The 144179-nt window shown below is 39.8% G+C and overlaps 5 protein-coding genes across 8 annotated transcripts; all 5 read left to right on the forward strand.

Annotated features, from left to right (window-relative positions):
- The first annotated feature begins 669 nt into the window (after positions 1–669).
- Positions 670–8193, forward strand: LOC131472508 (cyclic nucleotide-gated cation channel-like). The gene is made up of 11 exons (XM_058649780.1): positions 670–758; positions 1109–1198; positions 1940–2050; positions 2145–2336; positions 2472–2582; positions 3899–4005; positions 4127–4614; positions 4744–5022; positions 6045–6143; positions 6958–7335; positions 7432–8193. The coding sequence occupies exons 1-11, from the start codon at positions 721–723 to the stop codon at positions 7615–7617; spliced, it is 2079 nt and encodes a 692-aa protein (XP_058505763.1). The 5' UTR covers positions 670–720; the 3' UTR covers positions 7618–8193.
- A 788-nt stretch (positions 8194–8981) lies between these two features.
- Positions 8982–11126, forward strand: LOC131472522 (calnexin-like). Its single transcript, XM_058649805.1, has 5 exons — positions 8982–9071; positions 9314–9399; positions 10423–10542; positions 10806–10908; positions 11011–11126. Exons 2-5 carry the CDS (start codon positions 9328–9330, stop codon positions 11088–11090), a joined length of 375 nt encoding a protein of 124 aa, XP_058505788.1. The 5' UTR covers positions 8982–9071; positions 9314–9327; the 3' UTR covers positions 11091–11126.
- Positions 11127–15134: 4008 nt separating this feature from the next.
- On the forward strand, positions 15135–19719 carry fgl1 (fibrinogen-like 1). Of its 2 annotated transcripts, none has more exons than XM_058649802.1 (7): positions 15135–15291; positions 15599–15779; positions 15985–16126; positions 16323–16420; positions 16781–16869; positions 17169–17356; positions 18618–19719. In XM_058649802.1, the coding sequence occupies exons 1-7, from the start codon at positions 15226–15228 to the stop codon at positions 18814–18816; spliced, it is 963 nt and encodes a 320-aa protein (XP_058505785.1). In that variant the 5' UTR covers positions 15135–15225; the 3' UTR covers positions 18817–19719. The 2 variants fall into 2 exon arrangements, with proteins under 2 accessions (XP_058505785.1, XP_058505786.1); XM_058649803.1 differs by having other exon boundaries at positions 15137–15291; positions 15599–15767.
- Positions 19720–21095: 1376 nt separating this feature from the next.
- snx25 (sorting nexin 25) lies at positions 21096–44835 on the forward strand. Its single transcript, XM_058649776.1, has 22 exons — positions 21096–21292; positions 21559–22282; positions 23939–24023; positions 27790–28006; positions 29760–29932; positions 31174–31360; positions 32202–32272; positions 32716–32906; positions 33497–33628; positions 33790–33939; positions 34040–34165; positions 34262–34426; positions 34773–34904; positions 36882–37022; positions 37401–37514; positions 38483–38560; positions 39493–39576; positions 39672–39789; positions 39952–40018; positions 42078–42259; positions 42394–42494; positions 43937–44835. Exons 2-22 carry the CDS (start codon positions 21929–21931, stop codon positions 44000–44002), a joined length of 2934 nt encoding a protein of 977 aa, XP_058505759.1. The 5' UTR covers positions 21096–21292; positions 21559–21928; the 3' UTR covers positions 44003–44835.
- Positions 44836–46498: 1663 nt separating this feature from the next.
- Positions 46499–64131, forward strand: LOC131472503 (centrosome and spindle pole associated protein 1-like). Of its 3 annotated transcripts, none has more exons than XM_058649771.1 (28): positions 46499–46612; positions 47883–48009; positions 49418–49490; positions 49729–49832; positions 50891–50947; positions 51146–51453; positions 51537–51637; positions 51770–51866; positions 52507–52564; positions 53417–53685; positions 54066–54184; positions 54288–54429; positions 54838–54949; positions 57151–57298; positions 58041–58169; positions 58584–58696; positions 58900–59049; positions 59147–59290; positions 59984–60094; positions 60226–60292; positions 60814–60940; positions 61249–61388; positions 61479–61607; positions 61795–61835; positions 61945–62005; positions 62874–62983; positions 63095–63143; positions 63781–64131. In XM_058649771.1, the coding sequence occupies exons 2-28, from the start codon at positions 47905–47907 to the stop codon at positions 63954–63956; spliced, it is 3240 nt and encodes a 1079-aa protein (XP_058505754.1). In that variant the 5' UTR covers positions 46499–46612; positions 47883–47904; the 3' UTR covers positions 63957–64131. The 3 variants fall into 3 exon arrangements, with proteins under 3 accessions (XP_058505754.1, XP_058505756.1, XP_058505755.1); XM_058649773.1 differs by having other exon boundaries at positions 53474–53685; XM_058649772.1 differs by having other exon boundaries at positions 51546–51637.
- Positions 64132–144179: the final 80048 nt, after the last annotated feature.

The following is a 144179-nucleotide window of genomic DNA, read 5'->3' on the forward strand; positions in this document are numbered from 1 at the left end:
AAAAAAGCAGTCAGAATGCTCCAATTCACCTGTCCTCATCATGAATTTATTATCATTAATAAATTCATTTATTATTAATTCAGGCCAACATATTTTAAATCACTTTAATAGTGATTTAAAGCTTAGCGATCAAAAAAAAACATACTTAGTAGTAGTAGTAGTAGTAGTAGTAGTAGTGTGTATGCATGTCTGTGTGTAGGTGTGTGTTTGTTTGTGTTGTGAAAATGTGATTTAGGTTTTATGTGCACACATGCTTCCAAACTCTTGCATGCCCAGTCTGGAGGTGTGTACTACAGGCTTATCCCATCTCTGATATATATATATATTTATATATACATGTATACATATACTTATATACTATATATTAAAGTAAAAGTCTGACAAAAGGCTGCATAAATGTGCAGGTGTGTAATCAGGAGACCATTTGCACACAAAGACACACTTGGAGTTCACAGCCCACTTCAAACAAGGATCTTGAATTCAGATGAGCTCGTTGGTGAAAAGGAACACGCACACATCATTTGCAATTTAAACCATGTTTTGTCCAGAACCATGTGATCATTCCTTTCATCTCTCAGTCCCCTCAGTCCGCTCAGTCCGCTTCATTGGAGCCATTAATGTCTCGTGGATGTCAATATGGTGATGGACACGAGGTAGAGACGGAGAGAAAATCGTTGGGATGCAACTGAACCAAAGATACATTATGAAGAGAGCTGATGGATGAATGATGTGAAGTGCAGCATCAGGACATTGATCAGGTCTGTTGTCGCTCATGTCTATCATTCTGTGTCTCCCTCATATGATCTGTTGTCATTAACCACTACACATCACGTTGCCATGACATCTGGTTTCCATGGTGATACTTGTTACAGGATGACCTCGTAATGGATGAGTTTCCTTCTGTCACTGTGGGTCTGTCATCACATGTGTGTCTGGTCAGTGAGTTAGTAGAATGTGGTTGAGGCTTTTTTAGCGTGTATGAACGAGTGTGTGTGTTTGTGTTGAATTGGAGGCTTTGGTTTGTGTCTTTGTCTTTGTCTTTGTGGTGATAATGTGTTTGGTTCTCTCTGCAGTCAGTGACTGTGTGTGTTTATGTGTATGTGTGTAGTATGACAGGACCAGTGCAGGATTCACACAGGCTCTCTGTGAAAACATGGACAGAGGAGGAGAGTGATCGAGCTGACAGCACACTCAGCAGGTACACACACACACACACGCACACACACACACACACACACACACACAGACACACACACACACACACACACACACACTTTTATTGATACATTCATTGCTTTTATGATAAAACATCTAAATTAAAAATAAGTCTCTCAAAGTCCATCCATCTTCTACCGCTTCAACCTCCATGTGAGGCTCACAGGGGGCACTATGCCAGTCTCTGACCCAGGACAGGTCACCAGTCCATCCCAGGGCCAGATAGAGACAAACAAACATTCCCTCTCACGCAGACTTTAGAGTGTCCCATTTACCTAATCCCCAAATCTGCATGTCTTTGGACTGTGGAAGGAAACCAGAGAACCCAGAGAAAATCCATGCACACACGGGGAGAACATGCAAACTCTATGCAGTAATCTAATCCATCTAATCTAGCAGCCACATGCAGCTTTTCTTTTAGGGAAAATGCATAAAGATATCAACGTATACTACTGATCCAGCACCAGATTCACAAAGTTAGCATCGATCTGATAACAAACCCAAAGATTCAAATATTTCAGAACAAGCAGAGCAAGTAAAATAATTTACTATTTATTCTATATTAAGCCTATTAAGCCTCTATATTATTTAATAATGACTCTAAGTATTGATGTTTTTTTATTGTCTGCTTCTGTGGCAACTTAACCTGATTAAGAATCTGTAAATGATTATGGTTTTCCTTGTAGATGGTAATCAGTGAATTCTTTTCTGTATTTGTCTGTAGAGTACAGTCGATGTGCGATGACACTTCCTCAGAACTACAGAGAATGGCAGCCATCGACAGGAGAGACATCAATTCCCAGAATTCTTTTCGTGGGCGAGGTGCTCTCTCCAGGTGTGACTGCTGCCCATTAAACCTAATTATATCCAGACGTATGAGTGTAATATGTGCCCACTGTAAACATGTTTCTCCATCCTCATACCCTCAGGATAGTAAGTATGGTGATGACTCTGAGAGAATGGGCGCAGAAGAGTTTGGCTGAAGAGACGGAGCGACCTGATTCTTTCTTGGAGCGTTTCAGAGGCCCCGCCCACATGGAATTACAGGCTCCACCCAGCAGATTTAGCCACAGTCACCCCGGCTCTGATACAGATAATGAAGTCAGACGTACCACACGCCCGTAAGAGACCACACATGCAGGCAAAATGCTTTGAAACACTTTGAAATGTCCTCTAACTGCCCTTCTGTCTGTCTGTCTGTCTGCTGTCTGTCTGTCTGTCTGTCTGTCTGCTGTCTGTCTGTCCATGTCCGTCAGGAGAAACAAGTGCAGTACTGTGGTCTTATCCCCGTCTGATGATGCATACTACTACTGGCTGATGGTGATTGGTGCTGCAGTTTTTTATAACTGGACCATGTTAGTTGTCAGGTCAGTAACTCCATACTTTCTGTGTTCCATGTCAAGACTTTTTACCCAGAACAGAAGTGGCATTTTATAAAAATGTGTTTTTGGAAAACACTGGATGGTGACATATTATCTTGCAAATGTGGAAAGTATGAATCTGGCCTCTCTGTAACTATTAATACTATAGGCAGTTCTTGCACTATGTCTTGCAAAGGTATGGTTTCTACACTTAATGGCCCTTTTCCACTATGGTCCCAGCTCGCCTCGCCTCGCCACAGCATGGCACAGTTTAGGTTGGTTTTCCACTACAAAAATTGTACCTCAATGTGGGCGGAGTCATCACTGCACGGCTGCATGAAACTGCTGTGACTTCATTTTACACAGGACACACACAAACAAGTGACTAGTGACTTGTAACGGAATCACTAGAATCAGTTAATTAAAAACATTTGTTCGCTACGTCCTCCGTGACGGAAACACAGACTCCGTCTGACACAGTCACTGGACTGAAATACAGCGGCAGGGTTTGTGATGGAGCTTGTTGTTCGCAAAATGTTGATATTTTAGACATTTCCCTGGTCATTGTTGGAAATTAACCCACATTTTAAGGATTGTTAAGTATGTTTAACTGATCTACAGTTCAGCATTGTTCGGCTTGATTCTTGTGTCGGACGTCTCCTTAAAAACCACAAAAAAAAGTACCTGTTACCAGATACTGTGCTAGTCAAAACGCAACTTAACCGTTCCGTGCCAAGGCGAGGTGAGGCGAGAAACACGCCATACTACTACCATCACTGTGGAGAGAAAAACTGTCTCTGTGAGAGTCACACATTCAATATTACTCTCAACTAATGTTCAAACATGTGGATTTACTGTTTGTTGTATTTGCTGAAGGCAGAAGTACAATATATGCACATCGAAGTAAGCCATTTATTGAAGGAACTGTTAGAAGCCAAGACATGACATCATAGTTCATAAAATGTTTTCCTTCATTCATTCATCCATTCAGTCATCTTGTTAGGATCTTGAGTCAATCCCAGCTGACAGAGGATGAAAGGAACACCCTGGACAGGTCACCAGTCTGTCACAGCACTGTTATCATATCATATATCATTCACTTCTTTGTACTGAGGGAGGAACCTGGAGTACGAGGGAACCCAGGCAAACAAAGGAAAAGAAAGGGGAAAACACAGGACAGGAGACAGAAACACTGCTGGATGAAGCACAAACATCTGCCAGCTAATATTTGCTTATAACAATATCGTTTCTCCTCTGATCTAGAATGTCCAAAAACGAAAGGCCTTTGTCATTAGAGCTTCACTCTTCATCTGTGTTTGTAGAGCCTGTTTTGATGAGCTTCAGATGAGGACCGTGTTAGTGTGGCTGGTGCTGGACTATGTCTGTGATGGAGTCTATATCCTGGACATTGCTGTTCGCCTCCACACAGGTACAGAAAATAACAAGACTGCACTTTAAATGTCCAATGCTTAATAAACATGTGTGAGAAGGAACCTGGAACGACCTCCTGATTGTGACAGATGTCTTTATCTATTTTGTTGCATGTGCAGGTTTCTTGGACCAAGGCTTGATGGTGAAAGATGTGCGGCGCCTGAGAGAAAACTACGTTCGAACCACCCAGTGTAAATTCGATCTGTGCTCCATCCTTCCCACCGACCTGCTGTACCTGACTCTTGGAGTCAGCTACACTCCTCTTCTTCGGTTCAACCGTCTCCTGCGTCTGCGGCGGCTCTTTGAGTTATTTGAGCGTACAGAAACGCGAACAGGCTACCCCAATGCTTTCCGTATCTGTAAACTGGTGCTGTACATCCTGGTGATAATCCACTGGAATGCCTGTGGATACTACAGCTTCTCTAAAGTCCTGGGTCTGGGCTCTGATTCCTGGGTTTACCCTAATGCCTCTGACCCAGAGTTTGGCTCCCTGACCAGGAGTTATGTATACTGTCTGTACTGGTCGACCCTCACACTGACCACTATTGGAGAGACACCACCTCCCGTTCGAGATGAGGAATATATGTTCTTGATATTTGATTTTTTGGTACGTCCATAACAATTGTTTAACAATTTGTTTGTAGTTTCCTGTCTAGACTGTTCATGAAACTTAGATTGTGGTTGTTTCAGGCTGCATCACAGCAGCTGATACTGTTTCCACTCATTCCTGTTCCAGGTTGGTGTGCTGATTTTTGCCTCCATTGTGGGTAACGTTGGATCCATGATCTCCAACATGAACGCCACGAGAACAGCCTTTCAGAGCCGTGTTGATGCACTGAAACACTACATGCACTTCAGGCACGTCAGCAAGGTGCTAGAGCAACGTGTCATTCACTGGTTTGACTACCTCTGGACCAATCAGAAGACAATAGATGAACAGGAAGTGCTGAGGAGCCTGCCAACTAAGCTGCGGGCAGAGATTGCCATTAATGTTCATCTGGACACACTGAAGAAGGTAAAGACACTTGTTCAGTGGGATGGAACCCTGGTCTCCATCTATCCATCCATCCAGAGGGAGTTGGAGCCAATCCCAGCCATCATTAGGCGAGAGGCAGGGTCACCCTGAACAGATCATCAACATATGACAAGGCTTATTATGACATTACATGTTTAAATAACTTTATGGTTAATTAAGACAGTGCTCTATAGATAATGTGGCCTGATAACGTGCCTGATACTCAAACCAAGTTGAGTGTAGTTTAGTAGAGCTGAGTAGTCCTAGAACTGTTAAATGGAAAAGTGCCATTAGACTCAGTCCTGGTTTTAGGTTTCTTTGCAGAGTAGGAAGTTGCCAGTTTTAGAGATGCAATGATTTCACTGTAAGGAACCTGTGTGCAGAGTAGGTGCAGGAGTACAGTAGAGCTGTGTTTCCACTGAGTTGAACAGTGCGGTTTGATACAGTACGTATTTTTTTGCGTTTCCATTAGGAATTGTACAAAATATCTTGCCTCTATCATTCCATTCTTTGGTACCCTTCCCTTGGAGTAAGTGTAAAATGGCACAGTACGATCAGGGTGGAGGTACAGTAGACTGTCACTCCCACAGCTCGTAGGAACACATTCTCTCTGAACTGCCTTTATAGGAGATGAAGTGTTTTTTCAATTTACATTACATACGCTGAAAGGTTGTGGAATTATTCATCAAAAATGCCCCCCCCCCCCCAAAGAAAAATCCAGCCTACTATCTTTAAGAGTTGCATTTTGTTGGCTGGTGTGTAAATAACCAAATTATGGTGAAGGGGAACTTATCAATGTCTCATTGGCCAAAGAGTTTGAACAAAACTCAACATGAACTCTGACCTCTAGAGTTGGAGTGATTAAAGGTCAGCATCAGATTCTTCAGATTCTATTTTGTCCATCATTAAGGTTCAACAGAAGGAGACAATATAAATGGAGCCAAGCTCAAACCAGAAACTTACCAGAAACTTTGCACATAATCATATTTCTTATGTGTGTGTGTGTGTGTGTGTGTGTGTAGGTGCGTATTTTCCAGGACTGTGAGGCCAGCCTCCTGGTAGAGTTGGTGTTGAAACTGCGACCTCAGGTGTTTAGTCCTGGCGACTACATTTGTAGAAAGGTCAGTATTACTTCTGGTGTAGTAACTAACTGTCACACGTGTGATACATTTGTCTTGGGACATGCAGACACTGTGGTGCTTTTACTTTAAAAGTAATTAAACAGCATATAGTACACTGAAAAAATGCTCCCCTGCTTCCAAGGTTACATAATGTGCTTTATTCTTTTTATTTCTTTTATTCTTTTACAGACACATATGGCATGCTTTCCGTGAACCAGCTCTGGACTCGCTCTCACTGAGAATATGGCTGCCTGCAGGGACAGAGGAAAATAAACTCATTTACTTAACAAAATGCCCACCCTATAAAATCTACACCCATTTCAGTCTACCATACAGTATGTTAAGAATATCTTTGTCAAGCTTTATCTCAACCTTTCATAAAGTACTCACTCTCCCGCACCAAAATCAACATTTTTAGCTTCTGGAGACACAGGAGCTGCTATTCTGCTGCTGCCTGTTTGATCAGTTTTTGTCACTAAGTAAATCCATACTGAGAATTTCAAACACTACAGAGTCACAAAATAACACATTTGAAATGACTGATGCTGGCTGCAGTGGATTAACAACTTCTGGGTACCAAAATTGTAAAATTGCTGATTTTCTCGATGGGCTTCAGTTTTTATAGTTACGTTTTCAGTCAGGAAAGTAGATATTTTTAAGCTACTGTAGACTTAAGCAGGCATATATATTCTATGCTAATGTATCTCTGCTGGGAGCCATATTTTCAGAGCGAGTCCAGTGTCTCAGGCACCACATTTGAAAAACCCTGAACTATCACTTTAAAGTTAAAATCACTTCTCTCTTTTTTCTTAAGGGAGATGTGGGTAAAGAGATGTATATTATTAAAGATGGCCGCCTAGCAGTGGTGGGAGAGGATGGAGTCACACAGTTTGCCGTCCTAACCTCAGGGAGCTGCTTCGGTGAAATCAGCATCCTGAACATCAGCGGCAGCAAGATGGGCAACAGGCGAACAGCTAATATTCAGAGTCTGGGATACTCCGACTTGTTCTGCCTTTCCAAACAAGATCTAATGGAGGCGCTGCAAGAGTTCCCTCATGCCAGGGCCCAGCTGGAACAAAGGGGGCGGGACATCCTGCAGAAGGAGGGGCTTCTGGAGGAAGTGAATGTGTCTGCTGGGGAGGACCTGGAGGAGAAAGTGGAGAGAATGGAAACCAGTCTGGATCGTTTACAGGTCAGTCACAGCAGTTCACTGCCCCTGAGTTGCTGCTGTTACCGAGCTGCACACACTTGCTGCTATATTGATGATAGTGGTCAATCTTCTTTTCAGACGTGCCTGGCTCGTCTCCAGAGTGAATTCAACTCTTCCCAGCTGCGAATGAAACAGCGAGTGACTGCCCTCGAACACAACATCAGCACCGTAGCCACAGGCAGCGGCTTCCTGTCAGACGCTGATGGCAACGATAGCCTCTCTGGTGGTGACGGTGTACGCAGTGAAATCAACATCCGGCTCTGAGGGAAGCAGTCCCAGCCATGATTAAACACTGTGTGATATGGAAACATCAAATCATGTCAAAAGTCATGTCATAAAACCCTGTCAGAGCTATTGTGTCTTATCCTTAGAATTTTAAAAACAAAAGAAAACACCACACACCTGTGTCCTGACTGACTGACTGACGGAGAAGAAATGCATTTTATTTTAAGGCTGACACACTGAAGTTTCATGACTGAAGTACTGATCAGCAGTGTTTGGTGCTATTTAATTGCGATATGTGTTTTTGATACTCTTACCACTTTATTAGGTACACATGACCTCTATCTGTCAAAGTTGCAGTTGTGCCCACTTTGTGCTGCTGTTGCTCATCTGCTTCAAGGTTTGACATGCTGTCAGTTTCCTGGGTACCATGGTTGTAATGAGTGGTTATTTAACTTACTTTCTAACATTCTTTAACCAGTCTAGTCATTCTCCTCTGAGCTCTGGCATCAACAATGCATGTTCACATCATTCTCTGTAAACTCACTGTAAACTACATCATATTTCTTACTCATTCGTTGAACAGGTGTACCTAATAAAGTGGCCAGTGTGTGCTTATGTTTTCATGTTGACTTTCTTGTGACTATGCTGCTAAAAGCAAATGGATCTCCCTCCATTATATATTATGTATTTTAGGCACTGATTAGCTCAGTCTGGAGCACTTTCATCTTGTTTATTTAATGTATTCCTTTCATTTTGTTTGAATTATTTTATGCTTTATTATATTCAGGATGTCTTATAAACTGCCAAATCAAAACTATGGCTACAAATAAAATACTTTTTAGAGATTAAGATTCATTCTGTAATGCATATTCTGTATATACTGACACATGTCCTACTATGGCACACTGTGAAAATGGACTTGTGTCAACAGTTTTCCACTAGAGGGCATACACTGTACATATTTGAGAACATGTAAATATGTCCCTCTCATCTTATGAGATCTTTTTTAAATTGAACTTAAATGAACAGTCTGAAGTTTTAGGGGGACATACTGTATCAGACTATATTTCTGCCACAAGTTGAGTAATAAGAATGTTGTGTGCACTGCTTTCATGTTGTTTCTCTTAAAAATAGAGTAGCAAAGGATATTTGTTTATGAGGTGGTGTGAGCAAGAGGACGGATGATTACAGCCTTCACTGTACCAGGTTTTCTGTCCAGCTTTGTCTCTCCTACATAAATTTAGTGTATATGAACAGTTCCTTTTATTAAAACACTATTAAATAGCTACTGTTCTAAGACAAACACTTGAGTGTTACAAGTGTTTGAAGTGACAATGAACTGGCAACGATGCAGCGACACAGCTATAATGTGCTGTGCTCACTGCTTTCTCTGCAGCTTGTCAGCAAGAGGCTTGAGAGCAAAGTCCAGCAGTGCATGCCTTTGATTTCAGGAAGTGAATTTGAAGGATCTCGTGGAGAGTGAGCATAAAAAGGTACAAACATTCCACTCTTCTTCTTCTCTGTGTTCTCTTTATGTTTCTTTTCCCTCTTGAAACAGTGTCTCCATGTACTCCTCTCTCTCTCTCTCTCTCGCTTTGTCCTTTTGTTTTTTATGTCTTTGTCCCTATCTGGTTACTTATGTTCACTCTATTATCGCTTGTGTTTCCTGAGTTTGAGGACAGTTTTTGTGTATGTCTGTGTGCACAGTTGTGTAATCTATGCATGTGCATGTTAGTGTCTGTTTCAGAGATGAGGACCAGCTTTGTGTTGCTGTGTGTGACTCTGGCAGCAAGTATAACACCAGTGTCTGCTGCAGCACAGGTGAGAGCTTGCAGGTTTCATGGCAATGCTCCTTTTTTCCATTGTAAAATCTTTAATAATGTACTTTTAACATGTAATGTATACATTTGTAAACCACAAAAAGGAAGTCCATAATAATCACAGACATGTTCAAGCCAAGTAGGAAGGGTTTGAGTCCCCGCCAGGTCAAGGGCTGGCGTACCCCTAAGCAAGGTATCCAGTCCCCATTGTTCTTTGTTAATTGGACACTCTAAATTACAACAATACTACATCCAGTGTTTTCCGAGTGCCAAACCCAAGCCTGGATAAATGGGTGGGTCACATCTGGTGTAAAAATCATTCGCTGTGAGATAGAGAAACCAGAATAAAAAAAAGTGCCAGTTCATTCAACCAATTAATGATTGAATTTACATAAAATTAATGAACAGGATTAATTTCTGGAATAAATTTAAGATTAATTTCATTAGCAGCACAATACCTACCATCGTACAACATAAACAACAACAGTTAGCAACAATAGCTTTTAAAACACCGTTTTCACTTTTCATGTTTACCACCAATAAATAACAAAAAAACACTAATAGAATAGAATATAAAATGAAATCCAGTACCCACACAATACTGTTCAGGGTGCTCTCTCCTCCACTCTCTCCTCTGCAGTTGAAGATGTAACCTGATGAGAGGAAGATTTGAACCAATAACACACACAAAAGAGTTTCAGAAACAAATCACGGACGTAAGCTTTAATTCCAAGTGTTATGATTATGTAGCCAGATGTTACACAGAGAACAAGAGCCACGTCAAAACCTACACATGTTTTCCAAAGTGCTCACACACCACTTAGTGTCTGGATATATAAAAATAAATGACAGTTGGTGTTTTCTTTGTTGCTTATGTTCTTTCCCCTGAAAGTTCTTCTCTGATATCACTTATGCCATCTGTTGCTCATAGGTGAAAGAATTATTTTTGGCTGTTTAGGTATGATAAAGCATATTTGAACAGACTTTGTGTGATGTCATAACTTGTTGTATGTGTCTACCACAGCCAGGTATTCTAGAAAGCCTCCTGATAGCCACCATCAAGCGTCCCTGGCTCTGGGGTGTCTATGTCTTCACTGTTGGACTTCCCATCATTCTCTTTATCAGCTTCATGTGGCCCGACAAGGTACAGTTGCCTTATGTGCGTGTGAGTGTGCGTGTGTTTGTTTTGGTACTAGTTTTTTGTTGACTCTTAAATACCAGAAGCTCAGGGCGGGGATTTAACATGTGACTCGTGGTTAAGGTTAGCATTAGGCATTATGGTGAAGGACAAGGACTTGGTTAGGTTGTTCAAATGAACGAAAGCCAATGCAGTATCTGAACAAAAACGTCCCAATAGTAGTAGAAGTGTGTCTGTGGTGACAATGTGTTTGTTTGTGTTGTGTACAGCGGTTTGGACCTCCTGATCAACAGTATTTTTACAAGAAGTCAGATGATGCTCAACCAGACGATCCTGAGACGTCACAGGGGACAGAAGCGTTGCTAACCAAAGGTAAAGATTCATATTCATCCTCCTTTTGGATAAAGAGATACTATTATATGATAAGATAAAGACAAGTTTAAAGATTAATGCCATATTCTCTTCTTCTCTCAGGAAAAGCCAAACAAAGAGTGACAAGGAGGAGGGATGCTCATAGTAACCAGAGGAAGTCAGACTTAGACTCTCGAACATGAGTCTTATTTTAATAAATAACCACATTGTAAGAAATATCCTGGGTCTGTGCTTTTACAGTTTTTCTCGATTGCTAAGACACATTTCTTGAAAGCTGCTCTCCTTTTCTCAAACTATGAACACAAAAGCCAATTTTCAATCTACATTCACAAAACCTCAGACTCTTCTTGCAAAACCAAACTTTCACCTCAAAACAGTTCAATCTGTGCTCAGAACTGAACTTTGTTGTCAAATCGTGCCCAGAGTCAATCAAAATTTAAAACACTACTGGACAGTCACTAGACACTACGTAGAAAAATGAACCCAGGACATGAAGCTGGAGAAATAAATGTTTATTGTTCACTGTAGGCTAAATGCATGTTGCAAAACAAAAAACCTGTGCATTTAGCACTTGTACAAAAAGACAAGAAACAGAAATCTTTACACGTAGCACTTGTAAAAACAAACAGAAATCTTATGCATTTGCCACTTGTGTACAGTAAGCCCATGTAAAAATAAAGTACAACAATATACAAATAAGTGCATCACTCAGCCACATCATCATGTCTCCGTACTGGGTCAGGCCACAGGACTTCATCCACATCACAGGCCACATTTTGTCTGGCCAGGCAACGGGGGAAAAAAACCTCTGGCATGCCGTATCCAGGCTTGGCATGCCTCCACACCTATGTCACCACAGGCAGGTTCCATGGCTTGCAGGAGATTTGCCCTGGTGTAAGGTTGGCGTTCATATACCTTCCACCGCCATGAGGAGAAGAATTCCTCAATGGGGTTTAGGAAAGGGGAGTACGGTGGAAGGCAAAGATTGATAAAACCTTGTTCCATATTGAACCACTCTCTAACCAGGAGGGCTCTGTGAAAACTCACATTGTCCCAAACAACAACAACATAGATGTGATGCTCATCCTGCTGCCCTAACAGAGCATCTCGCATGTGATTGAGGAAAATGAGGAGCTGGTGAGTGTTGTAGGGCCCCAGGTTGGCATGATGGTGGACAACCCCACGATTGCTGATGGCAGCACATAATGTGACATTGCCACCACGCTGCCCAGGGACACCAACAATGGCCCGATGGCCAATCACATTACGGCCTCTCCTTCTCCTTTTGGTGAGATTACGCCCATCTTCATCCATGTAGATGTATTCATGGGGTCTTTCAATTGCATCCAGTTGAAAAACCCTCTGTAGATATTAGTTATAGTTTTGTAAGTGATAGAGAAAAGGTGATTTAGGCCACTACACTAAATCACTACTTAGAGTAATCAACATTGAATGTGTCTGGATATATACCGACCTTTGCTCTTTGACTTTGTCTGCGTTGCGAGCAAAGGGCACTCTGTACAGCTGTTTCATGCGCAGTCTGTTGTGCTTGAGGACACGATCAACAGTAGAGAGGCTGACACTGTTGATACCCTCAAAATTGACATGGTCCTCAATGATCTTCTGCTGAATTTCACTCAGTTTAATGGCGTTGTTCTCACGGACCATATCAACAATTAGGGTCTCTTGGTGTGGGGAGATCATACCTGTCCTCCCACACCCATGTGGCAGTCCTTCAATTCTACATGCAGTTACAAAATATATACATGGAATACTAGGCCTGCAAACAGTTAGACCAACCCTCCATTACAATACTACAGTACATTGGTACAGTGAAGTACTGAAACATATATTTACCTACAGTATACTGTGGTACAGTATATAGTATGTCATACAGGTAATTACCTGTTCTCTTCTCTAAATCTTGGGATCTTGGGACACAGTGAATCTACTGATGTTTGGTTGTAGCCTTTGTCCGGCCTCCCTCATGCTCATACCATGGACAAGAACATGGTCAATCACAGTCGCTCTGATTTCATCAGATATCTTCGCTGACCACCTCGACCTCCTCTCACACGAACTCTTCCTCTCAGATTTCTATCCATCTTAGGGCCTCACAAACCAGTGCTCTCTGTTCCCTCACATCATTAGCCACAAGTGGGATCAATTTTGAGTTGACACCTTTGCTTTAATTGTGTTTGACTTGTGTCACCTGTGCTCATCATTATGCAGCACGGGTGCATCACAATGAAAATGTGTTGGTAAGTTGTGTCTAAACAGGTGAAAAGTGCTTATGGTTTTGCCAAAAGAGTGATTGATTCAATCAGTGGGTTCAGGCAACTGAGCGTTTGGTTTAGACAATATGGTTTAGTGTTTTAACTATTGAGAAAAAAGAACATGTCCAGATGCAGGTGCAGCACTGGTCCAAGTGAAATGCCTGGTAAACAGGAAGAGCAAATCTTGTAAAATACCTGAATATTTTAAAATATAGATTTATTTTTATTTGGGTAGAGACACTTAAATGCCCCATAAATTCACAGGTGATATTCCTGCTTTAATAAACGTCTCTTCTGGCTATTCTGTGTAGAAATGGAAAGACAGATGATTCAGTTTCCTCACATGTCTAACTCTTTTAATAGAATGAATGGTAAATGAATGGATTACTGATCAGTGTAACCACCTCAGGGAGGGACGCCCCGTCAGCTCACATGTGGATGCTGAGTAAACACATTTTTTAAATGTGACAAAGACCTTAGGTTATTTAGTTATTAAAAACTAAATAAAAAAAGAAATCTTGGTTGTGGTGTGGGCCAATTTGACGCCAGCAGATAATGAATTAATCAATTTTAATAGATTAGTTTCTATCATAATTACATAACACATAAATACATCCACTAATTTCAGCTTTTGATCCCAGCCTAACTTAGTTTGCTTTTAAATTTCTCCAGGATCACCTGTCCTTTTTGTCCCTGCTTGCTCCAGGCTTGATCTTTTTAAGCTACTTTTTTTTCCTTTGACCTTGTCATTTACCCAGCCTTGCTGTTTTTTTTTTTTTTTTTTTTTCGACTGACTCCTTTATTTCACTGTTTGAAATGAAAGACTTCTTGATTGTTTTGGTCTGCAAACACCAAGCAGCAGCTTAACAGATCCACCTCAAGCAAAACCCAAAATGCAATTTTAAAATCTCAATCTCAATTCTAACAAGGCAATCAGAGATCGCAGACTTCAACTCATTCACGCAACAAGCCTCTGTCGGCCTCTGTTGGTCAAGTGTGGAAACACAGACTGACAGAGCCACTAAAAACAACACTTCACTCCCATTCCATGGGAACAATCATATAATCAGTATCAGCCTCATTATCACTGAGGTTTCTTTGTGAGCCATTGAGATATGAAATGTCTCCCTCCCTGTGCTCTGCCTTTTCTCAAGCTGCTACGAGTCGACCTTCAGTGGCATTCAGCCATCTCGCAGCATTTACTATAAATGGCACAGAGCTGCTCATCAACAGAATAACTTGTCGTTTAATGACACTCACTGAGAAAATGAACTGCAGAGGAAAGAACGCTGTGTGGAGAAGATGAGAGGAGGTGATGTTGAGATACACATGCTACATTTTTTGTCCTTTTTTTAGGAAAACAAGACACTCCCTTGAGTGTTGTGGAGTTTGGAGAACAATAACAAGTTCAGGTTCAGTGAGAACAGTCTGTCCGGAGGCTTTTGTGTACCAATAAAATGTTTTATGACCAGAATCTGAGGAGTGAAGGGCAGAACCAGGCAGAGTGAGTGATGTGTGGTATCTGTTACATGGTGGTGAGGCAAACTGGTCATTCTGGTGCAATTCTGAAGTTACAATAGTGTGTGAGGATGATGAATAACTTTGAATTGAATGAGCTGGTGTTTGTTGTTAACAGAGAGAAAAAAGAGTCTTATCCCGTAAGTTAAATGCCCACTTCATGACCTTCCTGATGTTGTCTAGTCACATGTGCTACATTTGTGTCCTGAGTTACATCAAAAAGAGAAGAATAGACTGTAGTACTTTTACTCTCTACTCAATTCTATTACACAATAGACCACAAGTGAAGTCAGTGTTGGCCAGCGTGTCTCTGTTCTAGACCCACCCTGCATATTTTGTACGATTTATGACTGTAGAGAATCAGGTATTTTGCTGTTTCTGTTTCTCTTTAAGCCTTTTTGGCTTTGTTTGCTGCAGGTGTGGAATATCTAATGTCAGATATATGGAGCTGAACTTTGAGGAGTGAACACTTTCTTCTTTGACTCGTAGTCTTTTAATCTTGTGCTGTTGAAACAAGTGGACAATGAGAAGTCCACTGCAGCTGCTCGCAGGACTGATCGTCATTACTGCTTTCTCTCCATCTCTCTGTGTGAGTTCACTCTTTACTATTCTCTATTTAATTCAGAATTACGTAAATCCTAATCCACAAATCAGTACTGATGTCATTTTTTAACATGTATCAGTTATGTGTACATGAATGAACTTAAGTATATAGTATGCTGTATTTACTGTAGGTTGAGGATCAGGGAACATCAGAAAACTATTTAAACAACCAAATGTCTGAGCTTGTTTTTTGTTCTTTTAGCAGGCTGCTCATAAGTAAGTTTAACAACAGCTCAAACCATACCACCTGCTGTATATTGACATTTCCACTTTGTGTGTGTGTGTGTGTGTAGGTTTTAGACATTTGTCATGAGGAAGTGACTCGACTGCGGGAGCAGGAGAAGCTCCTGAAAGGTCAGCTTCAGACACAAGAACTCCTCCTACACAGACTACAGACGCTCAACCAACGTGATGACCAGAACAAGTCTGGAGTGAACCAGACCCAAGACGGCCAGTACACAGGTCAGTACACAGGTCAGTACACAGGTCAGTACACAGGTCAGTACACAGGTCTGTACACAGATCAGTACACAGGTCTGTACACAGGTCAGTACACAGGTCTGTAAACAGGTCAGTACACTGGTCTGTACCCTAAGGGGCTAGGGAATGTATTATGTCTATGATGTGTCCTCACTAAGATGTAAAAACAAGAGATTGTGTGTGTGTGTGTGTGTGTCAGACTGCTCCCAGCTCTTCACATCTGGCTTCAAATCCAGCGGTGTCTACAGAATCAAAACCAGCAGAGTGTACTGTGATATGAGTGAAGGAGGTGGTTGGACTGTGATCCAGAGACGGATCAATGGAAGAGAGACGTTTAACAGGTGTGTCTGAACTACTGCTGTACAATACAAACTCTCGTTGTGAGTGTGTTGCAGACAACAATTTCTAAATTTGTTTTTGTTGTATTTGTTTCGAAAAGTTTTAGAAATGTATTAGAAATATAATGATTTACACAAACATGGTATACGTTATCTATGTAAAGTGTCTATGTGTGTGTCTGTCTGTCTACTCTCTCAGGTCCTGGGCAGACTATAGAGACGGTTTTGGAGACATGGAAGCAGAACTGGGGGAGTTTTGGCTCGGAAATGACAACCTGCATGACATCACTACACAAGGTCATCAACACTTTTCAGCACCTTTTGTTCCTTGTTTTGGTTTCCAGGTGCTTTGCAGATTACTGTAATCTCTGATAAACATGTTGTATGCCACATGCTCAGTATACAAACACATACATACATTATCAGCTGTAAGTCACAATCTTTCTCCTCTTTTTCTAGCAAATGTTCAGGGATTTTCATACATCTGTGTGATAAGAACCAACAAAAATGACAGAAGTCATCTTTAATTGGACCTGTAGTTTAGTCTGTGTCCCAGAGGAGAAAGGTTTTTATTGTGTAAACATACAAATGGTTTGGCTTGAATGCTGCCCTGTCACTAATCTTTAAATACAGTCTGAATAAATCTGTCTATTCCAGGGAATTATTCTCTGAGGATTAACCTGGAAGACTTTGATGGTAACCAGCGCTACGCTGAGTACCGGAACTTCAGAGTGGCAGATGAAAAGGTGTTTATGCCGACTGACAAGGAAAATACAAATGTGTTCAAATTTACTGTACATTTTATATCTTTTAGCTTAAAATTGGCATTTAACATTAATATAAAGATAGAAATAATCTGTTTGCCAACACCCATAAAGTTCATCTTAATAGTGGAAATATGCAAAAACAAGTCCTGCTTTTACAGGGATTTGCTTCCTGAACGTTCCTCGTCATATTTACAATACACACACCAGAGGTTAATCATGTTAAATCTTCAAAGAAAATATTCTGTTGACCAGCTGTTCTTGTGTCTCTCTGTACGCAGGATCACTACCGTCTTACCTTTGGAGCCTATGTGGGAACAGCTGGAGACGCTCTGTCAGGAGGTTTTCAGGTTGGCATGTCAGAGTGGGCCAGTCACCAGGACATGAATTTCAGCACCTACGATCAGGATAATGACAACCATAGAGGAAACTGTGCCCGGGAAGACAAAGGAGGCTGGTGGTTCAACAAGTATGGTTTCACAATTGAACAGAAAGCCCTTCCATACAAATGCACACACACACACACACACACACACACACACACACACACACACACACACACACACACACAGCAAGATGCACTTAACTTTCATTTAATAAACATATCAAAGATAGGACTTTATCATCTTAAGAATATCTCTAGATTATGGCTGTTTCTCGCCCATGGCAATGCAGAGATGTTAATTCCTGCAGCACTGACTATTATAATGTTCCACTCTCTGGTCTTCTTATTTACAGTTACTGCTGAACTCAGCAGCTCGTCTGTTGACTAAGACCAGGAAGCAAACACACATCACACCAGTCTGCGTTGACTATACTGCTTCTGCTTTAGAATCCATTTGAACAGAGCCAGCCCAATAGTGTGGAGAGATTTTTACATATTAAAGAAATCGAAATATCTTTATATATCTAAATAGTATTGAGCTTAGGTTATTTTGTTTTATTTTGGAGATTTGCACATTTAGTGCACATTTGTCATGTGAAGTCATGAAACTGGTATTCTAGGCCCCTTTTGTGATTTTACTGCCCACTAAGGGCCTCATAAAGGCTGGGTGCAGCTCTGGATTTTAAGGTCCTTTTACTGTTTTTTAAAGATCTTAATGGCCTTTGTCCTTCATATTTGTCTGATTTGCTTTTACCTTCTAGAACAGCACAGAATTTTCATATTTTAAAAAGCAAGCTCAACCTTTACCTTTTTTGTCTGGCATTTAAATTTTAATAATTATGTATGATTTTGTATTTTTAAGGTACAGTAATAGTTTTCTTAGTTCTTATTCTAGATGCTCCTGCCTTTTAAGCTTTTATTTTTCCTAATTACTTCACCCCACAGAGTGGGAGTAAAGTATTGTTTTTGGTGGCTCTGTGTGTGTGTGTGTGTGTTTCCGCACTCACTTGCAATGAGCAACAGAGGCCCAAGAATTTTGACACTGACGTGTATTTGAACATGTAACCTTCTGATCTCGAGTCAGAGGCTGTACCGTCACAGGGTCTGTTACACATATAAGCCAACAGAGGCTTGCTACGTGAATGGGGTGAAGTCTTCCATCTCTGATTGCCTTGTTGTGGTTATTGTTATGCAACCAAAGTGTGTCCTCATTGATTACAGTGTTTCCTGACAGTTTTGTCTCATCTATATGAGGGTGTGTTTGTGTATTTCTATCACATTTCTATTCTAGTTCTATAATATGTATGAAAAGTGCATAAATAAAGTCTTCTTTCTCTGTCCTCAGGTGTCACTCAGCTCATCTTAATGGTGCCTATTACCACAATGGTCACTACAGTGCACGGACAGATGATGGTATAGTTTGGTACCCTTGGAGAGGGTGGTGGTATTCCCTGAAGACCAGCGTCATGAAGTTACGACCCTCCAATTTCAAAATAGACCCAGCTGATGACCCCAATTCTGTTAACCAAGGTTCACCTCCCTAGATCAGATATGATCAGATCTTTGTTTTGGGAGCACAAACAGCTCTTGAAATTATATGTAAAATAACATTACATTACAATAACAACATAGAAAAAACACAAGTAAAAACATACTGTATATCTCAATTCAATTTATCGTTTAGCCTAATTCTTGCAGTTATTTCCCTGTTTACACTAATCCACAGTCTCATGTCGTATTGGAATTACAAAAGGTTTGTTGTTTGGAAATGTAACTTTCTTTCTCTTACAACATAAAACCATCATACTGTACATGGACGTAACTAAGCAGTGTAAATATTAACCATCTAATCTCATAAAGTGGTAAAAGCAACTAGACATTTTACACAATATAGTGAAAATGTAGGTATAAGAATGAGTTTCCATTGTCAGGACTTGTGAAATTGTTTGTTTCACAGATGAGAATGTTGCAAGGGGGAAGTCGCCTGCTCACACAGCTGTCTGTGTTTCGAGTAGAAAAGGGAAATCTTATGAGACAGACAGGATCATCAGACCAAAGAGGGAGAGACACATTATCACTGGCTCCATGTACTAAGAGCGGGAAGGACTTAAAAACAATTCTACATCAATAAAAGCAGCTTAACATTCTATTATTGGGCTAACAGCATGGACTGAGCTGAGGTCAGCACTGACTATTTGCCCAGCTGTCATATAAACTGTAACAATTATTGTCACATTTAAAAACAAACAATACTAATATACTGTGTGCATCCAGGCTCTTATGAACATCTCATCCTGTCAACATTGTTCCTCTGCATTTTGCACTATGAGCATGATGAATCATTCTCTCTCTTAATAACATGTATCACTTTTAAAGCAAACAATCAAATGCTGTTGTTCACATTGATGTTGTCGTCAGAGACATTCTAAATAAACATTGAAATAATCTGTCACTGTCATTCATTGTTAATTACCAGTCCAGATGCCAAAACACCGTCACAATGCACAATGTGACGCAGAACACTGACCAGTCGTGTATAATATACATAAGCGTCTCAGTTGAAATCAGAAGAAGTATTCTGGGATTTATGTGAGGGGGTCTTCTCACAGTTTATCTCCTACAACTAATGGTGACTTTCATAATCGATTAATCTGTCAATTGTTTTCCCAAGTAATGGATCAGTTGTTTGGTCCTTTAAAAATGATTCAGCTGTAATGATTTATTTGTTAAATGTAGCCCAGAATCCAGAAAATATTTATTAAGCCTAAACGGAATCTGAAAGCTTGATTTAATGATTAAAAAACACTCAAACCGATTAATCAATTATCACTTCATTAATGCAGCCCAAACCTTGGCATGTCATGGTGACAAATACACACACACAGACAGTAGTTTCGTGACAGAATCTGCAGAATTTATTAGTCGCGTTTAAGTGATTGCAAAGGGTTTTTTAACCATGTCTGTGTTTGAGACAGTCGGATGGACATTTGTAGGGATGTGGGTAATGGTGGGTAAAGGAAGGAAATATCTGATTTCAGATAAGGATTCAGGATTTTTTACAGATCTATCGTGGTTGAGGTTTATGCTCTTGGTGCTTTACAGATTATTGAATCTTAAACATATTTAATATTCCCTGAGGATGTGGATATGGTGGACATGGCTAAAGTACTTTTTTAATCATTACTGTTCAAAAACATTAAAGCTCCTGTATTCACCTTAAACCCATGGTTCTCAAACTGTGGTACGTGTACCACCAGTGGTACATGAGATTCCTCTGGTGGTAGAAAATTAAACAAATACCAAAATAAATTATAATAGATTAAATAATAATTAGAGTAACCATATCTGTAGCTACATTTGAATCTGATTTTATTCTTATCAGTGAGTGATGTATATGTGAGGAAGAGGAGAACAATGAGAGCAAATGATCTTATTGGGAATAAATCTACCTGCTATGAAAAGTCTGTAGCTGACTTTGTTCAGCCTATTTACACCACTGCATCTTACCGTTGGTGATAATGGTGTTACCTCAAGAGCTCAATATGTTCTCAGGTGCTTCTTGGTCTGAGAACCACCGTCTTAGACAGTAATTAAAGCCAAAAACTGGAGGAAAATCAAAGTATGATCCTTTATCTGATTGTGTGCTCGATTATACACTATGGCAGCCCTCTTGTGCGGCGCTTTTTTGCTGGCGTTCACAGTAACGTTAAACAATCCCCACCCCACCCGTGCTCACTCGGACCATGCCCATGGATTAAACAAGCGCTCCAACGGCGGTGAACACGGCGTTGGATTGGTTGGAGCTGCTCCACGTTCGTAGAGATCGGCAGTCAGCTGGAGCTCGAGGATTCTCTCGCTTGTTTTTATCTGTCGAGGAGTTTGAAGCGGACATAATTATTCTGTTGCTGCGTTTGTGACACTTTCACATCGTCATAGTAAAGCTTACGGTACTTTGTATTGTACAAAAAGGGAAAGCGACACTGCAAGTGTTGTCACCGCGCACCTTTGTATAAACGGTAGGTAAGGAAGCTAACCTTAGCCGTGTTCAACTGGTTACTTAGCGAGCAAGAAAGCTACTTAGCTAAATGTCGCTAATGCACGCAACTTAACTCTTAATTAAAGCATAAACAGTTACATTTTATTTTGTCGCTCATAGGTTTATCGTATGTTTTTGTTGTGTTAAAGCAGACACTTTATTATTAACTTAGCGTCCTGGTTTAGGCTCCTGCTAGTCCAGTAGGTTAGCAACAGTCGCTAAGCTACTCTTCCACCTATTTGTCTCCAAGGTGACGGTGGTTGTTGCTCCATCCTTCCCATCAGCCCGGCTCTCCCTCGCTTTCTCTGGCTGCTTCCTGTTTCTACCCATCGCCAATTCCGAGAGAGCAGCCTATTGCTCAGCACTGCTGCGTGGAGGGAGCACCGTGTCGTGGATGTCTGAGCTGACGGGGCTGCGTGCCTGTGTCCGCAGAGTGGGCCGATGCTAGGAGCGGTGAGAACGTAGCGGTGTGGGTCGGTGAGGAGATGTCAAAGCGGGGATGCCTCTTCTTGGAGAGAGTGTTGTAGTGGAGGGTATACACGCGTGTGCACAGTATACCTACCGCTGTGACTCTGCATATAGACTCGTAGTGACACATATATGGATGGTGGGGTCGCAGTATGCCAACCCCCTCAACTACCACCACATCACTGGCTGGAGGGAGTAGCGGTAACACCGGAGGAGAAGCGGAGCTCATGCCCGTCACCTCTACCTCTCCTGGCGGCTCCACTTTCCGGTTCATCCCGGCAATCTTCCTGGGCGTGGTGGCGGCAGTGGTGTTCCAGCTGGCCTGGGGAGGCCTGACACTCACCTCTTTCTTCTTGAAGCTCTTCATCTATGTGTCATTCGCCCTGTTGTGTTTCCTGGCTGGAAGCTTTGTTCTGCTTGTCAGGAAGAGTCCTCTCAAAGTTTGCCGCTTCGACAGAAACACCAAGCAGTCATCTGCATGGCTGGAGTTCTTCGACAAGCTAATGGTAAGTTACTAGGAACGGAACAATATTTCATATTATTACGGTGCATCTTGATTATTAAGTTGTTCATGGTGAATAACCAGAATCAGGACACTCACATAGCTTACTTACGTTTCATGATACAAACCTGGATGTCTGGAAGGCTGGCTAGACATCAGGAATATGACAAATTTACAGAATTTGATTCAGTTTTACTTCATGCTTGTGCTTAAACATTGAGATTCATTTGTTATTGAGCATGGTGGAAAATGACATGACAAAAATAGTATTTTTTATCCTTTTTTATCTAACCCTTTTGAATGACTGAGTAACAACATTTCTGTCCGGATGTTATGCATAGCATAGTTAAGCATAAGGGAAAGCAGCTAAAAGTGCTTTGATCGTCCATTCTGTGTAGGGCAGGATGAGACGGTGAGAAGTATGCAGACACTATGATGTGCATGGGGCTGCACAGAAAGAAAAATGATACTGACCTGCTGGAGGTAGCATTCTTTGTTATTGATCAGCTGGAGCACTATGTTAGGCCCCATGAATAAAGAAAAGTTTCACCCTCACACCTGCATCTGAAGCGTGTGTGTTGTAGCACAAAGAACAGTGAGGCGCTTGCTGTAGTTCCTTGACCCCGTGGTTTTTACAATAAACTTTTCATGTTACAATGAAATGTATTACGTTATAGCACATAATCACATTATAACACATTGTATCGCATTGACAAGTGATACTGATCTGTTTTTACTTTTTCACATCCACACTATTCCATTTTTGTTTAAGATAAGATAAGATAAGATAAGATAAGATCGCTTTATTTATCTCACAGTGGAGAGAAAACGGCGTTACAGCAGCTCAACAATAGATAATAAACAAAAAAATAATATACAAGTAAGTAATACAAGTAGGAAATTATTTACATATACATAAATATAAGTATAAATATACATATGTAATAAGGTGCAGTTTCTCTTGGTGGTAAAAATGTACAATGAGTGTAAACATGGCGTTATGGCGTTTATAAATGCATACATTCTGTTGAAGATACATTTGTTGTCCACATGACCCTAGCGTGTTAGAGAATGGTTTAAAATGTCTGGATGCTATCATTCACCAGCTCACCACTTTAACACAATGGGAATTAGTCATGTCATCAGTTAGCATGGGAATGTTGAACAGTGTTGATCTCACAGTACACATTCAGATTTCCTCGGCTGTTGTCATCTAATCCCCTCAGTTGCTTCATCCATTCACCTTCAGTAATTTCCCCTCTCCTCTCTGTCATTTTCTCTCTGTGATCCTCATTGTGTTATTGTGCTGTAGTCGATGAGGTAGAGTCGTGCTGCTGGATTTAGACACACACGTGTGCACACTCTCACTCACAATCAGCCAATGCCTCACCTAAACCTCGCAGCATCTGTCTTTCAGTGACTACTGTCTGATGACCTATTGATGTTGACAGCGAACAAGTATTTTCTCAAGCATTCATCTGGTCAACATGCTTAAGTCATCAGAAAATTTGGCCTGTCTTTGTCTGTCAGGGCTTGAGACACAGCTCTCAGTCTCCTTTACCCTTTATTCCTGTTGTTGCTCAATATATCCTGATTGTCATGGTGTTCAAATTTTGATATGAAGTGCATCAAAGTAATCTGATGCTGTTTTATTTTTCAGGTCCGTTTCTCTGTTCGAGTTCAGGAGTCAGGCCAGAGCAGGAGGGTGGTGGTGTCACACAATGTGGACAAAACTCTGAAGGAAGGTAATGACAACCTTATGTCCTTATCAGTGTGTTCCCTCAAATATGAAGTAGGCAGAGATGTTTATAAAATAGACAGAACCATTAAACATGGACTGGTGTCGTGGCAGCACTCCTGCTAGGGGGGTCGGAATAAAATGGTGGCATTACTACTATTATTTGTTTTAAATATTCAACTTACATTGGTGTGACTTACATGCTGCCTGTTGTAGTTCCTGCTTAGCACTCGTAGTTTTATAGCGTAGACTTTTTCATTGTTTCTTGACTAAGAGCTCTTATCTGATTTATTTTGAATGTAAAAAAAAAAAGAAGACGATAAAATTTGGCTTAGCTTACCAGAAACCGTCTTCATTTGAGCAAACTCAAACAATGCTATCTTGACCAACCAAATTTCCCGCCACACGATTATTAAGACTTGGCGTACCAGACTGCGCCATTTCAATAGCCTTAAATACTGGTTGAGAGGTGAGTGCAGTGGGTCTGGTTGTCGATTCTCATCAAACGCTTCACTCAATATAACAAACATGGAGCCGGTTGATGAAGAAGACGTCGAAAAAGAACACAGATATTGTGAAAATAAAATATTTTACAGGCTATTTTGCCACAGCAAGGTAGGGAAAGCATTTTTTTTATAGGATAGAGTAGACAGTGGCCATCAGTTGAGTAGTGAGCGGTTCTGCTTGCCGCTTACACTTGTGGAACACTCTGCCATGTCTTAAATGCATATTTGGGGTATCCTGATCCCTAGCAGAGCAGATATGGGCATCTTTTTTTTGACTGAATGAAGATCAGCAGCCACACTGATCTCATCACCCTGATCTTTATACCAGTGGCATGTATTTCATAGTACCTGTGTTTGATATAATTGGTCATATTTTGATTCAATGCCGCATTTTCTGCTGCCTCATTTCTGCTGTCCTCTCTGCCCTAAGTGCTGCGCTCTTGGTATCCAATCTAGAGAATCATTTTTTCATCTTTAAAAACTCAAAATACAGTTTTAATTCCAGTGTCCATTTCACTGTCAGTGAATGTCTTAGCTGTTCCTTCATTTTCAAACTTCCACAAAGGTCCCTGACACTACTGTTCAACTTCTTCTTTTGAGAGAACTGCTGACTAATGGAGCGTTGTCTTTCACTCTGACCCGTCATTCATCCCTCCCACTCATAGTGGATTACAGCAGTTGGAATCCCCTGGTGTCACAAACACGCACACACACACATAGTCACTAGAATGCTGGGCAGCCAAGTAACAGATGGCTCCAGATTTACACCAAGGGTGTGTATTTGCACATGCTCTTGTGTGTGCTCTGAAAAGGTCCTTTGGTCATACTGTGACATTTATAATAACATTTTTGTTGACATTGCTCAGTTCACATTTGAGCTCTGCTGTTAATTTTGATGAGGAGTGTTTGAGTTTGTGCTTGTATAAAGAATTTCAGATAAAAAAAAATATTGAAGTTCAGAGTTGGGTTTTGTTTTTAATTTTTATTTTTGACTACCACAAAAATGCATAAAATCACTTAAATAAAAACTTTTTCCAAAGTAAAACACTGAAATGCGACAGATATATTTGACATAATGAGTATTGTGTGGTAATACATATTTAATGAATATTTATAATATCTACTAAAACCAATTTGGAAAATGATCTAGATTGACTACTGGCAAAGAGCATCATAGCATCATATTTTCAAACCATTGATCCTTTTCAGGGTCATAGTGGCTGCAGGGGAGACTTTGGTCACCACTTTATCACAGAACTCACTCATAATTCACACCTACAGATGGCTGAGTCACCATTTCCATTAGCCTGCATGTCTTTGGACAGTGGAAGGAGGGATAAACCTCAAGACGATAAATCTAAAAGGACTGAGCTAAAGCGAATACTGATATGTGGTAAAAAGAAGAAGGGCACATTTCTGCCAAAGCTAAAGCTTGTTAAAATTGTATACGAAGAAGGTACATTAACTGGAGCATTGGTGAGATCAATTAAATTGCCCATAAATATGGCCAAATTCTCGTTAAAGAAGTATTCTTTAATCAGCATATATTTCATTTATTATATTTAGTGTATTTCACAAATTAATTCAATCAAATAAATATGATGATTATCAATGCAACAGCCTTTAAAACCAGGAAAAGTGCTCACAGATACTACATCGCGATACCCAAAATCTAAGACGATATCTCCTCTAATAGTACCGATACAGTAATCACACAAAATGGTCAGGTTTGACATCAGGTTTACTAAAATACTTTTTCCTCTTTGGATATCTTTGTAAAGATGCTAAGAAAAAAATATTGAATAATTGAAAAAAAAACCCATTCAGCACCATTCAATCAACTGTCCACATTTGCATATTTGATAGTTGGTTAAAAATACACACATTCACACAAACAGAGAGAAGGGGATAGACACAAGACAGAATGACCCTCGGGTTGTAACAAATATAAATAAAACACACTCACACTGGTTTCCATGACTTCAGAGGACATTACATTGACTTGCATTCATTTCCTGGAGACTAACTCTAACCATAACCATAATTACTACTGACCTAACCTAACCTAACCCTGACCTCAGCCTAACTTTAAAACATGTCTTCATGATTCTTGATTTGTGTCCCCATAATGTGACTGTGGAAACAGATTTAGGTCCCCACAACGTAAGGAATACTTGGCGCACACACACGCACAAGCACACACACTCACACACGCACACACACACACATATGTGTCCAGTTCTGTATAAACAAAGAAATGGCAGTAGTAAATCACCACCAGAGAGTGGTTAGTATGAATCTACTATCCAGCTGTGGCCTCTCTGTGTTGCATTTGCATGAGTAGTGTTTTCATTTCTGTTCTTTGTGCAGGTGCTCTCATTTCCTCCCACACTGTCTGTGATAAAATTAGGGTCAGCTGAACTGGTAATACTGGTGGTAAATTGCCTATAGGTCTAAATGTGGTTGTTTGTGTCGGTCCTGTGATTGATGGGTCAAGATAAACCTCATCTCTTTCCCACTCAGTGGATGGATGATGCTTCCTCCACATTTCTCTTGTTGCACCAGTGATCACCTAGACCTTTGTTGGTATCTGTGAGCCTGTGAGAAATGACCATTCATAATAAAGCAGAGTTTGGGCTGCTGCTTCTGTGAGGAAATCTTAAAAAGTCACAGTCAGTTGATCAAAGGATGACTGCTATTGATCAACATCCCTTATGTTTGCACAAAATTGAGGTCGATGTCCATTCTTTTTGCATTGCTACAGCAAAATAGTCCTGATTGTATGTTATAAACACTTTGAAACTTAATTTGGTTTGTCTTTTGCAGTGCTCAGCTTTCTGAAATCTAATCAGTTGTTTCCCTGTTGCAGTTGCCTGTCTCTTTACATTATGTCTTCACAGAAGGCATAGTGCTAAGCAACACATTAGCAGAGCAGCAGCAGTAGCTTTGTTGCTTTGTGTGCACCTAAACAGGAGATGAGCAGCCTAGGTGTTTCTTGTTTTGGAAGCACTTGGATGATATTGCCATGGTTACACATAGATGGAAGACTCTGGAAAATATTTGTATGTAAAAATATGGAGTATGGAATAGTGAGTCTTATTTGTTTGTATGTACAATAAACTTGTGTAAACAGCAGGATTGATGTAATTGGAGCACATCTGTTCTGTTGTCTGTGTAGATATACTGTTTATATGCAGCCTTTCACAAAATGCATATTCCAATTGTCTTTCTCTCCCTCTCTCCTTTGTTACCTTCCCTTCTCTTCAGTGTTTGACTACGCCTACAGAGACTACATCCTGTCATGGTACAGCCCTTTGAGTCATGATGAGGGCCAGTTGTACTCCATGCTGTCCGAGGACTGGTGGCAGATGATCAGCCAGTTGAGATCAAGGCTTGCTGACATAGACCTTGTCAATGTGGTGTGTTATGACAGCATCCGCATCCTGCATACACACTTCACTGACCTTAAGGCTGCATCTGCAAGGTAATAAACAACACATATCAACACATATGGTATCGTAATATGGGTGCTAAGAGCAAAAGGTCTAGAATTAATATAAATAAATATAAAATACGAAATATATAAATATAGCCACTCCCTCTTCATAAAGAATTGTTCAAACTGCCCTGAGGAAGGCACTGTAGAGTTTATACAGCAACAAGAAACAAAGAAGAGTTTTTTTTACCAAATGTAATAGAGCACTATTTGTGCCAAAATTGTCCCATTATCTGTACTGTGTCTGTTGTTTTATCTCCTGATGTTTTCTTAAACTAAAATGTGAAACACACATTAGTTGACAATAAAGGATTATTATTATTATTATTATTATTATTATTATTATTATTGTTATTTCATTTCATTTAAACAGTTAAAGCTACAATACCTTTGTTGTCTGTGGTGCTCATCACTCAAGAGAAGTTATGTGTTTTTGTTGTTGTAATGATGCTCATAAAGTTCCTGTCCCTTTTTTTAGTCCCTCTTAATTTGTCAATTGAATATGACTGGTTGTAATTTAACAGAAACTATTCATTTGTCACTGACAAGATTTCCCCTCCCACCAGTGTCCATAACTATTAATTTAATGTAAAGTGATGGGGGGGTGTAATTGTAGCAGTTCAGTAAAGTGTAACAACATGAGAATCCTCCAGACTGACTTCCTTTGTCTCCTGGCAGCATCTGCCAGATCCAAAGCATGCAGACGGAGTGATGATTCACACATTATCTGGTTTCATTATCTTGGCAACTCAGGCGAGATTGTTGCTTTTATCAAACTACAGAGATGTCTGGCCTCCCTTGTCTTAAGTAGTGTAGGATTCAAAGCAGCAGCAGCAGCAATGTGTCTGACACACTGAGTTTCATCTCATAATATGCTCTGACTTTGTACCAATATTTCTAGAATGCATTTTCCCAGTCTATTAAGGCTGTTCATATGCAGAGTCTTCTGCTTGCACAGGTACATTATTTTCAATGTAGACGTCAGACACGCACACAAACGAGAGTGATGCTCTTGCAACTCGCCAGTTTTTCTGGCCACATTAGCGTTGCATCAAAATTAAAAGTTTCTAGAATTCATTGATTGCTTTCAAAGTGTCTTTTCATAAGTAGGTGAAACTGGTCTTTGTCGACTCCCCAGCCAGCATGTACTTGGTGGTCCATGGGAGTCTCACCGTTGTTTGCCCACATGGGAACAAGTTACTGAAACCATATGGGACCTGCACAATTTGTCCACTTCAAGCTTGCCCATGCCCACTTGGTAGTAATAAGTTGGCATGGGCTTGGTATGGGGGCAATACTGGTTGGGCCACTGTGGAAACCTCAGACCTACTTTCTTATTCTTATCAGCCTGAATATAACCCTTATGGGGCCCACATGGACATAAGATTTAACATCTATCATCTAGAAAGCCCATGATTTAGTTGGTTAAGGGGATGATGCACACAGACATGGCAAGACACACACATTGAGCAGAAAAGCAATTTTTAGGGAATCCATTGTTTAAAATATTTTTCTTACTTTAAAATGTTAGTTTAGTTAGGCTGCAGCAACTGCAGACAGCCCAGCAGCTCTCAGGGTTTGGTTGCTTAGCAACAATGTATGCGTCAAGAGCACAACCCTCAGTTAAAAACACCTCTGTCTTCTTCAACACACTTTTCATACTTTTCATCCCTTTTTAGCTGCATTTGAATGGCTCATGTATCCGTTTTAACCACCGTCTCCCACTTTTGTGTGTGTTCAGACCAGAGGAATGTGCTCGGCCATTTCCTCTCCATCCATGTTTGGTCAGTCCTGACTCGGAGCTGGCCTTCCTCCGCTGTGTAGCCAGAATAATGCTGCTCTGTCTCCTGCCACAAAAGGATGCCAAGTCACATACACTACGCTGCTGCCTCACAGAAGTCATCACTACAAAAGGTACTTACAACTACAACTACAAGTTCATTTCATTATTAAGTAACCAACCAATTGATTATTTTCTTGATTAATTGATTGGTTGTTTGGTCCATAAAATGTCAGAAAATGGACGAGCAAAGAAGCCAAAGAAAATCACAGTTAAGAGGCTGAAATCAGAGAGCTTTTTCTTATTATAATTTTATTAAAAAAAGACTCAAACCAAACTAAACTAAACTAAAATATTTGACTATGTTTTTAGTAAATGATTACTAATTGGTTACCTAGTATTGAGGTCAGATTATAGACCTGTAGTGTCAACTAAGTCAGACATTGTTCATCAAAGTCATCAGTAACATGTCAACATTGCTTTCTCAGGTAGTGTCCAGTCTTGTGAATTGTATTCACTGCAAGTCTGGATGTCCCAGAGTGTCCTCGAGTCTTATTTTAGCTCTGCTCATTTGATATGAATTATTCAAAACAATTCTACAGCATAGACATTATCATGTGATCTATTTGTTCTCTCTCTGGCTCTCACAGCTGCAAGTGGTGGTGGAAATGTGCTTTAAATCACACAGAGCTTTTGTTTTTCTGACAAAAGTCAGTAATGTAAAGGATTAACAGATTTTTATGAGCAGATATTTTCACATGACATAGAAAAGCACCAGTGTAAATAATAACTGGCTGTATTCCATTTAGATGCTCCAAGGTGTAAGGCTTAAGTACTGTGCATGCTTGCCTGCAGGAAAGGCTTTTTGTTTGCTTTTCTCATTTATCACCATGTAATCGCTGAAATGGGTTATAAAAGTGAAAAGAACCACAACAAGGCCTCCAGTCTCCAGGCCTTTTTAACAACCAACCTTATAGGTAGCTTATTTTGAGAATGTATTTATTTATGATTGTTTGTTTGTATTATTTTATTGTTATTCATTCTGTTTGCATATTTTGCTCCAGAAGCCTGTAGATATTTTTTTAAACTTAATATTAGATTATAAAATGTTTGTCATTTTTTGTTGATAACTGACTTTCAAGATAAACTGAACTGTTTATGTTGAAAGATAATAGTAAATAATGTAGAGGCTGAGTGATTATTGCAATCTGATAAACAAATATTTGTGTGTAACCCAGACCCTGTGATGCCTCCTTTAATATCTGTCTATTCTGTATTTCTAAGAGTATTTCTTTTTAACTTAAATGCTTTTCAGAGAAGTGCTCAGTGAGATGAACATAAAGTAGTCACACAGTGTCTTGTGTCTGTTCTGCAGTGTTGAAGCCTTTGGTAGACATCCTCAGTGATCCAGACTCCATAAACAGGATGCTGTTGTCTCAGCTGGAGCAGAGGGAGCAGCAGGCTGAACAGCAGAAGAAAGCTTATACCTATGCTGCCTCCTATGAAGACTTCGTCAAACTGATATCAACTTCTGCTGATGTCAATTTTCTCAAACAACTCAGGTATGACACTGAGCTACACAATCATTGCACTGCCCCAATACACAGAGACTGGCCTGTGCATACAGACTTAAATTTACACTTCTGGTGTGTGAATGTGTGTGCGCAGTACTGTGCAAATGTTTATGGCAGGTGTGGAGAAATGCTGTAACGTAAGAACGATTTCACAATATAAATTGTAATTGTTTGTATTAATCGGAAGAAAAATCTAAATTCAAATCAATATTTGATGTTACCACCCTTTACTTTCAAAACAGCATCAATTCTTCTTGGTACACTTGCAGACAGTGTAGCGAAGGGCATTCCAAACGTCTTGGAAAACTCACCACAGATCTGCTTAAATGTTTCTTTTTCTTCATGTAATCCCATCCCAGATAGGTAAAGAGTGGTCACAACAAATATTGGTTTTATTCAGACGTATCCTCTTTTAGCTCCCTTTGCATTTTGTAAATTGATAAAGTCAATTTAAATGTATATCTTTGAAAACATCCACACATGCACACATATATATAGTATATATAGAAACTTGATAACTAGACAGTTCTAACACTAATCTATTTGCTGCTGTGGGGTTACCATGGGAACAGACAGTGTCTCTGCACCACAATACTAGATCTAAGTGCAAGTTAGACATGATACAGCTATATTTGTCAAGAAACATCTGCTCATTCACTGATACATTTCTGAAAACATAGGCTAAAAACATAGAACTGTTTTACACATGGTATTTCTATCACAGTACTTCTATCTTGTAGTGCTCAGTTTTTAATCCAACAAAAGCCCCTTTTAAATCATCAATTGCTCAATCGCAGTCACTAATGTTTTTCTCTTGTCTCTTTTGTAGGTATCAGATAGTGGTAGAGATTATTCATGCCACCACCATCAGCAGCTTGCCTCAACTCAAAAAGCAGAAAGGTATAGAAATACTGCATTTCACTGTATAACTTGTATGAGTCTACATTTATCAAATGATTATTTCAATTTGAGAAAATGTGTAAATTAAAAATCAGACTATGATTGTCCACTGCAGAAACCCTTGTTGTTTGCTGTGTCAGTCACTTGCAGCCTTTACATCAAATTAAGTTAAAGGGTCAAGATTCAGGCTGTAACTACAAGCAGCCTTGATGATCATGTGAGCATATTCACAATCTAACATTTAAGTTTCAGCATGTTAACTGTATAGCTGAAGCTTATGAAAATGATAGTTGTAGGTATTTCGGTCATATAGTCAAGTAAAAGCAAATGAAAACCTGACCTCATGATGGTGTTTGCGGAAAAACACGGTCATTTCACAGATTTATGTTGACACTACAGGAATGATCAGAGGATTGACAACCCACCAATTCTATCTCTCACAGATCGAAAAGGTAAAGAGTTGGCAGCCATGAAGGCAGACCTGCTGAGGGCCAGAGATATGAAAAGATATATCAACCAGCTAACTGTAGCCAAGAAACAATGTGAGAAGCGAATCCGCCTCCTCGGTGGACCAAACTATGAAAACAGTGAGGAGGGAGGGGGTGATGACAGCGATGGGCCTCAAAGTCAGAAGGTGAGTCTCTCATAATCTGGATTGCCACACTATTAAACATTTGGCAAACCATGCTTTTTATTTTTTTGTTGTGAATAACATTCTTATTTGAGTAGCGAACAAATTATAGCTGTGTTTCCATTGAGTGGAATGGTTTGGTTTGGTACGGTTTAGTATTTTATTTGCATTTCCATTGGAAATAGTACCAAAAAAAACTTGTCTTGTTGAGACAAACGGACACAAACTGAGCATGAAAAAACAGAGCTGCTGGATGTCCTCCATTGTTTTCTTTTGTGTTGCATTCGATTTCGATGCACTGACACAATGTCACTCTACTTATCTTGCAACACACCAGTTTTTCTGGGCGCATCGAAAAGTTTGTAGAATTTATTGAGCGCTATTAAAGTGTCTTTTCATCAACCATTGAGCACAGCCCAGACCCCGCTTATCAATTAAAGGTGTTGTTCTCAGTCAAAGCACAAGTTTGTTGATTCGTACCATACTGTACCAAATCAAACCATACCATGATGGAACCACAGCAAATGTGACCTTTGTTGAGGGCTTGTGTCACACGTTCATGTTTTATCTTTTCTCTCTCCCTCCGTATCCAGATCCTTCAGTTTGATGACATCTTGTCTAATCCAGGTTACAGGGAACATTTCAGAGTTTACATGGAGAGAGTTGACAAAAGAGCTCTAATTAGCTTCTGGGAATTGGTGGAAACACTGAAAACTGCAAACAAGGTAATACATACACACATCTCAAAGAGTTGAGCTTAACAGAAATAGTAATACGAGATGTGTTTTCCTGCTGCAGAGGTGGTGGTGTGTTATAGCAGTGCAGTTTTTGTCTGTTAATGAGAAGTAAATGAGAGTAAGTGGCAGTTTTTCTTTGTGATCCACAGAACGAGGTGCCCCAAATTGTTGGGGAAATCTATCAGAAGTTCTTTGTGGAGAGCAAAGATATTCCAGTGGAAAAGCTTCTTCTCAAGGAGATTCAACAGAGTCTAGTGGGGAACAGAGGAACACAAGTGTTTGTTCGACTACAGGAACAGGTAATGACTGCTGTTGCTACTAATTTACTGTAACCTTCTCTAGTTATAGTGGAGGACAGCTAATTTCTTCATCCAACAATAACTTTCATATTATCTCTAGGTTACTGAGACGATGAGAGAGCGTTATTACCCCTCCTTCCTGGTTTCTGACCTCTACGAAAGGCTGATCAGACGAGAGGAGCAGCACAGCCCATCACAGTGTAGCACAGAAGAAAAGGATGAAGTGGTCAGAAATACATAACTGTACAGCTGTACTGTACATGTCTGCAATTATGTCTTTATTGCCTTTTGTATTTCCTTAATTGCATCCCTATGTGTGTAGGGCCAGGGTCTTGATGGAGGAGAGGACGTGTGCGATGAAGGCAGTAAAGGAATAAATGAGCAGGCTAGCTATGCTGCTACTAAACTCCGCCAACTGTACGACAAACTCGAGTACAAGCGACAGGCGCTGGGCTCTATCCAGAATGCACCAAAGCCAGACAAAAAGGTAGACCTGAAATACACACATACAATGTCAGAGTTTATGAATTCTCACATCTTCACGTCTTTGCATGATGCCCTCAACTTGTCTGAGGTGAAACTCAAGGGATGGAATTAAATCTGGCAAACTCTTGTATTGCAATATATTACAAACTCTGATTTGCTTCACAACTTCTTACCTGCACTTGTTCATTTTTAATATAATTTGAAAAAATCAGACCACAGAAAAAATAGGTTTTTTGGTGTCATTTGAAACAAAAGCTACTTAAAACTCATCTTCATGTTGTGTCTTCACATAAATATAATTTGCATGCTTGTTAAAAGGTATTTTCTGTGTGTGTCTGTACGTGTAGATAGTAAGCAAACTAAAGGAGGAGATTGGAGCCATGGAGAAAGAACACAGTGAACTCGAGCAACATATCACAAGGACAGACTGGTGGTGTGAAAATCTGGGGCACTGGAGGGCCACTATTACTGCTGCTGAGGTAAATATAACTTCATTCATCATTTGAAAACAGAGGGTTGCTTACAGTAATGCTGAAGAAAATGGCCATAACACATTAAAGAACCGATTTCTTGTGCAGAGCCTAAAGTACAGGAGTCTGTCTTGAGTTCCTCCTACCTCAACATGCTTTTTTTATGCTGATATCAGACAGAGCACAGAATACATCAAAACGTTGAAGATGCAACACTATATTGTGATGCATTTGACCTTAATCACAGAAACGAGATTCAAGATTTAAGGTTGCCACCTGCTGTCCACAAAGTAATTTACAGTCAACATGTATTTTTTGAAAATGATAACATCAGGTTGTTCTATCATACTAGGCAGCCATGCTGCATCGTAGACTGTAAAATTAGTTTGACACACGTTGGTCATTTATTGGTAAGGTAATTCAATTTCCAATCGTATTATCTCTTGCTGACAGAAGATGATATGATGGCTGCAGCAAAGGAGTATGAGTTCTGAATGCACAGCAGCCATTTTCACAGATCACAGTAGCAAAAGCACAGGTTTAAATTCCATTTAGCATCTTCAGTTTCAGGGTGTGTGCTGATTTACAACTTACACTGTCCTGACATACTTGAACAGAGCTTTCATTAATGTGTACAGTAACACCTGTGCCTTTTCTGCTTAAACATGTCAAAATGGCTGCTGTATAAAGGGCCTTAAGGGTTGGGCTCTAATAAGTTAACACATCATCCTGTGGTGTTAAAGTAGCAATGGCATCCATGTCATTATGGTCATGTAAAAATGTGACAGCACCACTGTCAGTGTGATTAAAGATGTTATGGAAGTGATGACTGGTTATTTATCTGAAGATGTTAATCGTCACATAAATAGCCTGTCAACACAGACTGAAGAGGTGATCACAATCTGGTGTCACATGGCAGCTTCTCCTCAGAAACTGGAATCAACCTGTATCACAGGAACTGTTTTGACAAGAAGTAATGGATATACACAGGTGTTACTAATCATATTAAAAAAGTCGCTGTACCTACTGTAAACAGAACAGAGTGGTCGTCCTTGTGATTATTAACACCTGTGTTAGTTACTTTGTCATGTCAAGTGGCTGTTGTGAAAAAAAAATGCTTAGAGCAGTCACGTTATTTGTAGTTTATAATTGTTTATTTGTTAATAAATAAATATAAATCTTCTGATACTGTATCATATTTCCGTTATGTGACAATAAGCTGATAAACTTTATTTGTACAACACCTCAGCTCAGAATGCTTAGTGCTTCACATAAGTATAATATCCAAAATGAAGATATTAAAATTTAATATTATTTAATATAAACAAGATATTAAAATCAATGTAACAAAAAGAGAAAATCAGTTAAAGTACATGACCGCCCTCTTGTGGCAGAAAAATGTACATGTGAATGGCCCTGCACTGTGAATTCTAGTCAGCTTGTAATACCACGTATCACAGGAAATCTCATAAATAGGAATGGACACAATTCTAATATAATACAGCTTAACTTGGAGCAACTGTTACATGTGTTATGATGTGTAAGAATTAGTGATAATGTAATGTTGAGACTGCAGACTGCAACAAACAAACAGACTTCTCTGCTATGCTCCCTCCGCTTCCTGAGTGCATGAAGTAACTATGTATCCTCTGCATACCAGAAAGAATGTACGCTCTTTCCACTCTTTCACTCTCTCATGGTCTCATTCTTTCACTCTCTCCTCCATTTCCTTATTCTTCTTTGTTGGTCTTTTTTCCATTTTCATAGTAAGTTTTCTGCTTCAAAACCCTGCAGTAGAATAAAGATGACGCATGTTGGAGGCCTCCATACAAGGCCTTTGCCTCAGTCTGACAACAAATCTAACCTATTGTGTATCCAACCAGAGACCATAACTCTTCTAAGATGTGGTCCTCTCTGTTCGTAATGTGAGGCTCTAAAGTAACTCTAATGTACATTCACTAAAACCATGTGTGTGTGTGTGTTCAGGCTGCAGAGGAAGGTAGTGAGACTGTAGCCAGTTACAGTGTGTGCGTTAGCCTGGAAGAAGGAGAGGAGATGGCAAACAGTCGCTGGAGTGTCCAGAGGAAACTCACTGAATTCCAGATGCTGCACCGCAAACTCACTGAGGTAACAAAAACCAAAACAAACGGTTTCTTTTTGGACACGATTTCAGTATCAGCAGATTTTGGCTTTGAAATATATTATTGGATATGCCAAAATTTAACATTTGACTAAAACAGTAGGCTGCTACATACTCAACTTCTATGTTGGTGCCCTCTCCAACTATTACTTTTTTATGTTTTGTTACACAATCAGGAGAATGTTTTATATTTGGTATAATTTATTAGTCCAAGCACCTTGATATTTATCACACAAATAACATACATGGGTCTGTGTGAAGTATTTCAATATTTTTTCCCCCAAAGACCTACATTAAATGGTAGTAATGCCGTTGCCTCTCCTGATGGTTAATTCATATTTTCCAACTATCTCTTTCTTTGTCAGTGTTTCCCTTCACTGAAGAAACTCCAGTTACCATCACTAAGTAAACTACCCTTCAAATCCATTGACCAGAAGTTTCTAGACAAAAGCAAAACTCAGCTCAATGCCTTTCTCCAGGTAAGCATCACAAACAAGTGAACACTCTGAATCTCCAGGACGTTACCAGTTATTTAGCACTACACGTACTAAACTGTTAAGAAGATTACTGTGGCATTGTTCTGACTGCCTTTTTGATTCTGTTGTTTTTAATGCTTCTCTCTACAATTTACAGATTGAACATAAAGCAATACATGCTTCATTTAAATGCACAGAACACAGACTGTCCAAGCTATTTGACCTGCCAGCCAGATTACGAGCCATGAGACTGCGCTTTTTGGCTTCTTGTTTTTTTGTGTTCAGATGTTGCAACTGCCTTACATTACCCCATTCTAAAATAATATAGTTTTTTCTATATTAAATAACAAGATGAACTAGCTCACTACCTCTCTAACAAACAACTACAATTTTAGGATAAAAGTCCTCAACCCTGTCTGGACCTATGTTCAGGTTTTTTGAATGAACTTCAGTAAAACTTTTTTTGAGTCTCCCAAACATTGTATTGCTAAATGATGATTTTTCTTTAAATCTATTAAACCAATAGAGATGTATTATTTCACTATATGCTAATGTGAGAGCATCTGAAATGCCATAACATGAGCTGTTGATCATGAATTAAGTATATGAAGTATTTAAATTATATTTAGATGACACATAAACTCTATATTTATGAAGCGTAACACCAACTGTAAACATTACCTCTCAATATTGATATGTTGCACCTTTTTAAATGGCAAATTGGGGGGGTGAAGATGTAGGAAGTAGGAGGGAGGTGTAAGGTAGTATTAATTATCGTAACCCTTTCCTATTAAATTAACTTACCTCAAGTTGTGAGAGGTAGCACAATTTTTTCTTTTCTTTTAATTCCAGTAATTGTTACTTGACCTGTATATTTGAGCTTTATCTGTACCACACTGCCACCTTCTGGTTCATAAACACAGATGAGCGATACCCATGATCACTTCATTTTTGTGTGTGTGTGTTCGTAGCGTCTGCTGACAGATGAGCGACTGTGCCAGTCAGAGGCTCTCTATGCGTTCCTCAGCCCGTCTCCGGAGCATCTCAAGGTATTTTCTATGTGTATCAGATAAGATAAAGCTCCTAAGAATATTACAGTATTATGTCAACATTTTTAATAAATGAAAGCCCTTGAAGGAGATTTGTAGTTTTCTAATCTCTCACAGAGAATGTAGCAGGGAACCCTTTTGGTGTGTTTCTGGCTCTTCTTTCTTTCTCTTATTTCAGATGTGTTATGTGATGCTGGATAAGTTTCTCCTAGATTTAGGAGTGAGAAACCCATGTTTCACTGAGCAAACACTCAAAATACACAGCTATTTAACAAAGATTGACAGCAGCTTTATATACACTACCCTGCCAAAAAATATACATTCACACACTCAAATATTTTCTTGCACTGCCTTAAGCTTTGATTGCAACATGCATTTGCCATGGCAGCTATTTTATAAGCTAATGTCATAACTTTGTTTCAGTCCACAGTTGCTTTAGTTGGACTACTGTGTAAAGCCTTCTCCAGTACAACTATTCTTTCACAGTTTGAGCCTGATGAGTGCTGGCATTATCATCTTGGATGAAAAACCTGGTTAATGGTATATTTAGGTGACCTAATTGTCTGGGCAAATAACATTTTTGAACCTAGACCATAGACTGTATACAGAAATGGACGTAGATTTCTGGTTCAAACTGAACTTCTGTTTTGAAGACAATTAACACAATCCACATCATGTGCCATTAAAGAAGACCTGAAGCTAGAGATTGAAACCATTAACTGCACATGACTTATTTTTTGCTTTGGTAGCAACCTCAGATCATAACACTACGTTGCATTTTATTGAGTTGATATATTGTTGTATTGTAGATTAACGGTAATAATACATGTTTCAGACCATTCTGCAGGTTGTATTTGTCCATGGTCATCAGAGTGGTTCCATACTGTTTATAGCGATATGATAATTATGATAATCTCGTTGAATGATCATAGGTGATGTCAATCCAGAAGAAATCGTCTTTCTCTCTGGCCTCCTTCCTGGAGAGGCTACCTGGAGACTTCTTCTCCCACACTGAGGTACACTCTCGCACTGCTGAAGCAACACCACAGTGTGGACATGACACACGTCATCCTGTGTCCTCATTTGTGTTGTGTGTAATTGTTGTGATCAGGAGGAGGCTGATGATGACAGTGATCTCTCAGACTATGGCGATGAGACAGATGGGAGAAAGGACGCGTTGGCTGAACCCTGCTTCATGTTAATAGGAGAGATATTTGAACTCAGAGGAAGTGAGTGTGTGCTGTTGTCATTTCATCATTTGCATTTTACATTTTTACACAAAACAGAACATGACAGAGAGCGATGCCTTACCGTGCATTTAGCTTCACCCTGCCCCTGATGCCATATTGTGCATTCTTACTGAATGAATTTCCTTCTGTCTGTCTGCTCAGTGTTTAAGTGGGTGAGGAAGACTCTAATTGCACTAGTCCAGGTGACATTTGGACGAACCATCAACAAGTAAGTAGCATCAGTTCCAACTTTAACTATTAAGGTGAAACTATCATCATCTTATGTCAATTGTATTGACATAAGATGATATGTATTAAACTGTATGTAAGGATGAACAACAGGAAAACTCCTGTAAAAGTGGAACTTTGCAAGTCTTGTTACGTTTTTGCCTTTTTCTCTCCGGAGCTCCCCCTACAGTTTTGGATTTTTCCGACACAACTGTGAAAAAATCCGTCCATTGTCTACCACTTTATCCTCACTGTTGTAAAACACACAGCTGATGCTTCCCCCTTCCCTTCCCCTCTCCTGACCATGTGCATTTGTTTTCAATGAAGCATGTCCATGATGGTCAGCATCTGTTTGGCATGCTTCTGTGTATTTCAATTCTCACCATTCAAAAAAAGCCGGTTTGATGTTTTTTTATTTCACTTTTTTTATTTAACCTTTATTTAACCAGGAAAATCCTATTGAGATTAAGAACCTCTTTTTCAAGTGAGTCCTGGCCAAGATAGGCAGCAGCAAAAACAGTAAAACTTTACACAGTTACACAACAAATAATCCAGATTAAATTTAGAAGCACATTATGAAAAACAAGTGCACCTGTGGAGTCAGCCTCAAGAACTCACAGTTTGGATTTGAAAGTGTTCAATGAAATTTACTCCATTAGTTTCCGGTCTTTCTGCAACATATTCCATGCAAACATTGCAGAATGAACAAAAGCCCTGTTTTCCTAATTCAGTACGTGCATATGGAACAGAAAGCAACAAATGATCTTGTGAAAGGGTACAGATCAGCACCACAGTGAAATTAAGGTAGGTAGGCAATAGATTGAGCATTGCCTTATAGTACCATTGACTGATCCTTCGGGTGGCAAGAGCAGCTCAGCCCACCTGAGAGTATCACTCACAATGGTGTGTCAACACTTAACAATTCGTAACAAGGCAATCAGAGATGGCAGACCTCACCCCATTCACACAACAAGCCTCTGTTGGCCTATATGTATAACTGCCACATCAGAAGGTCGTGTGTTGAAAGCCACGTCAGGGTCAACATTTTCAGGCAACGTACCAGTGTTGTTTTTGGCAGCCATTTTAGACTTAGTCTTAGTTTTAGTCTTTTGGACTAAAACGCTTATTAGTTTAGTTTAAAACGCTTATTAGTCACGTTTTAGTCATTTCTGTATGTGATAGTTTTAGTCAGTTTTAGTTTAAAACAGAAAAACTTTAATCTCCATATTTCCACTTTTCAACAGTTTTTTCATGAATTGAAACACGGACCATTTTTAGGTTTTGATCAAAAGATTACACGCACAATAAGCAGAAATGTCGTGCACTTTGAACGTCTGACAAACCACACACTGACATTTACGTCCATTCTCATCTCGTCACGGAAACTCACGCACGTCTCGTCATGTTTTCGTCGTCAAACATGAGATGTTCATCTCGTCACCGTCTCGTTATCGTCATGAAAAAAAGGGCCGTCAACAAAATAATTTTGTCATCGTATATAAACACGTGCCTGGTGTGTGTGTCTATCCCAAATTCTAACAACCCTCTGTCGGCCACTGTTGCTCATATTGCAAGCAAGTGAGGAAACAGACAGACAGACAGACAGACAGACAGACAGACAGAGCCACCAAAAACAATACTTCACTCCCAAGTGAAGTAATAAAGGGATGTGTGTCGAGCTTTTGAAGACATTGAGCAGAAGCATTCATATACAAAAGATCTCCATAATCCAACACTGACAAAAAAGTTGCAGTTTACTCATGTGTGGCCCCTCACTCGGTGAGACAGTCGTTTCCTCCAATCTCTCTGCAACTTCTAAGTTGTTAAATTAGGGTAAAAATCCTGCATAGTTCTGCTTTGAGTGAGGTAAACTCCTTTTGCGATTTTAAAAGGTGATGAACAGCCTATCAGCCATGGGACAAGACAGACCTCCTTGTTTTTTAATGACTTTAATGACCCTGTTCTGTCATGCTACAGGTTACAATTATGTAAATAATTTGTAATTCACCTCTGTTTCCTGAGATCAGCATAAGGCTAACATCATCTCTGCTTTGATGCAGACAGATCCGGGACACGGTAAACTGGATCTTCTGTGAACAGATGTTGGTGTGTTACATCAGTGTATTCAGGGACACCTTCTGGCCCGACGGGATGTTGGCACCACACGTCAGGGTCCGAACTGACTCTGAACGCCGTGAAACCAAGGAGCGGGCTCAACAGAAACTACTTGACAATATCCCAGGTATGAACATGTGCAAATGTGGTTTTGAAATTTCAGAACACTTTAACACTGTTGTATGATTAACACAATCCATTTAATACATTACTGCTGTCTGCCGTTGTGACATCTTTATTTTGTATGGTTCTTTCAATCAGATGCACTAGCAAACTTAGTTGGCCAGCAGAATGCCCGCTATGGAATCATCAAGATCTTCAATGCGCTGCAGGAGGCCAGTGCCAACAAACACCTTCTCTATGTAAGAACAAGAGAGAACAGCTCAATTTCTGTCTTTCCATTAGGGATGTCCCGATACAACTTTTTCACTTCCCATACGATACCAATATTGCAGCCTTGAGTATTGGCCGATACCGATATCGATCCGATACGATATCAGCACGAATCATACATACTTTAATGACTTACTTTGCTTACTTAAACAGAGAACAATAGTCAGCAACAGTAGGTATGAGGAAAACTGACCCATTTATTTTTAACCAATGAGTTACATAAATTTTAACCTTCAATATAAGAATATTCCTTTTTTTGCCATGTTAATTTCATACAGTCTATGGTTAATTTCATCAAGTGCTAATGGGGGTATTTTAAGAGCATCCGTGTTTCACAGGTAACAGGTGTCTTCAGAAAACACCCCCCTTGTTTTCACTATTTTGGATTAGCCCAAGTGAGTGACTCCTCCCGCACGTGAACCTGGAGCCCGGCCCTGCAGCTGTACTTAGCTCCGTGTTTGGAGCTTTTAGACACATTTAAAACACAGAAAGCTTTTGGCATGGCTGGTTTTTGGGGTATAAATAACAAACGGAGGCTGTTGAAAGTTGAAAATAATGTTTTAGTAGCTCGCCTCAGGATGAGCTAGTGTGGTGCTAACGGCTAGCTCGCGCTCGCTATGCGGCTTCTAGCCTCTGATTTCAGAGGTAAAAGAAAAATGTTTAACCTCTGAAATAGCAGTAGCACACACACTGTTGTTGTGATCACATGGGCTCTACATGCATCCAACACGCAGAGCCCACGTGATCACAACGGGCGCTGCAGGATAGAAGTGCTGGAGCAGAATGGACTGCTGGTATCAGAGCGCTTATATCAGAGATTTTAGAGACAGTCCAATATAATCCGATACTCATTTTTTGGCTGATATTGGACCAATATGGATCGGGACATCCCTACTTTCCATCAGGGTATGTTTTGGTTTGGTACAGTTAGGTACAGTTAGGTACAGTTGGGAAAGCCCTGGGTCAGACTTGCTTTTCGATTGAGAACAGTACCTTTATGTGGAATGGGCGGTGCCTGATGGCTGCGTGAGATACTTAGTGCGACATCTTACTGGTGTGACAACGGAGGACATCCAGCATCCTCTTTTTTTCCCTATTTGACTGTTTGTGTCTCGTCAAGCTTTGTATGGGAATAGACAGCAGGCGATTGAAACAAAAAAAAAACATCACAAGGAGTGATTTCTGTCACTCAGTCAGGTGACTGTTGTGGGTGGAGCCAGTCTAGCTCCACCATTTTACTCTGGTACCCCAAGGGAAGGGTGGAGCAGTAGAGGCTGGTTATTTTGGTTTTATTCCTAATGGATACCCCCAAAAAATACTTACTGTACCAAACCATACTGTTGCAGCTGATGGAAATAACACAGCATCCAACTGCATCTGAAAATGTTTTTATATACTCTCTCTCTGTTAGGTGCTGATGGAAATGGCACTCAAGGAACTGTGTCCTGAACTCAGCACGGAGGTGGAAAACATCTGAACATACATACACACACACACACACACATTTAACAGGGTTAGGATGAGACTGGGGCTCTGCTGGTTCATCTCACCTTTCTGTAGCTAACCAATCATAAACTGCCAAGCTCTACAGGGAGACGGCCTTTGAGTTAAACCTCAGACAGAAAGCAGCAGTGTCGGTCAGAGCTGAGACACATGCTGATTCTGTGCAGGCTGACAGCAGCCTGAAACTGGCTGCTGTTTGACTTTGTTGTGGTGCAGATCTCAATTTGTCCGTCTGAATGCCGAGGAACCACATTTAGTTTGACTTCTTCCTATTTAGACATCAGTCTAACTTGACAGATCACATTAAACCCATAGTCACATGAGAACAAGTGTTTTTTTTACATGAAGTGACACACGTCTGCAGTTTTCTTTAATATAATAGCACTGAGTCACCAGATCTGTACCACAACAATTTTTTTTTTCTTGTATAAATTGTGATGGTCTGAAATTTACAATTTGTGAAAGTAAACAACTTTTTGATTGTTTGGTTCTTAGTCTATCCAGCTGATAACCTACAGACCTTGATGAATTGCAGAAAAACAAAGATGGTTCAGATTTTCTTTGGCCTTCTGAAGGCGACCAGTGTGCGTCGTTGACCACAGACCTCTGAACATTCCTCTTACACACAACCTGAGCAACAGCACTTGTGTTTTGTGATTCTTGTTAAGGCTTATAATTGTGCAATACAATGTCATGTAAAAGTACTTGTGATGATTTTATTTATGATTATTATGGATAGATTTTATTTTTACCAAAAATTGTTTAGAGAGCGTTTATATAAGCAATAAATCGCAAACAAAAAGTTGATTGTTTTTTGGTGGGTTTATTTTCTTAAAATTGTTGAAGTATAACATTATCTATTAATATTATTAATGAATTTCTGTCAAACAATAACACTAAACTTCGGTTCATCAGGGTGCATTTAAATGTAAAGACACTGGGTAAATATGAGTGACATCTAATGGTGAGACTGCAGATTGGAACTAAGGTTTCTGGTGTGTGTCTGTGGTGTCTTTTTTTCCATACCAGAAAGGGTGTTAACACTCTTTCACAGCTCTCCCCTCTTTTCCACTCTGCTTTTTTCTCCTCCTTCCTCTCACATCTGGTTTATGGGAGCATAAACTGTTCCATTTCAAGAACCGTCGGAGAAAATACAGTGGTGTAAACAGGCAGAGGAAAGTCAACTACAGACTTTTCACATAAGGCAGATTTATTCCCAAAAAGATAATTTGCTCTCTCATCATCCTTCTCTTTCTCACATATATTTCACACACTGGTATAGTGAAACTAGATTAAGATGAAGCGAGAGATAAGGTGACTAATTGTTATTATTTAATGTATTATTATTTTGTTACTTGTTTCATTTTCTACACACTCCGGTCAAAATTCCTCAGCTCCACTCCGATCACATACGCTGGTATATACAGAAGAACAGTATTTCAGATTTTCCTCAAAGTACCACCAGAGGAAGCTCCACAGTTTGAGAACCATGGGTCTGGCGGACAGGCTGTCCTCCATTAATGAGGACAATATTATAGTGTAGTCAAGATAATTGAAAAGCTAGAACATGAATAAAATGTTTCATTTCTGCTGATTGGCCTCAAATCCTTACACACTAGGCCTTTCCATTTCGTGCTACTCTTCTGTATAAGGTGGGCTTTTAATTTAATTTAATTTAATTTAATTTAATTTAATTTAATTTAATTTAATTTAATTTAATTTAATTTAATTTAAAATCATGAACAATAATTAAAATAGCATCTTAAAGTGTTGCTTGGTTTTTCAGGTTAGGTTATGCACACGTTGATGTGTCTGTATATGTGTGATGCTGCGACGAGAGCAATACTTCTAATCAGCAAAGTCGCAAACTGTCAAGTCACAGAGAATACACCGTAATAAAAAGGAAGTCTTCAAAATAAGAGCACAACATTATCATTGGTCAGATGAAACTAAACTGTAAAGAGCAATTTTCTTTCTTCTAAACGTTGTTTGATATGTTTATTAAAATGTATTTTATTTAGTAAATTAAAGATAAGATAGTCCTTTATTGGTCCCACAGTGGAGAAATGTACATTTACATGTGGGTTAGGCAGTATTGCTTGAGCATGATGACGCCTGTTTTTGAGATTGTGTTGAAATTGTAACGTTAACACCTTTATTATTGTATTGTAGCTTCCACACATGGTGATTGAATGGATTGGTGTATATCCATACAATAAGGATAATATAGGATAATAATAATATAGAATTAGATAAATGACCACAAATACAGTAATAGTTGGTTTACAACATCACTGTTGAAAAACTAAGTGTGCTACCTACCGCGTTATGGAATACATTTTTTGAATTGTAAAGAAAGACTGAACTAAACTGTACGAAAATGACATTAACCAAAATACACGAAAAAAAACTTTTTTCCGATAGTGTGTTTTATTTTGACATTCCGAACAGGAAGTAATGCATTACTGCTATATAGCGCTTGCTGTGTTATTTTCGGCTCCAAGAGACCAAACCACCGCCAACACGTCGAAGCTAGCAAACATTACCTTCGGCTGCGTCAATCTGGACAGGTCGCTGGTCAATGGTAGGTTTTATCTCATGTCAGCGACTCTGAAACACGCAGTTATGCCCTGTAGCTAACGCTAGTTGGGCAAAGGTCTAGTTATTAGCTCACTTAAGCGTTAATAGTGTTTGTTATTTGGCTATAGTTTGGGGTTACCCTTCCTCTATTAAAGCTAACAGGCGCGCTCACAGTACCTGTAGGTGAGTCTTTAGTGACTAAAAAAAACATGTGTAATGTTCGTCAGTTGTCAGGCTGATAACTGACAATTTGTGCAATGAAAAGCTTTAATTGAACGCACCAGTATCGTAAGTGACGCTATCAGGGTCATTGTGGTTGCCTGACGACGGAATATTGCCGCGAATACGTTGTTGTCCATCATTGCACATCGAATACGATAGTTACATTTGATAGTGAATATTAAATGAATAGCATGTAGCCTTTGCTGTAACTAGTCAGAAAGGCACAACTGTTGTCATCTGCTAAATAGGGTCACATAATCTACATAGGCACGAAACCATTCTATTAATGACAATTTTAGGCTGTATATTGTGATATTGTATTGTTCTTTATTCTATTCTATTATATTTCAGGTGTAATGTAAAAATAAGCTTTCCTGATTTGTAAATGGAAATGAACGTAGCCCTCTGCCCTTCATGTAGTTCATATCATAAGCTTTAAGATATAAATGTGCTAGGAGCTGGTGGAACTAATGGAAAATATAAGATGTGTAAGCGTTCAGTAAATGCAAGGAAAGTGTACTACAACTTCAAGCTTACAGATACAACTAATAAACGAATGTCACTTAGGGCTGGGCAATATATGCCTACTCCCAATGTTATCCTGAAATTTCACCAGGATCCACTTAATGTGACACCTATAGTGTCCCATCACCACATCTGCCCAATGCTTTAAAAACATTTAATCAAAGCCATTAATGACTTACACTGAATTTCCCCATGGGGATTAATACATCTTATTTTACACCGGATAATTCACCACTTTACACTAGTATAACACTGTTGATGTGCTTTTGTTTCACCTGAAGGTGATTGACTTGATTGGCTTTCCCACAGCCACAGAGGAGTCACTTAACTATTGAGCTCAGCTATTGTGGTTGAAATGATCCCTGTAACACATTTGCTCCTGCAGCTGAAAACGAGGCTTCATGACCCTGTTTATTAGATAATGAAAGCAAGAGGTTTGCTACCTGGAATCTCTATAAACATTTGCACCGTTTTGAATGGTGCTCTGCTTGATGAATGTAAGCAAGCATGGCATTCTGTGTCCACAGCTGGGTTGTGTAACAAAGTCTAATGGAGATGGATGATGAGCTGGAGAACTTCATCAGGGAGCGGAAAGCAAGAGTGGCTGAGGATAAAGCCAGGCTGGAACAAGACCCTCCTTACATGGAAATGAAGGTGTGTTCCCATGATTATTTTTAAGTTATTGGTTATTAAATGCTTCACTTCTTATCAATATTGACTCTATTATTTGTAGCCACTTTTACTAACCATAACAACCTTAGCAAAATATGTGTCTACAGGTGTGTCAGGAGTAGCTGGTAGCAGCATCACTAGCCTGGTCTTAGGGGTGAGAGGGTGGTAGTGGGGTATTGAGATATTACAATGTGTTAATATACAAATGTGTCACTAATAAATAGATGTAGGAGAGGTGAGAGAGATATGACAGACTAGGTTTCTATTTCCAGAAGATTGAAGTAATGCAACAAAGAACCAAACCCAATAGAAGAAAGTAGCAATTACTGTCATAATTCACCTTGTATCCATGACAACTGTGCACTCAAATTGAGCCTTCTGGTCGTTTCCTGTGGATATAGACTTTATGGTTTATAACTCATGAATTGATTAATTGCTTGGAAATGTGATGTCGGAAGAACGTGAGTGGCTATTCTGCAGTGACTAGAGCTGCGACTAACGGTTATTTTCATAATCGATTTATTTTCTTGATTAATCGAGTAATCGTTTGGTCCATAAAATGTCAGAAAACGTTAAAAATGTTGATCTGTGTTAGTCAAACCTGGAAATGATGATGTCCTCGATGTCTTGATTTGTCCACAAACCAAAATGATTCTCATCTAATGATTTCTTTGTTATATGGAGCAAAGAAATTAAGAAAATATTCACATTTAAGAAGATTGTAACAACAATTGTTTTAATCATGAAAAAAGTTTCAAACCGATCAATCAATTATCAAAATACTTGACGATCAATTTAGTAATCGATTAATCGAGTAATTATTTCAGCTCTAGCAGTGACCCTACAGAGGAACCACGTGCCAGTTGTTTATAAAAACTTCTGGAAAATGAATGACACCAGTGCTAGTTTCAAGCTTTAAGAGTTAACTTTAAATCCACAGAGATTGAGCAATATATCTCAGAATTTAACAGTATTCCGACCTCTTCAAATTTACGAGACACTCTCCTTTCATTCTGCCACGTAGATTGCTAACACACTGCATTAAAAGCATGTAAAATAAACTATATATCAAAGCTAGTAAACGTTGGATCCTGTACCTGATAATGAAGTTATCACTACTCTGTTGCCTTTGGTTTCCTACTGATCTGTCTTCTGTACTCACCTTGAGCATGCTTTATGTAAGATATCCACCTCTGTGCTTTCTTGTGAACTTTGGGAATTTGATAAAAAGCTCTCCCATTTGTTTGTACCTGACTGTTTTAATGTCCTATGGCACAACAATATCCCCATCTTCCCTTATTATGAAAACAGCTGAATTTGAGTCGACGAAGGGATGGAGCTCTATTGCATGTGTTTGATTGCATTGTCCTTTTCTCTTTTGGACTGATAGGCCAAACCCCACAGAAGTTATGAATCGACAGTCAAGGAGAACATTCCTCCCAATTCTTTTGCTCAGGGAAAAGGTATGGAGCCTGACCATGTTTTCCTCCTTTTTCTAAGTTGTCTTTATAGGATGCTTTCCCTAAAACTCTGAGCTAATACCTTTTGTAAGTCTCTCAACAATAACTTGTGAAGTTTCTTGTGAACGATGTTTGTCAGAGTAGATGTGCCTTTGAAGGTAGCAGACAGCAGTTGCCTTGTTTTGATGTGAAACTCTTCACCTTGTTCCTCTGTTAAATATTAATGGGTGTGTTTTGTCAGAGGAGAGTTGCAGTGTGGGTCTGCCTCTCGGTGTGGAGTACGAGAGGAAGAAACAGAGGCTGCAGCATGAGCTCCGGATGGACTACAGACGCTACATGGCTCAGGTGACTGTCATACACTTCCCCATTTACTCAGGTGTTTGGATGTGGCTCACACTCTTTGATTACAGTTTCCATTTGTTGTTTGACATCTGTTGCGGTCTTACTTTGAGCTGAGCTTTTGATTCCTTATTGATATTTAAATGTAAAACATATAATGGGAATATGTTGCAAAACATTATTTTTAAGATTTCTCCAAATTAAGTCATGAAATTTAGCTTCCTTGGCAGCTCTCAGTATCTCGTGATAATCCATGGTTCAGGTATCCTCATGATGTCTAAGTATCACATCACCAAGTTGTGTTTACTGATTCAAGTGTATAGGATGTAATTAATATGGAAACACGGTACAAACTCCTCCCTGTTCTGCAGCATATACTGTACAACATGATCCTTGTATGCAGTGTTCCCATCGGTCCTTGAAAGTCTTTCAATAGACATGGGTCATTGAAAGTGCTTGAATGTTGTGCAAGAATTAAGTTGACTGGACTTTTAGGGAAATGTCTCCCACTGCTGATGTGCTCTTGTTTATTACAAAACCACCTGATTCATACTACTGATTCATGTGCCCTGCATTGCTTGATGTATGTGGTCTAGGCCTACGCAGTACAAACGTTGAGTCATAATTACTAGCGGTGTTGTGGACACTGGCCACTGTCTCTCTCCACCATTGATGCAAGATTCAATGCAGAACAGTGAGCGAGTAACATTAAGCAAAAGTGAGCAATTACGTGATGCCTGGGAAATGAAAATGTTAGGATCTCTGGCTCACCAAAGTAAATGACAAAGACTGATTTTGCCCAAGATCCCAAGGACAATCACTTGTCCAGATACAGAGTGTGTTGCAAATCAATAAAAAAGCACACCTTAAGCTCTGTCTGCATTTTTGGTCCTTGAATTTGAGGAAATTGGTCCTGGAAAGTCTTGAATTTGATCTAAACCAAGGTGTGGGTAACCTTTTTTATGTTGTTTGTGGATCTACCCCAGTTTTGTGGTTGAATCTGATGTTGGAAGAGTCAAATTCAAAATGTTTTACAGTTGTGATTGTAACATTTTATGTTGCAGAAAAAACACTTTGACTCTGGACCGTTTATTCACCTGGACAACAGGAGGTCTGTCAAGGTAAATACCCCACTGTGATGACAATTTATTAAGGACAACTGAGGACACTTGCACTCCAGGCAATACAGTTCTTTTGCAGTTGCTTGGAGATACATGGATGTGGAGTACTGATAGATGGTGGATAAATTTAGATCAAACAAAGTTAATGTTTCTATATTTAATGTGAACATGATTTCAAACCTTTTTTCTTTCTTTTAGCAACACTTACTTGAAGACCAGACTGGCGTTCTCCCCAAACAGAGAGTCTCCTCACGCAGGGATGCAGCCACTCTAACAGACGACAACAAAGGCCTGCAGAGGGCGCTGCGCCTCGCCAAGGCGAAGGCCCTCTGTCCTGAGGAGGAAGACGAGCAGCCACCTCGGAGGTATCGTAACAGGCCACGGAGACCCGTGGACCAGGAGTCGGAGGAAGATGAATACTCAGAGGAGCTGGAGCTGATGGAGGGCAGAAGGACGGGGACTGATCCTGGTTATGAGAGTAGACGAAACAATAAGACTGATGGCAGGTACGTGAAGGAAATGATCTACTGTTTGTTTGTTTGTTGTGTTTGTGCATGTTTCAAAATCCTTTTGTCTTATGTGTGCCCAGGGAGAAGAGGGAGAATCCAGCAGGTTTTGCCAGAGACGGCAGGAGATTTAAAGCACTGACCAAAAGCGATGACACTGAGTTTGCCACTGGCCTTATAATAGGTTGTTTTTATATTTTGCAAATGAATACTTCTTTGTAAAAAAAAATCAGCATCTGATGAACATTTATTTGTAACTTTGCCAAGATTGAACTCAAAGTGTTGCCATTAAAGTCCCTTTAAATCATCTTTTCAGGAGCAGATGACACAGATGAGACTCTACGGAGAAGAAAGGAGCGCTACAGACAGGAGCTGCAGGAACAGATCGCTGAACAACACAGGAACAAAAAGAGGTGCTTTGTCAATGATATTCTGTCAATGCTGTCAAACACCTGAATATTAACTTGATGGACAAACCTCTTACCAGCTGAATGTCCTATACATAGGATATGGTGGGAACCTTTCATCCAGGAAACCCTTAATGTGTCAACCAAAAGTCTGGAAACACTTAACCCTAACCCTCTGCTTGAACTTCCTTGTGATGAAAACCAATATCCCAATATTTTTAGGGATTTTGCCGATAACGATAATTGGCGATATTTTGCAATCCTCAAAAAGGTGTTTGTAAAAGTTTAGCTATTAAATCTAACAACGTCGATTCCGAGGCTGGTAGAGTTTGTGTTTTGTCTCCTGGTGCTGTTTGTTCACTCATGTTTAACTTCAGCCATACATGCAGCTACGTTAGCTTGGTTTGTTGTTGTCAAGCATGGACAATGCATGTGTTCTCAATGCGCATACGCCAGTCTGTCCTACTAGGCTTGATCATGCAGTCAATGTGTGGCCTCTCAAAAAGGCGTGTTTTGATTGGTTCTTGCATACTCCATATTGTGGTTTCACACATCGTTAAGACAACAATTAAGATACTATCGTAGACGATATATATCTTGCACACTAGCTGGAAGTCTGTAATATGTTTGTGTGTCCTTGTTACAGGGAGAAAGATTTGGAGCTGAAAGTTGCTGCCACAGGAGCCAATGATCCTGAGAAACAGGTCAGGTGACAACCAAACGACCCCAAAATTCTCACTTTTAATGAGTCTGTCTGCAAGATTTTCCTATCACTAAACAGATGTTGGTAACATTGAACATAGTACAATAAAAATATGGAAACAGTGTGGAAATGTTATATTAGGAGAGTAAAATAATGGTAAAACTGTTTTTCTACAGTAATCACCAAGAAATAACTTAGTAATAACAATGGAAGTAGTGTGTTGGACATAAAATGGATGAATTCAAACATGGTAAATACCAGTTCCCCAAACATATTAATGTGAAGGTATTATACTGATGGAAGCCTCCAGTAATTCTCATCCAAGCTTATAACCTGGATATTACTTTGGAAATGACATGGTATTGCTGTAAATATTACCACACTATAACCATTGTTATTACCATGCTGTAAATTGCATTAGAATTGAGATAGTATGACGAACAATACCTTTTGTATGAACAATTATTACCATGTTACAATACTGTAATGTAAAGTGTTACCCATCTATGTACTTACAAGTTAATAGAAGGTTGTGAGTTCAGCATTAATTGTCATAATAATCTCACAAGTATGCTACAGTTGTATCTTAGCTGGCATCCATGATGACTTTTACATAAGTTAAAGTCACTGAGTAGTGTAGAAAAATACAATTACTTTGTCAGCAAAAGAAGGCACCTGGTCACTATGACAGGGTAAAATCAAGCAAACAAATTCAGTGGGTACTCGAGATATAATTGGAGTTCAATTTTATGATACACTTACTGTATGTTATGTTGCTTATGCTGCTTTTTACAGTCTGTGAGTATCATTAAGAACGTTTATTATCTCTCAATTTGGCTGATCCACCATCCAGCCGGACCGAATCAGACAGTTTGGACTGAGCAGGAGAAGAAATCTTCATGTTTTACAGCCATCGGCAACAGGAGATGGTGAATCATCATCCAGAGGTCTGTCCAACAGGGAGAGGATTGGTCTTCGAGAAAGAGAATTGCCTCCACCTGAGCAGCCTCATGTGGCCTTTCAGTCCCCTCTACTGGACTACAGCTCTGCTCTGGGTCTGGGAGGTGGTCTGTCTCCCAACGGTCAACCTACTGCACCGTCCTTCCATAGAGACACTCCCAGGTAGTATATCTTCATCTTGCCTGTCTTTAGCTGTGTGGAAACCATGAGGCATAATTATCCATGTTTAGGGCAGAAACTAATGAATATTTTCATCATTGATCAATCTGTTGATTTTTCTGGATAAATAAAGTACTTGTTTGGTCCACAACATGTCAGAAATGTTGAAAAATATTGATTGTTTCAAAACCTCAAATTGTCTTTTGTTGCTAAACCAAAAGCTTTAATTATTTCTTTGTTATATGGAGCAAAGAAAGCAGAAAATGTTCACATTTAAGTAGCTGAAAATTACTAATTTAAAGCGATTCAATTGTGATGTGGTAGCTCTACCCATGTTTTAATTAAAATCTTATTTTAATATCTTATTTACTTTGTCTCTCCAGAATTCCGATGTTCCCTCCACATCCTCCCGCGGGTCTCAGTGACGCCTACAGGAACCTGTACACTGAGCCCCATTTCTGCTATGGCTCCAGAAACCTGCTCGACCCAAATATGGCCTACTGTAAGAACTGGTTTGGTTTTAAGAATTTATTTATTATGACTTATACTATTAAATCATCATTCAGTTCCAGCATCACAGTTTAAATTTATATTTTTCTGTCCAGGTGGTCATTTGTCTGTCCCTGGTGCTGGTCTTCCAGTGTCCTGCTGGAACCTACCACAAGGTGGAACTGTGCCCAGCCGGTTTGGTAACCACAGCCCTCACAGCCAGTACAGTGGAAGCAGCTTCCCTGATCCCCCAACTCGGTAAATATATCCTCTTCAATTTTAGTATAGTCAGAAACTGTCCCTGCTTGTCGAAGTCTAACAGCTAGCATCCATGTTTCAAGTATATTCATCTGCCACATCAGCAGCACCACAAATGATGTAGTGCTCCTGTCTACTCATGATAAGTAAATGATAGTGATGGAGAAGAAGTGTTTTTGCAGAATATGCCTGTGAGCAAAATATGTCTTGTATTTTCTTACCCAGCAGTGTGAACATGGCATTAGCTATGTTGTAGTTTGAGAATTGACGAGTGGCTGTAACTAACCTGCTAAATGTTCCTTTTGTGAGAGCGAGTGATGTAAAAGCACTAAAACTGAAACTAGAGATTTTATTAAAAGAAGTGAAACATGTTCAGATGTGAGCACTGTGATTTAACTCTCCTGGCAGATCCAGCAATGAAGCTCCTGCTATCAACTCGCCCGTCAGGGTTTTCCCTGCAGAGAGATCAAGTTCAACCCGAGAAAGAATCCTGAGCTACAGAGATGCTCTCAAAGAACAGGTAGGTCCACTCCCTTTTGGTGAAATACATGTAATGCCTTAGATTGGATTAATATCTGCCACTGTCTTCAGCTGTCAGAATTATAGTATATGTTTTTGTTAAACACATGGATCAATAATCCTAATGTGAACATCTAATGAATGCATTATGATACTGACCTTTTTTCTACTGCAAGCTGCAAGTGTCTCACAGCATCCAGTTTCAGCATCTTTGTCACACGTGACAAGAACAACACGTAAAAGCACTGTAGCGTTTCAGTTCCCTGATTGCACACAAGTGTTATTTTGAAATACGTGCAGCACTTAATGATGTGTGGCTTTATGCTACTATTTCTCGTATCTAGTTGAGTACAGAGGCATTTTATTTAAAGTATTTTAAAGTGCTTTTTTAGGATTTTCAAAGGCAATCTCTTTGTAAAACATGACAGAAGCTGCACAGCAGCTCTCTGGCAGGTGAGCAGGAAACACGCACCCAGTGTGAGTGACAGATGTGTGTGTGAGACAGTAGTGTACACGCATCCAGTGCGTAACACATGAAAAACATGTGGAAGAAGCCTCAAGGGTCTTGAGGGTTGTGCTCTTGTCATGTTCAGACTGAGACACACTAGTACAAATCTGATTTGAAACCACTGACCTCCATGTGAGGTTTAAATGGGATATGGAAAAAAACAGTTTTTATGCTCTCCAGTCTTTCAAAGCAATTTATTTTTATCCCTAGCAGTCTGACCAAGTTCTTAGTGTGTGTGTTTTTACAGCCGTAGTGTAATGTGAAAAGGTGTGAGAGTGAGCAAGGTTGGTAAGTTGATAATACAGACACTAAAAGATTGGCCTTTTGGTGTAATCACCGATGGATCATAATGAGGATGGACTTATTTCTCAGCCATTATTTGTCAGCCATTATTGTAATGGAGGTCGTGCATGACCTGTGTAATATTGGCACTGGTCCTATAATGGAATCAGGTGTAGCAGACAACTCAAAGCAAGAAAATGTCAGAAAACAGAAGGGTTTATTTTTATTTCTACTGTATTGTAGTCTGTGGTATGTTGGCAGGAAGCTTCCAGAAGAGGGCGCATCGAGCTTTACAACAAGGTAAAATGGAAGTAGTTGTATAATGTAGTAGTTGTAAGTGAAGTTATGCTGTTAGATCCTTAGTATTCTATTGGCAATGGAAGCGTTTGTGAGCTCTTCCCATATACAAGTGTTCCAGCTGCAGTGCCTCCTCAGTCCCATCCCAGCCCCTCCAGTGTTTCCTCTAAATAAAGCAACAAAAAGCCTCTCTAGCTTTTCTCCTTTGATTGTTGGCTTTTGCCAGGGATTTCTGCAGCACACACAATCACTGCAGGCTCACACCGACCTTTTCCAGCTCCTTACTGTTCTTTGGTGGCTTGTCATTTGGTGTAGCAACCCAAATGTAATGTTTGCCTTTTCCATTTTTACTGCATTTGAAATTCTTCTATAGACAGTAATTGTGGTATTTTTTTGTTTCAACCATGTAGTATAAATGGTGATTGCTCTAAGACAGCAAGGGAAGCTCAGCTTCTTCTAAAATGTCATCAAATATGTACTGTGTTGTATTTACATCTCAATACTAAACGTGCGCTAGTACACAATTAGAACGTGTCACTAGTTCCTTCACAATCGGCTGTTTTATCACAGATGACAGAACGTCTTACGTAATTCTCGTATTCCTGTAGCAGCCTCCATATTAAGGCGGAACCAGTTTTTGATTGACAGAGTTGCAGAAACGTACAAGAGAGCGGCGCCTTTTCTGCCTCAGTCCTGTGTGGATTTTGTGAGGAAAGTCAGTAGACAAATGTTCATTGTGTGTTATTTCCACTGCAAAATAGACCATTTTCATTTGTATATACTGTATACACTCTAAATAAAAACACTTAAAACATTTCTGTTTTACATAATCATCGTGTTTTCTTGTACTGGTTGTTCATTTGCTGTATACATATACAAATAATAATTGGACCTGAAATGAGCTTCCCCTGTTTCAAAGTCCAGCAACTGCCGCTGATTAATATATATTCACAGTATGTGTTAAATGTGGTTCAGCAATGCGATAAGTCTATATTATGAAGAAGCAAGAAATGCAGATATAAATTATTTACTGATAAGTCCCAAAGAATGTTTGAAGATTTTTCTTTTCGGTCAGTACATGCATTTGAAGTAACTTTGAAAATGTGCTGCTGCAGATCCAGGAGCAGCAGGAAAGGAGGCGCCTGGAGAAGGAGGAGAGGGAACGTTACGAGGCTCGGCTTGAGGCCGACATGAAGAATCACCAGCCCTGGGGCCGAGGTGGAGGAGGAGCGCCTCTCAAAGACAGCACAGGAAATCTTATAGGTATGTCCTCAACGTATTAGGGCTGCCACAATTAAACAACCTGTCCATTATTAATAGAATACTTAAAGGAATAGTTTTTTGGTTGTGGTTGCATGAGGTAATGACATATGATCAACACTGACTCTGCTGCCCACACAGGAGTTCCACTGCTGCCTCCATCAGTAAGTTTAGATGTGACATCTTGAGACTTTGGAATTACTAAAGTGAAAAACTTGGTATAGCAAGGCCGCAGTTGACCAGCACCTCCTGTTTACTGTGAGCTAAAATTGCTGGTTTTCTCAGTGGAATTTGGTTTGGGAAAGTGAATGGTTTGCAGAAAAGTGAGATAATTAAGATACCATAGACTTAAGCATGTGTATTTGAAGAGGTTTGTACATCAAGTTATTTTATTAGCTGAGACTTTTGTTTAAAGTGGCTGATATCAGTTTTTTTCTATCTGTCTTTGCTGGATGCCATGTTTTCACTAAGTTTGACTCTATCAAGGTGGAACACGGAAACCAAAAGGACGTGCACTCTGCAACATCGGAATTGATTACTTGTCCATTACTTGTACAATCACAACCTCAACTATCCCTGGAATTAACAACTATTTTGACAAATTGATTAAATGGTTTGGGTGTTTTGATTCGTGGAAATTTTACCAAATGTAACTCAACAGCAGCCAGACAATGTATAGTATCCATTTGTCGTAATACACAATACCACTCATAAATATGTAATTCTTACCATTTCTGTTTCTCAGCTGATCTCAACCAGATGCACAAGGTAAATGAAGAGGCCTACATCAACCCCGAGCAGTGGCAGAGGAAAACCACGGCTGCCATGACAGCACGTCAGCCAGAGCAACCTGACCCCAACGAGAGGATCTCTGGTACTGTGTCGGTCTCCATGACACCAGTGACGGTCACTGCTTCCATGAACATATTTATTCCACATTTATGCAGCACTGTTGGCAATAAGATCATTTGTAGCATCAGGGGAAATTAAAGCTCATGTGGATGGAAGGGCTGATGAATGTTTTATTGAGGAATGGACTGCCAGACTGGACTGACACCAATATGTAAATATAATTAAATTATGTTTTCCTCAGCTACCAAGCACCGTAAAGGACAAAAAGCCTGACTGACACTGTCTCCCTGAATACCTATTGCTCATTCAGATTAAAATAGGTCTGTGCTACATATCCTTCTCATTGACATTTATCCTGGACTTAAAGGAGTATTATTTAGGAAAGAAGGTTCTTTGGTCCAAGCGAACGTTGAATTTTATTCTCTTCTTTGTGCAGGTTTCACACGCGTCCAAACTCCACAGTTTGCCAGAGGCAAAGTGTTTGCCAACCAGCCCACCCAGCAGCAGCTCCAGGACCAGGACAAGTACAAAGCTTTCCTCAAACAGCAGGTACTGCTTTAAACAGCCCATGGTGCTTGTGTTGGCTGTGGTTTTATGGTGTGCTGCCTTATTCAGCATCACTTGTGCTGCCAGCTCACCGCCTTCTCTCTTCTCTGCAGACTGAGCTTGCAAAACTAGGAGTTTTGTTTCCTGTGTTGAGAAGTTTTCTATATTTTCTGATATTGGAGGTTTTGTTAATCTGTTTTTAATAGATTGAGGAGAAAATGCGTAAGAAGGCAGAGGAGAGGGAGCTGGCCAGACTGGAGGAGGAGAAAGAAGAGAAGAGGCTGGCGGAACAGAGAGCTCGCATCCAGAGAGAGTTTGAGGAAGAACAAGAGAGGAAAAAACATAAAGAAAAGGAGGTGAAATAATGAAACGCATTCTTGTTTAATTATTGAAACATTAGAATATACAAAAAAATGGTCTAAATCTATCACTGCCTTTTTATCTGTACTTCAGCAAAAGATGAAGAATGAAGAGCTAATTCAGCAGGCTGAGGAGAGGAAGAGGGAAGCTGAGAGGAAGAAGAAGGACGTGGAGGAGAAGGAGAATGGAGTGCTGAGGAGGCAGTATGAGAGGGAGAGACAGGCTCGTGTGGAGGAGGTGAGTTCTGATAGATCTTCACTGCCACATTAAAACAAGCAGTAGTAGAGAAAAAGATCGTGAATTGTAATGTAATTATTATAAATTTCTAAAAAACAAAATATGTTGCTGTCCTGCAGTAATGTTGCTAGTGAATTTTAAATAGTAACGTCATTTTAATTATGTTATGCACCTGTTGGGAATCAGAAAACAATCAAGCCATGTATGTGACTCAGCTGTAGTGATGATGCCTCCACAGTTTTGGAAAATGTTGAAAATCTGGCACTGAAGTAAAACTGAGTAAAATATCTGTCCTGTGATTTTGGTTGTCTGCAGTGATCACAGGACTGCCCAAGGTTGGCCATTTTGTGCGTTTCCCATGATGAAGGCCTTGATGGCTGAAACGTTAACTATTATGATTCTGTTAGTGGTCAATTATTGTTGTTGTTGTTAACAGAGATGATGTAAGTCATATCATCCCACTCCCAGTCAACAGAACAATATTTCATGCTGTGTCTAAGGCTTTTTGTCTCTGTTGGTGTAAGTGTTGGCAGCATAAGTGGAGAAACTAAAGATGATTTTTTTGGATGGAATGTAGGTTCTCAAGAAAGAGTTGATTAGTGTTTGACAGTGATCCAGACATACATCCAGATTCTTATAGGTGTGCATGGTGTTACTTCTGATGTAATGTATTGGTGGCTATGGTTTGTTCAGGTCTGCAGGGAGCCTTCACCTCCTATTCCCACTCTGCAGAAGAAACATGTACCACACCAGTTCACCCCCAGACCTCCTACAGTTGACAGCCAGCACTCTATCCCTCTGTCTGTGAGTGTTCCTGTATACAAGATGTTTTCTCAGGCATTTGTATGAAGGATGAATAAAGTTTATTAAAGCTTTTTTTACTCTAGATGTCTGTGTTTTATAGATATTCTCCCTCTTCTTTCTTTGTGTTTCAGGAACGTTCTTTGTCTGGTCTCCAGTCTCCTCCTGTTCCTGCTCGTAGAACCCAGCTCCGAGCTGCATGTACTACACACACACACACACACACACACACGCATGTTCGACATTCATGACTTGAGGGGACATTGCATTGACTTACATTCATTTCTTGGAGACTTACTCTAACCCTAACCACAATTACTACTGGCCTAATCCTAATCCTAACCCTAACCCTAACCTCAACCTAACCATGAAACATATCTTCACCTTAAAATGTAGTAATTTACGTTATGGGGACTTGCTTTTTGTCCCCACAAGGAGGACAAGTCCCCATAATGTGACTGTGTGAACAGGTTTTGGTCCCCACAACATTACTCACACACACACACACACACACACACACACACACACACACACACACACACACACACACGCACGCACACGCACACAATTTATACTGCATCATATTTTAGTTTTTACCAACTCACCTGATTCTGTAGTGTCTTAACTATTTGACTGTTGACTGTGTGGTTCACAACTGCAATTGTATCTAGTTATTGGAGCTTAGTACTGAGAGTGTAATATTCGACTGTTTGTGTTTTCAGGCGACCAGAGGGACGTGTTTAGTGAACTGTCAGCTTTGCGTCGGCAGCTTCGCAGTGAACAGAAACGGCTGGAGAGTCATCTGCAGCAGGACGACTGGGAGGAATTAGACTCTCCTCTGAGTGACAGGTCAGACCTGTCCATCACTCTGTCTCTAACATTATAATATTTAACAGGTTCTGTATTTTACTAATAAACCTAAAACCAGGTGATAGAGATTTCACTGTTTTGATTATATTTAGAAATCCACACAGGTGATAGACAAGATCTGTCATATGTAACGGTGTTCAGTCAGATGCCGTTAATGGTCATGTGTTCTCCTTTTAATATTATTATTATTATTATTATTATTATTATTATTATTATTATTGTTCATATACTTATGAAGTCTCTTGCCAAGAACTGACTCTGTTTTGTGTTCATGTCAAATTGTTCAGACTTGGGGAGCGCCCCCCGGTGGATGTGTTTGATATGGCCAGGCTGCGGCTCCAAGCTCCGGTCCGAAGACCCAACTCCAGAAACATGGAGCCCAGAAACCTGCAGCGAATCCACGACTCCCTTCAGCTCAAATACACAGGTAGTGTAGTATTACACCAGTTTTCTGCTTCTTCACTGCACTCCACTATACAGCAGTTCAATCACCTGTGAATGTGTATCGGTGAATCAGATGCCAAGTCCAGGCTGGACTCCACTGAGATTCCAAAACTGGAGGAAGTGGGCGTGACCAGCAGGAGAAGACACGACTACAGGGAAACATATCACCAGCTCAGCAGCCACAGATCTACAGCTCAGGACGGTTAGAACTCTTTGTATTGTTTATTTATGTTTACTTTTTATTCTTTATGTCAGGAATTTCCTTTTAAAGACATATTTTGATTGAATGATTGATTTTCTAATGTTGATATTGAATATTTATGTGGCCTTTACTCCTTGTATAGTAAGGAAACAAAATCAAAGTAAATGCGGTCTTCCTTGTGTTGCAGATTATTTTGACTTGTCCCCAACACATCAAAATGATTATCTGGTGAGTTCCAAAAAACTGTTTCTAAATGATTGACATGATACATATTGTATATAATAACTATAATAACCAATATTAAAGATGAATTAGAAGAATTGTGTGTTTGTTGCAGAGGAGTGTGATGGGACGATCTGCCAGAGGTTCCCTGCTGGAGTCAGAGAGCGCGTTCATTGGTAAGACCAAACATGAAATCGAGATAAGCTACACTTTAGCATCACAGAGGTTCAGATTAGGACTGGATTTAAAAATAATGATCCGTTTAATGACCCTGTTTTGACTCTTAACATCTATAGATTGATCTTTTCACTAGTTTATCTTCAGCATGTACAAATACACATGATACTACAATTATAAAATGTAGACGTAGGTTCATGTTAAGTGATTTTCATAAATGATTCCAAAGTTAATGTTATAAATTAAACTTTGACCCTGTGTACAGATGCAAAACAGAAAACAGACACTCTGACGCACTGAAAGTTACTGACACAAGATTATGATGATTTGTGATCATCCTCACACATGATTGTGACCGAGTGATCGATGTCAGGCTGACGTCTTGTTTATGAGCAGTTATTATTGAGCCGTTCTTTGAGAGAGTGAGACAATAACAATGAAGCAACAGCACCAAACACTAAGTCCTTATGTTATTATGAGTTAGTGGTTCATTATGAAACAGTGACAGAACAAATGAGACTATGATGTTTTTTCCACAGTCTATATGATTAATGTGAAACACTGGATCTGTTCACTTTAGTGTCTAATATGACCTGGATAATAGAATAAAGGAAATCAACCAAGTAAAAACATGTTGCAACCACAAATTATAATGAAGCGTTTCCAATTAATTTATGAATAATAGTGTCTGCTACTAAGTTGTCGTGTGTGTGTGTGTGTGTGTGTGTGTGTGTGTGTGTGTGTGTGTGTGTGTGTGTGTGTGTGTGTGTGTGTGTGTGTGTGTGTGTGTGTGTGTGTGTGTGTGTGTGTGTGTGTGTGTGTGTGTGTGTGTGTGTGTGTGTGTGTGTGTGTGTGTGTGTGTGTTAGATCCTCTCGGCAATGCCTTCCCTGTGCCTCGCACTCCAGAGTGTGAGAAGACCCCGCAGCTGTCAGCCAGAGAGAGGAGGAGGCTGGCCAAACAGTCGCAGCATCCTCAGGTTCACTACACTTACTCTCACTCTATAGTGTAGTCTGTTAGCCTTTAAAGCTATATTTAAATTTAAATTAATGTTGTTGTTTTGAAATTGTGATGGCTTATTTTGGTCCAGGAAGGAGCTGCTTCCCGTCAGTGCAGAGGTCAACAAGACTCGAACACAGGTAAGAGATTGGGAAGCAGTGAGGGATGGAGCTGGAACAGTACAGTCGTCATGGTAACGTGGCCAGTGCCGCGTGAAAGATGAATTTCTGTTTCGTGTTTTGTGCATTTATTTTTTACATTGTTGTCAGAAAAGCATAGGCCCGAGTAAAGAGGTGTATACTTGGCTGAAATTCAGCCAGTATTCAGATTATATTCTAGTTGAATAAAGAAAAACCTCACAAAATTATGTTTGTGTCAAATTCAGTGAGCTCTGAGGTCTACAGAGGTTTTAAAAATTATTTAAAAAAAAAAAAAATGAAATTGAAAATATATATATATTTTTTTTATTTAAAATCTAATCTCTGCAGAATTATATGGCATTTTTTTTGGAATTTGTTTTAAGGGTTATCAAACCTCTCAGTTCCAAAAAAAAATTTCTGGTTTTTTTCACGTGTCAGGCTTAACAGGGCTAATTTCAATTTCTGTAACATTGTTTTGAGTTTTGGCTTCATGTAGAAGTTAGTATTCAAAAGTTCAGTGTATTTCTCCTCTGAAAAGTAAAAATTCTCAGGACATCAGCAGTTTACACTCCTCGGATATAATGACACTTGGTTTAAGACTCACTTTGTTTGACTGTGAGTCTGCTCTGTTCTTCAGGACCAGTGGATCTGTCTGACGACGACGACTCCTCCCCTCCTCGCTTTTCTCTTCACAACATGAACCATCGAAGCTCCAGGGAAAGCGCGGTCACGGATTCCTGGACGCGGCCGGGAATGTCGGACACGCAGAAGTGTTTGGACCGTCCATCGAGGAGGGAACGGTCAGCGACGTAGGAACGAATATGCCAAAATGAACAGACCGACTGTGATGGATGTGTGGTTATGAATTTCTGAAAACTGATAAACATTTGTATGTTCTTTTCAAGAAAAGTCCTTGTTTACATCAGTAAGAACTTGCAATCACTTGACTAATGACCTAACTATTTTTAAATAAATTATTTTAAATATTTATTGTATTTTTATTTTATTTTCACAGAATTTTTGCTTGTTTAAGATTCAAGTTTGTTTAAAATGACACACATACAGTGAAATGAAGTTGACAAATCTTTATATATTATAAAAAATGGCAGTAAAAATAGTCAAACATTACAGTATCAGTCAGTCATCATCTACCGCTTTATTCTCCACCAGAGGGTCGAGGTTGTGCCAATCTCAGCTACATCGGGCGATAGGCAGGGTACACCCTGGACAGTTCGCCAGTCCATCGCAGTTCAGACTGGTCCACACACAGAGGCAAACAACCATTCACTCTCACACTCACTCCTATGGTCAATTTAGAGTGTCCAATTTACCTTATCCCCACATTGCATGTTTTTGGACTGTGGGAGGAAGCCGGAGAACCCGGAGAGAACCCACGCACACACGGGGAGAACATGCAAACTCCATGCAGAAAGGCCCTTGTTCCAACCGGGGCTCGAACCCGGGTCATCTCGCTGCAAGGCGAGAGTGCTAACCACTACACCACCGTGTGGACATTACAGTATCAATGAATTTAATTTTGTCACAATTTATACAGTAAAATCTCTAAAGAGTTGGTCCTCAAAGTCTTTACTCTGATAAGGAAACATGACATAATGCAGTTTTAAAGGTGAAAGGTCAAAGCCAACTGAACTTTTGCAAAGTGCTTTACAGTAAAGTAAAAACAGCACAACAATACAAATACAATGGAAGTTACACAAGTCAATCAGTGGCAGTGGCTGGTCTTGGAAACAGGGGAAGCTCATTCCAGGCATTACAGTTATATTAAGTTCTGTAAGCGAACAACTACTCAGTATTTCTCGTTATAATGAGAAAACAATCTTATCTCGAAATACCGTGACGTTTTCTCTCATAACGAGATAGTTTCTCGTTATAACATAATACTGAGCACCCCACTTTTTGTTGTATGTGTGGCAGCAATACGCTTCCGTATCTTCTACACAAAGAGGTGGAGACGGACCACAGAGTGAAAACAATGAAAAGTGCACTGTCAACACATTTTACTAAGATCTACTCAGATCTCCTACACTTCATCATGTCTGTATCATACATCATAAAGAGGATTACTTAGATGTGGGGATAAAGCAGCAAGTAGAGAAAAAAAAAACAGGCTGGTTTGGATACGGAGAGCCCGCTTGGAGATGGAGAAGCGCAGGAGCTGTGCGCAGCAAACAAAGGCCCCTCAGATGCTGTCTGATATGTTCGATAAGATCCTCCTAAATGATTTATCTTTTGAATGAATGTTAATCTATATATCTGTATATATATATATATATATAATTTCAATGGCTTGACTTTAGTGAGGTAAGTACACACAGCCATAACAACAAAATTTGATTAAAAAAACAATGGTACATAAATTCTTTCAGTTTAGGTTTCGGCCAAGTATTTCCTGATTTTTGGTTTCAGCCAACAATTTTCATTTTGGTGCATCCCTAGATTTTAATTACAGTGTTCAAATGAAAATGATTTATATCACAGAGCAAATAAAACACAATGACCATCTATTTGTCTACAGACTTTACTCCACACAGGACTGAGGCAGAAAAGGCTCTGCTGTCATGTATGTTCCTGCAACGCTGTCAATCAAAAACTGCTCCGCCTTTCAGACCGATGTAGTGGTCAGCTGTCACATCTTCAGGTCACCTTTTGCCTTTTGTCTTCAGTCTGGACCTTGGAACATATAATGCTGTGTTTCCATTATGGTATGGTTTGGAATGGAATGGTAAAGCTCTGGGTTAGTGTTTTGACTGGGAACACTACCTTGGTAGACGGGATGTGTGGGCTGTGCCACGTCACCGAAATACGTCGTACCAATGCGACGACAGTGAAAGACGTCATTGAACGCAACACAACAGACAATAATAGCTGCTGTTTGCTGGCATCTTCTTTTTCTCTTAGCTTAATATCATTGGATGACCTCAATGCTCTTGCTGGGGTATGAACATGGAGAGGTTCATCCAGGTACTGAAAGGGCCAGACCGGTCAATGCTTTAGAAAGCTTAACAGCTTAAAGCTTGAGAGTGACTTGTAATGTAACTCAAAAGCAAGAGTGGGTTAAATAAACAATGAAAATGATCTCATTGGAGCTGGATTACGCCGACACCTCTGCCTTTATTGAATCAGACTTGTGTAACCAGGGGTTGTGGAAACAACTGTTTATTGCTTTAGAAAATCTCAGTAAATGTGAATTTATATTGTGCCTTTTTTAGTAGTTCTAATTGGCAAACACAACAGTATATGTTGCATATGGTAATTTTCTGTCTTCCTGCCAGCAGAGCTGTAGTCTCTTGGTTTTGTTGCGTAAGATATTTCATTCAATTGAGTTTTACTTCCAGCCAAACAGTTCTGTTTAAGCAGCATATGTTCACAGCACACTGACAATGTGTGTAGTTGGTCTCTAAGCAGTCATTACGCTACACTCTGTGTGTGGAGCAGCTCCAGGATCCTCAGTTTAAAAAGGCCCCTAGGAACCGACGCATCATCCACCAAAGCCGAACAATGGAAAACAAGGAAATGAAAAGCTGCCAGGCCTGGAGCTCTTTGTTTATCACTTGTCTTCTGTTCAAAAGATTCCAGTTGTTTAACACAGATGTTCTGGGTGTCACATTTTTCACCACAACACAGTTATACAGCAAAGTACACAACAGGTAAACAAAGCCAAGATGTACATTTACATTTTTATCTGAGATTGAGAACCTCTTTTTCTAGGAAGATAGACATAGATATTAAAGACCAAGTTGCAGACATAAAAGACGACAATTCAACCACATGACTAGTTCAACTACCATTACTACCTAAAAGAGAAAACTTACTGTCTTCCATCCAAATTCAACCAAAACCTGTATTCAAATGCGTCACTCAGTACTTAGCTGATACACCACTGGCAATGATAACAGCCTCTTTTTGAGCATGAGGGGATAAGCTCTGCATAACTGGATTTGGGGATTTTCTATCTTGTCTGCACATCCTCTGATTTATATTAACATATTTTACATTTTCAGGTCTATTAGAGCTGTTATATTGGCTTTATCTCAGAGTTCTGTCTAAGCCAATGAAGTACATTCACAGACTGTTCTGCGTTGTCTTGGTTGTGCATTATTGTGGTTTGGGTCATGAACTCTCTGGTCCAGGTTTCTGTCTCCACACAGGATCAACCATCAGTCTCTGGGTCACCTCTGTCCCAGATGCCCTTCTCCTGTGATTGGTCAGTCTTAAAATTTTGCATCGCACACCATTTGAGCTGCAAGATTGTTTTTGTCTCTGTTGATAAAACTTCTAGTGTGGCAGAGTTCTGGGTGTGAACACGTGACCGGTGTGGCTCTGCGTTGTTTGTGTTTTCAGCCAAGAACCAGACCAGCGAGGTCTTTAATCCCTGATTTCCAAAAAATATATTCAAAAGACACAAATCAGTAACGCGGCCCACTCCGACACCTTAAAGAATAAAATAGAAAGAACACGATCGACGTTAACTAAACTTGACGAAGACAATAAAGGTGAGTAATTAAAAAACTGAATAATGAAACAATACACGGCTAAAACAATAATGGTGATGATTATAACAGGATTCAACAAAAATAAAGACGTAAAAAATACATTAAAACAACAGGATGAGACATCATAAAATGAAAGGGGAGAGGTCAAGACAATATTTATAACAAAAACCCATGAAGAAGAAATAAATGGGAGGGGCAACATGCAATACACACACATTAAATCAGGTATGAAGATAAAGAAGAAAGAAGCTAAAATGAATATAAAAAGAAATATTTTGAGTAATTATACTTACATTAATGGATGACAAACCTGTTACAAACACACAAAGATCATCATTGTACTCACAGATTATTGTCACGTTCCTGTGTGCAGCTTTATATCCCGATGTATTGAGATATTATTTATAATATTATTTATAAGTCATATCGCCCAGCCTCAGCTTTCAGCTCGACAGAATATTGATTGATTTATATTGTGATATGTTTCAATGTTGAATGATAGTCTTTTTTCCCATATTGTCCAGCTCTATACTGACTGCACCGTCCAGGTCAGCTGACCTGTGAGTCTGGATTTGACGCAGTGATGGCTCACACTGGTGTGTTTGCTGTGAGGACGTCGAGTTTTACAGCTCTGTGTTTGGTTAGATATGGGCCGACAACATTGCACACACACACACACACACACACACACACACACACACAAACATTTTTCATCGTCTACCTCTTTCTATGTCATTATCAGTCTTTGTCCTTCTTGGTACGACAGCTCTGTTCTCTGTCTCATTCATGCTCTCACTTGTGTACATACACACTCTGTCTCTCTCTGTCTCTCCTGCCTGGACGTGCACCGTCACTCCTTCACTTCCCTCTCTCCCTCTCTGTCTGTATGAGTGATGACCTTCTTCGGCACAGGATAGGAAGGAGGATAGAAGCCATCTAAACTCCGCTACGCCCCCATTACTCAACCAGACATCCCAGTGTCAATACACACACACACACACACACACACACACACACACACACACACAGAGAGCACCCCACTCAGCATTACACTGACTCAGGAAGGCCACAGCAGCACAGCGTGCCTAGCAACTTCATCCAAAAATTGATTGTCCGGGCAAAAACCCCCTCAGCTGGTTGAAACAATTTATTGCTTCAAACTAATTTTATGGTCTTTAACTTTCTAGCAGCACAAGCCCAAAACACAAGAGAAGGCCAGGTTGTTCTTTCCAGTCCAGCCTGAATCCTGGCCACGTCGAGAGCCAACTTTTCCTGCTTGTAGTTTTTGTGATGTGGAGAAATGATGAAACATGTCAGAAATGTCTGGCCAGTGTTGAAATGGAGGCACTTTTCCACAATTAGATCAGTGAAGTAATCACGAGGAGTAATAATCAGTGTGTGATGTCTTATGTTGTGCCAGAGGAGCGTTTCAGATCCAACAGAAAGCTTAACCAAGACGTGCTCCAACAAACAACATAACTCAGTTCATTTTTAGCATATTTTTACATATCGTGACCCGACAGGCTTTTATTATTATTATTATTATTGTTTACCTTTACCTTTAACTTTTGGTCAGCAGAACAATGTGGAGCAGAACAACAATCCAGCACAAACTTTTGCTGAGGTAAATATTCATTTATTTGTGGGTTTTTGGCCCACACTGGTAAATCCAATGTTCAGTCTTCCTTGAAGCTTTTTCTTTTCCCTTGACTTCTGTCAAAATATCTGTTTTTTCACTGTGTTCCCTCACTAGCTGCTGACTTTTCATCCGTCTGCCAGAATCAACACATTTAAAGGTGCAAGTGTGTAACCTTTAGTGATGTTTATTGTTGAAGTTTTTCTCTTTATTGTGCGTCTGTGTGGTCTTTGTGAGCGAAAAAAAGTCATATTATTTGCCTGCTGGATTTTTCATCTGTAAAATCTCTCTGTCAAGCAAAACTATCAGACCTGAATGTAGGAGTGCTTGTGTGTATTTACTGGGAGTGCAAAGGTGGGCGGGGGCAACAAGCACTATTGTGTCCACCTGCTTAAAGATTGGGTTTTTAGAGCAGTAGAGTTAATTTCAGAATCTTACTGTAACCTGTTTCTAGCCATTATTCTTTACTAGTACAATGTTGCTGTTGCCTCTTTTCTGTCTTGACGTCAAACGAATCACTTCCTGTGTGCAGCACGGCAATGTCACAACATCTTAAGACTGGTATACTGAGAAATGTGGTGTCATGTGGGGTTAGGCTTAATCAGCACTGTGTGAACTCAGTGAAAATGGTTTTAATTTAACAGACATTTGTTTATATTTAAAAAGTCACACTCTCACACACTCAGACACTGAATCAGCTGGAGGGCAGGTAAAGATGTCGCATTATGCTACTTTATATACTGTATGCTGAGTGTATGTATGAGTGCAGCTTTGTGTTGATGAGTGGCATGGTGGTGCAGTGGTTAGCATTGTTGTCTCACAGCAAGAGGTTTCCCAGTTTAAATCAACATGTGGAGTTTGTCTGGTGGTTTTTCTCCAGCTTAGGACGCTTGCACATGAGAACAATCTATTTAAAAGTCTGTTGCAATCTGTGACTCACCTGTAGATGTCACTAATTCCTAAACACTAGGTTCTGAACCTTAGTTTTCCAATAAAATATTGCAAACCTTATCAGCCGTAAAATGTTGAAAAATATTGATCATTGTGTCTTAAAGCTGGAAATGATGATGTTCGCAAACGTCTTGTTTTGTCAGTTTGAATGATGTCTTTGTTTTATGGAGCAAAGGAAACAGAACATATTCACATTAAAGAAGCTGAAAAATCAGAGAAACTGGTTTAAATCCTTTAAAAATCACTTAAACTGATTATCTAAATAGTTGACGATTAATGTAGTAATCAATTAATAATTGATCAATCGAGTAATCGTTTCAGCCTCAGTGGTCTCTTGCCTTCACAACTCTATATGGCTATTATGTTATATGTTTTATAATGGGCTTTTTGACTGATACTGATCACGTTATTCAATTCAGGACAGTGTAATGTCATAGTCCCAACTCTCTAACCCTTAATCCTGTTTGTAGGGGGTTGTATGAAGAAATGACTTGATGTGATGCCATGTTTATGGAAAACCTTTAAAGAAGGAAAAGGAAGGTAAAGTTCTGTTTAAATTGGGGTAAATTTAATTATAGGCTCCAATTGAACTGTGTAAATTGTTGTTTGTCTCTGTTTATTGGCCTGTGATCCACTGATAACCTGACCAGGCTGAACACTGCCTCTCACGCGATGTCAGCTGGAATTGGCTTCAGTTATTCCTCAAATGACACAGGGAATAGATAATGTGTGTATGGATGGATGACGTAGTAATCATAACAGGTTTTAGGCCTCGGAGTCAAAAGAAGGGACACTGTAACAGCTGCTTAAAGCAAAGTTTGGCCCCCCACCCCACAGTTTACATATTCTTACGACACCACCGTAAAGATCCATCCATCCATTGTCTGCTGCTTTATCCTCACTGTCGTAAAAAAATCATGCATAGTCCTGTAGGTGGTCTGAATCTCAGTTTTTAACATGCCACTACTGCATGTGTAAAACTTCTAATATAGCTTCTTTTAGCCTGTTACGGCTGATTTAAACCATCATGGTGACACAAAGACACTTTCTTTACAGCTCACCTTTCTCCTGTGTTTAAACTTTAACTCTCCACAGAGGATTGTTTTTAGGTCCGTTACATTAACACTCCCCACATTTGATCTCCATTCACCTACTGAAGGCAACAATGCCCTCCATTGCCTCAAATGAGCACAGAATCTGTGTGAGTGTGCATCGGCATGAGTGGAGAGTAAAGGCAGCCTATGAGAAGGACCTCAGGAGAACTAGTCTTGGACAGCATGAGGATCCCATTCATTTTCATCAGCGTTATGAATCCTTGATACGGGCTAATGAATGCCATAGCTCACTTATGCTAATCAGTCCCTTGAATTAGCCGGAGTGGCCTATTAGTGGAGATCACAGTGTAATGGATGATTTCAGGTCTGCACTACCCACTATGATCTCTCTCTCTCTCTCTCTCTCTCTCTCTCTCTCGATATGTATGTGTATATTTTATATGATGGAGTTTGGGTTTCTGAGTGATTTTAATTCTATGAAATGCATCTTGTGTGTATTTGAGGAACTAGAAAAGCTCATAGTGTAGCAAAGTTACTTTACAGTAACAAGAATTATGAATGAGAAAAGACAGAGGTAATTCAAATAAGTTCAAATCATTAAACATTAAAAAGCACTTTTGAAAAGGTGAGTTTATGAGGAGTGATTTGAATATGGAGAGGTCAGAACAGTCACGGATTGTTTGGGGAGCAAAGCTCTGTCTCCCTCTGGTCCTGTGGGTGGTGACTGTAGCAGGTTAGAGTCTGAGGATGGGAAGCTGTGCGATGGAGTACAGGGATGGAGCAGTTCTGTAAGGTAGGAGGGGGCCTGGATTTGGAGGGCTTTGAAGGTGAGGCGGAGGACTTTGAACTGGATTCGTGTTGTGAGATGGGAAGTCAGGTTTTGGAGGACAGGGGTGATGTGATCTTTGGAACAGGAGTGGGTGAGTCAGCGTGCAGCCGAGTTCTGGATATGCTGAAGTTTATATGCTGAGTAACTTTGCTGGTGAACTGTAGTTGCAGTGGTTGATTCTGGAAGTGATGAATTGGGTACAGATGACAATAAATCCAGGGCCACACATGGTGGCGCACGTGGCTAGAACCTTTGCTGGTTCGTGTCCTGGTCTGAGCCTGAGTCTGCATGTTCTCCCTGTGTGTACATGGTTGTTTCTCCAGGTTCTGTGGTTTCATCCTAACATATCTGACGTATCTGAATGGCTGTGACTTTGTTGGCCCGGTGACGACCTTTTGCCCTATATCAGCTGGGTTTGATACCAGCAGCCTGCGACCCTCATGTGGAGGATAAAGTGGTAGACAATGGATGGATGGACAATAACTCCTGCCTAACAGTGACAGGAGTGGCACCAGGTGTGATCATTCTGTGCTTTCAGAGATTGTCTTCTGCATTCATTGGTTAAAACAAGTGGATTTTATTTTTTTATTTATTTATTTTTTTGCCTTTGGTATAATCTCGACTAGTCTGGCCTTTCTCCTTTGACTTCTTATTCACCCAGAAACTGCTGCCCAAAGATCATTCTAGTAGAGATGGTTTTGTGTGAAAATCCCAGTAGACCATCAGTTTCTGAAAAACTCGGATTGGCCTGTCTGGCACCAACAACGTTGCCATGATCAAAATCTCTTAAATAATCTTTCTTCCACATTCTGATGCTCAGTCTGAACTTCCAACAGCTCATCTTGACCATGTCTACAGGTCAAAATACATTGAGTTGCTGTCATGTGATTGGCTGATTTAGATATTACATTAACAAGCAGTTGAACAGCTGCATGTATTAAAGTGGCTGTTGAGTGTATGTTTGAATATATATGTATATGTACATAAGGTCATTGGTAATGTGTAACAGCATTGGCTCACCACAGGGTGGCAGTAGTGTATTACACAGGATTGGAGATTATTTCTCATTTCCAGAGTCTCTCAGTAACTGTGAGATAACATATTCAAGCACATGAGCCAGACTGAGCTTGTTTCAATAGTCATCGTGAGGATGATTAAAAAGGAGAGAAAGTGTGTGTTTAAATGTCTCTAACCTAGATTGTAAATTCTGCTCACAGTGTATCACACTTGGGGTCTCCTTCAGAATTTGAACTCTTTTCTTCTTTGTCTCCCCATCACTCTCTCTTCCTCTCCCTGTCTGTCTCATATTCCTCACTCTCGCCTCAAATTCATGCCAGGAAGCGTCAAGCTGAATGTTGGATCAATTGTACGGTCTTTCCATACAACATCAGTGCCACGCTTAATTTAGCTGACACACTCAAACACACACTGATGCGTTGCACACTTGTGAGGCCGATCCCTTATCTTACCTCGGGGATGTAGCTGACAAATGACAGCGCTATTTGTCTGCCAACCCTGTGTCTCTGGCTCAGCAGGGTGTGTGTGTGTATGTGTGTGTGTGTGCGCGTGTGTGTGTGTGTGTGTGCGTGTGTGTGTGTGTGTGTGTGTGTGTGTGTGTGTGTATATATATGCAGCTTAGAGAAAGAAAAATCATTGAGGGACGCAGGGACATGGAGGGGAGCATTGGCAAGATCCATGATTTCTGATTGGTTGACGCAAACATCCTGCAGAGTTATGGATTTTTGACGGAAAAGACAGTTTGCTTCTCCCATGTTGCTCAGCAGACTATGAAAGCAGGTTATTTTCTTTCCGTACGAGTTCAAACCAAATATTTGTGCTGTTAAACTCTATTTGGCCATGTATGGATTTTTCTTGGTGGGGTATAATCAAAGATGAAAACAACAGCACATAAGAGAGGAGGAGGAGGAGGAGGAAGAGGAGGAGGAGGCAAAACAAGAATAAACAGCAAAAGGCTAAACATTAAATGTCAGTCTTTTCAGACTTAAAAGCTTGTATCAGACACACAAACATTTGCACTGATAAGCCAAGTGTATACGACTTTTTTAAATGATAAAAGTTCCAGCAAAGTGATATAAGTGAAATATATCTTCTGACTTTGTCACGCCTCATGAAAATGTGATATTAACCACATTTCCAATGAGCATGTCTGTGAATCTGTGAATGTCACCGTTCATCAGTTTTTGTACAGAATATAAATGTAAACACACAACAACATGTACAGAAACTATATGTTAACCTTCTTTGCATGAAGGATTCCATGTTCACTGGTGCAGTTCATTCATTCACCGTTTGCCGCTTTATCCGTTTTGCCTCCGCTGCTGGTGCCAGTCTCAGCCGACAGGTCACCAGTTCATCACAGGGACAACATTCATTCACCCACACGCTCGCACCTATGGGCAATTTAGAGTGTCCAATTAACCTCTGCATGTTTTTACGTCAACACCCTCACACACAGGGAGAACATGCAAACTCCACACAGAAAGGACAAGGATGCAAACCAGCAACCTTCTTGCTGTGGGGCAACAGTGCTCGCCATGTATGCCACTGTGTGGCCCACTGGAGAAGTTCTGTTAGTGGGGACCAATGTCCATGACTGTCTTTGTTCATTAGTGTTTGTACAGAATATTAATGTAAACACAAACTTTGTGTTTGATCCACAAACACGTAGAGAAGTGACATTTTGCCCCATTGTGGTGTCGGTTTAACAACATACTGTACACAAACAGTCGCAGTTATTCTAACTATGACTCCAGTGTGTCATTGAACCATAATTAAAACACGCCTAAAAGATCCTGAACAACAGACTGAGAGAAACTCAGTCTTTACTCCACGGTTGTAATTCTTTTCACATGTTCTCAGTCACTATTTTCTAACACATACACATACAATGTGTGAAGAGGAGAATCTCTGGCCTTGAGTGGGCATGGAATGTGAGATGTTGCATTAACTGATGAAAGATTTCTCAACACTAACCCAGGTCTGGTTGTAGTAACAGGCTGAGCGAGGTAATCTGAGGAGCTTCCATGACCTTCCATGACCTTCCATGACCTTCCTAAAGAATCCAAAGCCCCTATATGGGTTAACATAAACCCATCTCCTCCATCCTGATAAAATGTCCAGACCAATCAGAATGGATCCTTTGGGAGACGGAGTTGCAGTTTAACACCAAGCTACTTGTTTTTTTCTGAGATGAGATTCTAACACTGTACTTACTCACATGCCGTGGAGACTTCAACTGAAAATCATTCTACTCTAAGGGGCTGTCCCCATGAAAATGACTCGAGGTGAATCCGTCTTTTTCATCCACACGGAAACTGTGTTCTGGGAGCACTGAGATGGTGTTATTTGGTAACGCGTCCCAGAATGTAAAGATCTCAAAACACAACCTTTGCGTTTAAGTTTAAACAACCAACTCGTTCAAATAAAGAATTTAAAAAACAAAACAAAACATGTTCAATGTCCTTTTCTTATTGGTGTTATTGTTACAGCACCACGTAGAGTCCTGGCATATGTACTACAGCGATAAGAGTCTTTTTGGGCATTTCATGTGGATGAAGACATTTCCAGAAAGGTTCCTATAAAACAGTTTGTTTCGTTGTGTTTCCATGTGGATTATCCTCAGATTGGGCCTAAATGACACAGCAGTACAGATTGCAGAACAGATCCATTGCTTAGCTTTGCTTGAGCTGCATGCGGCAGAAGTTGAGAAATTAAAATGTTTTCAGTCAGTTAAAATCATGTTAGGAAAATATTCCAGCACAGGTGGGAGCCAATGAACTCACATTTATGTGTTTAAACTCGAGCTTGTTTTTTCCACAGCATTTTTGTCTTACTTTTACTACAACTATTGCAAAAAAAGCTACTTTTGCTTGGAAGTTCATTTCTTAAAGCCACCGATGTCAAACACACCTACTGTCAGGTGATAAAAGTTGAGCCTCAGCACCTTGTGAAAATGGTCTTGATCTTGTTATTTATGACCAATAAGTGAAGGTTTGAATTTAGAGGCACAAGAAAAATAACAAGCTTCGCCTTCAGTTCATCTCTTCACCATGACAGCCTGGTGCAACGTCCATATTACTGATGCTGCACATATCTGATGGCGACCTTGCTGTTCTCTCTCACCCTCACCAGTGAGAAATACCCTGACAGAGACTCTCCACATCTCCTCGCCCTGACACCAGCTTGGCCAGTGCCTCTGCATTTGACTGAAATCTGACTGGCAACATAAATGTGTAGCCACAAACACATGCTCTATCACTCTATCACTACTCATAACACCTCTTCCTTCTTGGTCCTTGCAGACATTCGCATGAATTTTCCCAGGAGCCTAATTCCAGCCTCAGTTTTCCGATGACAGGGATTTTAACATACCTTCTGAACGCTGCCTCACACCATGAACAGCTGATGTTATACACTCTCAGCTGCTGCTTCAAAGAAAAAAGAATAATTAAAGGAAGACTTTCTGAAAGGACTGAATGCTACACAAGGCTCCACCTTACTCTTGTTTTGCTCTCATTGAGTTCAAAAGAAGACATTTCTAGTTTTTTCATATTCAGTGTGTCAACATTATAGTTTCACATCTTTTTTTATCATATTATTTCTTTGATTAGTCACACACGCCAGGTTTGTGCAGCTTTTCTTCTTATGACACTGCATGGACTTCACTTTGTTTGGAACCTAACCACTATTCAATATCACTATTTAAATTTTAGTTCCTCAAAAATGAGGTTCTCCCTCAAGGTTTTGAGGATTAAAGGTCCTGACAAGTTCAGTGTTTCTGCCAGAAGATGTCCTAAAGATACATACATTAACCATCACAACTAAATGCCTAATCCGCTCCCTAATCTCAACCTAATGCTAACCTAGTCAGATTTTAAAACTTAAAGAGTCCTTAAAAGATTAGACGTGTCACAATGCTCTTAATCCTTGATTTGATTTTAAGGTCATAATTGGACTTAATTCTCAATCTTTTGGGTCTGCCATTTTTAGACTTGTGAGTGTAGAGTCATTGGTTTTATGTCATCATAAGTCATTTCATTTCCCATTTTGATGTCAGATTTCGATTTATTGAGTGATTTAATGTTTGTTTGCAATGTACCACACTAAGGCTTAAATTTAAATTTAAATTTAAATCATTTATGAAACAATATGAATGTAACAATAACCAACAAATGCTTAAATCTACATGTTACAAACACAACTATAGTGCTAGTTCTTGCTTTAGTGTAAGTCTGCTTCTGCTTCTAATATAAACTCCTTATCTTAACTCAACCAGTTTGCAGCCTTATGGAAAATGACAAAGACGGAGATGTCCACAAGTTTATGTAAAATGAAAGCTGTGGTGATGGAGAGGTGACGTTAAAGAGGAGAGGCCAATAAAATCAGGTGAAATCAGATTCTTTCATTAGCAGACTGAGTAAAGACTGTGTGTGTGTGTGTGTGTGTGTTTGATGGCTTTAATTAGTTGTTAGATGAAACGCAGAGGAAAATCAACAAAGTGGCATCTCTATAAAGGTTAATAACCACCCCCCTTCTTCTCCGTGCCCCCCTGCCCCTGCCCCTTCTCTTCTCTGTGATCCTTTCCTCCTGAGTGTTTGTAAGATAGAGACAGAGGAAATGAGAGCGGGAATGCAGAATAAAAATGAGGGAGCGAAGACACACAAGACAACTTTAATCAAACCTGTAGCTCAAGGTGCCATCAGCCACTCAGAGACACACACACACACAGAGCTCATCCGTGTGTTGTTTTAAAAAAACACACATTGACGTTTGCCCTCCAGAAACAGCGGTGAGATTGAGTTTTGAAGCCTGTGTCTCAATGTACAGGTTACAGGTAGGAGCACACAGAGATTACTGGGAAACTAAGTTCCACTGTCTGATTTCTAATGTTTTACCTGAGGCCTGAATCACCTCAGAGAATTGTTTCCCTCTCTTCTCCACTTCTGGGGTTGTTTGAAAATTGTTCAGGTGGAGAAAAACAAAGAGATGGAAGAGACAGTTATGAGACAGGATGATATGCGACACATTTAAGTCTGCTAAGCCTGTAGCCCAGAGACAGGTGGCAAGGTGACAGGAATCTGGATGTCAGTGTTTTTGCTAGGTCACGGTCCATTGCCTCTCCTGTTTGGTGTTTGCTTTTTCTCTTTTGTTCAGGGTAATTTGCTTCTTTTGTCCTGCGGGGGAAGAGAAGACTGGTCAGTGTTGATATTCAATTTTCTTTTTACTTTAAGTCTATCTAAAGTAGCTCAGTTTAGGATGATAATTATTATTTTTTAATAAGAAAAAGTTCCACTGTGTAATATTTAGCAGGGTTTATTGGATGACATTGAGCATAGCATAGGTATGTTTGTATGATTGTGTAATCGCTTTAAAATAAAACTAGTTTAGTTTCCATAGCCTTAGAATAATAAGCCTCTTGTATGTACTTTTATTTCAGGATCTTTCTTTGCGCAGCCACCATTTTGCTCCACCATGTTTCTACATCAGCCCAAACTGACAAACCAGCCAGAGTGCACGTTTCGTGTTGTGATGAATAAACTTAATACGCAAATGAAAGACATCCTTTCTGGTATTTGAAGGCCACCGTTGTTCCCTGACACACTTGGAAAGGGAGGGGTGAGGACAGGAATCCTCCATGTGTTACAGTCTGCAGTCTCATTAGATTATTATTATTATCATTTCTTACACACCGGACATTTAAGTGATTCAGATTTGATTGGTGAGTCAAAAACATGGTTCTTCCCATGAAAGCAGTGACACAATCCAGTATTTTTACAATAATAGTTTTTTTTTAATTGAAATATGACAATATCTACTTTGTTGATTGGCACATTGGGTTAAACGTTAATGTTCCTAGACGATGGAATCATATGACTCCTGAGAAAAGCCCCCAACACTTTTCTGTCTGTGAGACCAAACTTGTGTCAATTATTTTTGTTTTTTAAGATGTTCACTATGCTGTTTTACCACCCTTCATCATTTATTTTCTTTGTAAAATGTGTTATGACATAAAATGGCCAAGTGGAAGAGAATTGGGCCCGTAACAGGAGGGTTGCCTGTTAAAATCCCAGGATATCCACCCAACAATTGCCCCCTGAGCCCAGATAAGTGCTGTCCACTGCTCCTGCGCTTGGTCTGTGTGAGTTTTCCCCACCGGTGTGTGAAAAGGAAGGGTTACATGTAGAAGTCTGACTGACTGACATTTAAAGTGTATACTGACATTTTGGAGTAAACTTATTATTGCCGCTATGACACTGCTTGTTGTCTGTTTGACACACTGCATATTTAAGCTGAGCGAGTTAATGGCTGAGTACTTGTTTAAATAGGGGACCAACCACATCTTATTACATGAAAAAAGGCACAATCTACTTTGATTTTTGACTGTAAGAGGCGGTAACTCCGAGATAAGTTACTATTGAGTATGCACCAATATCATTTTACTCAGTCACTCTAATATAGACGATAGACAATCTACTTTTTCATCCAAACCAAAGCAAAGGTCCCATTTGATCTCGTTACAGTCATTTCTTTAAAGCATGTTAACACTTGGATCTATACAAAGTGTGATGTTAAATGGCCTGGTACCTTTTTTTTCTTTTTTTCCTAGCACAGTTTGAAAATGTAATACAATGACAAACAGCAACAACACTTGTACTCTGCTGTACAAGTGTGGTGGAGAGGGTAATTCAGGGTAGTGTGGAGGAAGGAGGGAGAAATGACCCAGGGTAATCTTCAGAACCAATCCCTAGGCTGTAGTCTCAAAGACTCTTTTATCAGAGCTCTCTCTGTGTGTGTGTGTGTGTGTGTGTGTGTGTGTGTGTGTGTGTGTGTGCCCATATACCAGTTTGTATTCTTCCATTCTACTTTCAGTTATTATGGATATTTTATAGTAACATGAATAGTTCATGATTTTACAATTTATTGTCCAGCGGCATGTTAGTAACAGTTTATCATCATCAGTTGATCTATGACAGTCTATTGCAGGTGGCCCATAAGAGATATGGGGAGAGTGTGTGTGTGTGTTCGTGTACGTCTGTGTATTTGTGTCATTTGGCCTCAGAGGGTAAGAGTGTGGATTTTACTGCTGTTTTATTGTCCATTACAAGCCCATTACTGCAGCCTCATGGTCCCATTCTGTTCTTTTTATTCCCCATCTCTTTATGACTTTAAGTAGCTTAATAATGATAACAGAAGGGGCATCAGTACTAACAAGGCCACTGCTGCACACTCACGTTTTGCAGGAAGGTTAGTAAACACCACTTGATTTGACTTACCACCCAGCTGTTTCCAGCCCTGGAGATTCTAAATTAGGTTTATTACCACCCACTTGCTTGGTGCTGATGAATCTCAAATGTTTTGAAAATCGGAGGTCACTCAGACGACTGTAATGCATAATTACATTCAGAAGGAAGTGTAACCCACATGATTTCTAGCAAGGGCGTCACTAGGTTTTAAGGACAGGTGAAGTTTAGCCCCCAAGAGATGCACAGGATGTGTAGTGCACAAGCACAGAATTGTACAAACAGCTAATAAAGACTGAGAAATTATTTATTAATATTTTTTATTTCAGTCTGTTTTTTTTTTTTAACTACAGGCCAAGAACAAACACAGGTTTGCACAGTGACAGTATGTTACAGCATTAACAACAAAAGTTAGCCAATAACACCATTTTTGAATAGCATGGCTACAATTGCGAGTTACTTGGTGGGTGGAAGCATCATCTTTTCCGATTAACATGACTGCAAGACTGAAGTCTTTTCTTACCTATTGTTTGACGCAGCCAGGAGTGCAGCCGACGCAGTGCACTAAAGGACCTTTCACATGAACAGCTGCTATGCTATATGTGACTAAAAATATTACACCCATCCATGTAATTTAGTGGTGTTTATCATGCCCACCACAAGGTGGCGCATTATCTCCATACCCATGGTCGCGGAGTGTGTCAGAGCAGACCAGCACTGACTACCATTACCTGTGATAGACAGAATAAAGCTTCTTGTTCAACTGTTCTTCATAGCGTAAGTCTCATCACTCCGTTGTGAATTGATCCAAAGAATTGGGGTGATACAAGACACTGTGGGAGAGCACCCCTGATGAAAGGATGCAATGACCTGATGAATGCTGTTGAGCTGTAGAGCGGGGGAACAGAGGCGGCTGGAAGCCATAGGAGCACTGGAAGGGGGACAGGCCTGTGGCAGAACTGGTCAGTGCAGCAAAGAGCCGTCTCCATCTCCTGGTTATTTCGCTCCGTTTGGCCATTGCATTGAGGGTGGTATCCTGAGGACAGGCTGACGGTGGCCCCCAGGAGTGAGCAGAACTCCTTCCAGAAGACTGAGGCGAACTGGGTCAGAGACAGCGTCCACCGGGATGCCGTGGAGCCGGATGTCGTGGTTTAGCAGCAACTGGGCAGTCTCTTTGGCCGATGAGAGCTTGGGTAATGGCACAAAGTGGGCCATCTTGCTGAAGCGGTCTACCACCGTCAATATGGTGGTGTTCATGGTGAACACCACCCTGGCTTCTTCGGAGGTGAAGGTGTTGGGCTGGAGAGTGAATAGAATGGAAAAGTTTGTGAGGAACAGATTACAGACCTCTGCATCGCTGGCGTAGCGCTCGGGGACCCCGACCCGAGGCTCAGAGACATGACCATGCTGAGTTGGAGCCAGTGGGGGTGGATCCAGGGAGACTGACTGTCTCCCTGGACTGTCTCTGACTGATGGTCTGAGCTAGGGCGGTGGTGAGCTGTTGGACCTGGGCGGGTAGGGTGACGAAGCCTTGCTCTTGGTCTGCCGCTGCTTGTCGAACATCAGCTGCGGAGGAGGCTAAGATTGCCTCATGGCGTTGGAGCTGAACCTCAACTAGGCCCAGGCGTGCCAGCGGCTCGACGGTGTGTGCTGGGTCCATGTCTAGCCAGATTGTACTGTAAAGGGTCGGGAGAGGACCCAAATGCAGCACACGTAGGCAGACAGACAGTCGCTAAGGACTTTTATTTTTCACCTTTTCAAAGGATAGTTCAAAGACAACACAATCGTGTAAACTTGCTTCGTGGGGTGCAGCCGGTGATCCCTGTGGCTGAAGCAGCGAACATACACTGCGGAGATAGCAGGAAATGGGACTTAGGCTGAGCTGTTCCGTCACAACAAGCAGACAGAAGACAGGCGGGGAGCATGCAGAATCCGTAGTCAGGGGCGGAAGGCTGGGTCGATCAGCGGGGAATCAGTCCAAAAAACACTGGAGAGACTAGCACGAATAACATAGAACAATCTGGCAGTGACTGCATGGTGGAGAGGAGTATATATAGTGGGCTTATTAGTGATCAGGTGCAGCTGCTGTGAACAGGTGAGTGGAGTTGAGCTGATGAGGAGGGAGTGACTGATGAGGAGGAAGTGGCTGATGAACATAACACCCTGCAACAGGGTGTTATGTTCCATTGTAAATGTCATTTTATTGTGAAATTCCCTCTTATTTTGAAGTCTTTTTCGTCCCCTCTGTGATTACCCAACCCGTTTCACCAGTGTCTTTCGTCGTCTCCCTGGTTCCTCAGTGTATATAACCACTCCCCCTTCCTTTGTCTGGTTGTGAGTTCGTCTTTGCGTGTCACTAGAGCTGCATGTATTTTTTGAGCTCTTGCCTCCGTTTTTTGTGGTTCGTAGTATTGTGAGATTATCTGCACACGCGTGCTGCTGTGACTCTGCTAATCTCTTTTTACCTGTTCCAGTCAGTGCCCTGTTCCACGTTGATCTCGCGCCTGCGCTCTTTGCCGCACCTGTTTATGTGCTTAAAAAATAAACTCTTTTACTTACCACCGTCCTGCATTTGGGTCCAGTCCTGTACGTGATACAGGGTATATATATGTTTATGGAAGATATCACGTGATGAACAGAGATATGTGTGTAGATTGTTTTTTTTTTGCCGGATTAAGGAATAGATCATTCTGATTCTAGGAAGATCAACTGACTGTGGACTGAGAAGAAACACAGTGTGGCCAGCTGTGGGATCCACTCCGGAGAACAACAGGCCACCATCTCACTTCACTCTCTGACATAGATAAGAACAAAACACACAACATCTACCCGGGTAGTCAGATAAACTGAACCCTTCCCATTTAAATTTTTTTTATTTATTTATTTTTTCTAAAAGAGCTCTATTTATGTATTCTATTTTCATTATTGCAAGTTTATCGTTGTGAGACAGTAAATTGTCAACGTTCACTTCCTAATTTTGGGTCATTTGAATGATTAAGGTATCCGGCTTCCTGAACCTTGAAAGAATGTGAGTGTCATTAATGTGCTTTCGTATAGAAAGGTTAAGGGCGCTACAGAAGCAGTGATGCAGCACAATTTATGACTTCAAAACTTGGTAAATTCTTTAAACTTTAGTGATGTCAGTAGTGGAGACATACTTTGTGTTGTCAAAATATGAAAAAAACATTGTTCTCAACCAAGAGTAACATAGAGATCCTGCTCATTCCCCACATTTTTCTTTTCTTTTAAGACGCCAAGATAGTTGTAGTCAACTGCTGAAATGTAATTGTTGAAATTTCATCTCAAATTTACAGTATTAAGATATTTTTCTCTATAGATTTGTGAGCCAGAAAGATAAAAAACTTAATGGAGAATTTCAAGAATGGGAATTAAATAATTCATATATTTAAAAAAAAGGCAAAGAGGGATTCTATTAAAAAAAACAAATGACACTAAAATCACACAACCAAAAAACATAAATAATCTGAATAAAAGTCTGATCAGAAGGAAAATATGTCACGTAAACATGCCAATCAGAAAATGTGGACCGATACAGCCCATCCAGAAACTAATTTCATTCTGAACGAGAGGGCTTGTATATGCTGATCGGCGTTCATATAAACAGTTCATATAAACACGTCTGATCCATGGAAATGTGACATATTTCCGTTTTGTTTCTGCTGTATTTTCATTCCAAAGAACAATTATGAACAGACGTGAAAGTCACAGACATGGAAGAGGAGGAAAATGAGACGAGCAGACAAATGCATTTGTTTTCTACTGAAGCCCACAGAATTAGACAACACTGTTCATGTCAAAATTGTATATTGTTACTGAATGCTTCATGCATGTGTACACACACCACATCGGATCAGTTAATTTCATGTCCATGCAAACGATGGAATTGTAAATTCGAGTCAGAAAGAATCTTTTCAGAATGAAGACATTTTGCTAATGTAAACATAGCTCGTGTCAGAAATAAAGGGAAACACAGATTATCAGGTAAGATGAGATAACGAGACACAGGTGAAAACAATTAGCAACAGGTGTAGGAAGAAATGCGGGAGGAAACTCTGCTGAGAAAGAACAGGAACACAGAGCAGCTGCTGTCTGCTGCTGTCGCACATCTGCTTTAAGGTTCAGTGTATTGTAACTCAGGGTTTGTCTTCTGCATACCTTGATTGTAGCTGTTGCTTTTCTATCTTTTGGAACCAATATGGTCAACAGCAAGGTATTTTCACCCAGACAACTGGAGATTTCATTATTTTTGGATCATTCTCTTTTATTACGGTTGTGGTTGCGTGTGAGAATCCACTTCAACCACCTCTTTTACCCATTCTGGTGCTCAGTTTAAACTTTAGCAGGTTATCTTGGCCATATCAACATGACTTGCTACCATGTGATTGGCTGATGCGGTATTTGTGTGAACAAGCAATTGAATGGCTGTAAAGAGGGTAATGCTGAGGTAGACTATGATAATTTAGTTGCAGCTTGGCTTGTTAATTGAGTTGGGAAATGTAATTTGTGATTAATCGCAAATTTTTATCTATTCTAAATGTCTCTTGTTTTCTTTTTGTCCCATTATTTTTTTCCTCATTTTAATGCTCTTATCAACATAGAAAAGTGGATCAGCTTGCATTGTGCAAATGTTTTTTTATTGAGACAATATCTGTGTCACCCTGCATATTTTGAGTTAATCCTCTTATTGTGAGAGCTGCACAGTAATTAGTGAGGCTGTGTATGACCCTGCAGTGCTGTGAATAAAGTGCTGTTCTTTAACGCAGACGAAGTACTGTGGTTTAATGAGTTGTTGTCTTAATGAGCAAATCCGAGCTAAAGGAGCTAGCGGTCTTCGGAGGTCTCCTTACTACGGTTCGGGGGTCTGCCAGCTTGGTTGGTAACACTGCATGCATCATTACTTGGATGTGAGGAGTGCGTTGGATACCGAGAGCCCGCTTGGAGACGGAGAAGCGTACAGCACTCGCCATCAACTCAAAATGTAACGTTAGCCTACGAGTCTTTGGCCGGCTAACAAGCCCAAACAAGTGTGTGCAACGTGCATGTTGTTTTGTTTCTGGTCTAGCTAGATCGGTGTGGTGTTGTAGTTTTTCTAACATTACTAGTTGTTGCAACAGCATGTGAAAAAAACTACAAATTTGCTAGGCCAAAGAGAACGTTAAACTTACCTCCCTAACTAAATACACAGGAAAAAACGCTGTAACAAAACTGGCAATCCACCCCTACTACTTGAACAAGAATTAAACTACATAAAAGGTCTACAAAGCTGAAGGGTGGCCGGTTGGGAGGAAGATGAGGAAAAGTGTCTGCTGCCATCTGCGGTCCACCATATTGGCTCCTTATGTATCAGGAGGTGGTGGAGTACAGCCAATCGAGAGCCAGGGCCAAGAATCACTCCACCAATCCTGGCACGGCTATGGCACACACCTATTTGCCAAGGAGATTGAAGGAGGAAAAAAACACAGGGCACACACAAAGCACACACAGCAGTTTGACTGAAAAAAAATAATGACTACAGTCATAACAATGCGTTTAACTGACAACACTATTTTTTTTTTTTTTAACTGATATCCTGTGACCTATTGCAGCATTAGGTCATTTTGTGTTTATTCAACAGTCAGTGTAAACAGAGCGTGAATCCATGGACGTTGCAGCAAAAGTTTGAAATTTAAGGAGCCAATAGTGCAATATAGAATACTGTGTTAATTTTTGTTGAAAAAACTCACTACAGCTGTTGTACAACATGACAGAGCAAAGAACGAACCGTTCACATCCATTTTACTCTCAAACTGGACCTGAGTGTGTATTATTTACATATTTCCAGTCGCTTATTACCTTTCAATAACCGTCAATACTTTTTGTTTGTTTTGTTTTACAGTGTTTTGTGTTTTTAATTTTTTGTTATAGTGTAATGTAATGTACTTGATTTCTATAGCTCTTTACAACAACCCACAGTTGACCAAAGTAATTTACAGTCAAAGAAAACACCAAGGTTTCTAATGGTTTAGCTGACTTGTGAAGACAGGGCCCCAGCTCGCTGCTCCAGTATCACCAAAAACAATATACTCAACAATTTTGGCTCCGCCACTGCTTGATGTCAGAAATGCACTATGTGTGTAGATTGTTTTTTTTTGCCGGATTAAGGAATAGATCATTCTGATTCTGAACCCTGGGAGGTTCAGTGGTGAGCTACAAAGATCAATTGACTGCGGACTGAGAAGGAACACAGTGTGGCCAGCCGTGGTAGACCACCATCACACTTCACTCTCTGACATAGATAAGAACAAAACACACAACATCTACCCAGGTAGTCAGATAAACTGAACTCTTCCAACTTGTAAGAAGGGACACTTTCATTAAAATTCTAGAGCTCTATTTTTGTATTTCTCCAGTTCATCACGCCTTTTTGATATAATCACTCTGTTTGGATGTTTTTTACGGGTTACAAAAAAATTTCTCAAAATCTTTGGCTTTGCCAATGGGAAGACTTAAAGATAGAACTAGAACACTACACACTAAATCACTACCCTCATCTAAATCACTACCCTCATTCAAGTGGTCCATTACAGGTTTTGTCTTCCTTGGCATTCACATCACACCTTTCTTTCATGAAATGTTTAAGGTTAATTTTACCCCCCTCTTAGACTCCATAAGGAAGGACCAGGAAAGATGAACTCCACTCCCCTTGTCATTGCTTGGTAGAGTTTCTATCATTAAAATTAATATTTTGCCAAGATTATTATGCCCCCTACAGATGATCCCTCTACTTTTATTAGGCAAGGTACTGAAGCTGCTTAATGGCTGGCTGAGCGACTTCATTTGGAACAAGAGGATAAAATTAGCAAAACTAGAACTCCCTAGTTCGAAGGGTGGTCTAGATCAGGGGTTCTCAACCTTTTGCAAGCTGGGCCCCCCCAAAGCTGGTTCATTGCAGTTGCAATGAAAGCGGTCAAATATGTCGACCAAATACAACAGAGACGCAAGCCACATAGAGTCATCCAGATGCTTTGCCAGATCGGATTTGATTTCTGTTAAAAACCACTTCACCTCCTCTCGCAGCTCATACAACCTCTGCAACACCCGTCCCCTGGACAACCAGCGAACTTCAGTGTGTAGAACAGCTGTTCGTGCCCTGACCCCATCTCCTGGCAGAGGACCCCAAACAAGCGAGAGTTTAGTGGCTGTGATTTGATTAGATTGATAATTTTCACGGATTGGTTCAGCACGGCCTCAAAGAGAATCTGCAATGTTTTAGCAGCTAGTGCTTCGCGATCTAGATCTTCTAGATCTTCCCAACATCAGATGGTATCAGTTTTATAGCAGAATGGTTCAAGGAGGATCCTACTTCTGATTTGCTGAGTTTAGAAAAGTCACAGACCTAGGGCTCCCTGTTAGGGCTTTTGGCCTTCAAGGACTTAAGGTCAGCTAGGAGCCATTGTAAAAACAACCCTATAATCTCTAATACTTTAAAAGCATGGTTTATTACACAAAAGTTTGAAGGGAGGTCTGGACTAACATCTCCATTAATTCCAATTCAGGTCAATCTTACTTCTTACCAGGCATGGTGGATGGTGGGTATAGCACTTGGACATCCCGAGGGATAAAGAGGATGCGTGATTTAGTTCAGGGTGCATACATGCTATCATTTGCACAACTTCAAGAAAAGTATAATCTTCCCAGGCATGACTTTTTCAAGTACTTGCAGGTTTGGGACTTCGTTGACAGGGGAACTACTCTCAGTATTGATGCCACTACATCTGCAGTTGAACAATCAAAGAAATCTATTACTCGCTTTTACAATGTCTTGGGCCAGACTGATGTGGTGGATGTTCGGGATGTTATGCAGACGTGGCATGGTGAACTTGGTATAGATATTGATGGGGATATGGTCTCAAACAAAGAAAAGATCTGTGTGTAACTGTGCCAGATTGCTGCAATTTAAGATTGTGCACCGTCTACAAATCTCTCCTAACAGAAGATATAAAATTAACTCTCAACTCTCACCTGCATGCTTTAAATGTAAAATCTCAGTGGGCACCTATACTCATTGTATCTGGTCTTGTCCTAAAATTCAAGCATACAGGATAGATGTTTTGCAAGATATGGAAAATATGTTTGGTGTTGTGTTGCACATGGACCCTCTTTCTTTAATCCTGGGTTATCCCAGTCAAGATACTATTGTGGATGCTAGCTCTGCCAGACTGTATAATATCCTCACATATGCAGCGTGGAAGAACATTTTTCTGTCTTGGATAAGTGACAAACCCCCCACTATAGCTATATTAGATAAGTATAAGATAATTATGGAATGTTTTCTTCTTCTTGAGTACCTGACCTGTCTGCTTCACTCTTCAGAGGAACAGTTTATGAACATTTGGACTCAATATCTTCACTTTTCCAACTCTACAGTGGCTTCAGTGCTTTCGAGTGTTGTCATTGGCTAGCCTTTGGCTTTTCTTTCCATGTGCCTTGCTCATAACACTGTACTTACGACCTGTCCATCTGAACCTTTCAGGATTGCAAACTGGGGTGTATTATTATTATTATTGTTTATTTATGTCCTATTCATCGTACTGGTTAAGTGCATGTGAGATGTGAATGTGTGTAGATTGTCTAAACCAATGTAGTACTGAGCGCTGTTGTTGTTTTATCATTGTGGTTATGTTAATTTGTAAAAAACAATAAACATATTTGAGAAAAAGAAAGAAAGAAATGCAGTTCAGTAAAAATGCTTTGTGAGACACTATGGTCGGACTGCAAAGGTAAATAAATGTGAACATCATCAGCATAACAATGAAACAACAAGTTATGTCTGGATATAATTGAAGCAAGTGGCAGCAAATGGAGAGAAAGGAGAATAGGGCCAAGAATGCAACCTTGTGGAACCCCGCAGTAGGGCTGGGCGATATGGACTAAAGTCATATCTCGATATTTTTTAGCTGAATGGCGATACTCGGTATGTGTCGATATTTTTTCTGTGACGTAATTTACCATGACTATAAATGACACACATATACATACACACACACACAGTGTTTTACTGAGCATTTTGCCTGTCATATATTTTCTTATTTCAATCAATTAATTCAATATTGTACTCACCAATGGCCAGATGAAGTCTGTGACCAGTGTTTTTATCAGCTGCACAAAGCCAGTCTACTCCAATGTTGATATGGAAAGCCACGTCTTTGGTAATATCACGCCACTTGTCACTTGTTCTTTCGTAAGGCACACCATGGGTCAATGCAGCTTGCAGTAGGGTTTGTTTCGGGGCAGAAGGCTGAGGAGGCTTTGTGGCCTGAGTCGCAGCATGTATTTTGACACACTCCTCATACTGCACTTTATGGTGCTGTTGTAAGTGGTGAAAGAGATTTGTCATGCTCGAACCTTTAGTTGCAACAGGTTTTTCATATTCTTTACAGAAAACATTTTGCTGCTGGTCATCTGACACTTTAAAACCAAACCATCTCCAAATTATTGAGCCATTGTTCTTTCGTTTTCTGACCAACTCCTCTTCTGCAGCGCACTCCATCTCCATGTTGTCGCTGACTAGGGTTGCCAACTGTCCCGTATTAGCCGGGACGTCCCGTATATTGGGCCTAATTTATTTGTCCCGTACGTGCCCTCTCTTGTCCCGTTTATTGACTGCTACGCTGATCTAACCACTGAATGATACAACAACGACAGCAGCAGTGCTGATCACGACACTTGAGAATCATCGAAGACACCTGTCATCATCCAATCACAGTGTGATGATGACAGATGTCGTCCCACCTCGTGCCGGGAGACGAGGTGGGGCTATGAGTCCCGCATCAGTCGCACATGATCAGTATAATGTAAGTAAACGCGCAAATTCATCCAAATTAAACTACAAAGGATAAACCTGCAAACAAGAAGAGACTGCAGCTACAACAAATTATGGGAAGTTAAAAAGACGTGGGGTAAGCCCGTCAGTGGTGATTCAACGAAAGACTTCTGCACTTTATGTCGGAGGGAATTTTCAGTCGGCCACACACAGATGGTGCACATTCTGAGTCACTGCTATTTTATTCCTCCGCAAAACTGCTATCATTATGACAAATGCCTTAAAACAATACACTGTGTAACCGAGATAATGGCGTCTATACTGGGTACGTAAATAAACAATCGAGGACACGAATGGCCGGTGTTGACGCCAACAGCGTCTCACTTTTATTCCACTTCCTTTTTTTTTACATGTAAAATTACCCCTCTTCCCGGCAACAACAACCGCGCCACTTCCAGTCTACCCTTCACAATAAAACTACACATCAGTTATGAAAAACAATACCGGACAAACTCTACTAAGAGCTGCCATAATAAAAAAAATATGTTACACACTGTATATTTACACAAAACCATACTCGTCACCTTTTGTCCCTTATTTCATAGTGACAAAGTTGGGTTGGTTGTGTGTGTGTGTGTGTGTAGGGACACAGGGAGCGGGAGAGGAGAAATAGGTGCGAACTTGTGGCCCATGTATTGTCATTTTAACGCAAAATTAACTATATTGATACAAGCGATTGTTGTATTGTTATTTTGCACATGGAAGAAAATGTGTGTATATATTCATATATATATATATATATATATATATATATATATATATATATATATATATAGAGAGAGAGAGATATGCACACATTAATTTGACTACAGAAGAGACTTAATGTAGTTGTGTGAAGGGAAAATCATATATAAATTGGTATCGTTATTGGTATCGACCCAGTCAATCCCAATATATTGACAAAACAGTTTGTCTGTCTCACTTTGTATAGTTCTGCAGCTGTCATCTCACTTTTGCCCAAGAGAAAGTTCTCTTTGGACACATTTTTTTTATTGTTCTGGTTACTCTTAAAAGAAATCTCGTTAAAATTACCATTACATCAAGCCTATCTCTTTCGTACAGTCTTTGGAGTGAAGCCCAGCTACAGTGGCTCTTTATTAAGATGAACTACAGAACTGACCTTCAGCACTGAAGGTGATGTGACTGTAGTATCAGTATCAGTAACTCATGTGCACTTAAACCACATTTGAACACAATTCACAGCTGGGAAATGCAACCCACAACCTTATTGTTATTAATTAACAGATCTGCTGTGGGGCTGGCTCCAGGTTTTTATGGTCCATCATCTGAAAGAGAGAAGGTAGCCGGACAGCTGAGCAGACAGAGCTGGTGTGTTCAAGGTTAACACGTTTGCAAAAAACTCTTTCATCATTCTTGTGGTTGGTTTCCGAGAAACCTTAACTTCCCTGCAATTAAAACACAAGTCATCACTGAAGAAAACATCTAATGAAAGTCTGGTTCCTGTTGATATTAAATGGAGCAGCTCCAGGTTTTGTCTGCGTGTGTCGTTATGAAGCATCTGTTCAACAAACAAGAAACAAAGGGAATAGTGGCGACACTCTGTCTGGCCTGGGTGCAATCTATCAGCACGCACTGTGAACTGTGTGCATGTGTGTGTGAGTGTGTGTGGGTTTCCTGGTGATGGTGGAGTCTGCGTGCCTCAGAAGTGATTAGGGTGTGTTTTCAGCTCTCAGCCGTGTCATGAAGGAGAGAAGTCAAACGATGCTCCTCATCGCCCACACACACTCAGCTGTGCCGCCCTGCACAGTTTGACCCTCGTCTGTTGTCATCAGGATAGCTTGCTAATTAAGAACAGCTCCACTCACACTGACAGCTTGTCGGTTGTCTTCCTACCCAGGAGTCTTGCGAGGGTGTGTGTCATAGAGCTGGTGTGTGACAATTTCTGTTCTTCTGTCAAAGAACTGTCTCCTGCTGTGAAGAGCCAGAGAGGTGATTTGTCTCCCTGTCCCACTGTGCTCTGTGTGTGACAATGTTTGTGGGTGTGTGCATGGATGCATCTAAAATATTAAACCTCCACCATTAAAACATCAAATATGAGAGTAACCCATTGAAAAACTCTTTCAGAGGTGTTATTCATATTTTGTTTTGAGAATAAATGGCGTGGACAAAATTGTGTTTCAGCATGAAAGCGCAGGGCAAACATGAAGAGACACAGTCAGTTTAATGTGTCCAATTAACCTAATCCAATTCTTGCATGTTTTTGGACTGTGGGAGGAAGCCAGAGTACCTGGAGAGAACCCACAGGGAGAAACATGCTAACTACGCACAAAAAGGTCGAACTGGAATACAAGCCTGTGACCTTCTTGCTGTGAACAATACGGAATACTATCAAGACCAATCAAAGACTGGCCTCCTGTTGTGAAGTGCTTGGTGACATACTGTATGAACATGTAGATGCTCAACACTATTGAGCTATTTGATAAAATACATATTGCCCCAACTAATGTGAACAAATGTAGTGCAACATTTCATTTCATACAGCTGTGAACTGAACATGGGTTTGTTTTTGCTGTTTTTATTTTTGTGACATTGGTTTAAAAAACAGATGATGTTTTGATGTGTAACTGGGCAGGTTGTTGCTCACCTGTTTTGGCTCCTTTCCACTATGGTCCTGGCTCACCTCACCTCGCTTCGGCATGGCACGGTTTAGGTTGCATCTCCACTACAAGTACAAGTACCTCCTCAACGTGGGCGGAGTCATTACTGTACGACTGCACAAAACTGTGGGGAAGTGACTAGTCACTTGTTAAGCAGTTTTTCTCAGTGTAACTGAAACACTGAAATCAGTTAATTAAATATATTTGTTCAGTACCTCCTCCATGACCGGAGCACATTCTCACTGGACTGAAACACAGTGGCAGGGTTTGTGATGCCGGTCGCAGTGCTGCCCCTAAATACACCAGACTCCTCTGTTAAATATTGTGATTTTAGACATTTCCCTGGAGTTGTTGGAGATTAATCCACGTTTTTAGGATTGCTCTGTTCTGGGTTGTGATAAACAATACCATACGCTCCACAAGCTCCCCACCAATGAGCAAAGATGGGAATATCCCTGCTACATTTCCTAAATACCTCCATGTATGCGGCAACCACTTCACAGAGGATTTGGGCAATATAAAGCAGGACACAGCACCAAACTTCACCTAAAGGAAGGAGCAATGCCAACAATACGTATATTACAATATTTACAAACCGTAAAACTGTCTTTGTGTGCTTGTTCTGTCGTTTAGCATTAGCGATAGTCGGCTACAGGCTAAGATACACGCGTTCACTCGTGTTTCATTTGCATGTATGTGTGTTTATCATCCTCCATATCTCACATACTATAAGTGAGATAGGACCATGCCGATGCATTTACTACCTAGTTTTAATCATACATGCTTTAAAGTGGGGCTTTTTGCGATATTTATTGCGATATTAACATGCAGCCCTACTTTACAGTGTAACTAACTCCCTAAACCACATTTATTTTGCAAAATCTTCACATTTTAGTGTAAAGTTTTACAAAATTATAAATGCTCTGGTAAACAAATGCCGCATCTACTGCCTCTCTCTGGTCAAACACTAGCTACTGCATTCACATTTTGCCATTAGTCCACTCTTTTATCACTGTCTTGTGACATCATTTGATTACTACAAACATGTCTATAGCTCTAGTTATTGCTTTTTGAGAATGTTTGGCTCCAAATGAGGACGGAAGAGCTGCCTGCAACCACGCGTTGTTTTCGTAGTTACATTTATGTCCTTATAATACATGTGGAGATGTCCTGTGCTTTGCTGCACATGTGTAACATATTTTACACACTGTGATTTTCTTGTTGACAACGTGAGCGCTGGAGGGGTTTGGGTTCGGTCGATGTGTTGCCCAAATCAGTTGGCAGCAGCGAGCAGATAGCGGGAGGTGGTAACGTGTAGTTGTGCTACAATCGCTACAACCACAACACTGTTTTTCTCCCTCTGGCACGCCAGCAGGAAGTCACACTGGGGCGTGGTTAAGTACTTGATTCCACTTTTGCTTTCGAAGGACAAGATCGTGACATTGTTTCAATCAATGTTTGATTTACAATCGAGATCGTGACACTCCACATTTAGGGTTTGTGACTCATATTTGATTTGACTTATCCTTTTTTTGGAGGGTATCCAATCCAGGGATTTTTGTCTAGAACCAAACTGCTAATGAATATCATACCAGCTCATCCCTAATGAATAATGTCAGTGTTATGATTTACTAAGAAACCTAAATGAGTGAATGAGGTTGACCCTCCCCCTTCTGCCTCTTTTTACTGTTGTACAGCTGGAAAACAAGGAGAGGATGAAGGAGGACTGAAGTGACAGAGTGTGTGTGTTTGGAGGGTCATGCATGTGTAAATAAGCCTGAATTAGAACTCCACAGAATGATCCTCAAACATACTAATAAACTGCTGCTATCTAAGCCAACCCTTGGGACCGCTACCTCCACTCACTCTGAACAAAAAAAAATAAATCACACTCCGTCTTTGATCACATTACATGTCATTTTTAGCAGACGCTTTATCCAAATCCAGATCACATGACTGTTTGTTTCCATAATTAACTCACATTCAACTTTATGAAATTTCAGCCTCATGACATTTGCCTGACATTTCAATTTCATTATGTCACTGTCTATCACTTCTGCTGCTAAAGAGATGTGACATGTGACAGGCCAAACTGTCATTGCTTTTTATTATAGTTTAATTCTTCACTTCTGTGTAACTGGATTTCATTGGTGGATGTTTTAGCTTTTAGTTTATCTGAACTAAGGTCCATTTTTTCCAATGTATTGCCTCTGATATTTAGTTATCTAACCACTTATGATGCATGTTGCTGACAATGTTGAATTCAAATGTACATTTGCAGAAGTAAAATAAAAAATATTAATTAGTACACAATTTTAGTACACACACACTGATGACACATTTGAGTGGGCCTGAGCTCACTGGTATGTAAGTTATGTGAACTTAGAAAATAGAGCAACAGACTTTCAACAATGTGAGGGTGTCGTGGACAAAGCAGTCAAAGGATAAAGAACACAAGATGATGTTGAATCAAAATTACAAATGAATGAGTGCAACTGAATCTGGGTGCAATAACAGAGGTCAACTTTACAAAACTCTACTAAAAATACTGACATAAGAAATGAGACAAAGAGGGAACATATATTCCGCACACACAATATCTACACTCAATACAAACACAATCACAAAATCCCCCCCCTTTGCTTGTCTGCTGTTGGTTAGGTCCAGTTCCAGGGCCTCTGCATTTAGCCAGGCTCCACCCTCAGCCACATCCTTTGACCAAACCACAAAGGAGGATTGGACTTCAGGCACTTGAAAAAGACAATGTCCAATCCAGTTAAACTTTTGTGATCACTGACTACATTTACATGGGCAACAATATTCTGATGTTAACCAAATTAGGCTGAATGAGAAACTGCAATGAAACCAGCAACCAGGACGATGATTATCATGGTTTATACACCTTTTCCAATGTCAAATTTATTTTGAATGCTTTTCCAGCACCTTACAGCTTTGGTAAATTAATATAAATTTATACATTCTCACAATTCTCAAAATGTTCCTCTTTGTATCACATTAAAATACATAAAAATGTGCTATAAATAACCAAATTGTGTTTTATAATAGTCACTGTCATATACACAAGCAAGGTCCAGGCCCAGTTTTTGGTATTTATTTATTCCAAACGTTTTTGGGACAACTATTTGTATTACCAGTCAAAGCTGGTTAACACAGTTTTTTGTCATTCACACAACTGGCTCTACCACTGCACCACAGTCACCCATAAATCATCAATATTTTAAGCATTTTAAACACTTTATGCAAAATAGCACCCCTTTAAAACTTTGAAAACACAACATTAAAGTCAAGCATTTTCAAGAAGTTCAAGCACCCGTTTGAACCCTGAGCTATGTCTACATCGAAAACAGATTATAATGTTTCATTATGTTAATATTATATAATGTCCTATTGTGACTTGCCTCAACAGTGGGAGTAATGCAGACATGACTCAACCAGAGTATTCTCTGCAACTGTGAATATGAATGTGATATTTAATTATTATCAATGTAAACAGTCATGTAAATAAGGAAGGTCCGATTATGTGTCCATGTAAATGTAATCAGTGACAACCTGGTAGAGTAATAAGGAATATGTTGATTTCAGAAATATTCTAGTCGGGACCAAAGTCATTATTGTCCACTTGAGCGATGGCACTAGACTGTGGCAGTTTAAAAAAATCATTCAGACCTCACATTCACAACATTTAAATAACTCCTGCATTTTAGTGTGGAATAAATAACTGCACCTGTGAGTTTGGCTGCAGGATGATGGAGAAGTTCATTGGTAGAAAAACATGACATGACCGGCCATTATCGTTTCACTTCACTTCCCACTGCTGTAATTCATAAATGCTGCCAAATAATATGAATAAAATGTGTGTGGTTGAAGCAGAAATGGCAAAGTCACTGTCATTTTTGCTTCAAACAAAAGTTCCCAGCTCTGTCATTTGAATTCTCTGTGAGTGAGTCATAGTTTCAGGTTGAACTTTAGGTGTGTCTCGTGCTGCTGTGTGTGGTGACGGTCATACTGATGACTGGCTGTCCTGCAGCTGCAGTGATTTTTGATTGCTCACCACCTGTTGTGGAGGATAAATACATCTGCCCACAGTTGTGCTGCTTTTAGAAAGACCTCACTTGACACAGCAGAGCATGTTGGTACCAGGGTTTAGATTAGCTGGTATTAAAAATAATATCACTGTTTAAGTATTAAATATTCAGATATCTATGAAATATTATGTTAACAATTGAACCTAACTTATTTGTAGCTTGAACGCGCAGCGAGATGTGGTGCCACTGACAGCTCTGCATGGGTATGGAGGGTTGAATTTCCAAACTGCTTGTGAAACAGTCATAAGGAATTTTGGTGAAATCTACCCAAAGAAGCCGTGACATAATACAATACGCAAAGGGACATAAATGGAGAATCGTGACATTTGGAAAATAAAGTCGTTTTAATTTAAAGGAGTCAGACTCGGCATAATGTATTTCTGGTTAATTCAGCAGAGCATTCATTGTTTATTTCTGATTTCATTTATAATAATTAGATTTTTGTCTGCTCAGTTTGCCATATGCATGGCTGCAATTTTGAAATATTAACAGCCACATGGGCCATCAAAAATATCCTCTAGCGTACAGTCTGATTGGCACAGATCTTCATAGTATATTCAAGGCTTATATTTTAATGTGCTATAAACACAATGATTCCATATGGATACTTTGTTAGAGGTTTTATCTTAAAGAGCGTTTATCATCATAGATTGAAGATACTACCTATGTAGGAATCAGTGGTGGCTGGTGATAAAAAAAACGTTTAGGGGTCGTATTTTAATGAAAAGAAAAAAAAGGGCTACATCTATCTATACATTCCAGGAATGTCTGTCTTGTCTGTCTGTGTGTCTTTGTGTGTTATTCGCATAGCTCTCAAACCGATGATCTGATTGATTTGGTGTCTTGCTACGGGCCAGTTTGATGTTGTTTGTAAGTGTAATGCAAAAGATACAGAGGCAGATGACGAACACAGTGCTCGACTGGTAAGGGACGCTGCATGGCAGACAAGGCACCGTGATGCTGAGGTAGACAACGAACGCAGTGCCCCCAACCACAGACTGTTCACCCCACTCCCCTCCGGGAGGCGTTACAGGTCTCTCTGCACCCGAGCCAGGTTCAGAGAAACCTTCATTTCTGCAGCTGTCACACTACTGAACTCTAGCTCTGCATCCCAGTGACAACCAACCAACTGTTATGCAACCATATAGTTCAGTTTTCCATATTTATTGTAAGCCATTATGTCAGTATGTTTATGTTAGGTTTTGCCCTGGTAGACAGTGAGTGATGCGTTGTCACTTTTCAGCACCTGTGTGATGAACAGCAGCATTTGCATCTGTACGCACGGAGGAAGCTCTCTTCTGATTTTATTGACTGTGTCAACCAGGCTCGTTTTCTTGGCTTGTAATGTTTTTGCCAACTCAAGTGAAGTTTCTACGCTGCCACACATGAATACACACTCCCACGCACAAATGATACAGCGCAGCTGTACAGTGTTGCTGAAATCCGTGGTTGTGTCCCCTGAAAGACAATTCTGGCTGTCCCAAAGAGATGACACACTCAATGAGGTGCTTCACAATGTCCCGGTTCTTTCTCTCGTCTCCGCTGCTCATCCAGCTACAAATCCACCCTGGACTCACCAAAGATCTTCAAATGTACCTCCGCTATAAGGTGACACTCAGATGCCTGATGCTTTATAGCTGCCTTGGTGAAGCTATTAAGCTGTTATAACCCTTGCTGTTCCATGCTCTCACACTGTTATTTAAAAGCAAACACAGCCAGCAAAATAGCTTGTTCTACTCGGTGCTAGCTGTTAGCCAGTCATAGCGGTTGTAGTTACCCTCAGTGAAGTACCGCACAAAACCTTCCCCGGCCTTGGTCAGCCCATCCAGCTTAGGTGTAGGTCTCCCTCTTGAAATACTGTCTTTCTTCTCTCCAAACGAGCGCCTTGAAAAATGCACATGAAGGTTCAAACTTCGTTGCTGACGTCAGAGCAACCAAGCCAGACACATCGCCAGGCCTGGGGCGTTCTGACACTATGCATCAAAATCTGATTAGCTGATGCTAAGCAAATAGGAAATGGCAGCTTCAACGAAAGGCTAGCAATATCAAACTTGCTATTCAATAAACATGTAGAGAAGCGACGTTCAGCTGCTTTGGTCCCCACTAAAGCGTGTAATGTGAGTCTGTCTGCTCTCTCGTCCTGATATTTTGTTGTCAAATATTGTTTTATTTGACAACAAATATTTTTACTTCATTCACGACCACTGTAGAAAACACACATTTCAAAAGTATAAACAGTTGTGTTTGGTAATGTGGCACTGTTGTGGAGAACAGCAGCTTTTTAACACAGATTTCTGTGTTGGCCAGTCTGACCAGTCTGACCAATCATCGCATAGTACCTACTCAGCACGCTTTTGGAACCTCGCGGGAGCAGGTACTAAAGCAGGTACTATGCTAGTGGAAATGCTACTTAAACCGCGCCGATGCGAGGTGAGTAGAGCTGGTGCAAATACGTCATAATAGCCTTTAGCTTTGATTACGGCACTCTGATTACACTGTCCAGTGTTTTTAGCCAGGATCTTGTATTGATGATGGAAGAGTCAGATCACTGCGCAAAGCCTTCTCCAGCACAACCCAAAGATTCTCAATGGGGTTAAGGTCTGGACTCTGTGGTGGCCAATCCATGTGTGAAAATGATGTCTCATGCTCCCTGAACCACTCTTTCACAATTTAAGCCCGATAAATCCTGGCATTGTCATCTTGGAATATGCCCATGTCATCAGGGAAGAAAAAAATCTATTGATGGAATAATCTGGTCATTCAGTATATTCATGTAGTCAGCTGACCTCATTCTTGGGCACGTAATGTTGCTGAACCTAGACCTGACCAACAGCAGCAACCCCTTAACTATTTGCTTAGTTAAATCCAGGTGGTGACTTTTTTTTTTGGCCAGGCAGTGTATTTCCCAGTGTGGCTGTTATAACAGCTTCTGGGAGAAAGGCGTGGGATATACATCATACTCTGCCGTCTTTGACACTCTAAACCACTGGTCAGCGAATGGCTGCCTCTGGGCCAAAACTGCACCGCAAGCATCAGTATTTGGCCAGGCAGATTATTTCCAAAAATCTGATGTTTAAATGTTTTCCTGATCTTCACAAAAATGAAGAAATCATAGAACAATATGAACCGATCCTATACATTCTGTAACTATACTAATTGACAATTAACTGACATGTTTGGTATGAAAAATAAAGCACTGCTGTTGCAATGGATTGCCAGATTGAGACTGAGGATTAAGAGTATGAAAAGGGTAAATATTCGGAGTGCAGCGGTTCAACAAGCCCACTGTTGGGTTTGTATTGTGGTTTTGTGTCACGGTTTTTTGGTTCGGTTTGTGTTCACAGTCCCATATTTTGTTTTGAACAAACATAACGTTCTATTCAGACATGATGACTGAATATTCCTCCAGTTTTTTACAACGAAAAGATCAAAATAAATTCAGCCAGTCGTGGCATTACATGTAAATAAAAGTCATATTGTTTATGGTTTCATACCAAACAAAATACTTCCAGTATGGATCAATTTTTCACAATAATCTACATTCTGACTTCAGTGGCTTGACTTGAACTGTGTATGAAATTGCAAATCTGGTAATCTTTGTGAACAGACCAGATGTGGGTGATGCCGGTGTGAAAGGGCATTCATGTTAGATGTGTTACTGTGAGCAGACTTGACCTGCATTAAACACAACCTGTCCTCCAACTGAAACGTAACTATGGGTCGTTTTGGGCGCTGGTTTTGAAAACGTACATATAGGTCTTAATTCCTGCATACGACCGATATGTACGTTTCATTACACTGGTGTGGTATTTTTCAACTCAAATATGCACATGTGTTACTGAGGTTAGGGTTAGGGCAAAAAAGACAGGGTTAGGCAGTAAAAATTAAAAAGGTGGTATAGGGAGTCGAACCCTTGTCGACCACACTCGGGTGCAGTGCTCTCGTCACTGAGCGGACTGCCAGTGGTGACCTTGGTGAAGCTACTAGATACCACTTCCAAAGTACCAGGTTGCTGTCATGTATACAACCGCTAGGGGCACTGGTTTTGAAAACGTAGACATAGGTTGTAATTCCGGCATACGACCTATATGTACGTTTCACTGGGGTCGTTAAACAATGCTTGCAGATGGTCTGAGTTTTATTGACGAGCTTTGCTCCACCACTAATGGAGCTACACAGTGGATTTAAAAGATGACGGTGCAGCCTTGAACATTTGATTTTCTCCACCACTCACCGTTCTCCGCTGACACTCACACACTGTATTGTTTGGTTTCTGTTTCATCGCGTCATCACGTGACGTGTCATTTCTATCGTGACCGTTAATTTGGACAGCTAGTGCTGCGTTAAACAGTGTGTGCACACAATCCAGTCCATGCAGAATCTATTTATAAAGAATATGTACAAACACACACATTTACCAAATGATTGTGGTTTACCCTTGTATATTAAATGGTTTATTTATTTACGGTTCGGTTTTTTACCCATAAGTTTAAGTTTAAGATCATTTTTTGACATTTTACAGAGGGTGGCAAATTTTTGGCAATTTTTTTTCAAATCATACATTTAATAAATAAGTCTGTTTGAAAAAGACTGGATAGTTCAGAAGAAAAACGTTTAGTAGAAATAAATCAGGTTCTGGCCTGATATTCAATTGCTTAGAAAAACTTACTTGTCAACCGCTGCTCAAATATTTTCTATTCAAAGTGGAGGTGGGTTTTAAAGTGGTTTACAGAGGAAGCAGGAAGGGTAGGTGGATTAAAGCAAAAATAAAGGAATACAATTTTCTATATGAATGCAAATAAGGTGCTGTGAGGTCAGCTAATGTGGGCTGTTGCTATAAGCTATAAGTGTAACCAGCAACAATGCTTTATACTGAACGGTTATGATGTCGCAAATTCACTCTAAGGAAAAGTAGAGCCATGTGGTCAGCAAAATCATCTACTCTTCATCAGATTATCATCAACTCCACAAGCAACAACTCTGATGTGCAAAGGTCAAAGACCTCGTTGTCTTTCAGAGCCACCAACGCTTTCACTGTCTCAACCAAAATTTCAATTTGTCATCTGTCACTGAGGACATACTGTCTTTTGTTTTTTTTCTTCCATTGTACATTTAATCATTAATCACAGTATTATCAGCTTCTCATGTGTTTTCCAATGGTTAATTACAATCTGTCCCTGCTGTTGTAATGAGCCAGTTTTCCCTTAAGAGTGATTAGTTTAACCTCAGTCATTAACACAGTCATTCTCTTGTCTCTGATCTCTCTGTACCTGTGTCCTCTTCCTAAAGAACCTTGAAGCTGTTCACACACGGTCAGTGGTAAAACTGCTCTGCACTGACTGGAGTGTGAGTGGACAACCAGGCTACTCTACAAGGAGAGGCAAACTGCCAACATTATTTGGACTTTGACCTCAATGTCCTCTGATCTTTCAAAGCATCACCAATGACAGAGCTGTGTGTGAATTTCAATGGAAGAAAATAAAATATTCAATGCTGTGCTCGACTGAGCAGTATATAAAAAGCAGGTTTCTTCTTATGGTGATGTGTTGTGTTGACTTTCATGCCGGGTTAATTTGTACACAGTGATTTCACTGCTTAAATAAAGGTGAACGAGAAGTGAAAATATAACCACATTCATTTCACTAGAAAAAGACAAGTCTTTTGAGGGTCATGGAGGGAAATGAAGCCAACCAACACTGGTAAATCCTTGTCTTTGTTTCTCCTCGACATTCATTTTATATAGACACATGTTAGAGTCTCTCAGACAGAATAAGACAATAATATGAAAATGTAATGGAGCAGGTATAAGAATATTTTCTCACTGTATAAAGATTTGCAAGTTAGATGAATTAAAGTATACTAAAGTATATTTTCAGTGTTATCTGTTACCCGTACCACATATATTCTGTTAATCTCTTATGTTGCGTTCAGGAATTTGACGTGCAACAAGTTTAAATACAAAGTCCATATACACATTGCGGTTTTTGCGTCAGCACACCTATCATGCCTATCGCACACATGTCTGTCACTCAACGCAATGTGTGAGTGTACATATCCTGAGTGTATACAGTAACCTGATGCTACAGGTTACTGTGCACCCACCGATGGGCTAACCTGGTGCAGAATATCAAACAAACCAAAAATATCGGAATCGAGAATCGTTAGGAACCGGTATCGAAACAAGGAATCGGAACCGGAATCGTTCAAATTCAAACGATGCCCAACCCTTGCACTGTTTTAGAAATCAGATTTTTTTTTTTTGGTCAACATTTGTGAGCATGTACCCTCTTGGATTTTAAGTACTGTTTATTTAATGATTGTTTTTATCTTAAATCCCAAAGTTCATGTTGTGCACATAAAAGATGATAAGGTCTAGAAATATGAGGGACATTCATATTCTCATTATGCTTTTGCTTTCACACACTGAGCCAATCACTGGGGGCGGATCTGTTTTGGTAGAACATGGCTAAATGTAGGTCTTTCAGACACTGATGTTGTTGTTGGGATCTAGCCAATCTGAAATTATTATTTTATCACTCACTGACAAAATAAACAATTTGGAGAAATTTGGAACCATATGCAAATTTGTCTCATATGTCAAAAATGAGACAAAAGTTCATTTTAGTCAGCTTTGCCAGGTAATCCCTGAACTTGTAAATGAGTCAAATTAGAATTGAATGCTTTCTGATAATTATTGGTTTGGAGAAACAGTCATAGTGTTTTAAAATATTTATCTCTTCTCTGCACCTGGATGTCCACATACGCAGTATTAAACACTTTCACACATTGATTCAGTCAAAAACAGACGTTCTTTCAGATTGTATCTACTTTTTCCCCCTTCTGCTTCTTCCAGCTCGTTTGTTGATAAGTAAATCTTAAAATCTCCTTTATTGTTAAGGCAAATGCAGTAACTGAACAACAAGCACACAGAGAGGGTGTCACTCGCCCACGTCTGTGTGTGCGTGGGCATGTGACACCCATCACCCTTAGCATGCACACACACACTCACCTAAACCCACACCAGAAGGCTCAAACTTGCAAGTGTGCATGCATCTCATGTAAATGTTCACCAGTGCTCACCCCTAAGTGCAGATGTGAAAGATACACGCTTGTTTTTGTTTCATGTGTTCACGCATGTAATCTCACTCACCGGCAAATAAAGTGTACAACAGCGGTATGGAAAAAATACACGTATATATGTATATATATATATATATATATATATATATATATGTATATATATACACCCACGTTAAAATGTGTGAAACTGACAGGAGTCAAAGCAATAAAGACATACTTCTTCGCTTCACACTGGTTTTAACTCAAATCATCTGCACTCTGTGTGTTTCACTGGTGAAGATGTGCAGGAGGGAGAACGAGGGTAGCAATCAAACCGATTAGTAGAACAGTGGAGTCACAAAGTGCTTGACATCCACAGGGAGACACGAGGAGCAGGGGAGAAGCCAGAGGGGAGTCCTGTCTCATCTTGAATTTCTCTCTGTTCTCTCTGACACATCGAGTTCTAAAATATTCTCAGCCAGGCGTGAAGGCAAGATGAAGAAATATGTAATATGTGTGTGTGAGGAGGAGGAGGAGGTGGAGGAGATGTTGGGGCTTGTTCTCCGGGTGATTCTGTGATTCCTTCTCCACCTGGTGCAGTGAGAGAGAAGACACAGCAAAAGAAGGATAGAGAGTAAAAAATGAAGGGAATCAAACATTTAATTTTCTTTATACACACAAACTGACACACAGAGTGTCATGAATAATATGCTAATATGTAATTAAATTACCAGTGTTACTAGATAACTCTAACAAATGTCGATTACAAAGTTTATATCTTTTAGTTGTTAATTAATGACATCACTGTCACAATGTGTGAAATCGAGCATTTGTGTGATCTGTGATCACTTTCCTGATTGTACTTGAATTATAAATTTTGACCTTATTTTTGATCATCTTTGTTCTTATTGATTCTGTAAATTTACTTTAATTTACCGTCTTTAGAGCTCGGACATTAAGTGGCTGCTTTGTTTACAGCGCCATGTTGGCAGGAAAAGCTTTTGCTAAAATGAACAGAGCCTGTTTCAAGCCATCAGAGTTCACTCTTTAAATCCTTGAAGATGAATATATCACAGAACCTGACAGGCTCAATTGACTATATACTACTATATATTCATGAGTATGGAAACAGCTGACACTATTCCAGACCTGCAGTATCCCAACATTGTCATCTTCTTGATAAACTTTGATAAACTTGATCACTGATATGAAGGGATCACTACACGAGTGGAATCTGTTGCCTGTCAGTTTTATGGCAGTAATCCAAATCTGCTGTCTCTGGTAAAATGCTCTTTCTTAGCAAGAAGGTTGCTGGTTCGCATCCTGGTCTGGGCCTTTCTGTGTGGAGTTTTCATGTTCTCCCTGTCTGTGTGGGGATTTCTCTGGGTTCTCCGGTTTCTCTCCTACATGCAGAGATCAACTGGACACGGAATTGCCCTTAGTGAGTGTCTCTATATGTTGGCCCTGCGATGCACTGGTGAACTCAGCCTTTCGCTCTATGTCAGCTGGGTTTGGCACCAGCAGCCCCATGAACCTCATGTGGAGGATAAAGTGGTAGATAATGAATGGATGAATGCTCTTTCTTTGCTTGCTCTGACTGTTTAGTATCATGGGGCACACAAGCGTTCTACCATCTGTTTATGAACAGAGTTGCCTGACATTGTCTGGCATGTATTCTGCTGGTTATGTGGCTTTGAACAGCGCAGCCTCCTGCTAAAATGGAGTGCTGCTTAACGTCAGCTACGGAGCTCCTAACTGTCTCTTAAATCAGATAATACTAAAGTGATTTGATTTAATTGTTACCTGTGATCTAACCCTAACCCTAACCCTAACCCTGTTACCTAGATTTTGAATAGTGTTTTAAAATGATGATTCCTGGCAGGAACATTGCACTATGGTGTGTTTTGAAGTTTCAAACAGTGGTGTGAATGGAATTGCAAACTCAAACTTCAACAGAAAATCCAATAAAAGAGAAAACAGACACACACACACACACACACACACACACTACTGGTACGGCTGTTTGATTGATGACAATGTAGCAGAGAAATGCAACAGAAGACAGTGCCTTTGAAACAAAAACGAGACAAAAAAAAAAAAGTAAAATGGAAAATCTCCTGCATGTCCTCAAAATGGGTAGTGTCTATAGAAAGAGTTCAGTTACATTGTGGTACCAGAACCTTTTGTCAAAGATGATTTTCCCACCAGTTAAAGTAAACCCGAACCTCCTTCAGACATCCAGACTTTTTCCTTCCCCTCCATGTAAATTGTTCTCTCTATTATCAGACACTGACAACTTTGTGTCCTCCATGCTGAGATAAAAAGAGGGTAAAAACTGATCATGAGTCAGGGAAAGCAGAGTATATGAGTAGAGGGAGGAGTAAAGAAAAATATAAGCGGTAGTAAAGTGGCGACGTGAGAAAAGTTGAAGTAAATGAAGCAGATTGTGAATCAGCATGCAGCTGGTCTCTGCAAATCTCAACTCCTCCTATCTGTCTCCAATGTGATAATTATGTCTCTCTGTGTCTCTTTGTATCCACTCATTTTCTTTCTTTCCCACTCTCTTGCTCCTTCACTGATCTACTTAACAGTGATTATCTTTCTCCTAACCTGTCTTTACGGTTTCATCTCTCTTAAGCTTTTCTCTCTTTCCCTTTTCAGTGCCTCCCTTTTTTCATCACACCACATTTTTTTTCCTCGCCGAACGAGTGAGAGAACACAAGAGCCTGAACTCTTTGTTCTATGGGATGTAATTTGAATCTACTGTTTTTTAAAGAGCAATGTTGAGGTTCTGCAACCAGACGTTCTCAGGTGTCACCAGCAACCAGGCTCCTATAAGACAATAGCTGTGAATTACACTGGTGTCCACTCATATGTGCTGTACTTTAGCATCTACTTTCCTCTAAATAGGAACAACATTCACATTGTACTAAAGTCTTGAAACTAAAGATTGATACCATGAGTTTATTGTGACAATGTTTACTGTGGTTGTAAAGTGAGAAGTAAGCAAATGTTCTTGTCATTTTTGACTTTTTTGAATTGGTTTATAATAATGACAGATGTCATGAAAATGGATACCGGACATGCCTTTCTGTCTGGAGTTTGCATGTTCTCACTTTGTGTGCCTGGGTTTTCCATGGGTTCTCCGGTTTCCTCCCACAGTCCAAAAACATGCAGAGGCTCCTTAAGTTGAAAAATTATATCAGAAGTCTGCTGTGTATAGTTTCACCCTCAGATTAAGATTTTATGTCCCCCTCGTGAGGTGGCTGTTAAAAAGGAAAATGATTAGCCTCTCTGTTACCATTATCTAAAGCCATTTCTTCCTTCACCAAGATTTGTGGACCGAGGTGAAAATGTTATTGTCAACTCTTGACTGTTCGTTTTCCTTTTCTATCACATCTTTGCTTCCACTGAAGTCAGTATGCTAATTAACTCCATCCCTGTCGGCCTCTCTTGTCACTGATGCATTCAGTTAGTCCTGAAGAAGTTGCACTGGTCAGTGGGCATATTATAATGTCAAATGCAACAATGGCTGAAACTTTGGTAAATAACAGTCAGTGCCACCTGCCCCCGCTACACTGTTAATGGTCCCCAGCCCATTTAAGGCTTATTTTTTTGAAATTCTGTCAATCTCCAGATTGATATCAGTGAATTTAGTTGTGGAAATACTCGTATAAACTCAACCAAATCATTTAGTTTGGACTGAACAAACTGGTCCTGCCTACAATTGACCTGCATGGTTTAATGTCTAACAGATGTAGAAGTTTAAAATGTTGTTCAACGTCTTGCTTGTGCTTGCTCTTGGAGTGGTGTTTTATGCATTGAGCTCTCTCTTTGGCACAACATGCTGCTTGGCCAATTCAGGGAGCATCTAAAGAGTGGAGCCATGTTTTCAACATGTATTATGAAAAGAATGTTCCTCAATTAACTTATGCAGCAACAAATAATACAACGTGATTTTAGAAACCTATTACGGACTTCAATTCATACTTTCAGAGCTGTTAGAGCTGTCCGTGGTGCTGAAACTACAGCTTAGAAGTAGAACTGTGTTTCAGTCATAGATTGTATATAGAACTGTTTGTAGTTTTCATTTACAAAAAAATGTGTGAAGCCTCAAGATTTGTGATACAACAGGTTTTATATCAGTTTTTGGAAAGCAGAAGTTGACTCACCTGCAACTAAGCCACTTATTGGACTATATCAGCTGTAAATCCTACTGGTTCAATTGTGGAACTTTCTGTGTGGAGCTTGCATGTTCTCCTAATGTGTGATTGGGGTGGAGTGGCTCAGTGACCGGTTCCCTGTGTGCGAAAGACATCATGGTCGCAATGGTCGCAAGTTCAACTCCACCCCTGGCTGATTGTACTCAATTCCATTGTAAGTAGCTTTGGATAAAAGCGTCTGCTAAATGACATGTAATGTAATGTAATTGGGTTCTCTCCAGGCTCCTCCTGTAGTCCAGAAACATGCAAATAGGGGATTAGGTTAGTAGGAGACTCTAAATGGACATGTCCCGGGTGTACCCTATGTCAGCTGTGATTAGGTCCAGCTCCCCTAGTGAATTTCATGTGGACGATAAATGAAGACTAGTTTGAGGACATCAAGACCTCAAACTAGATCCAGGTTAAAATAGATCACTGCTACTTGTATCCTGCTTCAGCTTCACTTCACTTTTCATACCCATTTTTACATACCACATTGGTTTCAGTCAATCATGTTTGTTCTTTTTCAGGAGCAAAAATACAAGCTTCTGAGTAAACTACACGTGCACATATCATGCCCATAATATTGGGCCCAATTATCCATAGCTATATTTATTTTTACCATTTCACATCACAAACAACTGCCTGTTTAGCTGTGGGGCTCACAATAGACATATGCCAAACTATTTTGACTTTAAATAACATAATATGGTGGAGATATGCAGGGTTTGCATTTCTCTTCATTAGACCTGGTGTATGAATCATAATCACTCGCTCATTACTGCCTTAATCACTCGTCAACACTGCACAACAGAGAAGAGAGAAAAAAATATATGCATCCTTACCTTTCTTGATGTTTGCCAGATACATGTCATGAATCATTCATGAAGCATGTAAGAGGAACTGTTGATGTTGCAGAGGAAGTGAACGTGGAAAAGACTCCTTTCTCACTCTACACTTCCTTTGTAGAGCATTTCTTGAATTCATCTATCTATAAATGTGAGGAAGGTCCGTCTGACTGCTCATCGCACGAACTGTCCAGGAGTTCCTTTGTCAGGCTTCACACTTGACAGCTGACTCACCGAGTGCACCAGTGTGTGCAGTGCCAAATTTGTAGGTGTTTGAATGAGAAATGCAAGAGATATCGGTAGAGGTGTAACATATATGTATATACTGTATTGGCAAACAAGCCACTTACACAACTCTCTGGTTTAAACCGACTGAAGTGGCTGTTGCTTGTTTGAGTAAGCAGCAACACATTTCCATTCACACGTCCATCAGTGTTGGAGCTGGGAGGCTGCACAGAGGATGACCCAGCTGTTTGCAACAGCAGAAACATTGATGGTGAGATGTTACTTCCCAGGATGCCTGTACATATATGATGCACCTATATTAAAATAGAGATTTAAACCTGAAAGGTATAGTTCAGATTTTTGGACATTAAGTTGTATGACCGTGACCTGCCGCTGCTTGGCGTAGTGATACAGGCCTGAAAATAGTGCAACATGGCATGTTCTCACATACTGATGGCGGGCGGTTTTCTTGTTCAAATGTACCAACTTAACATATACATGCTTGTTTGTAGTGCAAATCGTGTTCATTTTGTGACCTTGGCTCTCTCCCGGAACCAGTTTTATCCGTGTGGGGAAACACTTTTATTTATCTTTTGAAATTTCAGCAGATGTAGGACTGAGGTGATTTCTTTTTTTGAGATGTTTGCGCCTGCTTTGGAGAACATTCTTTCACAAGGCACAGAGGATGCAGGGGTACTCAATAAGGCCAGTTCAAGCTGGGGTAGACACATTTTTGTCTTTCGAAGCACAAAATGCAGATGCCTTTCACTGTCCCATATACTCTATTTTGAAATCGCAAACCACTTCCTGAACCAGTCACCTGGTACGTTCTGCCAGCGAGGCAGAAACAAGCTTCAATACACGCTTCGCAAAATAGTTCCTGAATAACCCAACAAATGCTCCAAAGCCTCAGCACGGCAAAGTTACATCACTACTAAGCATTAGTTTGGAATTATTAGACCATACTTTTGAAGTTTTTTGATGTGATTCCAACAGCATCTGGAGTAATTAGCTACACTTTTATGTTCAGCCTTCCATCTGTGTTGAAGCCTGCAGAGAAAAGGCCACATTTGTTAGCAGAATCATTAGCTTTTCTAAATGTTAGCTGTCAAATACTCTGTGCTGCTTTGACACAGGACAGAGTGTTGCACATGTAAGATTGTTATTAGTTGATGTAGTTTAGCAAAGTGAGCTCAAATAAAACAGTTGAGAAGCAGAAAAATAATTAACATAACTATATATCAAGTGTGGTATTGTTTGTCCAGATTCCTATCAATACTGACCCTGGTATGAAAAAACAATTGCCTCAATATTGCTCAGTCATGTGCCGCTGATGTGAAAGCTCACAATGACAGATTTGAAAAATATTAATAACGATGTATAGATCATGAAAAATATGTGATGTTCAAAGGCTTAAATGTGTCATTGATTGTGTTTAAGTGTGTCAAGGCAAGACAAGATCCTTTAAACCTTTTTGTCATAGCTAAAGATTTTAGTTGTGTCAGAATTCACTTAACAATTATTTAATAATCAGTACATTCATAGTCAGGACCACATGGTGGGGTAGTGGCTAGCACTGTTGCCGTTCAGCAAAAAGACCCAGGTTCATGACCAGGTCTGAACGAGGGCATTTCTGCATGGAGTTTGCATGTTCTCTCCTTGTGGGTTCTCCAGTTTCCTCCCATAGTCCAAAAACATGCAGAGGTCAATTGAACACTCGAAATCGCATATACAGTAGGTGCACGAGTATGAGAATGAGCGTGTTTGTCTCTGTGTGTTGACCCTGTGATGGACTGGCGATGTGTCCAGGGTGAGGACAAGTCACCAGATCTGTCCCCCAGTGACTGTCCAAGTTATACCACGCCTTTCACTCTGTGCCAGCTGGGATTGGCTCCAGCTGCCTTTAGATGTAATTGCTTGTCTGGACATGTTGAATTTGTTTTTTGATTTGTGATTTGCATTTCTATTCATATTCTATTACTTTATCTGATCAGTTGCTATGGCAGCAGAGTTAATTAAATGGTCTCTATTTATATAGCGCTTTTCTTGATGACCACTCAAAGCTGCTTTACACTTCATTTTTACCATTCACAATTTCATACAGCACATCTATGTGCAGTGCGTTTTTCTATCACTCATCTTTCATACCCATTCACACGCTGCCATCAGGAAATATGTAGGGTTAAGTGTCTTGCCTAAGGACACATTGGCATGTAGACTAGCGGAGCCAGGAGTCAAACCCACAACCTTTAAGTTGAAAGACGACTCGCTCTCCCACTGAGCTACCAACCGTTGAGGAGGTGACGTTTCCGATTTTTTTTTTCCAACTATGAATTTACAAATCAGGATGTCATTTTAGACAGAAATTAGATATTTCCACCATGAAGGAGGTTCCCTTCTCCATGACATTAGGGCTGCAACAATTTATGGCCTAATCGATTACTAAATTATTTGCCAAATATTTTCATAATTGGTTTAAATGTTTACTCGTGTGTGGCCCTCGCTCGGTCAGACAGTCATTTCCTTTTCCTCGCTTCTTCTGAGTATGGATTCTCATAATTTTGCCAGCTCTGCCATGATGAACGTCTACAATAACACTACCACTGCCTTCATCTTATTGCCGATACCTGACTAGGGTGTGCCTGTAGTATTGTGAAGCAGTTTTTGTTTCTTGCAAGACCTCCTGATTCTGAGGATCAGACAGTAGGGGGAAGTGGAGACACTCCCCAATTTAACTACCACAATGATTCTGACACTGTTAAAAAATCCTGCATAGTTCTGCTTTAAAACAACAGTTTTCTGCTTCTTAAATGTGAATATTTTCTGAAATCATTAAAAATGAATCATGTTGGTTTGTGGACAAAACAAGACATTTGGGAACATCAATTTGAGGTTCTGGGTTCATTTTTTAACATTTTCTGGACCAAACAACTTTGATAAATCAAGAAGATAATTGAAAGAGTATGAAAATAATCGCATGTTAGTCGCAGCCCAACATGACATTGTGTGGCAGTTTTAGGCATGATCCAAAGAACCCATTCAGTTTGGGAGGAACTTCTAATAATTGGGTGGATGCAGGATTATTTTTCCCTTTCACTGCAACATAATTTTTCAACATTTTTGTGAATTTCTTAAGAAATAATGCAGACATTTTTAATTAAAATAGCATGTGATGGTGGATAATGATCCAGATTTTAAGTCCTGGTGGAGATGTGTTTCGAGCACTTTCTAGTTTCATTTTTTTCCACCATATTGTGAACTCCTACAATACATTCTCCATTTTTGCTCTTTGCTCACACAGGTCCAAACACTGGAAAATACTTCAATAACAGGATGTCAGCAGGAGTGGAAAAATACATTGAACGGTACTCTCCTTTATAAAGAGGCTCTGTTATTTTAAAACATATTCTTTGAAAATTGCGGGAAGACTTGAAACCATAATTGTTAGATTTTTAGTGTGGCCTTGAGAGCTGAATGCACTGCAACAAACACAAGAGAAACACAAACACAAATTGACGAAACATTTGCAAATGGAAAAAACATTATGAATTTCACAATAAAATGTGCTGTCAAAATGATGAAACACTTATTATGTTGTCATACTTTATTCTTTTATATTTATATTTTATTTTGTCTCTACATGTTTATGTTTTTCTGCAGTTATTTCCCATGTTTGCGATCAGTAATGTACATTTTTTGTATAATCATGTGATTAGGTGCAGCTTTTACTTGTATTTACTGTGAATCACAATTCAATCTTACCTTGGCTCTTTTCATATGTCCTGCTTTATAATGTGTGATCAGTGAAACTGTCTCTACTGCTGACTGTAAAATGGACACTTATTTTAACATCCCAAAGAAGACTGGTTTCATAGTGCTACTAAAATCTGTACAACAAAGATATGTTCATATCCCAGGGAGCTGTCACACTGTCTTTAAATCAGCCCACTAATCAATATTAATGAGCCAGCTCTAGGATGTGTCTCTTTTAACATCCACCCAAGAGTCTCAGCTGTCAGAGAAAGCTGGGAACAAAATAGGGGACTATAAAGATTTTGCCTAACTGTGCAGGGCCACATTTTACAATGGACTTCCCCACATTTTTCTTTTTAGATGAAAATAAATTGTATTTCATAGAGCAAGCACAATATGTTTTATAGCAAATACATTAAAGTCTGTAATCCCTGCACACTGCAAGGGGCTTGTGTGGTTCCAGGAAATCCAAACAGTTCAAAATCAAAGTTCCTCGACTACTGCTTTATCCTCACTGTCGTAAAACCTCACCACTGATGCCCCCCCCTCCGTTCCCTTCTCCTGTCCATATGCATTTGTTTTAAACAAAGGTTTTATACAAGCCGTGGAGCCATGTCCGTGACATCTGCTTTGCATGCTTATGTGCTTTTCAATTTTCACCATTTGAAAAAAGCCAGTCCTATGTTTACTCGTGTGTGGCCCCTCGCTCAGCCGTTTCCTCTTCCTCACTTTCTTCAACAACCACCACTGCCACAATGAATGTCTAAAATAATAAATTGTGTCCATGAACGCACAATAATGTTGACAAAATGAAAGACTTTGGCAAACAGAAAGGTTGTTGAGATTTAAGGTCACATTGAACTAAGGAAAAATAATTGCTATTCATGAGTTTAAGGCTGCACAAAACGACTCACTGTTAATGAATTAACATATTCCCCCTAAAGCACTGTACACACACATACTTAATGTGTAATGCTAAATATGAACTTTGTTCTAACAGTAGAGTACAGTAGTATACTGTATTCTTACATCTCAATTTTCCACAACATTTTGTAGACTTTTAAACCACACAACTTGGTTTTATCAAATCCACTAATCGTCATTGTGCCTTTTCAATTTCACTGTGCAGCCACATATGCTTTTAGGGTGGCCTTCCCCTGTGGTGTACAGACCATTTACCAGTTTTGTGCTAAAATAAGACACAGTACTGTTTCTACACATTTTTAGCTCATGTGGGAGCATGGACATGTCACAGTGACGTTCTTTTGGTATATTTCCAGTTGTAAACTTATATGCACTTGTGTGTGTTGTATTGCCTGTGGTTCCTGTACGTAAAAGCTGATGGAGGAGGGAGAGGACAGGCAGCAGCATGTTCAAGCCAGCCCTCATTCTGTTCAGATGCACCACATTTCACAAAACTTTAAAATATCCCCTTTTTCCCAGAAAGGACGAGTGTAAGGAAGGATGAGAAAGTACAACAGAAATGAAAGTGAGGAGAAAGGAAAAGAAGAAAAAAGTGACTGTGAGGAGGAGACATAACAAAAAGGACAAGAGAGGAGGTGACACATCTAGTTTTACTTGCGTCAAGCACTGTGTGTGTGTGTGTGTGTGTGTGTGACGTGAGGGGAAAGGTTGACAAGTTTATGATGTCATCATGTGGCATTTAGTTGACAGGGGCCACACAACAGATGGGGCAAGGATTTAGAGTGAAGGTGTGTGTGTGTAAAGCTGCATCTTTATCTATGTGGGTTCATCTGTGTGTGTGTGTGTTAAGCACAGGGACACCTTTGCCTTCAGAAGTGATGTGACATTAATTGGTCTAAAGGGTTACCAGGTTCATGTTGCCCGTTCATCATGTGGACATCACACTGGCTCACAGTCATGGCTGATGTGGTCAGGTACTCCTGCCCTGGTCAATCCTTGGTGTTTTCAGAAGAGTTAAAGGGACATAGCTGAACAGAAGGAGAAGAATGACACCACCAGAAACAGGTATTCTGTTCTGTTTTCTGCTGTGGATTTTATTAAGAAATTCCAGACTCATGCTCATTACTCATTACTATTAATAGTCTAGTCCGTGTTGCTTCTTTAGTTAAATGCACACAACACACATAAAGTAAATTTATGGCACTTTTCCATTATGCAGTTCTAGCATGACTCGGCTCGACTCTACTCTACTTTGCTTTTTTAGTACCTGCTCTGACGAGGTTCCAAGAGAGCTGCGCCCATTCTAAAATGTGACGTAGACGGACTGCCGGTCACTGATTGGTCAGACAGTATCATCATTGGATGAGTCATGAGCGTGACGTGCGACACAACAATCAAACCGAACAATGCCGAACAATTTTGAATTATTTTTAAATGTAGAGTTAGAAAGACTGAAAACCTGCATTAAACTACAACATTTAGCAAGGACAACAGAGGAGTCTGGTGTATTTAGTGACAGCACTGCAGAAAGACAGAGTCTGTACTCTGGTCATTCAGGAAGTATTGAACTAATATTTTTAATTGATTATAATAATTTAGTACACCGATAAAGAACTACTTTGCTCAAGTCAACAGTTTGTGTGTTTGTGTCATGTATAAAACAACGTCACGGCAGATTTGCAAAGCATAGATACCAAACTGAGTAGCCGCGTAGTGCTAGAACTGTATCATGGAAAAGTTTTTCTTCAAAGACTCGATAATTCTCCAGCTGTGTAACAAATATTCCTCTCCCACAAAGAAGAAATAAGCCGCCCCCAAAATAACTTAGCTAAAGATGCTTTTGCTGATTGACATTTTTACAGTCTGTACATAGTGAATCATGTGATGTATAGGATTATTCAATTTATCAGATCCAGTGATTTTGACCAGTATTGGCTCATTCCTATTTATTTTGTGACAAAAGGGACCATATTTGATAATGAACAAATCCATGACAACCAACTGCCCCTCCTGTAATGTTGAATGACCATAATAAAGTTGCGTACTGTACAAATGCACCAAATATCAACAAACATTAAGTTCATGACAATCGCTTTTGCTCAAATGATAAAGTTATGAAATTTATGGCAAGCATTTGTGAACTCTTGCTTCTTTTCAGGACAGATGTCTTAATCACTCAGTCTTTGATAAACTCACCGTCTGTGACAATAGATACTGGGAGAATGCTACTCTCCTAATTGTTTATGGAAGTGCGGTGATGAAATGTAATTAATCACGATTAACTATTGAACTTCTGCAACTGAATGAATCGTTTGACAGCCCTATTGAAAACACATCCCAGAGAATAACACAGTGAAAGCACCATTATAAACATGGATGGAGTCATTTTCAGGCCCCATTACACTGTGCAATCAGTTTTAACTTGGGGCTGCAACAATAACAGCTTCTTAAATGTGAATATCTTCTGGTTTGTGGTTTGCTCCATAACAAAGAAATCATTAAAACTGAAGGACTATTTTATTCTGACATTTAAAGGACCAAACAAATAATCACTTAATTGAGATAATAATCAACAGATGAATCAGTGATGAAAACAATCATCAGTTGTAGCTCTAGTTTTAACTGACAGGTTTAAGACAAGTTGTCTATTTCAGCTTTAACTAAGCTGCTGGCTAAACCAAACCACCTCGGGGATAATGAATGGTTTTCTGCTCTTGTATGTTTTACTTTTGGAAAAAAAATGTTCGATCTGGGAATAAATGACAGACATTCTCCTTCAAAGCATAAGTGGCAAACGTGTTAACACTAAATCAACATAATTTTGTTGACACATGGTCAAGAAGGCAAGCAAGTGTCAGTGCCTCTTATCTAAGCTTTTATTTGTTCATCAACTCAATATGAATTGTTCATGTCCCTGCAGTTTAAAACACACTTCCATTATATTTGTTTGCATAACAAATAAAGCACTTTAATTTTATCGTGTTTATAATTAGTAATTTGAATATTTGCAACCCCAGGTATGTGGACATAAAGTCTGGCAAAAAGTGACTCGAAAGGTTGCTAAAGTTGAATAAATCACACAAATTGCACTTATAATACAGCATCACAGAGGGCACACGGGGCAAAACAATCAAGCACACCTCAAGTCATTAGCAAAGTCATTATGGTTTTAATTGATGTCAGTACACAGAATGTTACAAGCTTCCTACAGAGTTGGAGTTATGCTGAGTTATGTTTTTGTGAAGTAATAAAAGTTTTCTCCTACATCATTGCCACTTTCTTTAAACAAGGTGATTCAACTTACAGATTCTTAGAACTTAGAATATTAGAAATCAGATGATTTGTGTATCACCTGAACAGATCTGTCAACAAAGAGCTTCAGCAGGCAGCACGTTGACACTGATCCCTAGTTCCAAAAACATTGCTTAATTAATTTTATTACAATTTGCTCTTTAGATATTAGATATTATGGAACATAAAAGGCATTAATAAAATAATTATTATAGTACTGGTGGTGCAATGACAACCACAAGATCTACAGTGGTGTCTCTGCAGTCAGGAAAGTTCACTGCCTGCTTCTGTGACGTACTCTTCTCTGCCTTACTGCCACACTACACGTTAACTTTATTTGTGGGATTGGACTGGAGCCAAATCCAGCCGACATAGGATGAAAGTTGGGTACATCGTGGACAGGTCGCCAACATAGACAAACAACCATTCTCACACTGACACCTACAGTCAATTTATAATCTCCGATTAAACCCCAATCTGCATGTTTTTGGATTGAAGGAGGAGTACCCAGATAAAAGCCATGCACACACAGACAGAACATGCAAACTCCACACTGAAAGGCCCTCGAACAAAATGGGATCCAGTGACCTTCTCACTGTGAGGCAACCATTCTATCCACCGTGTGACCTGTATCACAAATTGCATTTGAAAAAATAAATCCCTATTTTAATGTGACAACGTTTGATAAGGACTTGATAAAAGTACAAAAAACATTTTACATGACTTTGGTTGAAGGTGCCAGATACAAAACTGAGCTCCAGCATTCAAACCAAACCATAGACATGTGACATAATCCTGGAGAGAGGTGGCAGCTCCAAGTCAGTTTGAAACCCCTTTGACAGACAGTCCTCTCCATAGACCAATGTTTGTCTGAAGCCTTTTTAGTCAAAGAACAAGGCTTCTTTTGAAGTAAAACTTAAAAAAAGGGTCACCTTCAGGTTGATACATCCGCTACTGTCTCCTACTACAAGTGGAACTTGTGAACTCGTAAATATGACATGAGTTGACGGCCACGTCAACTCACGAACAGGTCACGTCTGCTACACAGTATCAGCCCCATTTGAACACGACACATTTATGTAAATCTTCATTGATATTCTGATGTGTACTTGAATGCAACAGCTGGCCAGTTACCAAAGCAGCTGAGGACAACACACAGACATTAAGGCTCTACTTTATATTAATAAAGCTCATATTTGTCTCCTGACATCTTGTGAGGCTAAATGTATTCTTAAAAAATCTTTAAATCTTCATGCACTCAAGCTGGTTATCACAGGAATAAAATACTGCTGTCAAGGGAAACACTCTCACTCTTTTCTTTGACAGAAGGCAAATGTATGAGCTGGTCTTTCAAGTGTCAGTCAAGGCACAGATGTATTAGTACATTGTCTATTTGTACAAGTGAGAGGATGTTTGTGTTTATGTAAAAAAACACATTTGGACAGTAATAGATTATTTTGACACAAATGAATCAGCTGATCACCAAACTGTAAATACTAACTGATAATGGAAATATGTACTGTTACTTAAAATGCAGGATTTTTACCCTAATGTAACATCTTCAGAGTCATTGTGATGGTTAAAACCGGTCTTGCAAGATCATTGCAGCTGAATCAGGAGATACTGGGCGTCAGTGGTGAGTGGAGAGGATAAAATGGTAGACCTTGGATTGATGTCTGCAGTGCTGCTGTAAAAATATGTACTCCCAAACTGGAGTGGGAGCTCTTCAGAGAAAAGGGCGAAAAGTGATCAGACTTGGAAATCTCCGTAAATGACAAGGTTCCATTCGACATTTAAATCTGCCTCACAACTTAACGTGCAAAGTATATTAACCTGCAGTTAACTAAAGAAACATATTTGATGTTGAGGTTTCAAATGTTTCCCTTTGACTAATGGTTTTAGCAGAATAATGTAAAGTCTGTTCTCTCCGCGCAGGTTGATCTCTGTCAAAGGGTTTGAGTAACATCAGAAACATTTATGTGTAGCTGGTGCTCAGGTAGCTGATAACGTACGGCTGAGGTGCTGCACTGTATTTTCTCTTTTCATTAAAATGTGTTCCACAGTGGAACGCATTTATTCAACGACAGACTTTTATTACAGTTACTGTAATAAATCTGCAGCTCTATGCATTTCAAAATGTGTCCCCAGCAGCCTACATTACAGTGTTTTCCAGTATTTTATCCTCTAATCACCCTGGGGGGTCATTCTCGCCTGTTTCCAAACCATTGAGCTGTCTCCTCCTCACAGCCAGCAGAAATACGGGGACAGAGGAACAGAACAAGGAAGCATGACTGTTTTTCTTAATACTCCGCAGATGTGAATATGTTTGGAAGCATCAGGAAGAGACAGAGAATGATCACATCATGTGCTCTTCATGTGGGCATATTTATTTATTTATTAAATATACGCTGTTCAAAACAAGATCAGGTACTAAGGAAAAACTAAGGAACTAATGAATAAATGACACTGTGGAACAAGTGCAAATTTTAATACACACAGACACACACACACACCCCCCCTCACACACACACAGACACACACACACGCAAAAAGGCAGGCACGCACACACCCCCCCCCCACACACACACACGCACCCCCCCCCCCCCCCCCTACACACACACACACACAAACACACACACCCTGTGGGAGAGAACTGTTTACATTTCAGTCCCAGGCCTGCATTTAGGCTGCCTCCATGATCCATTTAAAGGTACAGTCTGCACAATTCATGGGGGATCTATTAGAGCCTAAATTATGTTTCTAATGTATGTTTCCCTTCATTTATTATTAGATGAACATTAAGAACTGTTCCGGTTTGTTTTTTTCCTTGCAAAATGCAAATTCACCCCTAGATGCAACAATATCCTACACCCTGATCTTTAATATCATCCTCTGGTCCTCTAAAGGGACTAAACTGACTTGCACTCTGTATTTCTTGCTTGTTTTTTCTGTCTTTCTTTATATTGGTGCTTACTGGACTTTTACTTTGGGTTTCTATTGGTACATTTGACTTTCTTTTATGTTTGGACTTTTGGGGAATAAAAAACAAGTTGTAAATGCAGCACTTGAGCCACAATGTTGACTGTATATGATGACGTTGTGAGCACATACACACCCAGCAGACTTAAAGCTATGGATTTGCAGTTGTTGGATGAATGCATCTCTCATAATCACTGTTCCTAATCACAATCAATAGGCAGAGGCATAATTTATTGATTAGTGCAGTTTTAGATGAATAAAGTGCAAAATACATTTTTATTAGATGAGAAATGTTCCTTTTACCTGGTCTCCTGTCGAGTTTCTTAAAAAAATCAAATGAGACCTGAAACACTTTCCTGTGTGAGTGTGTGAAGAGGATCATCTGAATATGTGTTGTAAACTCTCTGAAGTGCACAGTGAGTGTTGAGGTGAACAAACACAAAGTGTCCTCTTCGGTGATGGTGTCATAGGTAGAGGTGACACACACACACACACAAACACACATTATGAGGCGCTTTGAGCTGTGTTGAGAAGCTTTGAATTGAGATTCCTGTTTGCCTTGCTGAAGCTTTGCCTGTGTTGATTTAAGTGTGATCCGTGTTTAGGAAGCTCCTTTGGATAAGCTCATTTGCTGAGCTTTGGATTATGGACTGTTATTAGGGTGACCGGTGGTTTGGGAGAGCACTGATATCGTCAGGCGGCCTGGACTTTGCCTTGTGGGAGCTTTGCCTGCGTTGATTCATGTGTTTAATAGAAGCTGTGTGTACAAAAGCAGTGTCTCTGACTTAGAGGGCTAGTGGAGCGCAATAAGGAAATGGCTAAGGTAGTAGAAGAGCATAGTATCATCTTTAAGCTGAAAGTGTGTATTAAGTGTTCTTAAATTCTCCCAAATAGTGCTCTTTTGGAAAAAGAAAATTGGAGGAAAAAAGGTTAATTCTTTCCATTATTTCAGAAAAGAATAATGTGATTAAATGTGTGATCTATGTATGTGCTGAATTGTCAGATTGGTTAGTTTGTTCAAGTGAATAAAAAGTCTGCTTTTTGAGAAAGACATCAAAATAATAACATTTATGATAATATTTCACATCATTTCTAAATAAAAGCATTTGTTTTGATATGGAACAATAAGAGATCACAATATAATCGTATTTATGATGGAAAAGGAATCTATTAATGAAACAACTTGATATGAAGTGGCGCGTTTTTGAGACCTCTGATCTAGAGAAGCAAAGCAAGTTCAGGAGATCAGAGACCACGATTATACGTATCTCATATGCAGAGGCCTTAAAACTATTTGAGGGGCTCAGCGTTTCGACAGTAGTTGGGGATGTGGGTCGTTCTCTGCTGATTTGACCTGTTGACAATCACCAGGACAATATTGTTGTTAGTAAGAATTCCCTGGTATCATTTAGAGCTGATGTTTTGTACAGAGTTAGTGTCTTTCTTTCTTTTACCAACTTCTATTTACAGTTCCTTCGTTTCACGTCGTCCCTCTTTCATTCCACATCAATCACTATACGGTCCTTAACGTCCCTCGAGGTTGTAAAACGTGTCTGCTTGCTTTACTGTCACTGCATGTGTGTGTGTGTGTGTGTGTGTGTGTGTGTGACATGTGTGTGACTGCACTGGAACATGTGTGTGATGGTTTGTTTGTTTGTGTCCTGTCGTGTCAGACATCCCATCAGTTGAAAATCACATAGAAGACAGTGACGGCTACATAGAATCTTCCTGATGTTTTGATCTACAGAATAGTCACTTCAGCCGTCTCTCACTCTCTAGATTTGTGGACAACTGTGTCTCACAAATTTATGTTGGCACTAATAATGGAGACCTTTATTTGCTATAACTGCCTTTAATGTTGCCAAAGTCATTTAAGTACAATATGCAACACTGAGCCTTATAAGATGTTAGAAAACAATAGTAGAGTAAAGTGTATAACTGCTTTAAAATAAAAATAATTTGGTTTGTCTCAATGCAAATGCAGGACAGCTCTGCCCACATACACCTGATTAAAAAGCCTGTGTTGTTACAGCTGCTACGTTTTGTCATGTTTTTTTTAATTCCAGTTCTGGTTCATGTTATTTGTTCATGTGAATGAGTTTGGGTGTCTCGCCTATTTATTGGTCATGATATCGATATTGTACCAGGACTATAACATATAACTGACACCTCTCACAGTAGTTTTAGTGTCTGAGTTCATGAAGAACATACAGAACATTTGATGTTTTTAAAAAAACTATTTAAGCAGATGTATGTGGAGAAAGTGGAGGCTACAACTTAAGGCTGGGTGATAAATTGATTGATTAAATATTGTTTATAGCTTAAGTGTATTTGTTTTTCATGAAAAACTAATGCTCCTCTTGGGCTCTTGTAGTTAAGATAAGATCGCCTGAAGTTGGAACTTTGTTTGAAGTTTAAAAATGATGCTATAAATGTTTGACTTGTATTTTGTTGCACTTTAACCGGAAGGAGAAATTCTTTTCCCACAAGAAAAAAAATGGTTAAACTTCTTTTTAATAATTTCTTAATGATGTCATTTAAAGTTTGTTTTTAAGAATAAAAAAAAAATAAATTTCAGCCATATCACCCAACCACAGGAACTACAGGAAAACCCTGTGTTATACTGTAAGTATATGAGGTGAAGAACCTCATATACTATAATAGTATAATAGTATATATACTATATATATTTTTAATTATAATATATAATATAACATATTTATGGTGAGGGGACAGTGAGGCACATGCCAGTGTGAACCAGGCGTTCACTAACAAAAGAGGAGGAAACTGCAGAGAATCTATAGCAACATCATTAGCTGACGGACAACACAATGTTCTTGGGTAACGGCGTTATATATCAGTATATTGCTTTTCAGCCAGAATTTTTTTGTCAATATCGAATATCCCTACACTACAATCTACACATAAAATGCTATTTTGATCTTGCCAACAGATTATTCAGATAATAGGGACAATGTACCCATGCTGTTTGTCATTATGTCAGCCAGAATAATGCAAAAATGAAGTTTAAACTTCATTTTTGTTACATATATAAGATACTGTAATCGTTAATAAGCTGGTTTTGACCAAAGGAATGATCACATCCAACATTTATATATTCTCCTCAAGATGTAACTTACAGAGGAAACTGAGCTGTTTTGATGTGACCTGCTGTGACTGATCCTTGATACTGATGTGGCGTGTTGATTTGTCTTGTCCCAATTTGTCACTTTTCCCCTGCATGTCTTCTCTCCAGTGTCTCATCTACTGCTTTTGTCTGCAGAAGTTTTTTAGGTTTGACTCTGTGGACCGTCAGACAAAAGACTGCATAATCCTGCTCTAGGGTGAAACTACTGTTCCTACAATTTGGGAGCTTTGGGGTGTGCAATGGATTACTCTGATACTGACGAAAATGTATAAATGTAACATCTGGAGTTAAAAAAGAGCATCTTTTTCTATGACTTATAAGAGGATTTAAGGGCATTTATTAAATTATGAACACTGGAGATAAGGATGTCTTAGGGAAGTGCAAGCCATGCGGAATCTTAAAGCCAAGTATTTGAGTTATGATTTAGAGCAGTATGGATTTTCTATAAAATATCAGTTTAGGGCCAATGCCTTCCCATCTGCCTGCCAATAGTGTTGTGCTGCCCTAAGCTATTTCTGTGTCTAAATTCTTAAAGTAGGATTTGCTCTTGGGTTCCCCCCACAGTTGGTAAACGGTATTGTTTGTTACAACAAATATGTGTCAAGGTGCATTTGTTGTCTTCAGACCGTAGCCTGTGTTATAGTATACACATGATGACATGTGGTTAGCACTGTTGCCTCACAGAAAGTCGGTTGCTGGTTCACATTCCTGTCCAGGCCTTTCTGTGTGGAGTTTGTGTGTGTGTGTGTGTGTGCGTGGGTTTTCTCTGGGTTCTCCGGTTTCCTGCCACATGTCCAAAAACATGCAGAGGTTAATTGGACACTCTAAATTGACTGTAGGTGTAAATGTGAGAGTGAATGGCTGTTGGTCTCTATATGTTGGCCTTGCGATGGACTTTCGCCCTATGTCAGCTGGGATTGGCACCAGCAGCACCACGACCCTCATGTGCTTTAGTTTGCGTAGTTTATATTTTCAATCCGGTTTATAACCTATCACTCATTGTATGCAAGATAAATTAGAATGTCGTAGTTCCATGGGCCTCAAACAGTGGTACATGTACCACCAGTGGTACGTGAGCTTCCTCTTGGAGGAAAATCAGAAATACTGTTCTACTGTATTTACCAGGGTAAGTGATCAGAGTGGAGCTGTGGAATTCTGACTGGAGTGCCTAGAATATTAAACAAATACCAAACAAATAAAATAACAATTATAATCTAATTTCACTATACCAGTGTATGAAGTATATTGAGGGAGATGCGGAAGAGAGCAAATTATCTTATTGAGAATAAATCTGCCTCCTGTGAAAGGTCTAGTTGACTTTGCTCAGTCTTTTTACACCACTGTATTTTAACTTTGGTGATAATAGTGTTACATGCTTAATATTTTCTTAGGTTCTTGGTATAAAAAGTTTTAGAACCACTGTTGTAGTTCTTCTTCTCCTCAGTGCCAATGCAGGCGATGCAGACGTGCTATGGCCCCGGCAGGTGACATTCACCCGGTTCTGAGTTAATCTTGGAGACATTATTTTCAAGGTCCAAATCCAACGTTGTGTCACTTTAAGCTTTAAAGTTTGATTAGCATGTGGCCATTGTGCATGCAAGCACAAAAAAAACAAACGCTGCAGAATGATTGACCACCTTGAAGTCAACAGTCCACTCTTTATTAAGTGTTTTTCAGTTCTCTATGTGCATTTTCCCCCCCAGGCCCACGGGCAAATGAAGGCCTGGACCTGGCTGTGTTTGTGTCTTGCCCTAATTGCTGAACTATGAAAAACCATCTACTTTTATGATGTTCATGCAAAGTGTTCGTTAAACACAAATTGATTGTCTTGACATTTGAGTTAAATCTCCAGGCATTTTACTCCAGGCAGGTGAGAGCTGCTGAGCTGGAATCAGAGCGAGCGAGCAACATGCAAGAAATATTAATTTCCTTTATCCTGGATATTTCTGAGATTGATTAGAGGACTCTCTCTCTCTCTCTCTCTCTCTCTCTCCCTCTCTCTCTCTCTCTCGTGCTTGCTCTGTCGTCATTGCAGGTGCAGAAGTATGTGTGTGTAGGTGTGTGCGTGTGTGTGTCAGTGATGGATGTATTGCAGATGGTCTCAACGCCATCTAATTATGCTGTGGACACTGGAGGAAGTCCTGCACAGAGGTCACTTAGGACACACACACACACACACAGAGAAAGAGACATTCAGGGAGTGACTGTGCTCGAGGTTTTTCTGTTCCATTTATTTTTTTCTTAAACGGTCAGAAACGTCAACACCATTTACACACATGCACCGTTGCGAGGTTGCAGAACAGTATATAAAAACATTCACACACATTTTTAAAATGTCCAAATGTGTTTTAAATGTTTATTAAGCACAATCCCAAGCTGTGGTGTCCCACAGTCAACACAACATGCTAACGCAGCACATTTACAGAGTTGGTGCTTCTGCAGTATGAAAGTTTGAGTGCCCATTACTGCTCAACACAAACATAAAGCTGTCCTCAAACACATTAAGCACCGTACTGTAAATGTGTACTCTGTATATCATATTTACATAGACTGCATCAAAATAACATAATCTATTCTTGAGGTTGACGTAAAGTACAGTCGGTGCTGCATGTATAGAGTCGGGCTGTCACCTTTTATCCAAAATTCATATATCCATTCAGTCTTTGGGGCAAAAGTTCAAACTTGAACCTTAAAAGATCTTAAAAATATACAGCCTCGAAGCACATCAGGCTGTCATTACCGTGTGGTCCAGCTGAGGGTGCTCTGAGCACAGCTGATTTTAGATACACTTTGAATGCCCTCTTGGCCCTCTTGGAGAAAAATAAGATGGTGATGTTTTAAAGTTAAAGTTTTTGAAAATCACCCTAAATAGACATGGGTCCTTGACAGTACTTGAATTTTATGCAAGAAATAAGTTAAGCTGATATTTAGGCCTTGAATTTGAGGAAATTGGTTCTGGAAAGTCCTTGAAAAGTCCCTGCATTTGATCTCAACCAAGGTGTGGGAACCCTGGATTCAACATCATAGATGGCAAAGTAGCAAAGAAGTCTGCAGACTCACCCCACTTAGCTCTACACGAGTGAAGCAACAGTGAAGGAGGCAACACAGACAAGTGTTTTCAACCTCAGCTGACTGAAATTAACAGTAATAATAAAATAATGCAGTGACAGAAATTTCAAAAGATAAATACTCTTTGTTACTCTCCTTTAACTACTTCCCTTTAGCTTTATATTACAGTATGTTGTGAGTTGTATATCTGAAATAGTTTTGTCTCTGTAACTATGTGTACTATTTGTGCTGCTATTTTGACCAGGACCCTGTCTAAAAAGAGATCTTGTATATCAATAGGACCAGGCTGAATAAAGGATAAATACAATTCAATTGAATATTTTTACATTTTAGGTTTGGAGTCACACCTTAAAAATAGAACAGAGGAGGGAGAATTCAGTACAAGCAGCTCAATTAAACCAAATAAATAGGTGTCTGAAATGTGTCATCAGGGTGACGTTTGACCTGAACAATAAACAAAAGTATCTCTCATTCTAAATAAACCCTGAGAAAAAAGAAAGCACAGAACTACATCAGTTGTTTCTATCACTCATTAAAGTTCACCCTTATCACAGTGCACAATCAACATATAGTTGAATTTATCGAATATGAATAATCAAATATTTACAACACACACACACCAACACACAAGCTAATATGATAATGTACAGTATTAAATAGTACATTCACATCGTTCAGATCTCAGTGACAGGAGTCATATCTGCTCCTGTGGTTCTGTCTCTTCTTCACCTCCGTTAGTAAACTTATCTACTGCTGTTTCAGCTGAGAATCAGAATAACAAGCACACTTTAGCGCTGACGCTACGTATCGTCTTGAATGGAACGTTATTTGTATTACAGCGGCACATCATGTGAGACTGTGCGCTCCTGTCTCGTCACCCTCAACTTCTGCTGCTGGTTTTTAACTGCTGGTTCTGACTTTGACACATTTCTTTTTTTTTCCTTTTTAAGCACTGATTTTTCTCCTGTTTTTCACTCGCATCGCTCACTGGCCCACCGGGAAGGTGCATGAGCAGATCTGTCTCCTCAGCAGGCAAATCGTTCACTCCTGTATTTGCCATTGAAATAGTGACGCGCAGGTACAGGTGCACCTGGCTTTCAAGGGAATGAGAAGTGAAATTCGGATTGGCTTAATTGATGTTACGACCAAAACACACCTGCGAATATATTTCAGACAATAAATGCAACCCCTTTGCACCTTGTGCTTCACTTTGTGCTGAGATGATGCCCCGTGTAAGTAGCAAAATTGAAGTTGGACACAACCTAATGTGCTTCTGCCATGTACTTTAGACCATGCACGATAGATAATTTAAATTGGGACCACAATGTCCTCACAAGGTCAAAATGTTCTCACACAGAGGTTTGAATCAAAATTTGTCCTCAAAGCCGACTACTATTAGAACACACACACACACACACACACACACACACACACACCCCACACAACAGGTGGCCACAACAATATGCTTTTTTTTCACATTAGCAACTGGAGCTGCTGTTGTTGGCATAGATATGAGCACATCCATCACTACTGATCCAGGCTGAAATATGCAAAAACTGTCAAATGGATTGGTTTCCCATTTTGTACAGATGAAGGCATAGTAATACGATTCCATCAAAACTACAACTGATGAAGTATTTTTATTTCAAACATTTTGAGTAGACATTTGCAGTGAAATCTACTTGAGATGGTTATTCATTTTCTAATTAAGTAAAACCAACAAATCAATAAATAACAACAATATAATAAAAACACAGCAGCATTATAATTAAAAAGTGCAGCAGATTTTAATGTGCAACAGTTTCCTAAACAGAAGCAGCAGTGGAACAGTTCAACAGTCTGCATAATTAATGACCTTCTCATCAACCTCAGTTTTATATGGCTCAGCAAACACATGGTAACTTTGCACATCTGCAGGCTCAAAAAGTACAGCACTCAAGACACTGTCATCACTGCAAACTGTAGCTGTGTTTGTAATGACACTGTTGTTACAGGACCATGATGGCTGCACTGGTTTTCAGACAAAAACATTGAGAGAAAGAGTTTGTTGTTGTTTAGACACCGGGCTGTCATCTGTGACGAGGCGAGGTGAGTCGAGACGAGCTTTATGTTGTTCAAGTAAAGCTCAGCTTCCTCTAAAATGTCGTCAAATATGTACAGTGTTGTATTTACATTTCAATACTAAACGTGTCACTAGTTCCTTCAGGATCAGCTGTTTGTCACGGATGACAGATCATCTTCAACTGTTCTCTACGGGACGACACAGAATATTTTTTTTTACTGCAGTGAGCTCAACGTGATTGGACAAATGTGGCAAAAACATCACTTCATGGGAAAGTACATACACGACAGCAGAGCCTTTTCTGGAAGTTTGTAGACAAATAACTGATCGTTGTGTGTTATTTGCATGGCAATATAGACCATTTTCATTTGTGCATATACACCATAAATAAACTAACTCTATTATAACATTTCAGTTTTAATATCACGTTTTCTTGTTCTAGTTGACCATTGGCAGAATTTATGTATCAGTAACTGGGCCTAAAATGAGTTGTCACCTGTTTCAAAGAACCACCACTGCAGACCAGTTCTTCTTTCAGCTTCTTCCTTTAGGCGTTGCCACTGCAGATCATCTGCCTCCATCTTGTCCTATCCCTTGTGTCCTCTTCTTTTACATCCAACTGTCCTCATGTACTTTAAATGGGCTGTAACCACTGAGTTACTGTCCCATTTTGTTTTTCCTTCCTTCCTTGATTTTTCTTACTCTGTAAAGCAAATGTTATTAATTTAGTTGTTATTATTATTATTATTATTATTATTATGGTGATGTCTCATACAGATTCTCCTTGGATTTGGCAGGTAGGACTCACTGCTGAGATGTTAATGACTCTACTACCTTTTCACTAAACTTTGAAAAGCAATCATCTTGATTTGTGCTGCACTTTGTATCCATCCAGCAGCCTCAAGATAAAGGAACTAATCAAATGTATGTGTATTTTTGGAGGTGACACAGTGGGGACCTCGGCTATTACAAATCCTATTAAAAAAGATTCCAGGTCCTGCAGCCTGTGAAACACACTGATGCAAGCAGACACATTTGAATCAGTGGCTGGATAATACTTGAATGAAGTAGTGAAAGTAACATGGATAACTAATATTTAACAGTTTTGAGAGAAGTTCACTGGTGCACACTAAAGTCATTGATGTGAAATAAATCTTTATGTTAAACTGTGATGTGGTTCAGGAGATCAGCTGATGAGGCTGCATCATGTTCTGTTCTTCTCACTCGCTTACAGTACAACCATTGTTCAGGTCCTTTCTCTAATAGTTGCACCATTTATGTTAATTTAAAATGATTTAATTGTTGAAGAATGTTGAGTTGGCGCTAATTTTATATACAAAAATGTATATCTCTTGCATTTAATATCAAACAAGAGACGTTCCTTGCATTTAATACATGAGAAAAGATAAATAATTTACCGCACTTGAAGATATTTAGATAGATAGAAATAAGACAAATGTGTTGTTTCACTTGTCAGGTTAATTTGCTTTAATAAAAAAGCAACATTTTAGTTTGAGTTTACAGCTTAAACTCTCACAAAATGCTAGGAGATTCGATGGAAATACGACTTTCAACTTTCCAACTTTTAAATCCAAGTTAAGTGATTCTTAAGTGTAGCTTAACATACAGGTGCCGTATTTTTCCCAGCAAAGAAAAAGTCACGCTATGGCTTAGTGGAGATAAGTGGAGATAAGTCCAAATGGTGTTAATAAAAGATTGGATAATAATTTTTAAAGAAGGTTGAGCGGACAGCACATAGGGCAGCAATAATTAATCACCTTGAATGGAGGGAGTAAGAGAAAAAAGAGATGGAGAGTGAAGAGAGGAAATGAGAGGAGAGGAAAAGAGAAAGAGAAGAGAGTGCAGGGTGGTATGAGGGGGAGATAAAGATAATGCTAATATTATAAAAGAGGTGGACACCAAGCAGCAATAATTAATCACTGTAAGTGGATGGAAAGGGGAAAAAAAGATGTGCAGGAAAAGAGGAGTAGAATAAAGGAAAAGGTACTTTTGTCAAAACTAATTTGAAGTTAAATATCACAAGAATTATAAGTAACCCAGAAAAAATGTGTGCAATAGACTGGACCTTAGACAGTAATATAATAGTGGATTATGGTAATAAGACTAAAAGCAACACAAGGAGGGGCCAGGAGGGGACAGCGTGTAGAAAAACGACTTTATTTGAAAAACACAAATGGCATAGACTGAATGTTGTGTTTCCATGCGGTCCTTAGTTAGTCTCTGTGTCTGTCTGTCAGTGTGTCTTTGTCTGCTGGACCACTTCACCTTTAGTTCACGCCATAAAATTCTACTCAAATAAATGAAATAAAAAAAGTCATCACTTGATAAAGACTGTGCTCTATATTAAACACAGGTTCCCTGAGCGAGCAGAGAAGCTACTGTATGTTCTTTATCACTTTGAATCCATGGATTTCTTTTTAAATGATAAAGAAAACAAAAAATAGATATTAGCCCAATTTTAGTTCTTTAATTTAACCTCTTAAACCACTAAAAACTTGGCTGACTGACTACCCCGCATTAACCTGCTGGAGCAGAGGTCAACACTACAACACAACCTGAGTCATTTCTGCACTCGGCTCATAATTTAGGCATGGTATGACACAACATTTTAGTAGTATACCTTGAATTCGGTTATAGCTCATACATAACAATTGTGATTTTGAGTCTCAGCACTGTATAGGTGATACAGAGCAAGAACTCTCATGCTTGAATTCATCAAACCATGCATTGTAACAAAATGTGAGCAACAGTACGTGCATAATAGACAATTTCAATTTGCAGCAGAAATGTACGCATGGATCACAACACGATTTCGTTATGAAATAAGAAATGAAGTATTTGCTCATAGCATGGGGCGCTATGCATTCTTAATATGTATGCATACGTGTGTTGCTTTCAATTCAAAATCCCGCTGTGACAGAAACAAACAGAGTTCCTGCTGCTTTTCTGCTTCTTTTTTTTTGGTCTCACATCTTCAAACAAATAGCAGATGGGAAATTGGGTTTTATGTAGCAATCAGTTATTTGTAAAAGACACAGTTGGTAGAAATCTTGCTCTCTCTTTTAACGTTGAATGAGTCTCAAGTCTCTGAGGCCTTGTTCAGACTGCTGGAAAAAAACCCTGATATAAAACCTGATGTATAGATATATATACATCTATATACACACACATATTGCCAATCTACACAACAACAACATTAAAATCAGTGATGTAAGTGCCGCCCCCCTCTCAGCACTGACTACTGAACAGAACATTGCAATACACTGTGCACCTCCATTTTTCCTCCATCCATGTTTAAAAACCGTGTCACAACCATGTAGATAGGCTGGTTGTGTCTGGACACACATTCCATTTGATTACTTGTAATTAAGCATGTGAACAGTCTGACATGATGAGAAGAATCCAATTTGCCTGCTGTCTGAACATAGCCTGAGTGTTGTGCTTCACCTTGTTTGGATATAAAGAATAGAATTGTAGATTTTTTTCTGCATGTGCTTTAAACATGATTTTGCTAAAAACTTGTAACACATGTACACTTGAAACTGTAAAAAATATATGTTTAAAGCTGTAAAGCATTTTCTGTAAGTCTTGTTCAATGTTTTCAAAAGTCAAGTTTCATCAAGTCTGAAAAATTGAGACATTCAAGCACCAGCACATTTTGCAGTGAGGACAGACTGAGGATGAAGCAAATTCCTCCTTAATAGCCATTGACTACTGTGAAACATATTTGCCATTCAATAAACCTTGTACAAATATATGGACACAATGGACACAGTCAGTTTGTTTTGATGCTGGGGACAAAACATTTGCACTCATGCAAACAATTGTTCTGTACATGCACAGCAGAGGTGATTGCTTTAAGACAGCAAGGGAAGCTCTGCTTCCTCTAAAAGTTCATCAAATAAATGGACAAATATGTACTTTATATTTCATGACTGAAAGGTGCTAGAACTCGATCAACTATATGACAAGTTTAATTCAGAATCGGCTCCTTATCCTCCTTATGATATTTCCATTATACACTGTAAATAAAAACACTAGTATAGCAGTTTCAATTTTACATCATTATTAGGGACGGGATGACTTGTGTCCAATACCGATATCACAAACCGCAGTATCTACCGATGCTGATATTGGTGCGATACAGTAATTTCTCGACGAGGAAGCTGTTAACAACACATTTGAGTCATTTCAGAGACATAATTCTCCAAAAAATGCTTTTACTGATTTGCATGTTTACAGTCCGTGCATACTGAAGCACGCATATAAGATTTTTGTATTCTCTTGGATTTTACAATTCCTGTCCAATATCCAATCCAGTGATTTTGACCAGTATTGGGCCGATACTGACCAATACCAATTCCCATTCCTAATAATTAGTGCATGTCCTTGTTCTAGTTGCTTGCTTTGGAGTGTGTGTGTGTGTGTGTGTGTGGGGGGGTTACTGCAAAAACATAACTGAGACCAGCAACTGCCACTGATGCACATAACAGAGATGACATCATTTACCAAGCTGAAAATGCTGGTGACCCTTGATTTCACAGTCTTGGTAGGCCCAGAGAGGCACAGAGGCAGCAATGTGGCCTATAGTGATTACACTGTCAGCCCTGTTACTAGAAGGTTCAAAGTTCTGCCCTTTCCATGACCTCTCAGTCTGCAAAAATGTCTGAGGCCACAGTAGTAGTGGCAGTTTACTAACTGTCAGAGGAGTAAGATTTCTGCTGGCTGAAGAAATGTCTGTGGCAAACAGGAAAATAAAGAGCAGGTACGATAATTAAAGCCTTCAAAATGTTTGTTGTCACTGAAGATCAGGAACAGAACAAACAGCAGGGGTTAGGCTGGTGGCTGAAGGCTTTTTCAGACCTATTTGCTGTATAATTATTCATAATAGCTGGATTTTTATCACTGCTGTCATTCAAGCAGAGCGATTTCTTCAGTTGTTCTCAACCTGAGGTCAGAGGCAAGGTGAAAAGCAAAGGAAATAATAAATGCTTCACAAAATTATTATCCTATTCCAACTTTTCCTTGGGTTTAATTTAAGAGGTCTTATTGAAGGAATTTTTCAACTCCAACATCCAAGGGTTCCCATTTTTTCTTGATGAATTATGTGTGACGAAAATGTATATCACGGTATATTTCAAAATGTCAACAGTTTTATGATATACAACGAGATACGGCAGAGTTGTATGTCTGTAGATGTAACTATGTACGTTCTTGGTGCTCTAACATGTATTTTCTGCTAAGGAAGTGAAATAAATTACTCATTGCTGCAGTTACCGCAGTCAATTCTTCAACTAAGCCTTGAGCATGTGTGGTGTTTTGCTGTTTTTTATATATGGTAAATGGTTTGTATTTATATAGCACTTTTCTAGTCTTGATGATCACTCAAAGCAGCTTTATACTAAAGTTTTGCCATTCACCCATTCACTCACACACCATTCACAGCACATTTTCTATCACTCATCTTTCATACCCATTCACATGCTGCCGGCACAGCGGTCAGGAGCAACGTGGGGTTGTCTTGCTCAAGGACACATTGGCATGTAGACTAGTGGAGCTGGGAATCAAACCTACAACCTTCAAATTGAGTGTGTGTGTGTGTGTGTGTGTGTGTGTGTGTGTGTGTGTGCGTACGTGTGTGTGCGTGAGAATGGATGAATGGCAAAACTGTATTGTAATTCGCTTTGATATGAAGTCTAAACTTCAAGTGTGACATTATCTATGGGCTGAAAATATAACAGGAGATAATGACGATAATAACAAAAATGATAATAATCATGAAGAAAACGGGAACACTATAGCTGGAAATGTAAATAACTACAGTCAGAAGTGTGCATTGACACATATCAAAAACAAAAGCATGAACAAAAGAAAGAATAAGCTTAATCTTTTCAATACATGACAGGAAGGTTTTGCTTTGTTTTTATGGCAGATGTATTTTTATATCAATATGACATACACTTCTTGTTCAGGCCAAGCAAGCAACACCACCTGATAAGTTACATTGAGAAGTACCTCAAACATATGCAGCTGCAGGTCAAGAAAACCATGTTAACATTCAGTTTTCTTTCAGCTTTCTACTTTGAGACACTGAGGCGGAGCTCTGAAAACATCGTCTATTAGTAATACTGAATATACGTACATACATATATATGTACGCATATTCAGTATTACTAATTGTATACATATACACATATATATACAATTAATAATACTGAATATATATATATCTATGTATATTTTTATACATAGATATATGTACGTATATTCAGTATTACTAATTGTATACATATATATATAATTAATAATACTGAATAGTGAAGTAAAAAGCATGGACTTATTATGAGGCTGCTAGAGGCTGACGGAGGGTTAAGAAAGCAAACGATTGTCACACCACAAACTGGGATTCATATTTGCAGTCCCATCTGTGGTCCTCACGAGCCAAATTGTTATTTAACTGACAGCATTTCCTCATTTCAGTGTTTGTCCAGTATACAATGGCAATGCGACAAAAAGTTGCTTAGAGATTTCAGTCTGGACCAGAGTGATGGACCGTCTGACCAAACAACCAACTCCCTTGAGCCACTCCACTAGTCCAGCTGAAAAATGTTTTTTTGTGGTCATGTTTTGAGCACAAACTAAAATAATGAGGACATGAAACCTGATAGATTAAAATAAAAAAATCTATTTGAAGCTGAAATCTAACAAATCTTGCTGTTCATTTCTACTCATGAGACCAGTTTGTTCTTTAGAAACGTGTAGTGCTATTGATTGTAATTCTTAAGAAGTAAAATTGAATTTGCCAACACTAAGAAGAAAATGATTAATTACTGCCCCTAACTATTTGAGAGAAATCTTGAAAACAGAGAGCACACAACTCAGACACTTTAAGTTCTGCACCACTAAAATAAACCATGATTTTATGCTGTATAATTAAATGAAGAAACATGTATTAGAAAAGTTTTATTAATACCAGCAGATGCAATTTTACCAAAGTAGATTAAAAAGAAAAACAGTAAGAGTAAAATACTGTTTTATGATGGTGAACAAATATATATATTTATAATTTGTACAGGCCTATTGGTAAAGACTCATTAGTACAATCATTTTTATTTAGCCTATGTGTAATGTTGTGTCAAACAACACTGACATATAAAAACATCAGAACAAACTGGGACAAGGAAACAGATATAAGAATTGTGGAGGTATCAGTGGAAGTGTAGTAGCTCACAATATGGAGGGAGGTCCTGATAAGGTATTTTATTGCACCCTCTCAGAAACCCCACTATGATAACAACCAAACTATTTGCTGAGAGGAATTGGGGGAATTCAAAATGGAAGGCACTACCATTTCTTTTGTGATTGCCCTGTCATCAGAGACTAGTAAAGAGGGATACACAATGCACCCCAAGAAATTGTTCTATGTCTCAATAATGGTGAAAAAAATGAAATATCAATGTGCTGCTGGTGGCTGGTTTAAAAGACCCATAACAAGAAATGCTATTATCAGAGAGCCCAACTCAATGACAATGACAATAGATATTTATTAAAGTAACAAAAAAGTAGGATTTGAGGGGAACATGGTGGAGTAGCGGCTTGCACTGTTGTCTCACAGCAACAAGGTCACCAGTTTGAATGCCAGTTTCACCAAGTTTACATGTTCTTTCCGATAGTCGTGATGTCCAGAGCCCCCCCCCCCCGTCTTTCGCCCTGTGTCAGCTGGGATTGGCTCCTGTTTGTGGTCATATACTCACATGCTGAAAAGTTCAGTGGGAAACAAACCAAGGACTCTCACAGAGTTGAGTTATTGCTTGTGTGAGTGAAAAAAAAAGTTGAATTGGTCAGCTTGAAGAACTTATAAAATTAGACCTAGCGAGTGTCCTTGCTATGACACTAAAGTGAAATGCTCTGCAACAATTGCATGTTTAAGGTTCAGAAGACATGAAAGGACAAGCTCAAATCTCACCAGCTGGCTGTCAACCCATAAATACACCTTTGACGTCCCCTTGCTGTCAAGACCTGCCCACAGGAGAGCCTGAGACAGAGTGGAGCTGAATCTATTTTACCATCTGATATTTTATTGTAGGTATGGGACATTTGCGCAGATGAAACTTTAACAATACCAGTGCGGGGACTGCATAAAACAGTGCTCTGTACTTCAGTGGGGAATCAAATCTCAGCAGCCCACACAGAGCAATTGGAGACACCCATGAGCATCAAGTCATCACATTTTCTTTTACATGTTCTTCTAGGGCTGTTCGATTATAGAAAAACTGATTATCACAATTATCCATCCATCCATTTTCTACAGCTTTATCCTCCACATGAGGGTCACATATAGAGACAAACAACCATCAACACCAGTGCCGGCCCTGAGTAATTTGGTGCCCTAGGCAAGATTTTAGCTGGCGCCCCCTTGCATCGCAGTAGTCAATTTCACAATCAACTTGTGTAATGTAATGTAATGTAACTTTCATACAATCACACAGTAACTGCATGTGTGTATTCAAGATTTTATTTCTTTGAGTAAAAAATATCACACCAAATAAAAACTAACGAAAGAAACAAGTGATAAAATTAAAAAGGACAGGAGCACCTGATGCTGTGTCACTGGGGGTGGTACTGAAATATTTTAAAAGTGCATCTGAAGAGAGAAGAGAAGTATATGTGACGACTGCATGTTACATTTTAATAAAAAAACAGCTTGGTGTGCTATACATGAGACTAATATAGACTAATAATGAAAATGTGATGAGATTCATTCAACTTTATTGTCATTGCAGTGCAATTCAGTCTAACCAGAGTGCAAAAACCAGTAAAGTGCAGTGAAATGAATATATATGTATATATAGCCTATGAATGATATGGGAAAGCTAAGGTATGAAATATTAACAGTAATACACTTTAACTGCACTTTAACACTGATGTAAACTTTAACAAACATAAACTGTGACACATAAAACCAAAGGCTTACAACCACCCTATTACAAAGGGGATGGACAACTAAAAGCATTTTAACTGACATACAAGCAGGAAAGACACCTGTAAAATAACACCTGAACAATAGTAGTATTTATAATTTAAAAAAAAGTAGTATTTATAATAAAACTTTTTTTTTCTTTTTTTTTTTCTCCTCCGTTTTCGGCGCCCCCTGCGGATGACGGCGCCCCTAGCATTTGCCTATACTGCCTATGCCCAGGGCCGGCTCTGATCAACACTCACGCCTATGGTCATAGGCGTCAGATACGCCGGGGATAAAATACCCACTCATGATTAACTAAAACTGCCAAAACAATGTGCTGTCCAACTTGCTGTAGCCTGGCCCCCTCGGGTTGTTGCCTGTCTGTGTTTTGGAGCTGTGTGTGTATGTGAGGGGGAGGGGGGGGCTATGAGTTGTGTGGGTCTGTGCCTGCGCGTTCACGTCAAAGTCTGATAAAGTAAAGTTCAAAAGTTTCCTCACGGTAAAAGTCGATAAAAGTTTGGTTTTATGAAGTTGTGGTGTAAAGAGACCGGGCGGTTCGTGGCGGGTTTAGCTGATGTAATGCAGTACATATTGTAATGAAACGTCAAACAGGTGAATAGTTGTAGAGTGTCCAATTTACCTAATCTCCATGTTGCATGTTTTTTGGACTGTGGGAGGAAACTGGAGAACCTGGGGAAAACATGCAGAAAGCTAGAAAGACAGAAGTCTTCTTACTGCCAGCTGTGTGGCCCAATAATCGGGTAGCTTCGATTATTTTGTTTTTGTAATCATTATTGAAACACAAGTTTGGATTAATTTCACAGCCCTTTGTTCTTCAGGAGTCAGAGTTTATGTAACTCGCAAAAGTTTACTGGATTGCAATTCTCTACTCCGCCAGAGGGTGGCGCATACACTCCCGGGAATATTCTAGAAGGACTCACTTTTTCCTTTCTACCAGTGGAGACGTTGCCAGAAAGCATCAAAGACTGGTATGGAAATATCCTCTGAGGGATAGAAATTCATACAATCTCATACCAACTATTGAAATATTGTCTGTCTGATAGCTCCGGTAAGGATGCTAATGCTAAGGTGAGTGTCATGCTAACTGCGCTCCATTATGCTGTGAAATACTGTTCTTTTAAAACCAATCAGAGTTGTGACCCTTATACTACATTTGATATCACATACACACAGATTCAGATTGTTTTATGTTGTTTATAAAATCTTGCTAATTGTGCTAGCCGTGTGCTAATCACTAGCATTTAAATGTGAATTTGTTTTGATTTTAACTCTGTTGGTAGCTCAGCTAAGCTAGTAACCTCTGTAGATGCTTGGTAGCACACCGCCAAATGTGCCTTTATAATCTTTGTTGACTTAAAGTAATTTAATTAAGGTAGAATTTACTCTCTTCTTTATCATATGTAAGATGATGATGATTTAGTTCCTTTAATTGCCAATATACATGTTCGATATGGATATGAAAAACAGAAGTATCTTAACTGTTAAAAGAATCGATATATTTAAATGTTTGAATAAATGTGATGTTTAACATGTTATTAAGATGCATAAATAGATTAGATATCCGGTTTCAGAACTTTCATGATTTTATTTCTATGCTGTGAGATGAGGAACATGATTGATTGATTGATTGTTTGTTTGTTCATTGGAACTGACCGATTTTATGTGGTGTGATGTGTGTCTCTTCATTAACATAATAATTAGAGTATTTTTATCCTCTACAAATGGTCAGTACTTGATTTGACATTTGAATGATGGAGATAAGTTGATTTAAATTGATTGGATTTAACTGCCAACCGCAGAACTCGACAGTGAACATTGAGCCTGGTGTAGCCAGCCATGGGATCTTTGGGACCATCATCAGATACAGATAAGATCATACGTAAACCTACCCGGGTAGTGAAAAGGACATACATACCTCAAGGAACACACACATCAAGGACTTTGGTGCACTTCAAACTCAGCAACTTTATTTTCTTTAACTCTGTTGAATAATCTCACAAAGGGACATTTTTTTTATAAGTTATTTATTTTGGGCCTCATTATCGTGGGCCTGTGCCCTCAGGAAGCCGGCTTAGATAGGCAGGGAGTGTGAATTATTTTTTATAAAGTTATACAACATATATCTCAAACTTACCTGTTTTTGTGGTATCTGTATCTGTGATATCTGCTGCTGACCTTTTATTATTTCAGGCTCTGTGGTCGTACCTAGAGCTTCTGATATTAGCCCAGTTTTAATTTATAGTTGATTAACTATATTATAGTTGATTGTAGTTATCAGTTACACTCACTTAGAGACACAGGTTACACTTAGTTCTCCTGCAGCTGACAAAACTCCATTTGAAGAAGTTCCAATCACAAAATATGGGAAACTTTGATAATATATTGTAACAACTAGTTATTCATGAAATCATTTGCAAAGCACCCGTGGTGTTGTGACTGAAAATTGCAGCTGTTGCAATTAAATTAGTTTAGTTCTAGTTCCTGAATGTCTGTTTACCTTTGGTTTTATCTGTGTGTTGTGTTGTATTGAAACTGAACTGTGAGCTGTTTTCACCAGGTCTCCCTCATGAAGGAGATTTATATCTTAAGGGACATCCTGATTAAATAAGGGTTCAAAAATATTAAATTATACATTAGGGAATATATTCTTTTGATGGAACATATTCTCAGACGTGTGTGTGATACAATGATGCACACAAGCTAAGGAGGTGCGTGTGTGCACGTGTGTACAGTACACATACTGTACATTAATGTAAACAGATGAGTTGACACAATGTAGCCCACTGTAAGCTGCAACCCATTTACTGTGAGAAAATGAGAGTCATCAATATTACATATAGCACTTTTCCATTTTGTGTGCGTGTGTTCTTGTGCGTCTTGTCTCACATTGATTCAGACTTCAGGCTGCAACCCAGTCAGCTAACATGCTTCTGAATAAAATAAATCTGACCTCAGAGGCAGAGGCTCCTGACACAGAGCTGTCGTATCCTTTTACATTCTGGATGACACACGCACACACACACCCACATGCACACTTACAAACATGCACAAACTCACAGACACACACTGATGTTCATCTACCCAGTGGTGCGATATGAGGCAGCAGCACAGAATGATTAATCACACCTGAGTTGAGGCACCTGCGTGTGTGTGTGTGTGTGTGTGTGTGTCTAACATAGACAAAGAATACAACACCAGATGAGAGCCAAATATAAAAAAAAGTGTGTCTCAACTCTCAACATGACCCGCATCCCTCGTATCAGAAAGACAAAAGACAACAGACAACTATAACCACACCACCGTCTTGTCATCTACCATGACCCAGTGGTCTTCTCAAAGGCGACACAGTTCTTATATGTGTTGTCTTAGGACATGAAAACATCTGAGCAGATACATGTATCATCACCTCTGCCTCTGAGTCTCAGTCCACATGTTGGGATTTCCATCCACATGCACATTGTGGATTTGGTCTGTGAAATTGCACATTTTAGAAAACTGCTGCCTGGGTGAAGAATTTTACAATCTCCTTCCACATTGTATTTGTAGACAAGACATGTGTAGACTAAGCTTTTGACTTATTGTCACACTGTCAGCTGCTGTGTCCACTGTTTGACATCAGTGTGTAACATCTTCATGCTTGTTTACACAAGGTGAGTTGTGTAATGGCACTGGATGTAGTCAAATGGAATTTCAACATTCAAACCCACATACTTACAGTTTTTGTATTGTTTTTATTATTTAATCAAAATTACTTTACAAAGCAGCCATGCAACGCTTGACTGGAACCAAATGACACTTCTTCTTTCAGCTGTATACAACACCACCGTAAACATCCATCTATTAATCATCTATCACTTTATTATCATGTCATGTAGCAGATGCTTTTATCCAAAGCGACTTACAATAAGTGCATTTCAACATTTGGGTACAAACGAGCTAGAAGTAAGTAAGTGCATTTTTTTTGTGTGTGTTGTCGTCTTAGTCGAGGTAGAGATGTGTTTTTAGTTGGCAGCAGAAGATGTGGAGGCTTTCTGGTGTCCGGATGTCAATGGGGAGCTCGTTCCACCATTTGGGAGACAGGACAGGGAACAGTCTTGAGTTTGGCGAATGACTCTGCCATCCTCTCAGTGAGGGGGCAGCAAGCCAGTTTGCCGATGCAAAGCAGAATGGGCATGATGGGGTATAGGGTTTGATCATGTCCTGGATGTAGGCTGGAGCATGGAACGCAAGCACTATAGTCTTAAAGCGGATGCGAGCAGCTACAGGAAGCCAGTGAAGGGTATGAGAGGGAGCTACCACAGATTTGTCGAGGGTGATGGTCAGGTCTGTGGTGGGAGAGCCCTTTCCTCAAAGAAAAAGAAACTCGGTCTTGTCAAGATTGAGTTTCAAGTGATGGTCAGACATCCACTGAGAGATGTCAGCCAGACAAGCAGAGATCTGTTCTGCTTCATGTGTTTTGGACCGGGAAAAAGAGAAAATGAGTTGGGTGTTGTCAGTGTAGCTGTGATAGGAAAAACCATGAGAGTGAATAACAGAACCAAGAGAGTTTGTGTACAGAGAGAAGAGGAGAGGGCCCAGGACAGAACCCTGAGGGACCCCAGTAGTTAGAGGACAAGGTTCCCACACAGATCCTCTCCAGGTTACTCTGTATGTTTGGTTTTAAAGATAGGATGAGAGTAGGGCAAGTGCAGAGCCTGAGACACCTAGTTCCTGAAGGGAGGAAGTAAGGATCTGGTGGTAATCTGTGTCAAACGCTGCAGAAAGTTCCAAGAGGATGAGCACAGAGGAGAGAGAGGCAGCCCTGGCAGTGTGGAGTTGCTCAATGACAGCAAGAAGAGCAGTTTCGGTTGAGTGACCTCCCTTAAAACCAGACTGATGAGGATCAAGAAGGTTGTTCCGGTAAAGGTAGGAAGAGAGTTGATTAAAGATAGCATGCTCCAGAGTTTTGGAAAGAAATAGAAGAAGAGAGACAGGTCTGTAGTTATTTACTTCAGACGGGTCGAGTGTAGTTTTTTTGAAGAGGGGGTCACTCTGGCCTCTTTAAGAGAGTAAGGAAAGCAACCAGATTATAGAGATGTGTTAATGAGATGGTCGAAGAAATGAAGAAGATCAGAAGCAGATGACTGAAGAAGGTGAGAAGGGATAGGGGTCATGGGGGCCGGAGGTGGGGCGGGCAGAGGTTATTAGGGAGATAACTTGACCTTGAGATAGAGGGGTGAAAGAGAAGATTGACTGTTTTTTGGGGTTAGAGAAAGAGGATTGAATTTTAGTTGATTGTTTGGCTGCAGAGATAGAGGCAGTGAAGCTGGAGAGAAGAGAATGATAGGAAAGCAGGTCGTCAGGGTGTTTTGATTTCCTCCATTTCTTTTCTGCTGTCCGTATTGTGGCTCTCTCAGCACCAAGGGGCTCCAACAATAACATTTTTATCCTCATCTTAGCAGACAAGATAGCAACAACAAAATTTCACCTTAACTAAAGAGACAAGTAAAAAGTCAAAGAACCCAGCTAGACACAATAGCAACCAATAAAAAAGCAACCAAATAAGAAAGATCTATTGAATGGATACTTAGCTTAGTTCCAGTAGTCCTGTGAGATACTCAGAATGTCCAAATGCACATTTTATCCTCACTGTCTTAAAAACTCACCACTGACACTTTCCCCTCTCTTCCCCTCTCATGACCATGTGCATTTGTTTTCAATGGAGCAGGTGAACACAAGTCCTGGAGCCATGTCCATGCCAGTCAGCATCCATTTTGCATGCATGTTTTTTTTTCAATTTTCACCATTTCAAAAAAAAAGTTGCCCGCTGTTTACTTGTGTGTGGTCACTTACTTGGTCAGACAGCCGTTCTTCTGGTTCCTATTCCTCGCTTTCTCCAACAACGGTTTTCTCGGTTGCATATTTTTCACCAGCTCTGCTATGATTAACATCTGAAATAACATTATTGGTGCCTTGATCTTATAGTTGGTACCTGTTGTGAGACCTCCGGATTCTGAGGACACCGGGTCCGCAGCCCTGAGCTTACAAGGTTGGTTTTCCACTAACAGACAGTATGGGGCAGTGGAGACAGCCCTCAATCTCCTTGCAACAAACCAATAAACTGTCCCAATGACTCCAAAGGTAAATTAGGGTAAAAATCCTGCATATTTGTGCTTTAACATCATCATCATGAACCTTGTCTGTGCTCTACCTCTTCCTCTTTTCCTCCTTCGTAGCAGCTCCATCTTCAACATCATTTGTCTAATATAATCACTGTCCCTCCTCTGCATGTGACCAAACCATGTCAACCTTGACTCTCTTACTTTATCCAATCCAACTTTATTTATCAAGTACTTAAAAGACAACAACAGCTGAAACAAAGTGCTGTTCATCAGATATAAATAAAACAAATAAAATATAATATAAAAAAAGAAACACAACAATAATAATAATAGACCTAAAAACAAAGAAAAAAACATACAATCAACAATAAAATATAAGTATAAAAACAACATAAACAAGGAAATCAGAGATGGCAGACTTCACTCCATTCACGCAACAAACCTCTGTTGGCCTGTATGTGTAAAAGATTTTGTGGCGCATCCACGCCGACTTTTCATACTGGGTCGAAAGCCAAAGA

Source organism: Solea solea, chromosome 14 (assembly GCF_958295425.1).
Source record: "Solea solea chromosome 14, fSolSol10.1, whole genome shotgun sequence".
Taxonomy (NCBI): domain Eukaryota; kingdom Metazoa; phylum Chordata; class Actinopteri; order Pleuronectiformes; family Soleidae; genus Solea; species Solea solea.

Bases quoted from the DNA above. Each gene is read 5' to 3' on its own strand.
- LOC131472522 (XM_058649805.1), top strand. From the start codon at position 9,328: ATGAGGACCAGCTTTGTGTTGCTGTGTGTGACTCTGGCAGCAAGTATA. The intron at 9,400-10,422 runs GTGAGAGCTTGC...TGTCTACCACAG, and splicing joins CAGTGTCTGCTGCAGCACAG to CCAGGTATTCTAGAAAGCCT. The intron at 10,543-10,805 runs GTACAGTTGCCT...TGTTGTGTACAG, and splicing joins GCTTCATGTGGCCCGACAAG to CGGTTTGGACCTCCTGATCA.
- fgl1 (XM_058649802.1), top strand. From the start codon at position 15,226: ATGAGAAGTCCACTGCAGCTGCTCGCAGGACTGATCGTCATTACTGCT. The intron at 16,870-17,168 runs GTGTTTATGCCG...CTCTGTACGCAG, and splicing joins TCAGAGTGGCAGATGAAAAG to GATCACTACCGTCTTACCTT. The intron at 17,357-18,617 runs GTATGGTTTCAC...CTCTGTCCTCAG, and splicing joins GGAGGCTGGTGGTTCAACAA to GTGTCACTCAGCTCATCTTA.
- snx25 (XM_058649776.1), top strand. From the start codon at position 21,929: ATGCCAACCCCCTCAACTACCACCACATCACTGGCTGGAGGGAGTAGC. The intron at 28,007-29,759 runs GTAATAAACAAC...GTGTGTGTTCAG, and splicing joins CTTAAGGCTGCATCTGCAAG to ACCAGAGGAATGTGCTCGGC. The intron at 34,166-34,261 runs GTCAGAAATACA...CTATGTGTGTAG, and splicing joins CAGAAGAAAAGGATGAAGTG to GGCCAGGGTCTTGATGGAGG.
- LOC131472508 (XM_058649780.1), top strand. From the start codon at position 721: ATGAATGATGTGAAGTGCAGCATCAGGACATTGATCAG. The intron at 2,337-2,471 runs GTAAGAGACCAC...CATGTCCGTCAG, and splicing joins GTCAGACGTACCACACGCCC to GAGAAACAAGTGCAGTACTG. The intron at 2,583-3,898 runs GTCAGTAACTCC...CTGTGTTTGTAG, and splicing joins TGGACCATGTTAGTTGTCAG to AGCCTGTTTTGATGAGCTTC.
- LOC131472503 (XM_058649771.1), top strand. From the start codon at position 47,905: ATGGAGATGGATGATGAGCTGGAGAACTTCATCAGGGAGCGGAAAGCA. The intron at 50,948-51,145 runs GTAAATACCCCA...TCTTTCTTTTAG, and splicing joins ACAACAGGAGGTCTGTCAAG to CAACACTTACTTGAAGACCA. The intron at 60,095-60,225 runs GTGAGTGTTCCT...TTTGTGTTTCAG, and splicing joins AGCACTCTATCCCTCTGTCT to GAACGTTCTTTGTCTGGTCT.